The following is a 144,179-nucleotide window of genomic DNA, read 5'->3' as shown; positions in this document are numbered from 1 at the left end:
AGGAAAATTTCCAAAAAATTCTAGAGGGTAAATTTCTATTCAGTTCTGCCAGGATGGCACCTTAGCAACTTCTCTGCAATCCAGTGAGCCACAACTATGCTCTCTATGAAAAGGGCTGGACCTCAGCTCTTGAGGAGAGGGAGGTCTTTTCTGGGGACTCTGAGGTAGACCTAGAGGTAGGGCTTCTCCTTATATCTGCTATTCCTATTTCTTCAAAGATCCTTCTATTTTTTACTAGTTTTTTTTTACTAGTAAAAAAAACTAGTTAGTTTTTCATTGCCCCAGCCCCAGTTATAGTTAACAATTCTTTATATTAAAAGTTCAAGGCCAGGGGTACCTGGGTGGCTCAGTTGGTTTAGTGTCTGGTTCGTCTGGTTTGGCTTAGGTCATGATGTCAGGGTCCTGGGATCAAGTGCAGCATTAGGCTCCCTGCTGGGCAGTGAGCCTGCCTCTGCCTCTTCCTCTCCCTCTGTGATCTCTCTGGCTCTCATGCTCTCTCAAATAAATAAATAACATCTTAAAAAAAAAAAAGTTTGAGGTCAGAGTGAAGTGATACCAGGAGAAAGCCTGGCTTTGCAGATGGAGGAAGGGGCTATGAGCCAAGGAATGTGGTTGGCCTCTAGAACTGAACTGGCCTCAAGAGAAGAATCTGCTGGAACAAACAGGAAGACCAAACAGGAAGTTGCTGCTGGGGAATTTGTGCTGGGTAGAATGGTGTGAGCAGGTTCGCTGCTTTCCTTCCTCAAATCCCGTGGTTCCAGGGCTCGGCATGACTCAGGGGTGCATACTCTGGAGGGTCTGACCTGGAATGTGACTCAGAAACTCTGACCGGTCTCCCTTGCTCATATCTGAAACTGGAAGTTTGCAAAATCTAAAAGCTCTTATCAGAAGAGATAAATTCCCTTTAAGGAAGAAAAACACAATGGAAAATTCCATGGGAAATACTTGAAATTGCCTTATTCTTGTGTCAGCAAAAAGGAGGTCAGATGTGGCTGGTTGGATCCATGGTAGTACAGCTGGATGAAGCCTGTCTTTCTAGGAAGTGAACACCTAGAGGGTACCTCTGGTTATTAAAAGTTGTTTGAGAACCACACACAAACAAAAAAGTTCTGTATTCATGTTACCATGTGCAGTGTGCTTACCTCTCCTGATTGAACCCTGATTCAGCCTTGCTCCCAGGAATGGTCCTCTAAAATTCTGCTGGGGTGTGGAAATGAAGGCAAGAGTAAAGCCAACTTCTAGGTTTAGCTTGGGTGACAAGATAAAGGACAATGGTGCCATTAACCAGGATGGAAAATAAGGGCAAGTGGACAGAATGATGAGTTCAGTTTGGGACATATCAAAATGAGGTTTGGCTTGGACATCCAAACAAAGATGTCCAGTTAGTAATGGTTATAGCAATCTGGGACTCAGGGGAGATCTGAGTAGAATGTACAGAACTGGAATTACCAGTATAGAGATGGTAAAGGAAACTTTTCATTGAATAAGCAGTATCCTTAAAGGAGTGATGTGGAGGTGGCTTCAGAGAATAATAGTAGATCAAGTGACTCAACACCTGCCCGTTGCTTGAAAACATGAATGTGGAAGTCAAAACTTGGAGACTTAGTTAAGGCAGGTTTTCATGAACCAGCTTAGAACTGAGAAGAAATTAAGGAAACATTTAATTAGTATGATGACTATGGTTGCATAGTATAAATAACCATGAAATGACCAATCTGCTTTGGAGTGTTCTGAGCATTAAGGGAAAACTCAGCTTAAAAAAATAAAATAGAGACCTTCTCTAGAGACAGAAATCTGGGAAAGAGATAAAGGTAGCAAAAAACTAGAATACCAAAATAACAACATTTAGAGCTCAGACATTTAACCTACAAAGTGTCTCAAAACAACAACAACAACAACAACAACAACAAAGTGTCTCAGAATTCTTACTATATAAATAATATAGGCAGAGGATAAAAAAAAACCCTCCAATAATAATGTAATGTAAAAAGGGAAAGTTCTCTTTTCCATTCCTCTTTCTTTACTAGTTTCATTACTCAGTTTCCCCAGTTAAAATTTAAATTTTTTTTAAATTTTTATTTATTCATGATAGTCACAGAGAGAGAGAGAGAGAGAGAGGCAGAGGCACAGGCAGAGGAAGAAGCAGGCTCCATGCACCGGGAGCCCGACGTGGGATTCGATCCCGGGTCTCCAGGATCGCGCCCTGGGCCAAAGGCAGGCGCCAAATCGCTGCGCCACCCAGGGATCCCCCCAGTTAAAATTTAGTGTAAAAACACTAAATGTAGGTGTTTGATAGGTAAAAGAAATTTCTTTTTCACAAAACACATGGAATCATGCTATATATATTGTTTTATTTATTTTCTTGTTTTTTATTTTTTAAAGATTTTATGTATTTATTCATGAGAGACACAGAGAGAGAGAGAGAGAGGCAGAGACACAGGCAAAGGGAGAAGCAGGCTCCATGCAGGGAGCCCAACGTGGGACTCGATCCCGGGTCCCCAGGATCACGCCCTGGGCTGAAGGCGGCACCAAACCGCTGAGCCACCGGGGCTGCCCACATATTCTTTTAACATGCTATTCTGTAACGTGCTTTTTTCACTTAGTAACCTAAAATACACTGAATATTTTTCCATATCAGTACACATAGATTTAGCTTATATTTTAAAAACAGTTCATGGTATACCATTGTAAATATGTACCATGATCTTTTATACCAAGCTCTTTTTATGAAGATGCTCTATTTCAAGAGCAAGAAAGCAGTGTTCCTTGGAGGGAATCACAAAGGCACTGAGATGACAGTGTTTGGCAGGTTCCAGGAGCCGAGAGACCAGACCACAGGATGCCTGTGAGCACCGCTAAGTACTGAGGAGGCTTGTGGTGCCGAGGGCAGATCTAGACCATGTGAGGTGGAAACCTGCCTCCCTGTGACTTGTTGGCAATTGGAATATTTTAATTGGATTCCTTTCTCTAACTATAAAAGTGCTGTTATATCTTGCATGCATACTGCTGGCTGTATAATATTATACCATTTGGCTGTACATAATTTATTTAACAATTTTCTATGCTTTGTTTTGATTAATGTTTAATTTTCCCAAAACTGTAAGCTTCAAGAGGACAGGAATATTTTGCTCATCACCGAATCCCTACTCAGTAAATAGTAGTGGAATGAATGGAGGACAAAATGATCGGAAATTGGAGACAGAAGGACTGATTGGTTAGGCTGGGTCACGTGCCTACCCGTATCCTGGGACACAGCTCTCTTACTGGCAAAAGAAGTGGCACAAATATGGTCAATGGGAAATCACTGTGAGCTGGGTAGCTATCTCAATGTATTGACCACAAGAAATTATACATTTTCATGTAATCAGAGCTACGTATTTTCTTTGTTAGGAATTTTTAAATTCTATTTAGCTAAGAACGTCCTTTCTCATCCTGACATAAATGTACCCCTTGCATTTTCCTCTAGGTTTTTCTTTTTGTGGTTTTTAAAAAAACATTTCACAGCAGTTGCAGTTTTTGTTATGACAACATAGGAGGAAATAAAAGAGAGTTCAGCATGCAGAAAAATTTTCTGAACCAGACAGAAGTGAGAGAGAAGGTTAAAAATCTGTCTTCGGATATTTGTCTTATCAGACAAATCTGCTAGGAGAGATTTTCTTTTGCTGATTTGCTATGGGAAAATGAATGTCTTAATGTTAGTAATGCCCTCACCAGAATGTTTATAGGACCAATACCATTAAAACTGAGTGGGTAGTTTTGTGTGTGTGTTTTAATTAACACTAGTCTTCCCAGACTAGGGGCTCTGATTCAGACTGCATGGCTTGTTTCTCAGCATCTGATGGATGCTGTAGCTCTTGTATGTGATATCGTCCCTTTAAAGTCTTAAACTGGCTACCAGTGTACTGAGAAATTTTACTTATGAAGTCTTTCCTTGATCATAAGTAACAAAGATACTCCATACTTTGTTCTATTTACTGTTTCATCTATCACATTTAGGTTAAATTCCAAGTACAGTCTACTTTTGTGTGTGGTGTGGGACACAGATCGTTTTATTTTTTCCCATATAGGTATCTCCAGCTTCCTCAACACTGAGTATTTAATAACTTGTCCTTTCCTATGTGGTGCTGCTTTTCTTGTAAATTAGAAATTCCCATTTGTATAGAGGTTTATCTTGAAGCTCCATTGTCCCCCACACAGGGTAAGCTGTGTTGGTGGCTCTAAGAAGTGGTGACTACACTCAGGGGCAGCAGCCCTGGTATCTTTGCCAGACCAGTTCTATAGCATCATTTAGAGGCATGTCCTGATCATTCAGTCTCTGAGATTTGCTCTCAGAATTTCTAAAGATTCTAAAATGGACTGATAACTATTGAATAATTCTCATGATCAGTGTCTATTTGCAAATGAGAGTCCTGACTAGTAAAATCTTGAATACACTAATACGATTTTATTATATTTTATTCACCTTTATTTTTGTTTATCTTTATTTTACTCCTCAATAACTACCCAACTGTATGTAAAGAATGATCTCAACTATTAAAAGACAAAATGAATTTCAAAAATGGGATCAAACATGTTAAATGTGATTCCCTCAAGGAAGGTAGTGATATGAGGAAAATGATCCTAATTTACACTTACTAGAATTTTCTAAATCTTCTTCAGGGGAATGCATTATTTGATAAGAAAAATCCATTCAAATCTGAGAAACAAAAACACAAGCAAAGAACTTCATTTAAAATTTTTTAATGCTTAAAGCAGTCACAGGCCTGTAAAGCTTTATCATTTTAACAGGAGTATCTCTCTTATCAAGTTCTTCAATCCTAATTCCTATCTAAACTAGAATATGAGGGGATCCCTGGGTGGTGCAGCGGTTTGGCGCCTGCCTTTGGCCCAGGGCGCGATCCTGGAGACCCGGGATCGAATCCCACGTCGGGCTCCCGGTGCATGGAGCCTGCTTCTCCCTCTGCCTGTGTCTCTGCCTCTCTCTCTCTCTCTCTGTATGACTATCATAAATAAATAATAAAATAAAAAAAATTAAAAAAAAATAAACTAGAGTATGAGGTCTTTAATAAGTCCTTCCTGTGGGACCCAGGAAATTGAACAAAATCCCCTACCCCTGGACAAGCAGAGCAGGACTGACTCTATTTTGGGCTGCACCCGCCTTGTGCTGACCTGCTTATTACTTAGGGCTCTGCCCCGCCCTAATCAAAGACCAGGACACACCCTAACCGGAAATCTGGCCTAGCGGACCAGCATGACTGTGCAACTTTCTGCGTATCCCATTGGCCACTGGCCCCTATAAAGTTGCTGAGCCTCTTAGTCTCGGGGTCCAGGTCCCTGCGCCGCTGCATGGGGTATGCTCAGGCCCAGGCTCGAGCTCGTAAATAAACTCTCATGTGATTGCATCGGTGACGGCTCCGGCTCCTTGGCGGTTTCACGGATTCGCGATCTTGGGCACAACATTCCGATTTTCCCCCTTTACTCAGCTTCTCCCCAAGTGATGTGATTTTTCCCCTTTTAGAACACCAATAATTTAGCGTAGGTTTACTATAATATTGAGAAATTATTGAACAGTTATCATGTCCTTCTTCTAAAGAAAGGGAGGCAGTGTGTTTGTTGAAGACAGCATGGGCTTTGCAGCCAGACCGAAAAAAACTGAATTCTCATCCTGGCTCTGCCACTTCCTAGTTCTGGGGACTTAGATGTAACTCACTGTCCTCATCTGAAAAGCCAACGCAGTAATACCTAAATCACAGGGTTGTAAGGAGTAGATATATCCTTAATACTTAACATAGCAACTGGGACGGAGTAGGGCACACAATGTTTCAACGAGCTGACTCGTGGATACTTTTTTTTTTTTTAAAGATTATTTATTCATAGAGATGCAGAGAGAGAGAGAGGCAGAGACACAGGCAGAGGGAGGAGCAGGCTGCATGCAAAGAGCCCGACATGGGACTCCATCCAGGGTCCCCAGGATCACACCCTGGGCTGCAGGCAGCGCTAAACCGCTGCACCACCAGGGCTGCTCTTGTGGGTGGATACTTACCCAAGTTAGGCTAATCAAATTCTCTCCCCTGAGAATTTGTCCTCATTCTGAGGAGAGAGCACATACACACACACACTCTTGTTACTGCTCTGGGAAATGCAGGTACACCAAGGCTTCGTCTCCTCCAAAGAGAACCAGCAGGATGAAGGATCCTGGGTCAGGCTCCTACAGAGAGGGAATCCTCTAGTTTATTTTTTTTTTTTAATTTTTATTTACTTATTTATGATAGTCACACAGAGAGAGAGAGAGAGAGAGAGAGGCAGAGACACAGGCGGAGGGAGAAGCAGGCTCCATGCACCGGGAGCCCGATGTGGGATTCGATCCCCAGTCTCCAGGATCGCGCCCTGGGCCAAAGGCAGGCGCCAAACCGCTACGCCACCCAGGGATCCCCGGGAATCCTCTAGTTTAAAAGAAAATTACACAAATGTGTGTTTTGCCAGACAGCAGTGGCTCTCTTGGGTAAAATAGAAGAATTTAAGATGCTCAGGAATCCTGTACGTGCTAAGGAGACTTAGCCTTCACCTGCTTCACCCTAATCCTGGCCTTGCTGGATCCTGCCCTTACTGAACATTTTGAAATTTTTTCACCTTAGATTTTGGTGATTGCATTAAAATATTTATCTTCATCATGGAGTTTTTGGCGACCCCTTAAATCGCATACTGAGGCAAGTGCCTCATTTGCTTCACCCTAGTCAAGACAACCTCTCTGGATCCCCCAAGCTCCACTAACCACTAAGTCTTTTGTTTGGATTGGAATGTGCTTTATGCCTCCCCCACCTCCAGGCAGATTTATTTCTATATTTCCCTTTTTGATAAACTAATTGCTGCTGTTTGAGCACATATCAGTTTAGTGCAGTGAAGAAGATGGATGACAATATGGGGTAAGAGGCTGGTTGCAGTGAGGAAACTAGCCTGATAGTGAGCAGCGGGTTGAGAAATAATAGCAGTTAATTTCTTTAGACTGTACCGCATAGATTAAGTGGTTTAATTTCATTTGATCCTCACTATATTGACATGCGGTAGATACTACTACAACCTCCATTTTATAAATGAGGAAATCGAAGCTTAGGGGAATTGTAAAACTTGTCTAATGTCACACAGCTAATAAGGGGTAGAGCTGGGAGTTAAACCCAGGACGGTGACACTCCACAGCTTTAGTCATGTTATGCAGCCTTCTAGCTGAGAGTTGACTGGGTTGAGTTAATGACACTTGGAAGTAAGAGGCAAACGCACACAAGGCTGTGTACAGCTGAACATTAGCAGCGGAGAATCCTACCCCTTCTCTTCTCTGAGTGGACCCAAAACACAGACTCCTTTCATCAAGGGAACCTTAAATAAATGCTTGGCCATCAGCTCAGGATGCCTTCAAACAACAAAGAAAAAGGCATGCACCATTTTCTGTTTTCTGTGAGCACATAGTCTTCTTAATGGATCACTACTTGCCCTGGTGGGGATTAGCTTAATTAAAAAGTGGTAGGTTTGTGTTCTGGGTTGTTGGCAACTTTTGGCTATCATAAACAGTGCTGCCATGTCCTCATAGACCTTTAGTTTTTTTTTTTAAGATTTTATTTTTTATTTATTCACAAGAGACACATAGAGGCAGAGACATAGGTAGAGGCAGTTCTATGGGCCCAGGACCCCAGCCGGGGTCACGACTTGAGCCAAAGGCAGACAGACGCTCAACCACTGAGCCACCCAGGTACGCCTTTTAGTTTTATTCCAGTCACCTCTTAGAATGTGTGTGTCATAGTACTATGCTGTAAGAAAAGTGTGAGTGCGATATCTTCCTATTATTCCCAGTCCTTGGGCTCTACCTCCAACATATTGCACATAAGAGCCTTCAGTAGTCTTAGACTATGTGTGTGGGTGAATGCATGTGTGTGTGTGTGTGTGTGTGTGTGTGTGTATGTATACAATTATTTTTCTTTACAACCTTGAATCCCACCCTGTATGCAGTTTTCTATGTTACTGACCCCATATATCTTTATGTTTCATTTTCCCATATTAGGAAAATTCTTAGAAAATGTAATTTTTAATGGAGATACACCATTCTGTCTATGGTTATGCCATAATTTACTTACTTGATTCCCTAGTGGCAAACATTAGATTGTGTCCTATTCTTTTCCATTCAAACAATACTGTGGGTAAACTTCCTTGAATATAAATCTTTGTCTCTTTTGGTTGCAGTGGTATGGAGAATTCTCCACACGGCTAGTGCAGGACTGTGTGTAGTTTGAGGTGGCAGTGGCACTGAGTATCTTTCTTGTGATATATCTGACTATATTCCATTAGTATATTTATCTTAGGAAAGAGAACATACTAGGAACCTCTTTTTTTTTATTATTATTATTATTTATTTATGATAGTCACAGAGAGAGAGAGAGAGAGAGGCAGAGACACAGGCAGAGGGAGAAGCAGGCTCCATGCACCGGGAGCCCGATGTGGGATTCGATCCCGGGTCTCCAGGATCGCGCCCTGGGCCAAAGGCAGGCGCCGAACCGCTGCGCCACCCAGGGATCCCCTAGGAACCTCTTTTGAAAATAAAATTGTATGAAGAATCTCAAAATCTTTAACCTGCTAAGAGGAGAGTTGCTCAGTTGAATCTGGGGTGCAGGGTCTGGCACCCTGCTTATTTGGCCACCTTTTGCCTCAAGCCTCTGCCATTTTTCTTCTCCCCCATGGCTTCTGCAAAGGTGCTTCTGAAACCTAGTTTAAAAACCACCGTGGTAAGCCAGGGGGGCACCTTTTGAAGCAGTTACTGCAGCAGCTCTACTCTGAATAGTAGAGCTCAACTTCTTTTAGTGAACTTTCTTTCTGGTCCTTCCTGTGTTTGTTTGTTTGTTTGTTTCTTTCAAGATTTTATTTATTTATTCATGAGACACACACACACACACACACACACACACACACACACACACACACACACACACAAAGAGAGGCATAGACACAGGCAGAGGGAAAAGCAGGCTCCATGCAGGGAGCCCAACGTGGGACTCGATCCCAGGTCTCCAGGATCACGCCCTGGGCCAAAAGTGGTGCTAAACTGCTGGGCCACCCAGGCTGCCCTTTCCTGTGTTTCTTATCTCTCTGATCCTGCCGGAGCTGAGGATGGTTCTATGACCAGGGTCATTTGGAGCAAAAAGTTCACTGTGAGAGCACTGACCAAGTTTGAGATTCCACCAAATGTACTGGTGCTCTGAGACCTTGGTGCCAGGTGGTAAAAGCGTTCCTCCCTGAATGATGAAGTGGACACTGCTCTAGAAGGTGCCTCGGTGGCCAACTTCTGGAACCATCTCAACCAAAGGACCAGGAGAAAGAGGCATGTTGGGAGGCAACCGTCTTTGAGCACTTTCCTTTCATCCTCCCTGGCTGCTCTGCCCTCCCTGGAAAGGGGGGTTGGTCTTCAGTCTGGGCAAAAATATAGACCTCATTCCACAACATCCCTCTGGCGTTTATGAAATATATGTACTTTGGGTACTTGTTAGAGACGTCTTGGATTGTGCAATCAGTGTTACGTTGCACCTGTCTAAATCTCCAGACCTCAGATACTTGAGAAGGACCGTGTAATGGAGCCAGTCATTAGAGTCTCTGGTTCTCATTTGTTTGTAGATGGTATGTGAGGGGTGGCAGGAAGGACACTCCATATATTGAAGTTACCCTGAGAGTGGAATGGAAAGAACAAAAGTGCAATGAGTATATTCACACATCTGGCAGAGAATTTGGGGATGAATTAGTAATGGGTACACAGAAAAAGAAATAAACAAGCAAATAATCCACAATGATTAACTCCTGGGAAAACAAAAGTTTGTAGAAAAAGCAAATGTAACCATAGAATGTCATATGGCTCTGCTTCAGCTGTGGATAAGCCCTGATTATTGATCTAACCCAGAGTTGCGGTGTTGGGAGGATGAACAAAAGGCAATTATGTATACATGTGGTGGTGATGGTGGTGGACCGTGTGTGCGCGAGAGAGAAATCGAGAGAGAACGCTAAAAATGAGAGCTCATCTTTCATAGCGGGAATTTAGGAAATATACTGAAAAAACAAAGAATTAGCAGAGTTAATATGTTATTTAGATGTAATGAAACAGCTAAGAGATGAAAATCGTTACTTCTGGAGAGAGAGATAATTATCAGCCCTGGGGCTCAGGGAACTGCTTTGTCATAATAAGATCTACTTTTCCCCCATGTCAGTACTATGTAAAAATGATATATATGATATAAATTAGAAAAAATATGAAAATGTTATTTTAAAAATGTATGGATGGGGTCAGCCTCTTGCAGAAGTGGCACAATTCAAAAAATTAAGAGTAGGATTGAATTGTTTAAGGAATGTCTCTTAAATTAATGATGCCATTTACAGTTTTTATCTTTTAGTGATAAACTTTGGGCAGGAGTATTTTAGGAACTCTGGATTCTAATTCAGATCTTCATTCACTATGGAACTGATCTCTGCTTCACTTTCTGCATTTACTAAAACCAGGTTAATTATATTTTCTCTGCCTGTCACATGGGTTTTATAAGGGGAAAAAAGAAGGAAGAGTGAAAATGAAGAAAGAGAAAGAGAGAGAGAGAGATGAAGGTACTTTGGAAAATTTGGAACTAGGGGTGCCTGGGTGGCTCAGTTGGTTAAGCATCTGCCTCGGCTCAGGTCAGGATCTCAGGGTCCAGGGATCCTTCCCTGCTCAGGAGGGAGTCTGCTTCTCCCTCTGTCCCTCCCTCCTGCTCATGCTCTCTCTCAAAATAAGTAAACAAAATCTTTAAAAAGGAAAAGAAAACTTGTAGCTAAAACCCCCAAAAGGAGACAATAAATATATTTGTGTGTAAGCATATATTTTACACATACAAATTTTATATATTGTGTAAATAAACTTTGAAGTATATATCCATATCTCCCTCAATTATGCCCTCTGTATCCAAATGATATGCAGATAGAATCCATTAGCAGAAAACAATATTATGTGTGTGTGTGTGTGTGTGTGTGTGTGTGTTAATGTGGCAGTTGACCATCAAGACACTGAAAGCCCAGAGGGAAGGGCCAATTTTCCTGACTGTTCCCAGCAGGTTGCCTCTCGCTTCCCCCAAGTCCCAGGAATTCCTTTCTTCCCTGCCCTCCCTCCCGTCTTTTCTTTTCTCCTCTCCACCACCTCCCAGTGTCCCAGGGTCTTCCAACCCTAGTAGGAGCAGGCTGAGGGCTTTAGCGTTTTGACACAGTGGAGTTTCTGCTTGCTAATACTTGTGGTCTTTCTTTCTTTCTTTCTTTCTTTCTTTCTTTCTTTCTTCTTTCTTCTTTTTTTCTTTCTTTTCTTTCTTTCTTCTTTCTTTCTTTCTTTCTTTCTTTCTTTCTTTCTTTCTTAAGATTTTATTTATTTAGTCATGAGAGACACACAGAGGGAGGCAGAGACACAGGCAAAGGGAGAAGCAGGCTCCATGCAGGGAGCCCGATGCAGGACTTGATCCCAGGACCCAGGATCACTCCCTGAGCCAAAGGCAGATGCTCAACCATTGAGCCCCCGAGGCATCCCACTGATGGCCTTTCGTATGATACCTTAAATATATTTTGATACTGGAAGAGCTCCCTCTCCAAGGAGAGCGGTAAGAAGAGGAGGGGTGAAGGGGACCCAACACCTATTCTCTAGTCTCTATACATATTTAGTCATCTATAGAAGTAATTTGTCCATTAGGGAAGCTGGTGGCACAGGCTGCCAAGCACCTGGGTCCAAAGCATGTAATATATAGCAGCCTGGAGAAGGTCAAGTGCCTGAGTAGGTGGCAAGTTGGAGGTGCCACACTTTGATGGGAAGGGAGAGGCAGAGGAGTATTTCTGGTTCATTAGTGCCCCCATGACCAGTGTCTGCATGGCAGCCTCTTTGAAAACTTGCTCACTATGTAGGAGCCCCTGATTACTACACCTTAGGTAAATGGAAGATTGCAATTATTTCTTTTCCATCTTTTAAAAAAAGATCTTATTTATTTATTTGTGTGTGTGTATTTGAGAGAGACAGAGAGATTGAGCATGAACGGGGGGGAGGGGCAGAGGGAGAAGCAGACTCCTTGGTGAACAGGGAACCCTATGTGGGGCTTGATCCCAGGACCCCCAGAATTATGATCTGAGCCAAAGGCAGATGCTCAACTGACTGAGCCCCCAGGCACTACTTCCTTTTAAAAAGTAAGCTCTATGAGCATCATGGGGCTCCAACTTACAGCTCTGAGATCAAGGGCCACACATTCTACTACGTGAGCCAGCCAGGCACCCTGGAAGGTTGCAGTTAATGTTAGCTAGACACCTACTGTCCTCTCCTTCCCTCCTGCCTCTTTCCTTGGCTTCTCTTCAGTAGACACACGTCATCTGAGTGCCTACTATGTCTTAGCTCTGTGTGTGGTGCTGAGAGGGATAGCAGATTGCCCTGGACCTCACAGAGAGCGGGATCTCGGACTAGAAACGCAAAGGGTTACACTTCCCGTCTCCACGTACTGATGCCCCTTCTCTAAGCTTTGTGACTTCAAGTCTTAGTTTTCCGTGTCAAATGGGAAAGTTGGACAAGAAGGTTTTTTTCTTCTAGCTCATCGCCTGACCTTCTGTGGCAGCAGGAAAAGTGTTCTCCTCTTGACCTGGGTTCCCTGGTCAGAATCCCCCAGGTGACCTTGACTCCGCAGCGATAGGTTCCCAGCCCTACCTGCAGAGCCTGGTTCCACAAGTCTGGGCTGGGGCCTGGAAGACCATAGTTTTAGTGAGAACTCCTGGGAATTCCAATGCTGGCAGTCCACTGACCGGCATCCCCTTACCCTTTGGGGACATCTTCTTTGCCCACAGTCTGAGGTGGCTCTGTGGCGTGGAGAAAATATTGCAGTATCAGTGGCAGCAATTCAGCCTTTCTTTCTTGGTGCATAATTAAGACATAACTGGTGGCAGGCAAAGCAGACCTGAGCTAGAGCCAAAGAGCACTTCCTCTGCCCCGTAGGCGACTCTGGTCATAGTTCAACAAATGACTAGATGAATGTATAAATGTGGCACATCTCTTCACCCTCCTCTCTTCCCATGCCTCTGCCAGATTTCAGAAGCCAGATGACCCCACACTTCCCAGATAGGCCCTTGATAAAAAGATGATGCTGGTACCCAGTCCTGTTAGGGGCCCCAAAGTCTGTAAAACCCAGTGTCAGGTATCCCCAAATCTCATTCTCCACTATAGGAATAACTAACATTTACTAAACACCGAGCAGGTGCCTGGCACTGTGCTGATTGTTTCCATTTTACAGATGAGGAAACTGAGGGAAAGATCTACAAGTAACTTCCCCAAGATCACTAAGGCAGAGCCAGGACATTTTGGCTTCAGAGCCATATTCTTTACCACTGTCCTACAGCTGCCTTTAAACTTGGCCCCAGAATGTCAACCCTGAAGTAAAAACAAATCTCAAAGTCAGAATGGTCTTGATCTGAGTGCCTCAAAAGACTCAAACTGCTTTACAAATACAAAAAATAATTTTTAAAAAATTTTTTATTTATTTATGATAGTCACAGAGAGAGAGAGAGAGAGAGAGAGAGAGGCAGAGACATAGGCAGAGGGAGAAGCAGGCTCCATGCACCTGGAGCCCGACGTGGGATTCGATCCCGGGTCTCCAGGATCGCGCCCTGGGGCAAAGGCAGGCGCTAAACCACTGCGCCACCCAGGGATCCCTACAAAAAATAATTTAATTCAAGGAATGATAGACATTTTGCCAATAAGATCTAATCTAAGAATGTGACTTTTGCTATAAAAGATAAAATGTGGTATTTAGTCCCTGGCTGCTAAGCCTGAAGTCACTTGTAGACTGGAATGACACTCTGAGGCCATGATTCTTGTCTTAGCCTGTTGCCTTCTAGCTGTGAGGCATTGGGTAAGTCAATAGACTTACTCAGATTCTTCATTTTAAAAAAGGAAAAAAAAAATAAAAAAGGAGCATGCTGGGGTTGGGTCATGTCTACACTGGGTTCTGCCCTGGGATTCTGGGAATCTATGAGAGGCCATATCACTCTGTAGGCAAGACACAGGCTTTGGAGTGACAGATGAGGGTTGGAGCCGACTTCTGCTGCTTGCTGGCTGAGTCACCTCAGGCAAGTCCCTGATGTTCCTATGTCTATTTGCCAGTCCCTTATTGAGGAACCAAAAATAAACAGTTCAAACAGTTAATGCTCTGCCCTTGTGAAGCTCATATTCTGGTGGAGGAGACAGATAATGAAAATAGTAGAGAAGTAAAATATATTGTGTGTTAGAAGGTGATAGTGCTATAGAAAAACCAGGGCAGGGTGAGTATATGTGGAGAGATAGTGGGAAGGGGAGGATGTGAGATTTAAGTGAGACAACTGGTAGGCCTCCTGGAGGAGGTGACATCTGAGCACCTTCTGATGGGGGTAAATAATGAGTTTTGTGAATATTTAGGGCAAGAGGCTTTTGGGCAAAGAGAACAGCCAATGTGGCTGGAACAGAGCAAGTGTCAGGGGAAAGTGGGAGGTGAGGCCAGAGCTAATAGAAGATCTGGTCCTGTAAGCCATGGGTTTTTCTTCTGAGAGACACAAAGAGCCATTAGAGGTATGGGCAGATAGGACACGAACGGACTTCAGTTTTTACAGAATCATTGTGACTTCTGTGTTGAAAAGAGACCATGAAAAGGCAAGAGTGGAAACAAGGAGACCAACTTGGCAATAATTCAAGTCCAAAAGGACGGTGGCTTGAACCAAGGTGGTAGCAGTGAAGATGGCAAGGGCTTCCTGGCACACAGTAAATATGTATCAGCCACTTGTTAGTGGTATCTTTGAGGATTTTCTAGCAAAGGTGAGGTAAAAAGGTTAATGCACGTGAAGTCACAGTGATCAATACAAAACAGAAGGCCATAGATGGTCACATGATCTGTGCTATAGGTGACCAAAGAAGTGTAGGAGAAGGCTTCACGGAGAAGAAAGAGGCCTTGAGGTGGTCCCTGACGATGGCGTCTGGGTGGAGGGAGTGATATAGCCAGTCTGTCTAAATTCTAGAATCAACGTCAGTGAACCAGAGCCTCTTTGGGGAAGTAAGCAAATCCTGGCTCTCCCCTAAGCTATCTGTGGAATCTTGGCAAGACATGTAACCTCTCCAGCCTCAGTCGATTCATATGTTTAAAAAGGTTATCACATCCCTCTCTCCTGGGACTGTTGCAGAGATGAAATGAGGGACACACAGGAGCTGCCTGGCACCGTGTCTGGAGCTCAGTAAGCCCTCAGTAACGGACCAGGCTGGCATGGCTTGGACCAGAGTGTGGCTGGGACCAGGCTGGAATGGCTTGGACCAGGGTGTGGCTAGGACAGACGTCTCACAGAAAAGCAAGGGGAAGTGATGACATTGAGCACCGACAGCCATTTCTCCGAGGAAGGGGAAAGAGAACAGGGTTTCTGAGAAGGAAGTGGTGTTTGTGTGTCCCTCACACTGAGTCCATCAGAGCTGAATGGAGGGCCCATGCCATCTCTCAAGCTGGCAGGCACGAACTACTATGCTCTTTGCCTCTCTTAGCTGCGGTTCTCCCAGCCGTGAAATGAGAGTGTTGTTTAGATGATTTCTGAGGTCCCATCCAGCACTGACATCTCTTCAGAGCAGGGGGTCTCTTCTTCCTTACAGAGTTCCAAGCCTGCTTTTGTAAATAATGATTTATTGGAACACGGGCATACCGTTGTTTATGTGTTGCCTGCGGCTGTGCTCATGATTCAATGACAGAGTTGCATAGTTAGAGACCATATGGCCCACAAAGCCTAAAATATTTATATCTAGCCCTTAAAGGAAAAGCTTGTTGATCCCTGTTGTAGAAGGTTTCCTAGAGTTGGGGATAGAAGGCTGGTTTTTGTTCTTATCTGCAACTCTTGGTCCAAGTGAGTCTTGAGGAGGTTTCTAGATTCCCAATTTTGCCTCAGGTACGGGACCAAAGGGATTTCTTTCTTTCTTTCTTTCTTTCTTTCTTTCTTTCTTTCTTTCTTTCTTTCTTTCTTTCTTTCTTTCTTTCTTCTCTTTCTTTTCTTTCTTTCTTTCTTTCTTTCTTTCTTTCTTTCTTTCTTTCTTTCTTTTCTTCCTTCCTTTTCTTTCCTTCTTTTCTTTCTTTCTCCCCCTCTCTCTCTCTCTTTTTTTTTTTTTCAGGAAGGGAGCTATTGTAGCTGTCAACCCAGCCAAGATAGCACATTTGGAAAATCTCACTATAAAATCACACACAATTTCATGGAGAAAATATGGGACTCCCAAACCCATGCAAAAAAAAAAAAAAAAAAAAAAGGAATTCTGAGAAGATCTAGATCTGCCAAGTCACTTGTACCTGGGTACAAATTTACTTCTCTGTGACTGACCTCTCTCCCAGGGCACTTGAATCTGGGTTTGTATTTATTTATTTATTTATTTATGATTTACTTATTCATTTTTGATCAATTTGTGTTGTGGGGTTTGAATTCTGTAAGGAAGAAGGGGAGAAAAGTGAAGGAGTGTGAGCATGCGGTGAGAGTGTGTGTGTGTGTGTGTGTGTGTGTGTGTGTGTTCATTCTCAGAGGATGGAGCAGGCCCGTCCTTTGGAAGGTCCTGAGGATGGCTCAGGCCTCCCAAGCATATACCTGGTCCCTGACTATTCCTGGTACATCAAGTTGTTTCACAACGCAGCGGAAACTTCTCTGGCACCAAAGTTCGAGGCCATGCGAGGCCGGGAGTTCTACAGAGGGGTTGTGGCTGGTGTCGGTAACTCGCTGGACCTGAAGTGGGGAAGCGCTTGGGCGCCGCGCCGCCCTGGGGAAGGATGCATGTGGCCACGAGGTGGCGCTCCAGCCCTGGGAGTCTGACTGCCCAGCCCGGTCAGGAGGCTGCTGGCTTGGTTACCGCCGGGAACGCAGGCCTCAGAGCCAGCTCTCCCATCAGCTGACACTGGCTGACACTGTCTATAGTCCCAAAAGGAACACGGTTGTCTCAGAAATTGAGACACAACAGAACAAGCTTCTTTCCTCCAAAAATCTGCAGAGAAGAATGTCTTTCTTGCCTGAGGGATATTAGCAATCAAAATTAAAGGACGAGGGAGCGACCCAAGGAGACAGGAAGTCATCTTTCATGCTTCTTGGACAGTGTTCTGTTTCCAAACTCACTAAAATTTTAATTTTCTTTTTCTGTTTTCAAAGATAACCATGCTTAGTGCGGACAACTCGGAAAATTAGAGACAATTATTAAAAAAAAAAAAGAAAAGAAAAATCACATAATTTGATTTATCAGCAATAGCAACTGTTAAGATGTGGCACATTTTCTTCCAGTCTTTTCCCAGTGTATTTATGTAATAAAATTAAAATAACATTAGCATAACAAAATGTACCATTTTGCATCTGGCTTTTTCCACTGGATATTATATTACGAGCATTTTTCTATTTTGTTAAACTTCTTCAAAAACATTAATTTTAACAGCAGCATAATATTCTTACAGAAAAGCATATCAACATTTATTTTACCATTCCTTTGTTTTTGGATATGTGATTTGTTTTTGATTTTTCATTATTATAAATGGCTCAGGATGATCACTGTTTTGTATAAGTTTTTTGTGTCTGTCACATTTTTAAAAAAAGATTGTATTTATTTATTCATGAGAGACACAGAGAGAGAGAGAGGCAGAGACACAGGGCAGAGGGAGAAGCAGGCTCCACGCAGAGAGCCTGATGCAGGACTCGATCCCAGGTCTCCAGGATCAGGTCCTGGGCTGAAAGCAGGCGCCAAACCGCTGAGCCACCTGGGATGCCCTCTGTCACAGTTTTTAAAGCCAAGTGGAATAACAAGGTTAGAGTTTATCTCTGGAGTCTAAAGACAGATCACAACAGATCCAATAGTTAGAAATGGTCTTTGATGGGGCACTTGGGTGGCTCAGTCATTTAAACATCTGCCTTCAGCTCAGGTTATGATCCCAGGGTCCTGGGATGGAGCCCTACATCGGGCTATCTGCTCAGTGGAGAGCCTGCTTCTCCCTCTCCCCCCCTGCTTGTGTTCTCTCTCTCTCTCTCTCTCTCTCTCTCAAATAAATGAATAAAATCTTTAAAAAAACAAACAACAAAAAAAGATTTTCCCTACTGATTCAGGCAGGGCAACTATTGGTCTAGTTGGTGTCAGAAGGGACTCATGGCGTGGATTTTTTTTTTAATTTTTTTAAAAATTTATTTATGATAGTCACAGAGAGAGAGAGAGAGAGAGAGGAGAGGGAGGGAGAGGCAGAGGGAGAGGGAGAAGCAGGCTCCATGCACCGGGAGCCTGATGTGGGATTCGATCCTGGGTCTCCAGGATCACGCCCTGGGCCAAAGGCAAGCGCCAAACCACTGCGCCACCCAGGGATCCCCCAGGGTGTGGATTTTGTAGAAGGTGACAGAAGGTGGCTCAGTAGGTGTGTGACCAGCAGCATTCTGTTTGGGCCTAGCCCCGGCAGGGCCTGGGATGGTCAAAATGCTCATTTCTAACCAAGGAGGGGAATGATGATGGAAAGGACTTCAGCCAGAAGGGAAGGGTGGAGAGCCCAGTATCATGGTGAGGGAGCTTGCTGCATGGAGGGCTCAATTGGGGGACTGCCTCGGAGGGCTGCCTGGTGAATGCCATGACCACATGTAGATGGAAGCTGGTCAGGTGAAGATATGAATCTGGTCTGATTCATAGTACCTTATCCAAAACACATGGGACTAGGAAACAATTCAGCTTTCAGGATCTTTCAGATTTTAGATAGGTTATGGTCTAGGTGCATTATGTAATATCACCAGCAGGGGCTGGGGCAGGAACCTGTAATCAACACATCAATATCTCTGCAGAAAAAGATTCGACTATTTCCACTACATGGGATCATTGAACACCATAAATAGCTTCACCTAAGTTCAGATCAGGCTTTGTCACCAAATTAGCTCAGAAAAGTCAGTGTACTGCCAAATTGCTTATAAAAAATGTTGAGAGTTTCTTGGGTTTTAGAGTTAGGCTAAAGAATTGTGGACCTTTGTCATCACTAAGGGGAACAATTTCTTTTCAAACTATTTTAAATGTGGGCTACAGCATTCCCTGTCTTTTAACATGTTCTTAAAAGATCACCCCTGAAGCTTACAGGAAGCTGGGATTTCCTGCAGCGGAGGAAATGGCCAACATGTGTTGTGTCTCTCAGATGAAGCCAGACCGTGATGTCAGGCTTCCCCATCGACTAAACCCCAAAGTCGAAAGCTTCAGCCCTCTTAGAGAACCAGGGAGCCTTGAAGGGCATTTAAACTGTTCAGACAGGCCCCTGGCCACACAACCCTCCTCCTCCCTGATCCTGGTCTTCTTTATAGCACAGCCATCTACAGTTACAGGAGAGATATGTCAGACACAATCGCTGGAACACCAGAGGTGTCCCTGCAGTTCTCTTTACAGTAGGAACACTGCAGTGGTGATCTGACACAGTAATCTCACTCACACATAACTTTCCAGCTGGTGTTCAGGGTGGTACCCCCAACTGGTTAAGTGAGAAGCCCCAAACCTACTACCTTTTGTAGCTACATCCCCGCCCCTCAGCAGTCAAATTGTCTCATAAGGCTCTGGCCTGAGGAATTTGAAGCTTCTTCCCTAATAAGACTTGGGGACCATTCAGTGTTCTCTTGCATAAGTGATCCAGAACCTGGTTTTGAGACTCTCCTTACACAGCTCCAGTGTCTCCAAGTGCATTGTCACATGCTCAGTGAACTTTTCAGTAGTTTTAATTTCTTAAATTAAAAAAATCCTTGTAGAGGATTTTCTGGGGAACCCGGTGTTCACTGAACAGGTGTTGGAAACCCTAAAATTCAGTTCGGCTTCCAGGATGGAAGTTCATTCTCTGATTCATTCATTAAAGCATTGATTGACTCAGCATTCAATTATTCATCTATTCATTCATTCATCCTTCATTTATCCATTCCACAAGCTTTATTTTTAGCACCAGCACTGATGGTACATTTGTGGACTTCTCTTCTGTGTGTTTTCCTGTCGGGGTGGTCCACGTTCCAAAGGCTGCCGTAGCTTCTTTTCAGTTTATGACTGGGTTTGTGTCATGCCAAGGCAAGAGAGGCCATCTAAGCATTTAGCTAAAGTGAAGCCCAGAGGCTCTGCAGTAGGTAAAGGCAAGGAGCTTGAGGCAAGGCCTGGGTGAAGGTAGGAAAGTGGAACAAGAAGATGATGGAAGGAACTCCATGGTATCTTTGTGTATTTCTGGCTTAGCATTTCCTACACCATATTGTAATTATCTTATATACTAGTTTTCTCTTGGCTCTGAGAGATTTGCAACTCATCTTTGTCCTGGTATTTGGCACATATTAGGTGATCAGTAATTATTGATTGACTAAATAAGTACATAAAAGTAATTGATGATATCATTATAAGGAAAAGGAAATAAACACATGCATAGGTTGGAGAGTGCTAAGAACCAGCAACAGGTACTTTGTGGATGAGAGGTTGTCTACTTCTGGGAGAGGAGGTGAGGCAGGCAGTGGATAGTGCTGAGAGTAGCTGAGCTGGGATGGGATGGTGCTCCCTGTGTGAGAGGATATAGTGGCCCAGGATCTGACCCAGAGGAGAAGGAGCCAGGGCAGTGCCAAACAACAGCTGTTTTGTCTCTTAAGGCATCAAGTTGCAAGTGTTTATTGATGAATGGTGTTGAAGGTATTGCAATGAATGAATGATGTTGAAGGTATTGCAATGAATGAATGATGTTGATATTATTGCAGACAATCTTGGTTGTTGGGGGGAAGTCACAGTCACTGTGCATTTGAGGACTACTCTCCTTTTTCAGAGAGCACTTTCTTCATCTCCTGAACAGTTAAGTCAAGGCAGTTCATGCTCTCAACCCTGGGAAATGAGTCTGGATAGATATCTAAAAAGGGAAAAGAAAAACAAAACCCTAAACTAAAAATAGGCAATTTATTACTCATATGGGTGGGTGAGGCAGAAAAAAATGGCTGCCCTTTCCTAAATAAACCTCAGCATCCTCTAAGTGGGGAGTTCTCTGGCCCCCTTGTGTATTCACTGGGTGGTCCTCTCGGGCCCTGGGACAAGGCTGCAGTAGCCCCAGGTCAGCCCCACCATTGTTGTTGGGAAGTGCCCTTTCTGAAGTCCTTTCTGGGATTAGAAGCAAACCCTACAGTGGCTCATCTGGAGGGACACTGTGCTGTTAGGGGCCTCATTTGTGTCTTGAGAGAGGAGAATGGTGACAGGAAGTCTAAAATGTTTATTATTTGTTAACAGTAGACAAGGGAGCCCACTGCCACTCTGTCCTCCTTCTCCACCACCTCCAGGCTTAGGAAAAGAAAGCTTCTCTTTGGAGTTGCTCTGAGTAGAGACGTGGGGAATCTAAGAGAGGTCCTGAAATGGGGCTGTGCGCCCCAGTAAACAACACTGTCGTCTGTTACCCAGGGAATGGGTGGGGTGAGGGTGGGGCTGGGGTGAAGAAACAGAGGGGACACAGGAGATGGCTCTCTTTATCTCTCTCTCTTCTTGATTTTAGAAATGTTCCTAGAAACCCAAGCTATGAGTTCAGATAATGCAGGATTTAATACCTCCCCCGGCCATTGACTACTTGTGGGAACTTGGGCAAGTCACTTGCCTTCTCTGGGCTTTACAGTTCCCATCCTCACAAGGGGCTGCTAGGAGGACCAAAAATCAATGCGCAAAGAACACTGGATAGTCCTGGGCAGATGGTAAGTGCTCAATAAAGAGTAGCTGTAAATATTATTGGGAACAATACCTACCCTTGCCTCCTTCCTAGGGGACCCCGGGCTCCGTGGTGTCCACAGGCTGCTCGGGGTCTCCCCTAACCTGTCCACCAGCTGCCGCCCCTCCGAATGCAGGTCCTTCTGACCCTGACTGCCCTCTGCTGGGGGCTTGTCCCTGCCCAGCTCCCTTTGCCCACCACTAGGTGGCAGGACGAGCCTTCCATTAGAAAGGTTGGCGGCAGCCTTGACCCACATGGATTTCTCCAGGGGCTTTCTTCCAGAACAATGCTCCAGGAGACAGTTACATGGTGCATATTGCAGCCCTTGGGGTCCTCTCTTTTAGGCTCTCTCGATCCCCCTCCATGGTCATTTCACCAAACATGTGCTGGACACTGTCTCTGCACCTGGCACTGTGGGATTAAGTGCCTTCTCTGGGCCTGCTTTGGGATTAAGGAAAGGAAAGGGAGAGCCAGGGTATTATCCAAAGGCTCCAGCACTGGCCTGGCCCACCACAGAGAGGCTTTAGGGCAGAGGATGAAACTTTTATGGAAACAGGGCCCCCAGGCTTCAGCTCCAGGAGCACTGAGCGCTGCTTTCTAGCCTAGGGCTGAAGGGTCAGAGCCTGGCTCTGGGTGCTCCTGCAGCTGGCTTCCATGTCATTCTGTCTCTGGCCCAGGGGACGGTTCCAACTCCAAAGTCCCACCACAACCGTACAAGGGACAGAGACAATTCCTCCAAGGGAATCTAGGGCATTGTTAGGAAAAGAAAGTGCATGCCAGGCAGTTCCCACCCCCTGTTCCCCCCAAAATACTGTACACTCTACAAAGTTGCTGTCCTCTGGAAATAGAGTCAACTCATGGGCTCCTTGCAGAAGTGAATAGGAAAGCAGTAGCATGAATTTTAAAACACTCTAGGAATAAGTTGAAATAGAATTTCTGAAGGAAATACTCAGCTGGGATATGCATCCCAGGCACCTGGGTGGCTCAGTGGGTTGAGCATCTGCCTTCGGCTCAGGTCGTGATCCCTGGGTCCTGGGATCGAGTCCTGCATCAGGCTCCCCTGAGGGAGCCTGCTTCTCCCCTGCCTATGTCTCTGCCTCTCTCTGTTTCTCTCGTAAATTAATAAATAAAATCTTAAAAAAAAGAAATGTGCATCCATTTTGACTTGTCAATATTACTTCTAGGAAGCCATTTTAAGTAAACAAACACAAATACAGATAAAAAGAAAATTTGCAGGATTTTACATGGAAGTATTGTTCATGAGAGTAAGAAAATGGAAATAATCTAAATGTTTAGCCCTACAAGAATGGATAAACAAACTATTGAATAGTTTTAACATTTTCTTGAATTTAAAATTCTTTAAAACTAGCATTTGTGGGGCGCCTGGGTGGCTCAGATAATTGATCTCAGTGTCTTGGGACCAGCAGGCTCTGCACACAGCTGGTAGTCTGCTTCTCTCTCTCTGCTCCTACCCCCCATGCTCTCTCTCTCTCTCTCTCAAATAAATAAATAAATAAATAGATAAAATCTTTTTAATAAAACTAGCATTTGTAAAGAATTTTTACAGAAAAAGAGCTTATTATGTTTTAAGTGGAAACTATTGGATGTGAAATGACATAACGGTTAGCCAAATTGCAACGGTGTAAAGCGTACACGTACATAGTAAAATTCTGAGAGGAAAACCACCAGGATGGTAATAGTGGTTTTTATTGAATAGTGAGGTTTTTGGTTGATTTCTATTTTCTCCTTTTTTTTTTTTTTAATTTTTAAGTTTCTCCTTTTCTCCAATTTTCCGTAGTAAAAATATGTAAATTATATGTTGAAGGTTTATGTCAAAAAAGGTTACTTTAAGAATTTAACAAATAGGGACACCAGGGTGGCTCAGTGGTTGAGCATCTGCCTTTGACTCAGCACGTGATCCTGGGGTCCAGGATTGAGTCCCGCATCGGGCTCCCCACAGGGAGCCTGCTTCTCCCTCTGCCTATGTCTCTGCCTCTCTCTCTCTCTCTGTGTCTCTCATGAATAAATAAATAAAATCTTAAAAAAAAAAGAATTTAACAAATAACTTAAAAGAACCAACCAACAAAAACAAAACAGAAACAGATTCATAAATACACAGAACTGGTGGTTACCAGGGCAGAGGGTGGGGAATGGGCAAAATAGGTGAAGAGGATTAAGAGGTACAAACTTCCAGTTATAAATAAGTCATTTATTTATTTATTTATTTATTTATTTATTTATTTATTTATTTTAAGTCATATATTTATAAGATAAATATGCAGAGTACAACATAGGGAATATAGTCAATAATATTGTATTGACTATGTATGGTGACAGATGGTAACTACATTTATCGTGGGGATCATTTTGTAATATATATAAATGTCAAATCACTATGTTGCACACATAAAACTAACATAACATTGTATGTGAATTATACTTCAATAAAAAATAAGTAAAAAGTAAAATTTATTTATTTATTTATTTATTAAGATTTTATTTATTTATTCATGACATAGAGAGAGAGAGAGGCAGAGACACAGGCAGAGGGAGAAGCAGACTCCATGCAGGGAGCCCGACGTGGGACTCCATCCTGGGTCTCCAGGATCAGCCCCTGGGCTGAAGGCGGCGCCAAACCACTGAGCCACTTGGGTTGCTCAAAAAGTAAAATTTAATAAACAGCCTAGATCAACCTAATGCTTCCTTATGTTACAGCAAGCTATAACAATTATTTTATGAGTGTTTACTACACGTATCATCAGCGTATCAGAGCGTATCATCTACACTCTGAGCTATCTATACATACTTTCACAGTCTTTGTACCAACACTGGTACAAAGAAGACTATCTCTTTGTTTTACAGAGAAAGAAACACACTTCAGAGAGTTTAGATGATTGGCCCCAAATCATATAATTAGTACACGACTGAGCCAGGATTTAAACTGAAGTCTGGATGTCTCTGATGTCCGTCAGCTTCCCACTATATCAGAACTTTGATCAATGCAATTCTTGAGTTATGAAAGGCTTGGATCATAAAATTCATTCCAAATTCATTTGTTTGGAATTTGGGACACATTTGCTCTTAGAAACACTGTAGAAATGCTAACAGGCAACACCATATAAAGATCAACCCCCTAAATGCTGGTGACACTCCATTGACTCCGCGGCTCTGAAACCACAACTTTCAGTAAGATGTTGCTGCTAACCCTTTCGCCCAGATGAATAATGAAACCGATGCTAAGGTGAGGACAAGGCAGTACTTGGGGCAAGTCACGAGGACGGTGTCCCCAAAGCCGTGTACATGTGCAGAAAGAGGAAGCAGAGCCAATGTGTGACTCAAGGTACAGGCAAAACCCATGAGGTCTGAGTGGCCAACTGGGAATGCGTGCAAGGAAAGGGTGCTGGGCTTGAGAGTTGGAAGCCCTGCGTGGAGACCCAGGGAGCCGCCAGGAGGTCTTGGGGGGGTATCATATCCAAACGTTTCCAGGAACCAGGCAGGTAGATGAATGAACCCAACCAGGTGTCATCAACAGGAAATGGTGGGGACTACGGCAGTGAGAGACTGTGTGGCCTACCTACAGGTGTGAAGAATAAAAAACGGAAACACAGTCACACCACGGGTAACTTACCTCACCTGTTCCTTTAGTTAGGATTTTCTGATCTTGGGTTTAACCACTGCAACTTCCAATTTCGTGGAAGGGTGGGGACCTGGTGAAACTATAAGGGCTGTGGGGAGAGTGCTGGAAGATGCGGAGAAGGAGCGCCCAAAGTTTCAGTGTCCACTGCTTTGGCAACAAGGAAATGTCGGGGGAGAACTGCGGGGGTCAGGAGCTTGTTGGCAGCAGCTGTTCCTGTTGTGTTGCAAGGAAGAGTCTCTCGTTGCTCCTAGCAAAAAGTTTGGCCATGGAGAGAGAGAAAGAGGAAAGGAAACAGCCTGTGTTAAAAGCTGCCCTATTTCATAGTCATTATTTCATTTACCCGGAAAGCAGGTGTACATGGCAAAGACTAGGTAAAGGGTTACCAAACCCGTTTCCTCATCTTCCTGGGCACGTAGCTGGACTTCAGTGCTAAGTGTTCTTTGCAATAAATTGCAGCCACACACCTGTGATATAGACACTAGCCCCTGAGTGGAAGTGCCGTGTGGTATTTCTAGGCTTAGTATAAAACTCTTCCCCTGGCCATAGTCCTCCATCATCTTCCTTCTACCAATCCTCCTTGGATGGATGTCTACAGAGCCTGATGATCTGGAGGGCCATGTCTAGAAAATGGTGAAGCCAGACAGAGAAAGGCACATACCTCTTCTCTTGGAAGAGAACAGCCCGAAGATGAGGAATACCTGTTCTGCACTTTATATGAATCGGAAATGAACTTCCACAGTGTTAGAGCCAAGTAACTTTGTGTGTGTGTTTATTATGGTAGCTAGCATAGCTTTAACCAATATGGTGTTTTTATGCCCATTCTATCGCAGAGCAAACTGAGGCTCAGAGAAGTCACGTAATTTGCCCAAGTCACGCAACTGAAAATAAATGAATTTGAATCCAGCTTTATCCAGCTCCCAAACTCAGGCTCTTTCTATAACAACATACCGTTGCCAAGGTAACCAGTAAATTCTGTAGTGTAGTGTAGAGAAATCTGTGATTTCTCATCCTATTGTAACTAACCTACCCCCCGCCCCCAAATTTGATGGGTGCTTCCAAAACGCAAGCAAGTGGGAAGAAAAACGGGGCCGGTGGAGGGCTGGATCACCATCTCCCTCTAATATCTAGTTGCAAAGCGAGAAATGCACGGGCAGCTCCTAGGTCTTTCTCCAGAGAGCCAGGAGGGGCCGCTGACAGAGCAGAGTGTGATCCGACAATCCTGAGGAAGTTTTTTGATTCCCAGTGGCACTCTTGCTTGCTCCCCTTGTTCATTAACATCTGTGTCCCTCCAATTTGGGCTCTGGCTTGAACTCTGTGAACTGCTCAAAGAGGCTCTTGCTACCTCTTTGTTCAAACAGACAATGGTTGCAATAACAAAGAGGAAAATCAGATGCAGGTGAAAGTTTATTTTTAACATTTCCGAGGCCAAATGGGGATTTAACATGAAAATCAGAGCCCTCACTTCCGCTTGCCCTCTCCAAAAGTGGCTTGGGTACTTTTGGCTGGCCAGGACTCCAACATGGTTGGCCCCCTTCCAAGCAAGTGCACCACTTGATGAAGTAGACAGATCAGGCCTTCTAGGGCCTTCTTTGGGCCAGAAATAGATGTTTTGTTTGGAGATGGTGTTAAACTTGGGCCCATAGAGTGTGATAAGCTTAGGAAGGCATGTGGCTCTGGCCACTCCAAATTTGTGAGGTCTCTTTACATTTTAGTCAAGTCAGACTGAAGTCTGGGAAAAAATGTATAGTAAAGTGAAAATTCTTGGAAACCAGTAAGCAGAAACTCCATTGGGAGTGGGTCCCTAGCTTGTGCCTCCCGCATGGCTCCCCTAGAGGTCTGCAGATAGTCCAGAGGCTTGGAGGTTGGTGTGGGCAGCAGCAGGGACCACTGGGTCAGTCTTCAGGGAGCACCTAAGCTGGGTGAAGTCCCTGATCCTGTTATGCCATCATCATATCCTCTCCGGAGGGCAGAGTCCTTCTCACTGTGTTTGCTCTGTGAGGAACCAGCAGCTCTAAAGCACAATGAGTCAGCTCACCTAAGTGTATTCAATTCCAGAGTCAATTTTCCCCGCATTGTCCTGTAGTGTGGATGAGCATTAGTTTTCTTTCCTAGGATTTTCCACCAACCACAGGGAGGCAGAAACATGCAGAAATGGCTTGGTGCTTTTTTCTTTCTCTCTTCTGAGAATCCCAGCAGCTGCAGTTTTCCTGCAAAAATGAAGAAATGAGAAGTTGTGGGTTCACAGCAGCCACGACTGAAATGAGACGTTTCAAGAAAACAAAACAAAAATTAAGTGACGTGCTTGGTCTTCTGGTATAAATGGCTTTCCTTTCTGATTTCGTCCTTTCATCGGCAGGTCTTGGGAAGGTATGGATGGGGAAGAAAAGGAAGAGGGGGGTAAGCGGTCGCAAGAGCTAAGCCCTGCCTTTATTTAGGACACTTGGTGAATGTGTCTTCCTCTGGCTTGTATTTCCCAAGGCAGAGAAAAGATGGGGTGATTGCTGGAGGGAAGGGAGGGGAAAGGAGGGCAGGATGAGGCGGTGGAGTGGAAAAGGATGTCTGGGCACAACTAAGGGGACTTTAAAGCTAACTCCACCAGGCGGATTGGGCTGTCTGTGGCAAACATGAGGCAACACAGCCTGGAATGATGGTCTCATTGTTCCATCCAGGTCTCCTTGCCATCTACCTCTTTCCTCTCTGCTCCATGCCTCCTTAGACTAGACAGTCCCTACGCACTCCTGCTGTTGCCCCTTTTCCAGAAGAGGCACTCATGGAACCCTCAGCTCCCGCCGGCAGCTCTTGCTCCATCCTGCCCTGTGCTCCATGTGCGTCTCCGCCAACTTCTATGAAGCTCAACAAAGGCAAAGTTAAGACTGAATCTTCTCTCATAAACCAACATCTCCTTCTTTCTTCCCATTTTTATTTTTATTTTTAAAAAGATTTTATTTATTTGTTCATGAGAAACACACAGAGAGACAGAGACATAGGCAGAGGGATAAGCAGGCTCCCCAGGCTCCCCTCGGGGAGCCCGATGCAGGACTCGATCTCAGGACCCCGGGATCATGACGTGAGCTGAAGGCGGATGCTCAAACAATGAACCACCAAGCTCCCTCTTCACATTTTTAAACAGACATTGCCAGTGTCCAGGACCCCGGGGCTGGCGTCCACTTTGACCTTCCTTTCCTGTGAACTCCCATCGTCCATCATTCACAAAGCCCCATCTGTCCTTTCTTGAGCATGCTTCTTACATTTCTTTTTTTTTTTTTCCTAACTCCTTCTTCTATCCTAACCCAGAGTCTTGCATCTGCCTCTTGCACCTGCTTCTTGGCTGGTCTCCATATAGACTCTTTCCTCTCCAAACTGTCATTCCACTGTGCGTCATTTATTATTCGTTCATCAGAAGGATATTCCCTGAGTACCCACTAGGTGCCAGAGAGTGTGCTAGATGCCAGATGCCCCAGTGAGGAAGACAAGCATCGTCTGGCTGGGGAGGCAGGCAATTATCAGGCACTTACAGGGATTTGGGGTGAGTGTGGTGATGGAAGAAGCACAGGCAGCTGGGGAAGCTCAAGGATGGGGTCCTAGTCCACACAGGGAGAAGTGTTAGGGAAGGCCTGTGTACACCCACCAGACTCATTGTCATACAGCACTTTTATCCTGTTTTAACTAAATTTGGCCTGGCTTGCATGGGTGGCTCCGTGGGTTAACTGTCTGCCTTCGGCTCAGGCCCTGATCCCTGGAGTCCTGGGATGAAGCCCCAGGTCAGGTTCCCTCTCCCTCTGCCCCTCACTGCTTGTACTTACTCTCTCTCTCTCTCTGTCAAATGAATAAATAAAACATTTTTTTAAAAAATAATATAAAATAAATAAAATCTAAAAAAAAAGGGCAGCCCAGGTGGCTCAGTGGTTTGGGGCTGCCTTCGGCCCAGGGCGTGATCCTGGAGACCTGGGATGGAGTCCCACGTTGGGCTCCCTGCATGGAGCCTGCTTCTCCCTCTGCCTGTGTCTCTCTGCCTCTCTCTCTCTGTGTTTCTCATGAATAAATAAATAAATTCTTAAAAAAAATAAAATAAATAGGCCTCTGATTACTTTTGCTCCTTCAGGTTTGCAATGAGCTGAATGTATCCCACCAAAATTCTTATGTTGAAACCCTGACCCCCAGTGTGGTGTTGTTAGATGAGGGGCCATTCAGAGGTGATGAGATCATTGGGAGGGAGCCCTCAGGAATGGGATTAGTGCCTTTGTAAAAGGAACCCCAGACAGCTCTCTCACCCTCTATCTGCCACATGAGGATACAACAGAAGTCAGCAGTCTGTAACCCAGAAGAAGATTCCCATTCCCAACTGTGCTGGGACCTTGATCCCAGACTTCCAGCCCCCAGAACAGTGAGGGATACATTTCTGTTGTTTATAAGCCCCTCAGTCTGTGGTGCTTTGTTATAGCTGCCTGAACAGGCTAAGATGACGTTTGAACGTGACAACCTGAGATTCCAACCTTTCTCTCCTCAGACTGGCCTCGTCCCCAGGACTTGCTGATGGTAGTAGCAGTGGTGGTGACAGTAATGATGGCAATAACAGCAAAACTGTATGAAGATTATACAGCCCCAGGCCCTCTTCTCAGTAGTTCTCCCATGCTCACTCCTCCCAGCATTCTCTGTTGGAGGAGGGGCCGTTAGTGTCAGCACTGACAGATGAGGAAACTGAGGCATGGGGGGGTGCTAAATGTTAGAATCTGTATTCAAACCCTGGTGGCATGGCTCCAGGCCTGACACATCGATCCCAACACCATTGCACATTGGTGTAACCTGGCCTTGAGGATCTTAGGCTCGCCCTCATATACCATAAAGTCTCCTTGAGGACCTTTTTTCCTGTCCTCTGTCTCCTGCTCCTGGGAATGCTCTTCTCTTCTCTTTCTTTCTTTCTTTCTTTCTTCTTCTTTTTTTTTTTTTTTAGAGAGAGAGAGAGAGGTGAGCAGGGGTGGGGTTGGGGCACAGGCAGAGGGAGAGAGAATCTCAAGCAGATTCCTCACCCAGTGGGGGAGCCTGATGTAGCGTTCAACCTCACAACCCTGAGATCAGGACCTGAGCTGAAACCAAGATTCGGACACGTAACCAACTGAGCCACCCAGGCACCTTGCTCTTCTCTTAGCACTCCCTATGTCTTTTACAGAGCCTCCCTCTTTGGAAGAGGAGCTGGGTCTGGACTCAGTTCTGTGTTCAACTCCCAGTTTCTAGTTGTCAAATCCCTTCTCTCTGACCTCAGTTCCCTCATCTCTGCAATGGAACCATCATTGTCCTCCTCACAGGGCCTTCCGGAGCATGCCACGAGGGTAACGTACATGAGTGTGCTCTGCAAACTCTAGAGTCGTATACAAAGGTAAGGGAAACAGCATCAGTTTTTTCTTCCATTTCCCCATGTCAGTCAGACTATTTCTTTCACACAGTCTGTACTTCACTATGATGAAGTTTGCTTACACATTCCCTTGGGCACATGACTTCAGCTTTCTAAACCTCAGCTCTGTCATCTGTGAAATGGGCATAATACCATTTGCCTTCTAGAGTGATTTGTGGGGATTAAATGCAATGGTGTTTCTAAAAGATTACGTGCACGATAGCCACACAAGCATGTGCACTGTGTGCCTCCCAAACCTTGACTTTTCTCAAGCCGCTGGGGATAAATCCTTTTTGGTCTCTCCCTAGGAGCCCATCTTAAATCATGCCTTCTCTCTTCCTCCATTCTTTTCATAAATGAATGACACCTGTCTTCTTCGAGCCTCACGTAATTCAGCATCAACAATGGAATATTTACCCACCAAAGAAAACTACTTTTCATGCCCCTTTTCACTGTGTCACACACATGCACCCCCACTAGCTGCCCAAAGCCCGCTCTACAGCAGCAGGACATTTTGTGACCCTCGGAGTGCTTGTTCAGCTGGAATTACTTGTGTCTGGCACAGACCTTCTCTTCGGATTTTGGCAGAACTTCAGGGAGTGAAAAAGCTGGGTTAGTGTGAGGGCTGGGATTAGAATTTGAGACTCAACAGATCATACTGTTAACACTTCTTCTCTTTGCTAACTTTATGAAGTTCAAGAAAAGCTTTCTGGGGAAAGGCATCGATTTATTTGCCAAAAGCTGAGATGGGCCAAGGAAGATGTAGTCAGCATTTGGAATCTCCTTGCCTTAGAATTTAACAGCCAAGGAGGGAAGAAGGATAGGCTGGGGAGCTGGGGAGCTGGGGGGCCGTGGGGGTAGGTGTGTTAAAGGGATTTGGAAGGATTCACAATGCTGAACAGGCTTGGCTCCTTGTGATTCCACCCCCACAACATCTCTCGAGCCGTCCCTTCCTGTCCTTCTCTAGCACAGCCCCCTGTCCTGGGCCTCGTCATCCTCACCAACGACAGCAGTACTCTCTGATATGCCTTCCTGTCTGTCCCTCTTGTTCTTCCTAAACACCACTGTCAGTTGGTATTTCCCTGCCCAAAGCTCCCCAGTGTTTATCAGATAAAAACTTCGCCTATAGCACTGTGTTCAGGTGACCCCAAAGTCCCATCTGTCCTCACCTCACCCCTTACCCTGCACAAACCTCTCGGGCCTCCAGGCACGGAGGAGCCATCCCGCGGTGGGCCAGTATGGCCCAGTCTGAGAGCCTTTGCCCGGGCTGCTCCCTCTGTCTGATTGCTCTCACCTGGTTCCCATCTTTGCCAGGTGGATTACCCCTCGTCCTCGAGGACCCAGTTCCACTATGGCTCTTTCTGAGAAGCCTCATTCCCTTCTTCCAGGCAAAACTGAGGCCACCTCATTTCTCCTCCATGGGACTGTGTACTGCATTTGTTTATGTGCACTGCTGGGGACTTGGGGAACTGGACTAAGCTTTATTTATGTCTTCCCCATCCCCATCCAGTGCCTTGTTCAGTGTATGTTACTTTAGTTGAACTTTTGAAAGCTGGTGGGACAAACTCCCGTGATGCTAGGCAGGGGCCAGAGCAGTAAACTGAATTTTTGGCTGAGTCCGGCTCACTGATTCTGCCTTTCTTAATCTCCAGAGAAATGTAGCATACTGGGTAAATGCCTCCTCGTTTACCATGGGTAACTGCTCCCTGAGAATGTGTCTGTCTCCAAGAAGGTGTTCAAACTGGCAGATATTCTCCGGGGGCAGGGGGATATCCTTTTGCATCTGCAGCTCCTTCTACAAGGGTTTTCAAAGTGTGGTCCCCAGACCAGCAGTACATGCATCCTAGGAAAATTGCCAGAAATGCAAATTTTTAGACCCCACCCCAGAGCTCCTGAATTAGGAGCTCTGGGGCTAAAACCCAAGAATGGCCACCAGGTGTTCTGATGCGCAATAAAGTTTGAGAACTACTGGGCCACATCATACAAGAATGAAAATGAAATGCCATGGTGGTTCAAAGAAGAAGCAATAATGTTTGATCAGAGGATGGCGAACACCTTAAAAGGTCTTTCAAGAAATAACAAGGGTTGACAAAAATGTGGAGAGCAGAAAACCCTGATGACCCGTTGGTGGGAATGCAGACCAGGGCAGCCACTGTGGGAAGCAGGATGGAGGTCTTTCAAAAAGTTAAGAATAGAACTACTATATGAACCAGTGATTCCACTACTGTGTATTTACTTAAAGAAAATGAAAACACTATTCGAAAAGATATATGTACCCTTGTGTTTATTGCAGCATTATTTACAAAAGCCAAGATATGGAAGAAACCAAAGCGTCCATCAATAGAGAAGTGGGTAAAGAAGATGTGGCCTATATCTATAACAGTAGAATATTACTCAGCCACAGAAAAGAAGGAAATCTGGCCATTCATGACAACAGGGATGGACCAAGAGGGTATGATGCTAAGTGAAATAAAGTAGATAGAGAAAGACAATATTATATGATTTCACTTGCATGTGGAATCTAAAAAATGAAACAAACAAACAAACAAAAAAAGCAGGAAGAGATTCATAAATACAGAGAACAATCTGGTGGTATCCAGAGGGAAGGTGGGTAGGGGCATAGGCAATTTAGATGAAGGGGAATAAGAGGTATAAACTTTTAGTTATAAATTACTCACAGAGATGAAATAAGGAATGGGCATATAGTCAATATACAGTCAATATAGCATAGGGAATATAGTCAATAATATTGGAATAATATTGCGTGGTGGTATGGTGAGGCATCCTTATACTTGAGGACCCAGGCATCCTTACACTTCATTTTTTTTTTTTTTTAAAGTAGAGACAAGGGATCCCTGGGTGGCGCAGCGGTTTGGCGCCTGCCTTTGGCCCAGGGCGCGATCCTGGAGACCCCGGGATCGAATCCCACGTCGGGCTCCTGCTGCATGGAGCCTGCCTCCCTCTGCCTGTGTCTCTGCCTCTCTCTCGTTCTCTCTCTGTGTGACTATCATAAATAAATAAAAAATTAAAAAAAAAATAAATTCCTTATAAAAAAAAAATAAAGTAGAGACAAGAAAAGAGAAGTTCTTTGAGGTGGGTTTTGAAGATTGGGTAGATTGCTTGAAATGACTACAAACTCATACATAATATTATAATTAATTGTAATATTGTAAACATAAAAATCTTTTATTCCAAAACATCAACCGTTTGTTTTTACTGATGGTCTTTTCCATTCCTGGTCTATGAGAAAACCTACAATTTTGTTTTTTTATAACTAATGCAAATACGGGACGCCTGAGTGGCTCAGCGCATGATCCTGGGATCCTGGATGAGTCCCGCATTGGGCTCCCGGTGGGGAGCCTGCTTTTCCCTCTGCCTATGTCTGTGCCTCTCTCTGTGTATCTCTCATGAATAAATAAATAAATATTTAAATAAAAAAAATAACTAATGCAAATACAATTCTCTATTTTACTTTTTTAATTACCAATTTTTTCCCTTATACACTATGGTTTTTCTTATATAAGTGTTTCGACCATTCACAATGGCTTTGGGGAAATTCATTTAAAATAACTTTAGAAATTATCTACGGACTCATCACTGTAACCCAATCATCATGGTCATTTCCTTCTAGTCCTTTTCCCGTGGAAATTGTTTACACAAGAAGGATGAAAGCAGAGATGTATACCCACATCCACTTTACATTCTAGCACGGGCATTCTTCTTCATTACTGAGCAGCTTCACTCTGTACAAGAGGCCAGCAAATCAATGTATCATAACTTATTTAACCCGTCTCCTATTATTGAACATTTTGCTTGTTTCCAGCTTTGGCTATGATAAACATCTTTGTGTATGAAATTCTTCCTCCCACATTTTGAGTTATTTCCTTAGAATAGATTTCCAGAAGTGGAATTATAGGGTCACAGGAACAAACTCTTTTATGGTTCTTGATGCATGTTGCCAAATTTCTTCCAAAAGGTTTGTACCAATTTACATTGCCACCAGCAATGTGTGACAGTGCCAGGTTTCCCACATCCTTGGCAGTTTGGGGCATTTTAATTAAAAAAAATTTTTTTGCCAATTTAACAGAGCTTTATTTTAATTTGCATTTTTATGACTTAACGTTACTTCATATCTTCCCATGTTGCTTTAGTGTTCTTAATATGCTTTTTAAAGGTTGCAATGTCTTTTTTTTATGGTTTAGATTTGCTGAGTGGTGGGCATTCCAGCTTAGAGACCACCATGAGTCAGAGTGCACGGTCTGGCAGCTCAAATACAGCCTGTCAGGAATGGGACTCATTGTTCTCAGCACCTTCCTTCTTCTGGGCTTTCCATCTTAGTAACTAGTACCACCGGTCATGCAGTCATTCAAGCCAAACCCTGGGTGTCATTGGTGAATTTCCCTGCTCTCCATCCCCTGCATTCAATCAATAACCAAGTTCTCTAAATTGCTCTTGAAACCCACTGCTACCACTTGAATTCAGACTATATTATCTCTTTCCAACATTATGACAGAGGCCTCTTGAGGGGTCTTGTTCCCCTCTCAGCCATGCTTCACATTGCTAGCAGAACTATTGTTCTCATATGCAAATATGACTCAAGTCAAGCTTAACAACTTCCTATTACTTACAGGATGAAGTCCCAACATTTCTTAGTTCATTTGCATGGCTTCCGTGATCTGAACCCTGCTGTACTCTTTTCCAAGTGGTGCAATTAGACAGTTGTGCACAGCTCCTTCCTACTGAGCTGTGCAGAGACCAGGGCCCAGACCTAGGAGGACCACCACCATATTCTCAAAATGGCTAGCGGGAATGGGATTAAAAGGTGGGAAGCATTGCCTGGCTCACACGAGCGGTCTCACTATCATGCCCTGTATCCAGACCAATCACCTGGACGGTGCTTTGGTATTTACCAGTAGCATGTGCATGGTGCTACTCAGAGTAGCTCCGAGATTTGTTCATTACTAGTTCACAATGAGGTGAGGATAGGAATGGAAAGTAGGTGGTTAAAAACTGCTATAGCAATTTGATAGAGTAATTTTATGCTTAGAATAAAAAAGTTGTATTTGAGGAGTCTTTTAAAAATTCAATTTTCCGGACACCTGGGTGGCTCAGCGGTTGGGCATCTGCCTTCGGCTCAGGGTGTGATCCCGGGATCCAGGATCGAGTCCCGCATCAGGCTCCCTGCATGGAGCATGCTTCTCCCTTTGCCTGTGTTTCTGCCTCTCTCTTTGAGTCTCTCATGAATAAATAAATAAATCTTTAAAAAAATAATAAAATAAAAATTTTATTTTCCTATTATTTGGATTTTATTGTGTTTTACAAATTGGTCTATCATAAGATTGATTGGAAAATTTAAAATAAAAGCTCTTGAGCACAGATGGTTTGACTTGAATTCTCCTGGAAAGTTTAGTCTGAAACAAACAATCTTCCTGTAAATACACTTTCTGGAGTAAAGAGATGTTTGAAGGTCCCACTAAGAGAGTGTTTCAAAGATTGAAGAAAGTCCCAAAGAGAAAGAAATCGCAACTTTTAAAAAAGTTAATTTGATTTTATTTACATTCAATTAACATAGAGTGTATTGCCAGTTTCAGAGGTAGAGTTTAGTGATTCACCAGTTTATAGAACACCCAATGCTCATTACATCAAGTGCTCTCCTTAATATCCATCGCCAGTTACCCCATCCCCACCTGCCCCCCTCTTCCCCACACAGCCTTCAGTTTGTTTCCCATGGTCAAGAGTCTCTTATGGTTTGTCTCCTCTCTGATCTCATCTTGTTTTATTTTTACCTCCCTTCCTCTATGCTCCTCTGTTTTGTTTCTTAAATTCCATATATGAGGGAAATCAATAATTGTCTTTCTCTGATTGACTTAAGAAACCACAACTTTAATTTATATCTTAACTCTGCGATTTTCATAGAGAAACTGGTTAAAATAGAAAGCTCCGGCTTCTGACCATCAAGTCAAGATGTAACAGTACTTCATATATTGAATCAAGGGTAAATGGGAACAACTAAGAGGGGAAATTAGTTTTAAGAAATTCCTCGTTACCCTGGCCTATAAAATGAGGCAGTGGGATGAAAAAACTTCTGATATTTTTTTCTACTCTAACACCATATGGTTTCATAATTCTATGCTTGACTACTTAGTTTAAAACTTTTCTAATAAAGGTGTGTAACATGGAGTAATGAGGGCTTGAAAAAGCAGCCGGTAGAGAATCATTGTTCTTACTTAAAATTTTTCTTTTCCATTCAACAACTTTAATGGAAGAAGCTGCTAAACAGTGACTCATTTATCAGAGACCTGGGTTCTCCACCACTAACTAGCTGTGTGATTGAGGACAGATGACTTCCCTTGTTTGTGCCTTCTGCTTTGTAATCAGGAGATTGGACTGTTGCCAGCACCCCTAGAGTGTCAAGGGTTCTCCCAGAGGGTGTAAGAGAGAAGGATGGGGAAAAGATTGGGTACTTCTTGGGGTTTTCCCCACTCTCAGCCAGATCAGCTTTTCTTTATATTTAGAGATCAGGCCTTGTGTAAGATTTCATTAGAAGAAATACTTCACTGGTATAAAAGATTTGGGAAAACTATCAGCCTATATGATTGCCATTTTTTTTTTTAATATTTATGCCTACCTATTGGCGTTGTACCATTTAGTGGCAGATGCCTGACTTGTAGTCATGATGTCTAGGTGGAGGGGTTGAAAATTAAAATGTATAGGATACAAGCAAGCTATGATGAAGGTTGGAGTATAAGCCCAATAGGGAGTAGTGAGGATTGTGGTGAAGCAGGAAGTGCATGTCTTATTGAAAGAAAACCTCAGAAATTAATTTCCTGCCTATTGTCATATGGGGATGTGGACACTGGCCTGTGCATCCAATATGATTTCTGGAAGCCCAGTGTGACTCATCTGCTTCCAGACTGTGGCCACCTGAAGTTCTTAGAATTGTTCATGTTAACTAAGTAGCACACATGAACTTGCAGGCTAGTAGGCTTGATCATCTTCCCAACTGTTTAGCACTGTAACTGGCACATGGTAAACAGACTATGGATGGTAGCTATCATTATTATCATCACCATCTTTATTACCTAATAATGATGTAGCAGACTGGGATCTGTTAATAATTGCAATTGAATTGTAATGCAATTATACAGTTTTGTACTATTCGAGCTTAATTCCTCTAAAAGCCATATCATACAAACAAGCATTTTGGTGAATTACTGACAAGAGGAGGAAGACAATAAAGGATGCCTCACTATGAACTTGAGTCATGTCCAACGTAGGTCTTATGCTGTTCTGCCAAGTGTGGTCCTTCAGACTCATCTTGGCTCACGGTGAAAAATGTGTAGGTGTCCAGCACTATTAAAGACTTGGATGTACTCGCTCTGTGTGTGTTTTCGAGTCAGGCCTATTCCAGTGATAATAAAACAACACCGTCACGCTCAGTGAGGTGTCCGGGTTGTTGGCTTCTCTCTCGCTCACATAATAACTATAGCTTTAAAAGAAATTATAGTATCTATAGAATCAGACCCTCTTCCTTACTTTTCTCCAAAAATGTCTTGGCTTGTCTTTCAAGCTTATACATTTATTTTTCCAGATAAACTTCCTTACTCATATGGGACATAGTTACCCAAAGCCTGATTTCAGATATCACAGAGAAATCCTGTCCAGGAAATTGGGATTTGGCCCTAAAAAAATTGTAAAACAAAACATATAAGAAAAGTATTTTTTTAAAAATGTTCTCTCAGTTTCACCAGACTAACACAATTATTGTCGTTTCTCAGCATTCCCTCTCATCATGTATTTGTACATTGTTAAGTAAATTAAAGAACTATGGCTTTATCCAATTTGTTAGTGGCTGGTAAAGGGGTAGGTGGTTACAAAAATGAGTAGGACATAGTTTCTACCTCAAAGGAAGGGAGATGAAGAGGTTAAAAAAAGTCTTAAAATAGATTAAATAAAGCAGAGGATGACAAGGGTGGGAGGTGGCTAGGGAAAAGGAAGCATAGAAGGGAAGAGCTGATTAACTCTACCTATGGAAATGCCTAGCCTAAGGTTTGCCAAATCACTTTGAAACCTGTTCTAGCTGTAGGTTTCTTTTCTTTTTTTATTTTTTATTTGTGATAGTCACACACACACACAGAGAGGCAGAGACATAGGCAGAGGGAGAAGCAAGCTCCATGCACCGGGAGCCCGACGTGGGATTCGATCCCGGCTCTCCAGGATCGCGCCCTGGGCCAAAGGCAGGCGCCAAACCGCTGCGCCACCCAGGGATCCCTACCTGAAGGTTTCTAATGCTGGAGTCCCACCTGGATCCGGGGACTAGAGTTATATTTATTATCCTGTACAGTTTTGTGTTTTCCTCTTATTAAATTTTATATTATCAAGTAAATCATTTCTCATTTTGCTACAGAGACTTTCTAATTATTTTTGTAATCTGCTGAAACACTCCCCCCCCCACCCCATATTAGGTATGTATGGCATATTCAGTTTACCACTAATATAAATAACAGTGACAGATATCTTTATACATGTAAGTTTTTTCTTCATTACAATTCTTTCCTTAGGATAAATTCCATGAAATTGGGATCTTGAGTTTAGAAAGATAACTATTGTTTCAAATTGGGTTGCATTGCCCCATTGTTTTACTGGAGGCTTATATAAATTCACATTGCTAATAGATGAAATGGAGTTTTAAATTTTTCTGTAGACTTCCAGGAATTGGATTTTACAAATTTTTGCTTTCATTATTTTGATTTTTGTGTCTTTGAAGACTAATAAAATAGGGGATCTTTGAAAACTTCTTGTTTGCTCCTTGTCTTTTCTTGTATTAATTGCTTCATGTCCCTCACCATTTGTCTAATGGGGTTGAGGTGATATTCATGTATATATTTGACCCATTTTTATATGGGATAAATAATAGCTCTTTGGTAACTATTTTTACAAATAGCTATCTTTGACTACGTTTGTGCCAAATATACGCTGGGCTTCCATGTACTTTGCTCCTGTCTCATTACAGTATTCACCAGGTTTGTGTTGCAAGTATAGGTTTACACACCTCTCTCCCCTACTAAACCATGAGCTCCTTTCTATATGCCCACCTTATAGAGAATCTGGCACATAATTAATTATTCAAAATTGCTTGCTGGAAGAACAGCAACCAAGAAAATTGTTTGGTTTGGAAGAACAAGAACGCTTGATTGAAAGAAGTAAGTGAAGAATGCTTTGCAGTGATAGTACCATTTTGAATTTCTAGAACTACAGGGAGACCCCAGTTTTCTTCCTTCAGTCAGGAAGACTAAAGGGAAACCTCTGGCTGACCCTGTGGGGAGGACTAGCAGTTGGAGAGCAGGTCTTCCTCTCTCCCCTGGGGCCTCACCCAAGGCTCAGGTCTTGGAGAGCCCCTGGGGGGTGGGCAGCTGCTTTCCTTTGGCACCACTTTCTGGGCAAAAGGTTCCAGTGTTTGGATTTTATTAGCCAGTAAAATTAAGGGGAAAATGTTGGAAAAAAATCACAGCACACTGTTGTTACGCTTATGAATGAATAACATAACTTGCAACTAGACTATTAATGTCTAAATGGATTTTCTGTGCTCCAAGCCAAAACACATTTCATAAAGTTGCACAGAGATGGATGGTATCCCAGTTAATAAAAACACTTGTGGGCGAAGAATGCATGGTCTGATGGAAGGGAAGCTGATTGATGCTAGGTTGGGGGGATTATTGCATTTCACTGGGATTTTACTTATTTTCAAATAAAAAAAACCCCACTTTATTAAATAGTTGAACTTAAACATTATTACCAAAACTTAACTCAAAAAAGTGAACTTACGGAGCAAGTGTTTGGAAATATAAATACATAGATGGAATTTTATGAGGTATTTTGAAGGATTTTCAGCATTATTACCTACCATTTTAATCTAATCCTAGTTTATGTCTAGTCAAAGTAGGGATGTTTCTTTTAAACATTTAGGGGTGCCTGGGTGGCTCTATCGGTTAGGTGACCAACTCTTGATCTCAGGGTCATGAGTTCAAGTGCCATGATGGGTTCCATTCTGGGCTTGGAGCCTTCTTAAAAAATAAATAAACACATTTATTCAGTAGAGTAATATATAATTGATGTGTAGCTCTAGAATTTCAGTCAACACTTAAAAATATACAACACTATAGATTCTGACAGCTGCAAATATCTTAGTTCAAAGGATTATTTTTGTGATTATCTTCCTTTACAATCTATTGGGATAATATATTTCAGAGTTTCATTTCTTTAAAGCCTCTTTTATAATCAGCTGAAGGAGAGAAGAGAGAATGCAAGTCACTGTACAGAAATCTTAAGAAACTCAGGGCTTTCATCTGAAAAGGCAACTTTTCATTTTATTCCTAGAAAACTTCCCCATTCCAGTGGATCTCCGTGGTGATTGGTGGCTTATGGCTGGATATCACTTGCAATTGCAACTGCCTCTTCCAACAAGGCTGTTTGTAACATGACTAAGAAATATGTGGTATGGGGCTCTGCTTAGGCAGAGTAGTTAGAATCATATATAAGATATATATTGTTTTCCTTTTTTTTTTTTTACCATTTGTAGTACAGGCATAATGTAAAAATGTGATAAAATATGAAAAATAAATCATGTGTATGTGGAAATGCACCAAATGTGAACAGTGGGTTACTTCTATGTCATGGAATTAGAAGTGATGTTTATGGTTTATTTGTTTGTATTCTTTCTACATTAAACCTGCAGCTCTTGTATTAGGGAAAAGGGAACTATTTTTCCTTTTCTTTAATTTTGGGAAATTTTAAATAACTATAAAAAAATAACAAGACTCAACTAATAGAGCAAGACTATCACCTAGATTTGTGCACTGGACTTCAGGCTTCACTGGGATCCGTGACCCCTTTTTGGTTTCTTCTTTCTTTGTTTTGGACTGAGAATACTTATCTCATGCCTGTTCTACCACTATATTTTGGTAATAGATGAGTTGTTTTTCGGTTTCACAGCTCCACAGATACAGCAGAATTTTGGGTCAGGATGTACCATATCCCAAACCTCACCCATAAATGACTTAGGTGATGAAATGTGGGCCTTTCAGAGTTGATGATATTTAGATGAGATTTTGGATTTAATGATTCTGGAATGACTTGAAACTCTTAGGAACATTTGGGGACCTTTAGTACATGGAACAGATGTGAATTTTGGGAGGTCAGAAGGTATATTCTACTGGGTTGGCTAGTGTCCCCCCAAACTCATGTCCTTCCTGGAGCCACAGAATTTGACCTTATTTGAAAGTAGAGTCATTGCAGTTGTAGTTAGATGTAAGTCAAGACAAGGTCATGTTTGAGCAGGGTCCCCTAATCCAATATGACTGGCATCTTTATAAGAAGAGAATATACATAGAGACACAGGGAGAAGGTCGTGTAACAGGGGCAGAGGAAGGAGAGCAGAACTGCCATTAATACCAGTAGCAAAGAGAAAGGCATGGGACGGATTCTCCCCTAGAACCTTTTGAGAGAGATCATGACCCTTGCTCACACCTTGCCTTGAGACTTCCAACCTTCAGGACTGGGAGACAATACACTTCTGTGGTTTTAAGGTATGCAGTTAGTGGTACTTTATTACAAGAGCCCTCAGAAATGAATATAATTTGTCCATAGGCTCCTGTATTGCATATTATGCATATTACAAAATGTACACAGAAATAGATATTGAAGAATGTGTAAAGATGAGAAAACTAACATTAAAAAAAAACTTTTCTTTTTTTCTTAATCTCTTCAACCCATGTGAGGTTCCAGTTTATGACCCGAGATCAAGAGTTACCAACTCTACCAACTCAACCAGCCAGGTGCCTTGAATACACTAACATTTAAAAAATAATATTAACTTATTTATTGTTTGCAAAGAGTTTGGTATAAGAGAGTAATGATACTATTTGCCATTTTTAAATAAACTTTTTTTTTAAAGATTTTATTTATTCATGAGACACACACACACACACACACACACACACACAGATTGAGAGAGAGAGAGAGGCAGAGAGACAGGCAGAGGGAGAAGCAGGCTCCACACAGGGAGCCTGATATGGGACTCGATCCCAGGACTCCGGGATCACACCCTGGGCCGCAGGCAGATGCTCAACCGCTGAGCCATCCAGGCGTCCCCATTTTTATTTTTATTTTTTTATTTTATTTTATTTTTTTTAAAAGGTTTTATTTATTTATTCATGAGAGCCCATTTTTAAATAAACTTATCTTGGAATGATTTTGCATGTACAGAAGAGTTGCCAAGACAGTGCAAAGAGTTGACCAGAGACTCTCCTGGTGTGGCTGGGGGTGGGGGCAGCAGGCAGCTCTGATTCCTAGGAGAGAGCACTGACTTTGGAGCAGGAGACCCACGTGAAAGCTTCCCTCTGCCACCCACCATCTTCCTGCCTGCCTCAGTGTCCTCGTGGGAGAACAGGGGCGATAAAGCTGCTGACAGAGTTGTGAAAGTAAGAGAGATCCTCGCTCTGCCCCGTGCTACCTGAATGAGCCTGGAGAAGATAGATATTCGATCCCCAAAGGCACATTGTCCTCCTCTCTAAAGTGGAGAGAGTCCTGTCTTGTCTGTAAGGTTATAAGGGGGTGAGAGGTTGTTCAACTCTAGGCCACTGGCTCATCTCTTCTTCCCTTTCTTTGTCCCTTAGCCACGTTTTCTAGGCTTTTCCTTAAATGGAGTTCTTGGTTACGGTTGCAAAAATGCCAAAAGGCAGATCAAATATCTGCATGGAATGTTCAGACGCACCATGAAAACTTGCTCTGAAACATACAGCTTGTGGAACTAACATTATTGAAGTGTGTGTGTTGGGGGGGATGTTGGTGACCCCTTAAGGACCTTCCAGTCTTAGGATTCTTTGTACCAAGAGAAGCAGAATCTAGGCTTGTTTCTTTTATGCTGTGAGTAGTCCTCAGCTCTGTCTGGAAAATTCCAGGAGGAGGCTTCTTCAGTACATATGTCGGAGAAGAGCTGATTTGTTCTAAAACTAGCAAGTGCGTGGGTTGCTACGCACCATAGCTCCTCAGCACCCGCCCCTCGCCCCCACTTCTGCGATGCCAGCCTTGCCTTCAGCTGAGGAACCTCTGCCACCCCCGCTCCTTTCTCCCCAGACTCCATCAGGGGGAGGGGGTAGTCTCCAGGGTCTGGACTTCAGCCCTTTTCTCCTTTTCTTCCCTTGATGACAAAGATCACTGAACAGGGATTTTAGAGCAGGTGGAGATTTAAAATCTCTTGGAGATTTTAAAGCATACAGATTTCTGGGTCTCACCTTCAGAGATTCTAGGGGAGAAGCCCAGACACTGGTATGTTTTAAAAAGCTTCTCAGGTGAGGGGGTGCCTGGCTGGCTCCATGGGTGGAGCGTGTGACTCTTGATCTCAGGGTGCATTCCAGTGCCATGTTGAATGTAGAGATTACTTAAAAATAAAATCTTAAAAAAAATAATACAAAAAAAATAATACAAAGCTTCTCAGGTGTTTCTAAAATTGAGCCAGGATTGAGAGCCAGCCTAGAGTTTTCTGACCACCCCTTACCTAAGGCAGAGACCTTGTGTCTCTTGTGTACCACTGTATTCACTAACAGCACAAATATTTGTAGAATTAATGAATTCAACAACTACTTAGAGCCGTGGATGCCCCAGAGAGCTGGGGAGAAGAGGGCCAATGACTGGTCTCCAGGCCCCCATCCTTCCTTTACCTGGAGAACTCACAGTTATCTGTTAAAATTTAAATATATATGCCCAGATAAGAGATAAAAGTCTCTTGTTTGGGATGCCTGGGTGGCTCAGTGGTTGAACGTCTGCCTTTGGCTCAGGTTGTGATCCCGGGGTCCTGAGATTGAGTCCCACATCAGGCTCCCTGCAGGGAGCCCGCTTCTCCCTCTGCCTATGTCTCTGCCTCTCTCTGTGTGTCTCTCATGAATAAGTAAATAAAATCTTATAAAAGAAAAAGAAAGAAAACCCTTCATTTACTGATAAAGTCTGGCTGTTTTAGGTAAAAGAACAGGGAAAAATTCTCCTGATGCAGCAAAATGGCCTAAGAACAAGTGTTCTCATGATAAAACTCCAACACATGTTCATTAATAAGTTTTATAATTTAACAACACATTTGTGGAGTTCCATACATTATAGCCATTTTTTCTATACAGACTTTAATTTTTAGAAGAGTTTCAGATTTACAGAAAAGTTGTAGAGACAGTACAGAGTTCCCATATACCCTGTTCCCAGTTTTCCCTTACTATTAATATCTTACATTAGTTATATTGATTACAATTAATGAACCAATACTGATACATTATCATTAACTAAAGTTCATACTTTATTCCAGTTTCCTTAGTTTTTACCTAATATCCTTTTTCTGTTTTCAGGATCCCACCCAGGATTTCACACTACATTTAGTTGTCATGTACCCTCATACTTTTCTTGGTTGTGACAATTTCTTATCTTTTCCTCTTTTTGAAGACTTTGACCAGTTTTAGGGGAGTGCTCGTTGGGTTTTTTAGAGTGGTCCTCTATTGGAATTTATCTGTGTTTCTCATGGATAGACTGGGATTATAGGTTTTGGGGAGGAAGGCCACAGAGGAAAAGTGCCATTCTCATCCCATCATATCCAGGGCACATACTATCACCATGATTTATCAATGTTCATGGTGACCTCTGTCACCTGGTTGAGGTGGTGTTTGTCCAGTTTCTCTGCTGTTTAGTTATTCCTCCCATCCCTGCCCTTGCCCTACTATTTTCTTTGGAAGGAAATCACTTTGTGCAGCCCACACTTGAGGGGCGGGGAGTTATGTAATCCTCCTTGAGGGGGTAGTATCTACATAAATTATTTGGAATTCTTCTACTTGGGAGATTTCTCTTTTTCTTTCTTTTGCCCTTACTTTCTTTCATTTTAGTTATTCAATCATTTATATCAGTATAGAATATATATACTCTGGATATTTATTTCATACTTTGGGTTATAATCCAATACTTCTTTATTTTGTTTCTCAAAATATTCCAGCTTTGGCCATTGGGAGCTCTTTCAGTTGGCTCAAGTGTTCCTCTGACATATGACCATGAATTTTTTTCTTTTTCTTCTTTTTTAATACTTCCTTACTTTTTTGGCACTACAACATGCTACAGGCTCATCATACCCTAGATTGTAACCATTTTAAAATGTATTGATATTGTTCTTGTGTACTCCTTAATTTCAGATTACTGTATATTTTTCTCAGAATAATTGAAAACTTCAAAAAGTATTAGACAAGTGTGTCAGGCTGTTAGAGTTTATGGTGTTGGTCAGCTTTTAAAATGTGTAATTTGCTCTGCTTTCTTTCCTTGGTCAAAGTAAATATTATTTTTATACCTAATTCGGTATTCATGATTTTGTTTGTTTTTCTTTTAAAAAATCCTTCCAATTATAAAAGTTTAGGGCCCTGGGGAGTCATTGGTGCCCCTTGCTTCTTCAAGTGAGTCAAGACATTTAGGAATGAAGTCTAAGTCTTCAATAGTTAAGGTCAAGTGAGAGAATGACAAAGTACGAACATGGGAAAAAGCTGGCCCAGCCCATGGGCCAGGACAGCTGAGCCTTCCCTTAAAGTGGTCTGACCATGGCCCTTTGCTAAGTGCAAGTCTTTGCCAATAAAGTAATTTCAGTGGTTATTTTACTAAGCACATGGTACTAGTGACTCATTCAGTAAGTGCTCAGTGAGAACATCTATGAGTTAGGCATCTTTCTGGGCATAGTTGGAGATAATAAGACAAAGTCTCCAACTCCAAGGAACGTACAGTGCAGAGAAAAAGATGGGAAGGACATGAATAATTGAAAATGGAATGTGACAGGTGTTCTGGGACCAGAAAAAAATTCTCCAGGAGAGACTTATTCTCTCTTGAGGGGTGGGGGAAGGATCCATAGAGCAAGGGATGTTTGGATTGGGTCTTGACAGATGGGTAGAAGTTCACCAGACAAAGAAAGGGTCATTTAGGTTAGCTGCATGAATAAGACTTAGGGTTGTGACAGGGCTGGCCAGTCAGCCACACTAGGAACCTTAGGAAGTCTAGTGAGCCCAAAGCATAATTAATGATTCTTTCAGTATCCTTGCCTAGATTAACAGGCCCTGTGCCAGATTCATCTTTGCAACTCTGGCACCTAGATAGTTCATGGTGAAGAGTCAGTGCTCAAGAGCAGTGGTTGAGTGGATAAATGGAAACATATGCGACTTATTCTAAATGGACTTCTTCAATGCATGTGAGTATTTGGCTATACAGATAACCAGTATGGAATTATAGGTAATAAGGCAAATCTCAAAAGAACTTAGATTTCCAACAAAAATGCATTGGTTAGACCAAGTACAGTATATTCACGAATGCAACAGAATTCTATATAGGCATTAATAACAACAAAGATAATATTTATGAATATGGAACAGTATTTATAATATATTGTTGAGTGGAATAAGAGATTACGAAAACAAAATATACAATTATAAACCCACTTTTGTGGGTTTATATGTGTGTATGTATATATAGACATGCGTACATACATATATGTGCATATATGAAAATTGGGCAAGGATTTTTACAAATTATAGATTATTCCATTTTTCTCCTTTTGGTCATCCACTCTTCTAATTTCTCTATAATGCATATATGTTAAACATGTAATAAGCAAAATGTTTTCAAAAGACTCAAATTTTGAGAAAAAATGTTTATTGAAAAACCATAAGACAGTAACCAAAAAGAGTTCTCTGTTAAAATGCAAGTACTTGGGCAGCCTGGGTGGCTCAGTGGTTTAGCGCTGCCTTCAGCACAGGGTTTGGTCCTGGAGACCCGGGATCGAGTCCCACATTAGGCTCCCTGCATGGAGCCTGCTTCTCCCTCTGCCTGTGTCTCTGCCTCTCTCTCTCTCTCTCTCTCTCTCTCTCTCTGTGTCTCTCATGAATAAATAAATAAAATCTTAAAAAAATGCAAGTACTTGTGTGTGCATGTGTGTGTGCATGCAGGGGCAGATGCTTGTGTCTATGGTGTAGATGTAGCAATATTTTAACACCTTGTTGCCCCATATTAAGTGGTCTTTTCCTAACCATTGTCTCATTTAATCCTCACTGCAGTCCCCGGTTAGAGGCCAGGCTGGCATTACTGTGGGTGGGAGGATGTGAGTATTTACGAACTGACACTCCCAGCCTCAGCCCTGCCTACGTCCACACAGTGGTGACTAACAGGCTGAGCTGAAACTCATCCATGGACCTTTGATGCTGGGGGTTAAAGCATTCTTCTTTCCTGGTCCAGGGATGATCTGACTGGGAGGAAGGCAAAACCCAGCCATATCAGTATCTCAGGGCTTTTTCCTGACATCATAGCCTTTAAAAGTCACACTGGAGAATATTTGGTCATATACAAACATGTCCATAAAACATTCTGAAGTGCAAAAAGCCAGTTACAGGGGTGTGTTCCCATTTTAGTAAAAACGAAAATGTTTGCAGAAACACAGGAAAAAAAATCTGAACTAAGATACACGATCAAAAGCAAAAAGCAAGATGTGGTACATGTGGTATGATGCCTCTTAGAGTAAGAAAGGTGGAAAACATGAAGTTATGTCTGTACTTGTATTTGCATTAAGGAGCCCTACAAGGATACACAAACAACCAAAAAGACTTCACCTCAGAGGGTGGGGGCGGGTGGGAAACAGATCGCTGGAAGTGAAGTGATGTTCCTCCTCAAGGACTATCTTTTCCATGCCACTCTGTTTGGAACCATTCAAAAAAATGAAAACTACATTAAAAAAAATTGAGCAGACATACCAAAATGCTAATTTTTGGGTAGTGGAGAAACATGTCCTGTTTATTTCCTTATAGTGCATCAGTATTTTCTGAATGTTTTTCATGTGTAAGAAAAGGAGTTGTTGAAAAACTTTTTTCCCCTAAATTTGTGAAACCCTTTGTCCCCTTGGCTGAAAAGAGGAGCTAAACAAGATTTCAATGGATTTTGGGAAAAAGTGGTTCTGTCTATACTATAAATGTGAATCCTCCTTTCACCTGACGCTGTTTATTACTTCAGGCTGCCAGGCTGCAAAGAATCATTCTGGACCTGGTTTCCATTGTAAGAAGAGCAGTAGGCCCCAGAATCCTCTCTGGAATTGCATTTAAAATCCTGGTCTGGCTAAAAGATGAAATGCAGATTTCCCACCACAGACCAGTCCTTCCCACTCTCCGCCTCCAAAAGTTGATTCAGATGATACTTTAAAAAAAGAATCCCACACCACCTCCATTCAGGCAAATGGAAGAAATCTAGTCCAGAGACATTCTCTGGGCCTTTAGCATTTTTGATTGATTGTGAATTTAATATATTTTTAACTCAATTCAAGTGCTTCTCTCTCAAGAGACTGCTCCTCTTTTTCTCGTCTGTGTTGCCTGAATTGTAGTCAATGAAGTTTGGCTGCGTGTTTGTTGACACATTTTCTGGGCAAGGCTATTTGAGAAATACTGACATTTCCTCTAACTTTCTCTTTAGGCATCAGCCCAGTTTGTCTCCCCATCCCTGTTGGGGCTCCAGTCTCTTTCTTGGAAGAGAAGAATCCGCTTTAGTCTTCACAATCACTTTCAGACGTTTTTCTTCTTTCTTTCTTTCCTTCTCCAAACTTGTCTCTTTTCCATGCCCTGGGCCTCTGCCCAGCCAGCTTCCGAACCATGTTGTCTCCCAAAGCACAGAGTCCTCTGTTCTCAAATTTGGAAGGGACCTCAGAAATCCTTTTAATTGGCACATTAGGAATCGTCTCTATGACATCTTTGCCAGATAGTCATTCAATGTCTTCTTAAACACGTCTAGTGGCAGAGAGCTCAATACCTTTCAGACCAGTTGGCCCTCTATTGTTGGTGTTAGAAAGTTGTTTCCTCAGGAAGCTGAGAGCCAGCTTGTGGTCTTTTTACTTGCTTTTTGAGTGATTTCTGATCCCAGTGATAAGCATCACCTGAGACAGGAGGATGGGGAAGACAGCTCATTGCCTAGCCTGAGCCAAAGGGACCAAAGGACTGGCATTTGCCCCAAGGGCAATGGTAAGAGTGGAGGTGGGGAGGAGGGAATGCCAAATCTTCTGGATTTGGCCTTAGAAGACGGGCCTCACCCCTGCATCATCTTTCACTTACTACCCAGTTACCTGGGGAAGTCATTTGTCCTCTGAATCTAGTTTCTCTCATTTATAAAACTGGACTTGTAATAACTATTTTCCTGGGCTAATGGGATGACTCAATGAAATAGTCCAGGCGGAAATGCTTGCTAACTAACAGACTTTTATGGAAAGCGCAGTTATCATCTAAGTTCTAGATGCAGAGCTTAGACTTACTAGTCTGTGAACCTGCCCAGGCTGAGGTGGTTACAAGTGAGGGGTTTGGGGGTTAACTCTGCCTACACCTGTGTATCATTGGCAGGATCAGCTCATCACTGCTGTTGGTGACCTCTGAGGACAGAATCTGGGCACGTCAGAGGCTGAAGGATGTGAGTTCCCATCTGGTATAAAATGCTCATTTTCAAGACGAATGAGAAGAACTGGTGCCTTGCCCAGTCACAGGGCTCGGTAATGGTGGGTGGACTGACTGTTGACCCCCGAAGCCCGATTCTTAGGCATAGCTCTTGTCGGGCTTTCTGACAGGGGTACAGTGGTATTTTGGACAGTACCATCTCCATTGTGTAGGACTTCCTGGACCACTGTAGCAAGTTTAACGTCTCTGCTCCCATCCACTAAATGCTAGCAGCATCCCACTGTCATTTTTTTTTAAGATTTTATTTATTTACTCATGAGACACACACACACACACACAGAGGCAGAGACACAGGCAGAGGGAGAAGCAGGCTCCATGCGGGGAGCCTGACGTGGGACTCGATCCTGGGACTCCAGGATCACACCCTGGGCTGAAGGTGGCGCTAAACCACTGAGCCACCCAAGTGTCCCCCATTGTCATTTAAAAAAATATTTTATTTATTTACTTGAGAGAAAGAGTGAGTGAGAGATAGAGAGAGAGAGAGGGCACACATGAGCACGGGCAGAAGGAGGGGGAGAAACAGACTCCCCGCTGAGCAGGGAGCCCAATGCAGGAATCGATCCCAGGACCCTGAGATCATGACCTGAGCCAAAGGCCGATGTTTAACCGACTGAGCCTCCCAGGCGCCCCCAACCTTGAACATTTATTCTCCTTTACAATCTCAAGCATTTCCTCATCTTCTGTTCTTACTCTCACACTTGTTTGTTCTTCCTCACTCTTATGCACACTCTCTCCCACTCACCACTCTCTCACCACTGCTGCTGTGTCTTTATGCTCCAGCTTCTCTCTCATTAAAAATACCCCTGGGGTGCTTGGCGGGAGCAAGCCTCTCTTGATCTCAGGGTTGTAAGTTGGAGCCTCACATTGGGTGTAGAGATTACTTTAAAATTTAAAAAATCTCAAAAACAAATACCCCCAGCCCCCTAAACCTTTGACCAACTTCTCTTTCCTTCTTCATCACAATCAAGACTGTTTAAGAAATGACAAGAGTAGTACAAAGACTTCCCACATACTTTTCGCCCAGATTTCCCAAATGTTTCCATTTTACCACATTTGCTTTCTCTCTCTGGATCTAATTTCATCTAAACATATAGATATGTTTATATTTATACACTTTATTATTTTTCCCTTAATTTATTCATTATGTTTTGATTTATTCTTATATCTACTATTTTTCTGTTTTCTAATGCATTGATTTATTCTTTTTTCTTTGTATGGGGGGTTGGGTGGGCAAAGCAGAGGGAAAAAGAAAATCCCCAGCAGGCTCCATGCCCAGTGTGTAACCTGGTGTGGGGCTCAATCCCAGGACCTTGAGATCAGGACCAGAGCTGAAATCAAGATTCTGATGCTCAACCAACTGAGCCATCCAGGTGCCTCACACATTGACTTATTCTTGTATATATATATTTTTTCCTGAACTGTTGCACATAAGATGCTCTTTTACACCTATATACCAAGTATTTTTTATAAATGTAAGCCAATGGTCAAAATCAGGAAATTAGGGGCATCTGGTTGGCTCAGTTGGTTAAGCATCAGATCTTGATTTCGGCTCAGGTCATCATGATTTCATGAGATTTCATCATGATTTCATGAGATTGAGCCTCAAATCAGAGTCTGTGCTCAGGGGAGTCTGCTTGAGAATTTATCTCTCCCTCTACTCCTCCCCCATTTGTCCATTTCTCTCTCTGTCTCCTTCTCTCTAAAATACATAGATAAATCTTTGAAAAAAATCAGGAAATTTTTTTTTTTTTAAAATTTTTTTATTTATTTATGATAGGCACACAGTGAGAGAGAGAGAAGCAGAGACATAGGCAGAGGGAGAAGCAGGCTCCATGCACCGGGAGCCCGATGTGGGATTCGATCCCGGGTCTCCAGGATCGCGCCCCGGGCCAAAGGCAGGCGCCAAACCGCTGCGCCACCCAGGGATCCCCCAAAATCAGGAAATTAACATTAATATGTTACTTGATCTATAGATCATATTCAGATTTATCCATTGTCCCAATAATGTCGTTTATAGCAAAAGAAAATTCATTTGCCGTGTTTCTTTAGTTGTTTTCTTTTTTAAAATCTAAAACAGTTCCTCAGTTTTCTCTTTCTGTTTCATGACGCTGACATTTTTAAAGAGTACAGGCCAGTCTTTCTAGTAGAAAATCCCTTAGTTTAAGTTTGTATGTTGTTTCCTCATGATTAGGATAAGGTTATACTATTTTGGAGGAATACTACAGAAGGGCTGCTGTGTTTTCTCACTGCATCATATCAGGAGGTGTGGGGTGTTGATTTGTCATATTATTGGTGACATTAGCTTTCATCACATGATAGTGTTAATCAGGTTTTTCCTCTGTAAAGTTACCATTTTTCCATTGCAGTTCTAAGTATCTTTGGGGAGATACTCTGAGACTATGCAAATATCCTGTTAGTCTTCAAACTTTTCACCTACTAATTTTGGCATTAACTGATGGCTTTTAGCTTGCATTAATTATATTATTGTGAAGGTTGCTGAATTATGATTTTCTAATTCCTTTATTCCTTCTACATTTATTAGTGATTTAAATGAATGCTTTTTTAATTTTGTCAAATGCCTTTTCAGTGTCTATGGGAATGACCATACTATTTTTCTTCTTAGATCTAGTAATATGAATTATACTGATTGATTTCCTAGTATTGAACCATCCATGCATTCATAGAGTATCCTCATGTAGTCTCTCTTTTTTTAAAAAAAATTCTGCTAAAAAAAATTCTGCTAGGATATTTTTATTAATATTTCATTTAAGATTTTTGTATCTATATTTATAAATTAGCTTGCTATGTAGCTTTTGTGCATGCTATCTTTGTTATTTATCTGTATCGATGTTAAATTCTCATAAAAAACTTTTACAAGGTTTTTATTTTTTCCAAAGCTGTCAAACAACTTAAATAACATTGGAATTATCAACTCTCAAGAAGTCTAGTAAAAATTCCCTGTGTATGGGGGAGGGGGGTGGAGAGGTAGATTCCCTGTGGAGTTCTCTGAGCCTGCTGCTTTTTGAGGGAGTAACTTTTTAACAAATTTCTCATTTCCTTTTATGAAAATTGGTCTATTTTTATTTTCCACCTATTCTGGGGTTGATTTTAAGGGAATCATATTTGCCTAGAAGTTGGTCAATGTCATTCAGGTTTTCAAAGTTTGCATAGAGTTAGCAAATTAGCCTTATGACCTTTTAGTGTCCTCTAATTTTAGGTGTATTTCTCTCTTGTCATTTCTTAATTTGTGAAATTGAACTTCCTCATTGTAACAAATTACCATAAGTGTATGTGGCCTATTATCTCACATTTTAGTGGGTGGGAAGTCTGGCTCGGGGACTGCAGGCTAAAATAAGGATGCTGACAGGGCTGCATTCCTTTCTGGAGGCTCTGGGAGAGAAACTCTCTCTCTGCCTTTTCTACTGTCTATAGGCTGCCTGCATTCCTTGGTTTATGGTCTTCTACTTCCATCTTCAAGCCAGCAATAGCACACCAAATTCTCACATACATCTCTCTGACACTTCACCTGTTGTTACATTTCTCTCTGACCTCAACAGGGGAAGGTTCTCTGATTTTAAGGACTCATATGATGAGATATGAGCCCACCTGGATAATCCAGGATGCTCTTCTTTTTCAAGGTCCTTCACCTTAATCACATCTGCAAAGTCCCTTTCTGCCATGTAAAGTAATATATTTATAAGTCCTAGGGATGATAGTGTGGACATCTTTGAGGGGCCATTATTCTGCCTACCATACCTGTTTTTTTCCTTAATAAGATTGGCAAATTTTAATCTATTTTATTATTTCTCCTTGGTTTATTCGTTATGCCTTAATTTATTCTTATTTCTATTTTTTTGTTTTCCAACATTGACTTATTCTTTTCCTTTTTAGTTTCCTATAGTTTATGTTGTTCTTTTTCTAAATTTGAAGTCAGATGCTCAATTAATTTGTGTTTCTTCTATCTTCTTTATCAATTTAAATAAAATTATGGAATTTTCACTGAACACTGTTTTAACACTAGCCCACAGGTGCTGCTATGTTTTCATTGTTACTGCTTCTAGACAGACTAGAACTCTAGTTGTTACTTTTCCTTAAACCAAAGAAATGTTCAAGACAGAATTTTAACTTTTTTTAAAATTTCCGAAGGTGGAAGTGTCTTTTTATTTTCTGATTTTATTATTACTGGTATTATTGTACATAAGAATGCTTTCTTATGGTTTAATATCTGATCAAGTTTCACGAATGTTTCAAAGGCCTTTGTGGGGAAGGGGAATGTATTTTCTATTTTCAGGGTACAGAGTTGAAATTTTATCTATCAGAACTTCCTTACTAATAATTATATATGTGAGGTCTTATCTATCATTGCTTATCTACCATCGTTTATCCACTTGACCTGTCATGGACTGAGAGAGGTGAATTAAAGTCTCCTATTAATGTATTTGTGTTTATTTCTTCTTGTATCTTTTCTAACTTATGTTACATAATGGTCATTATTACATTTCTTGGTATATAGATTTTCATAACTATTATATCTTCGTTGCAGAGCTTCCTTGCCTCATTCAGTGTGGTATTTTTGATTTAAAAAAGCTTTTAAGGTTTTTATGTAGTCAAATTTTATAATATTATCGTTTCTGGTTTCTGTGTTTTGTGTCATGCTTAAAAAGGCTATCTCTACTCCCAGTTTTTAAAAATATTCAATCATGCTTTCTTCCAGTACATTTGTCATTTTGTTTTTTACATAAAAACTTTAAAAATCATCTGGAATTTATTTTGATGTAAAGACTGAATAGGTGCCTGCTTTGCTTCCTACTCTCCAACATTGGTCTTTTCAGATGGCTTATCAGATGTCTAAACATCTTTATTGGATAATCAGTTATAGGAGACATCTGTTGTTTCTGCCTCCTGCCCAGCATCCTTTGCCTCTCCCTTTAATAACAGCTCCTCCATTTTCCCTGGGGAACCACCTCTCAGTCCATATGGTTTGTTTGGAACTGACGCTAGCTCCTGCTGCAGGGTTGGATATGTAAATCAAACTTGGTGTCATCTCCCTGACCACAGTCGGTGACTTGGGGATGGAGCATGACCTGAGCTAAGACAATCAGAGTCAAGAAGACTTAGCTCTAAGACTTTTATGACTATTATTTCAGAAGAGGTCATCTTTTTTTTTATTGGACCTGAAGCTATAAAATTGTAAGCCTGGGCTTACAGGGACCACCACCATGTGTAACCTGAGAACAAAACCAACAAAATGAAAAGCAGAACCTTGTGTGATAGAAAGAGACTAGGTACTGGTGACTTAACCTGAGCCTCTGGATTCAACTGTCTTGCTCCTGGACTTTTCTGTGATGTGAGCCAAGAAGTCTACTCACTTTTCAAGATATCCCAGAAAATTAACATTGGACAACCACCAATGTGTATATTTATTTACTCAGGCAAGATCATCAGAAGATGATAAAATCATCAGATGAAATTTAACTGGGGAATGGGCTACTTATTAATCTCATAGGGGAAAGAGTAATTTTATAATAGAACTGGCGTTACTACCTTAACCAAGTAATCACCTTCAGAATAAGTACTATCAGGGCGAACTGATACCATGTGCCTCTCAAGGTGATGGGATAAGAAGTACACTAACTCTTAAGTAGTATTCCTGCCAAAAATGTTTGACTTGAATCTTATCAGAAGAGAATATCAGACAAATCTAGCTTGTGACGCATTTTCCTAGACAATAGTCTTTTTTTTTTTATGATAGTCACACAGAGAGAGAGAGAGGCGCAGAGACACAGGCAGAGGGAGAAGCAGGCTCCATGCACCAGGAGCGTGATGTGGGATTCGATTCCGGGTCTCCAGGATCGCACCCTGGGCCAAAGGCAGGCGCTAAACCGCTGCGCCACCCAGGGATCCCTCTGGACAATAGTCTTTGTAAAGTCCCTGTGATTTAGGGCTTTTCATTTCATATACTTTCATAAATAGGTAGAAGGTTAGATGAACTTAAGTGAAATGTTTACATGTGTCTATTATATTATTCTTTCAAATTTTCACAGATTTGAAATGAGAAAAACACAAATTTGCAAACAAAGTATCCTTCATGCAAGCATACAAAATAGGTACTATATAAAAAATCTCATGTGCTTTCAAATTTGGTATGCCTTGCTCAATAAAATAGTTCAAACCTCTTTTGTCAAATCATATTATGAAATGTGCATTGCAATTATAGTCAATACTCATCTTATTTCAGCTTATAATAAGATTTTCTAGTTCTTATTAACAAAAAATAAAATTATATGCTAGCTTCTGGACCAATTAGTTTTAGCAGTATATACCTTTCTTTTTCATTAAATGCATGGGAAATTTAATCATAATGTCTAATTAAATTAATGGAGCTATTTTGGCCTTTTTAATGCATTATTTTATTGTATTAACCCCAGAAGCTGTCCACCAGAGTTCAGTACCCACATGGACACACATTTACTGAAGGAGTATCTTGTTTTCAGTAATACTCATCACATTAATAATAATTGATAACTTTAGTCACACATCTGAATAATTATAAAGTAATGAGTACCGCCATTATCATCTTGTTCTGGTAACTCAGATGTGATCAATTTTATTAGATATTCATCAGTTTGATCTTGACGGCTTTTAGTAATATTTTTTAAAAGATTTTATTTATTTATTTATTTATTTATTTATTTATTTATTTATGAGAGACACAGAGAAGGCGGAGACATAGGCAGAGGGAGAAGAAGGCTCCATTCAGGGAGCCCGATGTGGGACTTGATCCCAGAACTCTGGGATCACGCCCTGAGCTGAAGGCAGACGCTCAACCACTGAGCACTCAGGCATCCCTGCTTTTAGTGATCTTTCTTACAATATATGCTATAAAATGTATTATTTCAATTTTTTATGTATTTCTTAAATTTTGTATTAACACATTTGAGTTGAAAAATGCCATCTGACTTTTTCTGATAGAAAGGAAGTCATAGTCTGATTTGACCAGGAGGCTCAGCTTTGGAAAAGTTACTCTAGTAAATATTTTTCAGAATGTTTACTATTGAATGCTCTAGAGAGAACCTCTGAAGTTTAATTAAATAAAGTTAAAGCATGTGGGGATCCCTGATGGTGCAGTGGTTTGGCGCCTGCCTTTGGCCCAGGGCATGATCCTGGAGACCCGGGATCGAATCCCACATCAGGCTCCCGGTGCATGGAGCCTGCTTCTCCCTCTGCCTATGTCTCTGCCTCTCTCTCTCTCTCTCTCTCTCTCTGTGACTATCATAAAAAAAAAAAAAAAGTTAAAGCATGTGATGAAACAAAAGTGTTTAAACAAGAAGTCCTGAGCAATGCAGCAGACAGAGGTTAGGGTGGACCTGATGATCCCTATATCCTGGTATAGGTATTCTTGTTTCTGTGCGATATCCTCCCCTTCCAGGTGTATGGAACTTAGAACTTGCTTTTAACTAAGAGAATATGGCAAGGATGATGGGATGTACATGACTACATTTATATGATTTTGTTACAGAAACTTGCAGCTCCAGTCTTATTAGGAGAGACTTTGCCTTGCTGGCTTTGAATCAGCAAGGGGCCATACTGGGAAGACCTCAAAGTGGTAAAGAGCTGAGGGTGGCCTCTAGCTGGTACAGAGAACTGACAGCTGCCAACAACCATGTGAATTTAGAAGGGAATCTTGTCCCAGCAGTGCCTCAGATGAGACCTCTGTCCCAGCTGGCACTTTGCAGCCTTATGAGATCCTGAAGCAGAGGACTCAGTAAGTCATGCCTGGACTCCTGACCTACAGAAATTGGGAGAAAATAGATGTGTGTCATTTGAAGCCACTAAATTTGTGGGATATACATATATGTATATATTGAAATTAGTATTTCAATATTTGAACGCTTTTGGGAACTATCTGATTAAATACAGGTCCAGGCAAAGAATTACAGATGTAACATACAGTAGTGATTCTCAAACTGGAGCCTCAGAATCACCTAGAGGGCTTGTTTGGTAAAACACAGACTCCTGGTCTCATCCCCAGAATTTCTGATTCAGTAGATCTGGGTGGGGCTTAAAATTTGCATTTCTAACAAGTTGCCAGATGATGCTGATGCACTTGTCTGGAATCCACACTTTGAGAACCACCAGCGTAGAAGCATTTGGTAGCTAAGTCTTGGTAAAACCTTTTTGGTATACATATCAGAGATGGAGGAAATGATTAGACTCTAGTGATTGGTAACTTCTAGTTTTGTAAGTTAAGTTGATTCCAATCTTTCGTTTTCAATGAAATCAAAGGAGGACCTAATGGAATTGTCAGTTGACAGATCATTTAAAATAATTTCTGATGAAGATCAGTATATGAACCTTGGCATATAGCTTGGAAGGACTATTCCATAATGGGGTGATATTTCTATTAAACACACATGCATGCAGCTTATTCCATTCCTAAGTATTTGTTTAAGTGAACAAGGTTTATTAGTTAGGGTAAATTAAACTGCTCTTACAAATTGACATAAACATGGTTCAGTTCGTTTCTTAACAGGCATGTGGTGAATCAGAGGCCCAGGCTTCTCTATCTTGCACCTCTGCCACCACCCAGGGTCTGGTCATCATCTACATCCAACTGGAAGAAGGCACAGTGGAGGTACACATGCTTTCTTAATAGCCCTAACCCAGAAATAGCCATCATTATTTATGCTGAAAGAGAACTAAGTAACATGACCACTGTATCTATCTGGGTCCAATCAGAGGAGAGAAACCACAAAGTAATTTGAATAAGGAAAGTTTAATATGAATAGTTATTAACCAATACAGGAAATTGGAATAACAAGGGATTGGCAGTTCTAAAGTAAAGGAATAGCAGATATAAAGAGTGGGTACTAGCCCCAGGGTGAGGTAGAGTGCCAAGGAAGGGTCCCAATACCCTTCTCTCCCCAGAGGGCTGAGATTCAGACTTTATTGGGAAGGTGTATTTGAGAGTCCCCAAGATCACCCTCAGGTTCAGTGATTTGTGAAAGGGACTCACAGAACTCAGAAAAGCTGTTATACTCAAGGTTATGGTTGATTACAGTAAAAGGCTACAGATTAAAATCAGCAATGAAAAAGGCACACAGGCAGAGTCCAGGAGAGACCAGGCACACGTTTCAGGTTGTCCTCTCCCAGTGGAGCCAAAGGGATAGCCCATCATTCTCCCAGCAGTGAAATGTGAAAATATTCATGAAATATTGCCAGCTCAGGAAGCTTACCTGAGCCTTGGTGTTTCCACAGCGGTTGATCACGTGTGCATGGCTTACTGCCCACATGGCTGACCTCACTCACTCCACCCTCCAGAAGTCAATTGATGCTATGTGGCCCAAGGCACCCCAAGTATAAATCACACTCTTAGCATAGACTATGTGGCATGGCCTGAGGTCCTGGGTAAACAGAGACACAGAGATATTCCAGGCAAGATATTCCAAGGGCTTAGAGGTTATCAAAGGAGCCAGACGAAGGCCAAACCATTTTTTGGAATGTGAAAAGTTTGGACATTGTAAGCCTGCTAAGTTAATTCTTTGCTGTATTAGAGGATATAGCTATGGCTCACTGAAGGGCAGAGAGTTCCTGACTGGTAGAACTTGCTGGAAATCCACCCTGTTGGGGGCCAGAGAAAACTGCTCAAGGTCCTTTCCTACAAAGCCAACTGGGAGGGTGCAGTACCAAGGGAAACTTCTGGCTGCTGGTTGCCACTGGCTACTGTGCACTATGGGAGCCTAACAGGCACTGAAAAAAGTGCAGGCCCAACAGGAGATGCAAACACTCTGCTATAAAACCACTGAAGGTAGGGGGTGCCAGAAGAAACTGCTGGAAGCTGGTTGCTACGCACTGCAGTAGCTGGGTACTACAGAAGCTGGAGTAACTTCAGGAGACTGCACACAGGAACCAGGAAATAAAGCCCTTTCTCCTTCATTGTCACTCCAGCGCCTTCTGCTGACAAAGTGTCACTGCCACCTAGCAAAGAAAGAATGCATATGGGGCCCAGATTCATTTCACAGAGCAAACACAAAAGGGTGAATTTGAGCTGGGAGACAATATATTGATAATGGGCCCAACAACTGCAAGGGATGCTGGAATGTAGCCTAGTCATGTGTACAGCTACAATCTTACTGCCAAAGGAGAAGAAGAAAATGAATTTGGTGGACAGCTAGCACCGTCTTCCCACAGTGTATCTTAGCGCTTACTTAAAATTGAAAATTAGGAATAGAGCGGACACTGAAACCTATCTCATTCGTGCAGTGAACTAATGGAAAAACAATAGCACTCCCATCCCAGGGAGATCACTGACAGATTCGTTTTTGACACATTTTTACTTTTTAATTTTAACAAATATATACCAGATTTGGTTGTATATTTATGTTGTTTTGATCGATTGTGAACTATTAATTTAGTAATCACTCAACACAGAATAATTTTTTAACATGTAAAGGCTGATTGCCAAAGGAAATGATTTAAAACAATTCGTTGGATGCAGGTATCCTAGAGTAAGATTAAAAGGCAGGATAAAGACTTTCCAGCATAAAAATAGATTGTATCAGGATAAAATTCTTTTAGGGGGTGTATGCGGAAATATGGATTCAAGGATAAAAAAAGTGACATGGGGTGTCTGGGTGGTGGGGTGCTTAAACGTCTGACTCTTGATTTTGGCTTAGGTCATGATCTCAGGGCTGTGAGATGGAGCATTGTGTCGAGCTCTGTGCTGGGTGCGAAGCCTGCTCAGGATTCTCACTCTCACTCTGCCCTCCCTCCCCCCCCCAATTAAAAAAAAAAAAAGAGTAACATAAAAGTGTGTGAAAGAAGAGATCGTATAGTTTGGTGATAATGATGAAAGTTTAGTGATGGTGGTGATTAAGTTGGTAGCATATATAAAATCCATTGTTAAATTGGAATAATTATATTTTAAAATGTAAAAATGTAAAATAGATTGGAAATTATATCCTTTTCAACTTTTCATAGTATGATAGAAAATGTTAAATGTCAACTTAAAGTAGTGCTAACAGGTGTCTAGCTTTTGAAAATTCTTTTCGATTGTATGTAAGCAAAAAATGTGAAAACTGATATAATTCATCACTGCATAATGAACATCTGGCTTGGTACATGGTATGTAATAGGTGCTCAATAAATAATATTTGAATAAATTGGGGCACCTGGGTGGCTCAGTGGTTGAGCAACCGCCTTTGGCTCAGGTCCTGATCCTGGGGTCCTGGGATCAAGTCCCGCTTCGGACTTCCCACAGTGAGCCTGCTTCTTCATCTGCCTGTGTCTCTGCTTCTTTCTCTGTGTCTCTCATGAATAAATAAATAAAATATTTAAAAAAATATTTGAATGAATAGAGAAAGAAAGAGGGAATGGCAAATTGAGGTGTTAAGTATAAATAATGTTGAGTGTAGACAAAGAGTATAAGAACAAGTATGAATCACAATCTTTTTGGTGGGCCTTTTGTTGTTCATACAAATAACCTTGAAATATTCCTACCCTTTGCTCAAACATCCATCTTCTAGGAATGTATCCTGAAAGTCATAAAAGAACAAAGACGCTGATTACTGTATTTACTCGTTCAATAGATATTTCTTAACCACCTGCTCTGTATTGGAGATAAAGCAGTTAGCAAAGTATACATGGTTCTGCTTTCATGGAATTTATAGTCTATTGGGAAAGACAATCAACTAATCTTGCAAATAAGTGAATAATTAAGAATTGTGAGAAGTGCTATGAAAAAAAGATAGTGTGGAAAAAGTGGATAATGGGGGATGAGAGCAAAGCTTGGAAGGCCAGGAAATTGAAATTACTCACTTACTTGTAAGAGTGGTTGATTGTCTTCCCCTGGGGTGATCTTTGAATTGAGATGAAAGTATGTGTTGAGGTTAAGCTGGTTGGAGGTTACGGATGATTTTGAAGGCAGTATCGCATTTCAGGTCCAGGGAATAATTTGTGTCTGGCTGGAGCAGGAGACACCAGGAGGTCAGCAGGGCTGGAACATCTAAAATGAGAGAGAATGGGACGAGATGAAGCTGAAATGACAGGTAAGGACTCACTTTGTATGGCCAAGTTAAGGATTCTGGTTTATCCCAAGAAATGACTAGAAATACTCCTTTGAGGAATACTTCACAGGAAATAAAAAGTGCAGAATTCAGGTATTCAGTTTGCCACATGCTGACAAATGTACAAGTAACAACCACCGAAGCCAACATCTGGAGCATTTCTTTCACTCCAGGGCATTCCCTCTATACCTTTCCGATCAATTCTTGCCTATCCACACCTTGCTATCATTTTCTGATTTCTACCATCAGAGCTCATTCTTTTTCATCGCTGAGTAGTATTTTGTTGTATGGATATCACAACCTGTTTATCTGATCTTCCCTTGATGTACACTTGGGTTGCTTTTGGTGGCTATTGTGAATAAAGCTTCTCTAAACATTCTCACAGAGGTCTTTTTGTGAACACATTTCTGTATCTCTCTTGGCTAAATACTCATGACTAGAGGTGCTAGATCGTAAAGTGGATGCATGTTTACTTTTATAAGAAACCACCAGCTTTCCAAAGGAGTTGTATCATTTTACACGACCTCAGCACTCTATTCTAGCCAACATGCGGTAGTATCAGTCTTTTTTAAATTTTAGGTGTTCCAGTGGGTGTCATTGGAAAGTCTCAAGTGATAGAATGGCTTGGGCTTAAAATTCATCATTCTGACTACAGTAGGGAAGAGGGGTTGGAGGAGGTAAGGGTGGATGTGGCAAAGTGTGTTAGGTGGTGATGGCAATAGTCCAGTGAGAGGTGATTGTGACTGAGTTATGGCAGTGATGGTGGAGGTAGATTTGAGAGATATCTAGAAGGTAAAATTAGTAGGAGTTGATTGTTAATTGGGAACACCAGAAAAAAAAAAAACCCCAATTCCTGTCTTTTGTTTGTTTGTTTGATTTTGGGGGATGGAGATTACTTGGCTTGGTTATGGATATACATTTGTGGTGCCTTAATCTCCAGCAAAGGGACTGCTCAGAAATGTTATAGTATATATATATATATATATATATATATATATATATATATATATGGTGGAAAACGATGCAGGCACTAAAAATGACTGTAGGAAAATACTTCCTGATCTGGAAAGATATTCAAAATATACTGTATAAAAATAAATTACAAAACTATGTCCACTGTATAGCACGACCTTATTTTTATAATTAACAGCACAGAGAAAAGCCATGTGGGTGGAGCACCTGGGTGGCTAAGTTGGTAAATGGCTGACTCTTGATCTCGGCTCAGCTCATGATCTCAGGGTTCCGGGATCAAGGCCTGAGTTGGGCTCCTTGCTCAGTGGGGAGTCTGCTTGAGGATTCTTTCTCTCTCTCCCTCTGTCCCTCCTCTTGCTCAAGCTCTCTCTGTGTCTCTCTCTGTCTCTAAAATAAATAAATAAATCTTAAAAAATAAAAGAAAAGCCATGTGGAAGGATGTATGATACAGTGTTAACTGTGATTTTTAGGTGGAGTTTCTAGAATAGTGTTAAATTTGGGCTAAGGTTTTTTTCTGTTTTTCTACAAAGAACATATGCTAATTGTGTAATATGAAAAAAGGTTATTTAAAAACACTTAACATTTCAAAAAAAGAAATTTAAGAGCACAGAACAAGAACAGAGTCCCATAGGAATGGTAAAGATGATGGTGACAGCAACGTAATCTCTCTTCCTCTATCCCTGAATCAGTCATCTAGTACCTTCTGGGCAGGACGCCTGGCAGGGATGCCCAGGGCTCTTTCAGACTTTGTGAGTCAAGGAATGGAAGGGGTAGTGAAAGAGGCTGAGCTGAACTCAAGCCCAGGATTCTGAATCCATGGAGCCTTCCCTGATCCCTGCCTCAAACCTCCTTTGGGTCATTCAGTTGTGTCTCCTTCTCTCACTCTATGGAAATGCACAAGTAATCTGCGACCTCCATGTTGCTAATTCAATCCTCACCCTACTGACACATGAGAAGCATCTGCCATATTGATTTCTCCTTTCTCCTGGAAATACTGTTCTGATCGTCCCTACTTGATGAGCCACTTTCCCCCCTGCTCCTCTGATGATTCTTCTCCATCGCCTCAACCTCTTAATCTTGAAGTCCTCAGGGCTCAGTCCTGGGAACTTTCCTTTTTTCTATCTAGACATATTCCCTTAGTGATCTCATCTAGCTTCAGCTTTAAATACACACTGATGACTTCTCTCTACAGTCTGGATCTCTCTCCTGAACTCCTGACTCATGTATCCAAATCGATGTTCCCATTTGGATTTCTAATAGGCATCTCAAAGTTAACGTGTTCAAAACAGGATGCCTGTTCTTCCCTCACTCTCATCCCCAATTTCTCTTCCTCTATCTCAGTGAATAGTTGTAAATGCAACTTCACACTTCCATGTGCTCAGGCCAAAAAAAACCTTGGAGCCGTAACCGACTCCTCTCTTTCTCTCACTCCACACATCTGAAACCTATTGGCTCTATCTTAAAAATATATCCAGACTAGATCCTCTTTGTGCCCTGGACCTCACCTGCATTCCTGTAGCCCTGCTACTTGGTTGTGCTTCCTTGCTTGTTCCCCTACAATCGATTTTTCAACTCAATGGGCAGAGCGGTCCTTTAAAAATTAGGTTAGATTATGTCACTTCTCTCTCAGAACCTCTAACAGCTAAACATTAACAGAGCAAATGTCAGAGTCTCTCTCTTTCTCTTTTTAAAAAACTTATTCATGAGAGGCAGAGAGAGAGAGAGAGAGGGACAGAGCTATAGGCCAAGGGAGAAGTAGGCTCCCTATGGGGAGCCTGCTGCAGGACTCGATCCCAGGACCCTGGGATCCACACCCTGAGTGAAAGGTAGATGCTCAATCACTGAGCCACCCAGGCATCCCCAGTGTCACAGTCGTTAAAGAGCCTACCTGGCCCGAGATGATACAACCAGAATTTCTTCTTTCTGCTTCTGTCTCTAACTATGCCCTGCATCTCACTCCCTCTGATCTAGAGTCACAGGTCTTGCTATTCCTAAATATTCCATGTGTACTCAAAGTTTCAGGGCCTTGCACTTGCTCTTCCCTCTGTCTACATGCTCTTCCTTCCCAGGTATCCATCAGGCTACTTTATTTTTTCCAAGTCTTTGCCCAGCTCTGAGGTCATCCCTGACATCCCTATTTAAAATCGCAACCCCTGTACCTCACCATTCACTATTTCCCTTCCCTGCTTTATTTTTCTCCATAGTACTTAACACCATCTAATGAGTGCTATCACTTGTTTCATGTGTTTTTCACTCCTTCCCCCAGATGTAAGACCCCTGAGAGCAGAGACTTGTACCCATTTTTTCCCTTTCACCAATCCTAGAGCAGGGCCTGGCATAGAATAGGTACTACTTATTGGATGACTGATAGTAAGTTTTAACTTGTGTTCTAGTTTCATGTAGAAAAATATTTTTCCCACTAGACGGTTTCCCTGTGTGACCCCCACCACCCCAAAGTGTCTACTGCAGTTTCTTAAAAAAAAGAGGTGCTTGATGTTTTTGAACAGAACAATGGATGCAAAGAATCACTCACCTGAAGTAGGGAGGCCAAAAACCCAAGGTCATCCAGGAGAGCCCTGTTCATGTGATAAGTAGGTGTAGCAACCACAACCATACCTGCTCCAGGTCCCCTCAGCCCACCTGAGTTACTCATCTACCAACAGCTCCCAGCACACTGACCCTGGGGCTTACCCTTTGCTCTCCCCGGTAGGAAGCGCTCCAAAGAGTTCACAGCCCTGGGGGCAGGGGCCGCAGTGGGTGGAGGGATGCCCACCTCCTCAGCCTCTGGCCAGTGTGGTCAGAATAAGGTGGTATCAGTGGAGTTTGAGTATGAGCTGCTATGAGCTCGTGAGCAGGGCGTTTAAGGAATCACTGCATGTATTACTGTGCCATGAACAGGGCTTTATTTGAAAACTGTCATCTTAAATCATTTATTTTCAGGATCCAGCAGTGCCTGGCATCTAGCTCAGTAGATGCTTGGGAAATGAACAGACATATATCTTTAATGATGGGACTCAGCACACTTCAGAGCTTCCTTACTAGTAATGACTTGAGAATGTTTTTAGCTGTTAAACCTGTGCACGCAGGTGTCCACATGTGCGTGCATGTGCACACACACACACACACACACACACCTTGAACTCCCAAAGGAACTCCTTTCTCCCATACCTCCTAAGAGATCTGGAAGTAGTGGCTCATCTGTGCCCTCACTGGCCTGGGAGGTTAGGCCAGGATGGCCCAGAGATCATCGAGTTAATCCAGTCAATCCCAGAGCTGGGGCCAGAACCCCCGTGTCTAGTCCTCTTCCCACAGTAGCCACTCTGAACATTCCAAGAAAGTACTTTGGGAGGCTAACAGCCTTATTTTCAGATTCGGTTTCAACAGGCTGTTACCATTTAAGAAGTCCTGCCAAAAAGATAATGGGGACGAAAAAGTGCTCTGTAAACTGTGAAGTGCCATTCAAAGGTTAGCTATCTGAGCTTCACTGCCAAGGTCAACAAACCAAGGTTTGGGTATAGAGTCAGGTCTTTAAGTGGAGGAGCTAAAGAAAGCTGGTCGCTCAATGACTAGTGTATGGGACAACAGAGTGCTGGGATCAGGACCCAGGGGCTGTCCGTGTGCCACTCTCACACCCACTGCCTATTTTAAGTACAGTGCGCTCATGCTAAATCAAAACAATGCTTACACATACAGGTATTAAAATCGATGCTTTTCTGGCCTTTTTTCCTTTTGCTTGTGTTCCAGAGGCTATACCCTGAGCTCCAGCCACCTGTACTACCGGACAAGGGGTTGTCTAGGGTATCCAACCGTCTGGGTGTGTGTGTGTTTTTCTTTCACATTCGTATACGTTTGTCCCAGCTGCATTAGAATTTAGATTCTGCACATACTCTGGCTCTCATGACCACATTCTTTTGCCCTCACACTACCTCTTTGTCATCTAGCAACTGAGTAAGCATTGTTTGCCTGGCTTGGCTCATGAAAGGGGACCTCGATGAAGAGTAAACTTCACATTTTCTGGGCTTCCTTAGCCTCGCGCCCAATGCTGTAAGGGCGGCCCAGTGTTTGGTGACCTCCCGCGTTAGGTTAACGATCTGGGTCTGGGCCCAGGCTGGATAATGAGCCCGTGAATAATGGGAAGCTGACTGTCAGAGCCTTATCGTGGTGAAGCGGAGAGGCAGAGTTCGCTTTGTCCTGGGCTCTCCTGCCTTCTCCCCAAGCGTCTTTTCTTCATCTGTCAGAGCTAATGGGTTTATGTGGCAGGCATTCATGCCTCACCAGCTCCGATTCAGTCTCCGATGTTTGTACACTCACTGGCTTGTAAAACAGTGAAAGACAGACGGTAGATAAACTTACAGAAAGCCCTCTGTCAGAGCCCTGGAAAAAGGTTCTACTTAATTCTCTACTGTAATAGGAGTCTTGAAAAGCCCAAAGGAAGGTGCAGAATAGAGTGAAAGAGCAACACGGCAAGACCCAGCCCTGCACGCTGTATATGGATATTCCCTTCTACACTTGCCCCATGCGATATATGCCCACGAGGAGACAAACTGGGAAGAAAAATTTCTCCCTGCCCCACAGCTAGGAAAAAAACAGGCCAAGACTTTCCAAAGCCTTTGTGGTCGTTCTCTAGGGAACAGCCTGATATTAGTAAAAATTTTACTTGCTAAGATCAAAGCTTGTTGGGAGGAGAATTAGTAATAAACTTCTTAGGTGCTTCCTGGTTTTTCAAGAATGTATCCAGGGGGCTAAGCTAGACTTACTCTGGAACTCCTAGTCCTAGCCTAGTCAGTCATCATTCACACAACCTAGGATCCAAGTGGGAGCTAGGCTTTAAAAAAAATTGTTACTAGGGACGTCTGGGTGGCTCAGCAGTTGAGCACCTGCCCCTGGCTCAGGGTGTGATCCTTGGTCTTGGGATTGAGTCCCACATCAGGCTCCCTGCCTGGAGCCTGCTTCTCCCTCTGCCTGCGTCTCTGCCTTTCGCTCTCTGTGTCTTTCATGAATAAATAAATAAGTAAAATCTTAAAAAAAATTGTTACTAATTTTGAGCAGGTAGGCGGGCTCAAGGGGATGGGGTAGTCTCAGCTTACTACTGGATGCGAGGAGGACCTCTCTATCTCCTAGTCCTTCAGATCCCATTTTTAGCCAGAGTTTAAGAGGGGAGGCCAAAGAGCACTGTGCACTTCTATGTCCAGGTAATAGTTCCTCTAAGTACTCTCAGCTCCAGTCACTGCTAAGGCCAAAGAGCTGAGAGGGAAGGAGGGAGAATGGGGGTTGGGGGGAAGGGGAGAGAGAAAGCCAGGTGGCTTCCGCTTGCTTTCAAATTAGACCACTGAGAGCAAGAAAGAGGCAGGTTTCAGGCACTTGGTAAACTGAAAGCAAACTTCTTTATTGTACACAGTACAGAATATAACGCAGCTTGGCAGGATGCATACGGCCCTGCGCAGGGGAAAGTATTTCAAATCAACTGGCAGGTTAAAGCCTTTCTGCACTGTAGACTTTCCACACTCTGGAAAAGAAGCAAAAATAAAACAAAACAAAACAAATAAAAAAAAAAAAAAAACCAAAACCATCCGGGAGGTGCATGAGTCCAATGGGAATGCAACGGTGATGCGCCATCCTGTGTCCCGTACCAGCACAGGCCCCGTGGTTACAGCAGGGGAAGGGGGAGCTCAGGCTACAGAGGGTTATTTTCAAACTTGCTAAGACAGCATAAATCCATCAAAAAAAGAAAACCCAAACCAGGATAAGAAAGAAAAAAACAAATCCTATACAGCATTTACAACAAATAAATCTCTAGCCAGCTGGGGGTAAAATATGCATCTATATATAGACTATGTGTAGGTTAGAGAGCTATAAATATGGTCGGGAAAGAGTCCTTTGATTAGAGTACAATGCTAATTAAGGCCCAAGCTAGAGGTTCAATACCTTGGCGGGCTAATTAGCTTCCAATAGAGGAAAACCTCATGTTTTCATAGCTATAAAACGCACCCCTCAGCCCTATGAACCTCTTCGCAGATGTGCCGCTGCTGGTCAAAGGGGGGGTGCTGGTGAAGACTGTAACGCACCCCCCTTGAGAGGCAAACAATCAAAGCAGGTTTCTTCCCCTCACCGGGTCAGCACTGTCTTGTGCACATGAAGACCAGCAGTCAGGGTTAACTTGCCAAGTGCTGCGGGGAGCACGGAATCCTATCAGCAGAGCAATCCTATCAGCAGAGTGGGCAGCAAGGCATTACCACTTCTAAGAACTTCTCAACTTTGAGGCCAACTTTCACATAGCTTTAGCTGGGTGGTTTAAAACTTTTCTGATATAATACAGTAATCATAGTAAACTTTTTTTTTTTTTTTAAGGTGGCAGGAAACTCAAATGCTAGCACTGTTTTACCTGTCAGTCAGTGTCACATGTACATCTCAAACCCTATTGAATCATATGCAGGGTTGAAAGTCCAAGAATTGAAGAAAAAAAAAAAAAGAAAACAAAACAAATGGATGAAATGGAAATTGTCATCGGTCATGCCCGGGGAGAAATCCCCAGGGTTCCCGCCAGGTGGCCAGGTTTCGAATGGACATGACATGTATTATGTACATATGCTTTCCAGAGAGGGCATGTTAGAAAACACGGGGAACTATACACATAGAATCTAAGTGGTGTGTCCGGGCTGCCCTGCACACCTCAAAAATGTACAACTCAGGTGCAAATGTTCCATCAGGCTGTCTGGTGCAGAAAGCACAAAGCAGGCAATAGAATGGGCTTGTGCACGGCTAAGGGGGCGCCCCCAGCAAAGCCCCTTTCAAGCTGCAGCGTCATCAGTCGGCACTGCCCTGCTTAGGACGCAGTGCACAGTTACCAAAAGGTTTGTTTTTTTTTTTTGCTTTAAATACCAAAACTACAAAAATCAGTTTATAAACTGGTTTTCCAAAACAACCACCAAAACAAAACAATCCCCCGAATCAAAGCAAAACAAAATACTGTCAAAAGTGTAAATCACCCTTCTAAAATGAAAGCCGTCCACACACACAGCCGTGTGACTGGGAAGAGAAAGGGGGCTTGTTCTACTTGGTGACCACATGGCTAGAAGGTTCCCAAGAGTCGCAACGGTTTAGTATTTGAGAACCATGGAGTGGGGAACAGCTGTTCTGACTTTCCCCCCTTCTTTCTAGACCGAGGGGAAACATTGCAGCTCGAGCTAGAAGAGCTCTCCCAATTTGAAGATAGACTTTTTAACCCTTCATGGTCTGAGCCTTCCCAGCTTCTTAGCCTACTGTTCTATGGGTCTGTCATTTCTGTTTCAATAAATTGTGCAAATCAGAGCCCTTCTATGTAAAGGCAATTAGTAGTCCACGATCAATGCAGATTGTCACACACTCTGTCCTGGTTTGTGGGCACTACCCTGAACAAGGTATTGCTTTGCATATAGTGTCCATGGGAAGGAGGCTCCACTGCAATCTCTTCCCAGAAACCTTGTCAGGATCAGAGCCGAGGCACCAGCCTTTTGGTGGTTTCTCTGCCCCTTCCCTGTTCCCACTCCCCAGCCAAGGTATCTGTCTTTGAGGGTGCCAATCCAGAGACGGCTTGGGTTCTCCAGATAATACTCAAAGGGCAAGCTTTAGGAACAGCCAAAAACACAAACAAAACCACTGCCCTCGTTTGCCTGAATGGGAACTGCTAGCTCTAGGGTTTGGCCGCTCAGCCACTCGGGAACTTAGTAAGCAAAGCCCTCGGCGTAGGGGAGGCTGCCGCAGCGGTCCAGGTCCAGGAGGTAAGCCGGGTTGTCTTCAAAGTGGGTCAGGGGCAGGGTATCCTCCTCGGTGAGGTGACACTCGGACTCTGCTTTCAGGAACGGACGCTGGTTGTCAGGGAAGGCCATGGAGAAGAGGGCATCCGGGTCACACACAAACTTATAGACGTATCGCTCCCCAGCCACCTGGGAGAGAAAAACACACCTTCTCAGGCCCAGCTGGAACAGGGTATGGAGGGGGACGGCGGAGGAACCAAGGGAAGGATAACCAGGTGTTTGTCCTTCATCAAGGTCTCAAGGAGCCAGGGACCAAAGGAGGCTCATTAGCAGCTGATTGTCCAAATCACTGAGATTTATTCTGATAAGTCCTGGGGGCTTGTTATCTGCCGAGTGTTTTGTTGACACCACAGCTCAGCAGTTGAAGATATCTGAATTTCAAATTCACACTAGATAGGCTCACCTACTTATTTGTTTACTTAGGTTCTTTTAGAGGAAAATTCTCATTGTGTTATACTCACAGCTTAGAAAGGTTATGCTGAGGCCAGTGCTTGGTGTGAACAGGGAGGATTGAAAAGTGAAAGGCCGAAAGACCATGTTTTCAGTTACCTCCAAGGTTCACAGTCTTCACAGTATGGCTTTGTTATTTTGGAGGGTTAGGAATTTGACCAGAGAGCTTCTGTGGAAATTTAAATGTGTTCCAAAGCCAAAGAGAATTGCTTTTTTGGCTTACCTGGGGTTTTAAATTATGCATTCTATCGTTCTGTTACACCGAAGAACTGCTAACTACTTTTTTTTTTTAAATTTTTATTTATTTATGATAGTCACAGAGAGAGAGAGAGAGAGGGGCAGAGACATAGGCAGAGGGAGAAGCAGGCTCCATGCACCGGGAGCCCGACATGGGATTCGATCCCGGGTCTCCAGGATCGCGCCCTGGGCCAAAGGCAGGCGCCAAACTGCTGCGCCACCCAGGGATCCCGCTAACTACCTTTTTATGAATTTTCTGCATTATAGTATTTATTAGAACCCAAAGTTCTTGATTCTAAGGCCTCATGATGTGGTTGATGAGCCATCCAGGTCAACGGGGTCACCCATTCTCTGCTGGTTGTTTATCATCAGTGCAAGAGGACAACTATCACTGATAATCAAACCTGATAAAGTGCTTTGCCTGGGTAATACAAAGGGGCAAGGGAAGGCCGCTAAAATTACTGATAAAATGAACATTTTAGGCTTAAAATTCAAAAGGCTGAGTTTAACCCTACCCTTTGGTCATTCTTTTTTTTTTTTTTTAAAGATTTTATTTATTTATTCATGAGAATACACAGAGAGAGAGACACAGAGACAGAGACACAGGCAGAGGGAGAAGCAGGCTCCATTCAGGGAGCCTAACGTGGGACTCGATCCCGGGTCTCCAGGATGACACCCTGGGCCAAAGGCGGCGCTAAACTGCTGAGCCACCCGGGCTGCCCCCTTCGGTCATTCTGTTGGGATTCTAAAATCTCTTTGTAATTGCAGAAATACGGCTTTGTTTCCAAATCTTGGCTTTAAAAAAATCTGTTGCTACAGTGGCAACTTGATGTACACAACCAATCAACCCTATTTGGTTTTTTTAAGCTACAGATTTACACTGAATTTCTGACACCCCACCCCTAAAGCCAGTATGCATACGTAGAAGAGTGAGGCAGAAGGGCACAGTGGAAATAATATGAGATCAGGGGCCAGTAATGGATGGATTCCCAACCTGGTTCAGTCACTAAAACGGAGGATAAGGGACTACATACAGCTTTCCTATCTCTCTCCCCATACGGGCACACTATCATTCACCTTTAATTAGTTTTCTTTTACTCATGGGTCATGTAATATATGTAACAACAATCCCTCACATTGGATAGCACATTATTATCTCTGGAACATTTTCACATATTTTATCCTGTGAAATTACAGGATAGCAGGGTTTTTTGTTTTTTAATCTCCACTTTTACTGGGAATAGAAGCTTTGGAAGGTTAATACAAAGCATCCAACTAATAAGTGGGAATGTTAGGATCTGAACGCATCCAAGCCTCATTTTTGTGCCTTCCTGTACTCTTTGCCTGTTTTGTTCTCAGAAATAAAGTTCTTTTTTACTTCCTTAAACAACTGAAGTCCCTAGTCATAGGGACAACTCACTGCTAGAAGTTCAAGTTATTGTATCTTGGTCAAATTCCCTCAGAATGGATCTGGAGTTGGGAACAGCAAAGGAGTAACAGCTCTTCTTCCTGAATTTTAGGATTCCACTCGACAGTATTAACACTAAAAGGGGTGTGTGTGTGTGTGTGTGTGTGTGTGTGTGTACGCACGTGCATGAAGTTTGGGGAAAAATGGAAAGTGATTGCTAATGGATTTGGGGTTTCTTTCTGGGGTGATAAAATGTTTTAAAATGGATCGTGGTGATGGTTGCACAACTCTGTGAATAAATTAAAAAACCACTGAATTGGGCAGCCAGGGTGGCTCAGCAGTTGAGTGCCGCCAGGGTGTGATCCTGGAGACCTGGGATCAAGTCCCACGTCGGGCTCCCTGCATGGAGCCTGCTCCTTCTTCTGCCTGTATCTCTGCTTCTCTCTCTGTGTCTCTCATGAATAAATAAATAAAATCTTTAAAAAAACAAACACTGAATTGTACACTTTACAAAAAGGAGAAATCGAGTGACTGCCCATTTTAGATTATCTATCAACTCTGTGCCAAGCACTGAAGTCAAACCCTCAGCTCTACACCAAAGGAGCTTACTACACTCCTGTGGGGGATGCTGACAAGTAATGAGTAATTTACAGTACAGAGAGACGGGCCGTGATAGAGATGTGCGCAGGTGCTACTGGAAGCAGGAAAAGAGACCCAGCCTCAGGACTTCAGATTCTTGGGAGTGATGAGATGATTGTCTGGCCAGGTAATGAAGGCATTAAGAATGTTCTAGTTTTTAAATAGGATGATAGTTTAATAGGTGGTTTTTTTTTTTCATTTCCTAATATGCTTGATAACTTATATACATGTGGTATATATTCTTTGGTAAACAAATACATTAATTAAGAGAAGATGGCCTTGTCAATGAAAGCAGTCAAGTCTGAGTGAGGAAACAGGAATTAGATGATGGTGTCCAGAGTGAGAATAGCCTTACAGTCTTATGAACCACCAGAAAGTCTATAAAACTTTATCTTTACTTCTTTATCCAGAGGATCGTGGCAAGCTGTTTAATATTTTTTAAGGTGGTGAGAGGAATATAGGGTCACATTACCATCTGCTATGGGAAATATAAGTCTGGTCTCTGCATAGGCAAGTTCTCAGCGGCAATGGCCATATTGCTTCTGCCAAGTGCATCCTATCGGCCACCACCCAGACTGCCTAAATGTGTAAATGCTAGAACGTGGGTAATAGCACGGCATAAAATACGGTGGCTAAGAAAGATGAACCAATGATTAACCATTCCCATCTTCTGCTTATCCACAGGATTTTCAGGTTGTGGTCTCTCACCATGCATCCCAATGAGGATTTTGTACTGGCTTCCTCAAAATCTGCTCTACCCTTTATTCTGCAAAAAATGACCCGGTGCTAGGTGATTCTGCTGCCATTTTACAAACCTTGGGTTTTTAAACTTGAGTTCCAGTCTTTTCTATAGGTTTTTTTTTTTTAAAGATTTTATTTATTTATTCATGAGAGAGAGAGAGAGAGGGAGAGGCAGAGACACAGGCATAGGGAGAAGCAGGCTCCATACAGGGAGCCCGATGTGGGACTTGATCACGGGACTCCTAGGATCACGCCCTGAGCCAAAGGCAGGCGCTCAACTGCTGAGCTACCCAAGCATCCCTCTATAGGTTCTTAAAGAGAAATAGGATTGCCTTACTCCTCTAACACTATTGAGAGTATTAAATCAAGGTATTTAAAAATCTAGGCATTTTGACAACTAAAGACTTCAACTCAGCTCTTATGGGAGTAGAGGCCTTCAAGTTGATTCCTTCACATATTCCTTTATAGATATAATTGTTGGCTTATGTTTCTGGGCATTTTTGTAATCAGAGGCAACTTAAGTAAAGCAGAGTTCCTAATTTTCCTACAGTATGTTCCATGTGCAAGCTCTGTAGTTTGTGTACCCAAGAGCATTAAAAGTCGTCTTTATATCTCATTTGACTCTCAAGTTTGTGCTCCCAGGATTTTTTCCTACCCCAGAATCACTTATGAGACTCACATTTTCTCCCAGCCACTCTAAACAGTCATATAAGAGAAGCCCTTGACATTTTCCTTGAAAGTGGTCAGAGTGGCCCAGTAACTGCTCACCTTCTGCATGATGCCCTTTTCATAGTAATAGCGTAGAGAACGGCTAAGCTTGTCATAGTTCATGGCTGGCCGGTTCTTCTGGATGCCCCAACGCCGAGCAACCTAAAGAGATAAGAAGCAGAGAGCAATGGAAACTCCTTCCCTGGGCCTAGTGGTTTTCTCCCAATCCCAGGAGAGCGAGTTCTGTAATCTGACTGCTTTGGTCAATGGTCCACTTCCCTGACCTGGATGCAAAAGTACTTGATTCCCTCAAGACCAAACATTCAACAAAGGTGATGATTCAGTCACAACCACTAAGAGAGGTGAGATCTAGAAGGCGAAGAATCCTAGCACTTTAAGATTACAGAGGGCTTGGCTAATGTCCTAGAGGAAGCAGGCTCTCTACTGTTTCTCCACATATGAATTATTGACCAATACCCATAGACCATTAACATGTTGCCATTAAGTGCTATGGTTTCTGTAGCAGTCAATAAGGAATAATTAGAATGGTCATTCCTGAAACATTAGAAACACACTAGTGAGTTGCTAATGGGCCAGCAGAGCAAAAGTTCAATTCTAATAAGATTGGCGAGGGGCTGGGAGCTGTTTACTTACTGCAGCTCATGGAGTAAGGGGGAACCGGATCATTCCAGCCCACTGCCATCCAACCCCCCCGCTCCCAGCAGACTTGCAGAATGGACATTAAAACATGCAGCACCATTATCCACTTAATGAAAAATTAACAGGGCTTCCCAAACAGTTCTGAAGTGCATTATATCCAACCCAGTCCACCTGAGGTGCAGTGATGGGGAGATGTAATTGGAGCTTTGGGCAAAGAAGCCATATAGCAAGAAAACTTCCTAGTGGAGTTTACCCAATTGTCAGGATAGCCAAGCAATTTCTGTCCTCAAGCATCTCAACATCCAAATCCTACTTATAAGGATGACTGTCCATGCAGGAGGGGAGTAACTCTAGAAATGTGAGCCTCCTCAGAGGTCTTTAAATGTATGTAAACTAGGGGTCATGTATTGAATATTTTAGGTCACTTCTGGAACTTAAAAAAAAAATCAAAATAATTATATTCCTTTGATCTTTAAAAAAACAGATGTTAACATGGAATGGGAAATAGGGAGACTGAAAATGGGAAAGAGGATCATAAAAAAGCATTTCACTTGAAGTATTTCCTTAAAGCATTTGGGCAGAATGAAAGCAACATCTTCTGAAATCAGGATTCTAAAATGACCTTTAAAAAATACCAGAAATGATCTGATAAGCAAGGAAGAATGCGTCTGTCCTAATTACATTAGAATAATTCAATAGCTATGATTCCTCCCTGCCTTGCAACGGACCATGTGAAAGTTAAGTTTCCATTCGTTTGCCTTGGGCCCCAACAGCATGCACCATGTCCCCGGCTCTCCTTTCTCCACACTGCACCCATTCAAATCTCTCTTCGAAATAGTCAAAAAGGCACAATTAACCAAAAATACATCCCTTGGTTGGTGAAGATAAACATTTTAAACCAACAGAAGCAGTGGTGAAAGGGAGACCTGCTAAGCCAATACTCCTACCCTGTTCACAAGAAATGACACTATGAAGCTGTCCTTGAACTGCTGTGAGCCTCCTGCAAGTGATGTAGGGACTCTGAAAGCAAGCCCGGCCTCGTCGTCTTACTATATTCAGTGGTGGAAATCAATTCTGGAATATTTTTCCACTTTAGCCTTGACCTCTCTTTGCTGTTACTTGCATATGCAATAGCTTGCTGGAGAGAGGTTCTGTATCTGCACCGGCTTCCAAGCAGCTCTGGTAGCCATAGTTACTGACTCATCCTCTTGGGCCAGGGCCCTGTGATTCAGTAGCCCTCCCCAGGGCTGCTCCGTCTACAGTAATGCATGATGCGGCACAACTGCAAGCTGCTGGAAATTAGGGCTGCCCCATTTCTGGGGGGAGGGGAGCAGGCTATAGCTTGTTAGCAGCTCTTTCACTTTCCCATTTGTTACTTTGAAAACAGGCATCTTGAGGACAGAGGCTGAAAGAGTTAAAAAAACTCACATTTCTTTTCCTCCCTTTTCAAGACAGAGCAAGCCACAGCATGGGGAGCGGCTCTTTCTAGCAGCCCATCCTTTTAAACCTCCCCATGGCATCAGTTATCTGCCACATGTTCAACAAACAACCCTACCCCCCAAAATATTCATTAATGCAGATTCACAGTTAAAATGGCTCCAGATTAAAGCCGAGTCAGTCATAATTGAGAGGGTGCTAAGCTGGATGACTATCAAAAGACATTTGATTAGGGGGCCTGCCAAAACGCAGTTCTAAAACCACAATTTCCATGCACAGTGTAATGGATATTATGGATAATTACCCAGAGTGCACTACTCAGCCACACAGCTGCCTACAATTACGTCCCAAACAGCTTCCTCCTCCGCTTCACCCTTCAAGCTCCCCCCATGACAACGTCTTACAGCTTTCTCGAGGAGTTGGTATCTTCCTGACTTTAACAAAGAGTGGGGAGGGCAAAGTTATACAACCAGTAGGGAGAGAGCTCAACCAACGCCTCACGTCCCAAGGCCAAAGTGCGCACGTGGAACAGAAGCAGTCCTGGAATATCCGAGAATGGAACCCTCAGAGTTGGCAGCATGCTGGGGGTATTTCAAGGTAGGGTGGAAAGAAGTCCTTCCTGGAAAAACGAAGCTGTCCAGTCAACCCAGGGAGGTGCAAAGCCACCACAGGCCTTACATGTGATTCGGCCCCTTGGCATTTAGGAGCACTTTGGATTAATATTAGTTTCTCTATTAAGTACGAAGGCAGGGGCCCTTTACCATCTGTTCATCATTGTCTTTACCGCTGGTAGGAGAGCAGAAGATTCAATAACAGCTTTACAGAGGGTCATAACCAGGTTTACCTGCAGCTGCACAGCCTGTGCTTAGGCCTGAGGCAGTGGCAATAAAGTAATAAAAGCTCCTATTTGTGAAATGAGATAAATCAATAAGGACGGCCCACATGACAGACTTGCATGCAGAAAGCCTCAGTGAGTCTAGGCAACCTTTCTTCAAGCCTCGTATCAACCAGACCATGTTATGAGGAAAACAATGTGGGGTGGCTGGCTCCCCGGTACAGCTCCATTTCCCCATGACTTGGCCCAGGAGAAACCTTCAAAAAACACAATAGTACCAAACTCTGGCTTTGAAGGGAGCCCAGTCTTAGCGGAAACTGTTTACGATAGGACATGTCTACACACTTTCAATTTGACGAAGGGAATGAGACAAGGAATACCATGTATCTTCTTTTATAACTGCCTGTAGTGGAACCTTCCTTTATCCTCCTACCAGCTGGGATTCTTTAGAAATTTCCAATTCACATAGTCTCCTTTTCTCATCTTAACTTTCAGACTATTTTCTTCTTCCAAGCCAAGTGCCAAATGGCTACTTTCTGCTGTTAATCCCCACACCAACTTATCCCCTTGGTATGCTGAGGCACATCCTGGAGTTAATCGAATATCTAAAACCATACTTCTTGCTCAAATGCCTTCCAAGAGGTCTTTTCCCATTTCATTTACATCCAACCCAAAGATACCTTTTGCTTTGCTGATTTAATATAGAATGCCTAGGTATACAGTACCAAAAGAAGCATACCTCAGATTTTTAGGCAGTTTTTTTTTTCCATTTATAATCTCTCTAGATTCTAAATCAAACAAATTTAAAATCAATGCCTTTGGAATATGCCAAACTGAGAACATGATTTAATTTATTTTGTTATCTAATATTCTAATATTTCTCCATTGAAGAGAAAATATGTCTGTCTGTAGGCCTTTCTATCAATAGCTCTGGGCAAAAAAACAGTGTTTCTTTTCTATTAAAATAATGAAGGTTTGGGCCACCTCTCAACCATTGTGATGCCACGATACACCTAAAAAAAACCTAAGCTCCTAAGATTGACCCCCTTCTGATCATTTTATTTCTTTAGGTTAGAGCCACTTGAAATATACAGTGGGGTAGTTGCATCTTATATTACCAAAATGTCATATAATATGTTCACGTAGCCTCAAATAGATCCTGTGACACATGAGGCCCGACACCAAAACAAGTTGGTATCACCGAAACAACCCTTGAAAAAGACTTTCCAACACGGAAAACAGATGCTGTCTGGATATAAGTCTTCATGGCCTCACTCTTTAGATTTTGCAGATGTGTTACTAAAACTTTTTCTACAGTGGAGAACCCTGCCTGTCCCCGGATTGTAAATTGTCCTATTAATAGGAAGAGAACTGCCAAGCCCATTGGCCAGGCCAGAATCTGAATGAGAAGGAAGAGCATATTTAACACAGTAAAAAGCCTCAATGGAGGGGTAAACAAACGTAGACATCATCATCCTCGTCCAGTCAAATCTCATCCAAGCCCAGCACCAGTGCTTACCTCCTCAGGTTCTATCAGCTTAAACTCCATGCCACGGCCCGTCCAGGCAATGAAGTGGGCATTGGCTGGGTCATCCAGCAGAGTAACCAGGAACTGCCACAGCTGAAGAGAACCTCGCCTCTGGTAAGGGGGCCCCTCCCGATACATGGTGGGCTCTTGCTTGACTTTGCCTATTTGGGATGAGGATATACATAGAATACGTGAGCATTAAGTTTCTTGGGCAATTTGGGCACGAAGGTATTGTTAATGCCAGCTTGGCATGAAAAAGCCTGAGGTGCTCTAACATCTCTGATACTTCAGCTTAGCAACAAACTAGGGGGTGGGGGGGCTACTTACCTTCCAGTCTCTCAGGAACAACACAAGTGTCATCAAAGTACAACCGGGGATCTTTTTCATATGAAAAACCTGAAGGAAAATTTAAAAAGACCATGTTGTTTGACAAATTCTACTGTATTCTACTCAAACTCTGGTTTTAAGGACTAAAATGGAATTCTACTATTCCAAGTCCTAAGCCCTACTAATTGCAGTATGTATGCTCAGACTGAATTTGGGGGACTTCAAAGGGACTTAAGTGTTCGTGCTCTGATGCCAGTCAGAGAAGCATCGATTCCTGCTATTTGAGCTAAGACTGCAGGGAAGCGCTGAGTCACCAGTAAGTTCCCTCACATCTTGTAGGAGGTCTGGATAGGTCAGTGTTGCTGTGACTAAGCTTTTATATCTGAAAAGACATCTCATCTATTTCAGCAGGCCTAGCCAGGAGGATTTGGTTGATCTGTACATAGTCTTGCCATTTTCCTTTTAGCAAATATTAATTTCAACCTTTCATAGGGCTTGTCGAGGCTCCCCGTGTATCTCATTCAATTATGAAGGAGCCTGGAGAGTAGACAGTGTTGCCGAAGTGAGTAAAGACTTGGGCCTGTGGGGGATTGTGACCAGCAATAAATTTAAAAGCAAGTTGGAAGTATTATCACCAGACATAATGGAAGAAATCTGAAAAGACTTCCCTGCAATAAAAAGTATTTATTGTTAGAGACAACAGAACAGAGGTCAAAAAAGACAGGGTGGGGGGCACCTGGGTAACTCAGCGGTTGAGTGTCTGCATTTGGCTCAGGTAGTGATCTAAGGGCCTGGGATCAAATCCCGCATCAGGCTCCCCGCAGAAAGCCTGCTTCTCCCTCTGCCCATGTCTCTGCTTTTCTGTGTGTCTTTCATGAATAAATAAATAAAATCTTTAAAAAAGGGGTGGGGGACAGATGGGCTCAATATGCATAAGCAGAAATGAAAGAAAGGGAGGACCTAAAGTGAAACAGGTCAAGGAGAAGGAGGGCTGGCTGGCACTCTCAGTCCATAGACCCTTATTGTACGTTTGGTGCTGACTATTGAGTCATGTCACCAGGGACCCTGGCGAGATCTGCGGTGCCAATCAAAGCCAGCTAACAGGCTTGCTGGGGACCACATCCGACCCCACGGCCGAGCCCGTTTCTCAGGTGTGCAAGGGCCAGCGCCTGCGCCCCTGACAGCACACCCCTCTGCAGAGAGCCCCGGCTGCTCCTGCGTGCCCATCCCTGTGCTCACCCACGTGCCCATCCACCTGGCTGTGCAGTACAGGGGTGCACTCAAGTGCCAGGGGTGCGGCGGGGGCAGGCCAGGAGACTGGCTACTCTGCAATGAAGGACTAGCAGGAGATTGTGGGAGGGATTTGCTAGGACTTGAAAAGTCCATGAATAAAGATGCCAAGAGATAATCTGCTGCTCTTTTTTTCACAACCAGCCAAGATCACGTTCTTTTTGGCAGGGCCAGCGCTGTTTTTAAAAGGCCCTGGGACTGGGAAAGTACTACCTGACTGGGATTATTTTGAGGTTTATATTATTCATTTTTGTTTTCTCAGCCCCAGGCACTATATCTCTGTCTGCTTAATGATATCAAAGGGAATATATTTTATTGACATTTATTTATTATTTAATCCAATAAATATTTATGCCAGGCACAGTGCTAGAAGGAGGTAGATAATGAGAATAGTGACTCGGTGCTTGTTCTCATGGAGCTTATAACCCAACTGGCAGAGACAGACAGACAATAAAGTAGGGAAAGAAAAGTGAGACCCGGGATGGTGGGGGCATCACAGTGTGGGCCATGAAGCCAGACTGATACACTTGGAATTGCTGCGTGCCCTCTCTGCACCCCAGCTTCCTCATTCGCAGACAGAGGAAGATACCAACTATGAGAACTAGTTGTGTGAGAATATTATGAGTTAATATATATTCTGTTACATTGATCTGTTTATCTCCACACCTCAGTGTTAAGTAAATGTACATAAATGTACAATAAATAATAGTTTAAAAATTATGATAGTAATTGTACATTGTGATAAATAACTATTTAGAAAGTAATTGTAGGGGCACCTGGGTGGCTCAGTTGGTTAAGTATCCAACTCTTGATTTCGGCTCAGGTCACAATCTCAGGTTAAGATTCTCTTTCTCCCTCTGTCCCTCCCCCAAAAAGAAATTAACTGGATAATGTGAGAGCTTTATCTTATATAGTCCTGGTCATAGATTCTATATTCCTTGAGGATAAGGACCATGTCCCGAATATCTTAGTATCCTTATACCGTCTTGTACATAAGTGCTCAATGAATATTTGAATAATTATGAAAGAATCTCCATTAAAAAAAAGATTTAAGAACACAATGTTAGCTTTGTAAGTCAGGATTCAGTGACTTCTATGATAAATCTATTTTTCAATCTGGTACTAGGAAACTGACTTTTATGACAAACTGTTATACTTTATATTATCAACAAGAATTACATAATCCCTCATGTTTCATGTGTTGTATTTTTTTGTTTGTTTGTTTGTTTGTTTTTGCCTTGGCTGTCAGGAAGTTATAATTTTCCTGACTTTCCAAGTGGATTTTGATACTCCAGTGGTGTTTTAACGGCCTTATTATAAAGTCGTTATAAGTAAATGTCTTCAGAGTTTACATGTCTGTCAAATGTGCCATGTGATTTTTAGCACTGTTCTTCCTCTGGACACAGATGCTACATTCACAGTACAGAGGGGAAAAATGTAAGTTGGGATGAAATTCTAGGTTTGGCTTTTAAACCAATCAGATGAGGGCCTGCCTATGAGTATCGTTTTGGTGTATCTGTGGTTTTTGGTCACTGCCACACGAGGTTCTCTAAAACATCTGCAAGGTACTGTTGGCTTAAGTGAAATTTAAGTCAGTTGAATTAGCCCTAGCAGTTACATCGGTTGTGGCCACAACCATCCCACCACTCAAAGGCGGCAGGAAGGAAGAACCTATTTGAGGAGCCAAGTGGAAATGAAAGATTCACACGCTGTGCAGAGATTCCAGGTGAACGCTAAGGCAGGACGGCTATCTTAGTAATCACAGATGCCAATCAGAAACACTTGTTTCACTAACTGGCATCCGTGGTCAAGCCTATAGAAGGAGGAAGGAGAAGCCACATCACGGCAATTTAGAGCAATTAAGAATGCAGGTCTCTTTGAAACTAGCTTCTCAGATGTGTGTGGGGTCGGGGAGAGGAATGGGAAAGAGTAGGGGGAAAACACAAACTCGCCAGATATTCTGTGTATAGTAAGCAGCCCAATGCTTTACTAAAAATATTTCCTTTAAGAGCATGCTCCTTTCTAAATGTTGTAATTATGCAAAAATGTTTTCCTCCCTCTCTTCCCCCACTCCCTCCCAGTTTGCCTGCTGCACACATCAATTGCTGCCGCAGAAACATTTGGGAACCTGGAAGAGAGCCCCACACAGCTGTGCCAATTGATCACAGTCAGAGGTCCGGTAGACAGCCCTTCCTTCCCAGGGCTGGACACACACTCAGAATATTCTTGGGTCCCCAAGATAGCCCCGCTGGATTGCCCCTCTCACCAGGTCAGTGGGAGGCAGCTCCTATACAAATCATGCTTATGAGCCAATCACTTACAGAAAATGAGCCATGCTTCCTAGTACAGTTTTATTAGCTTTTCAATCCTCCTTGGATACACATTAGAATCATCTGGGGATCTTTAAAAAAAACTACAAACACCTAAGCCCCACCCCAGAATTTCTGATTCACTTGTCCTCAGTGAAGCTTGGACACCAAAAATTTTAAAGTTCCCCAGCTGATTCTAATGTGCAGCCAAAGCTGCAACTTATGATACTATGGTAGTTCTCAAACCTAAGCATGCATAGCACCACCTAGAAAGCTTGTTACAACACAGAATGCTGGGTCCCTGGAGGCTCTGATTCAGTAGTATGCATGGGGCGGGGGTCCTGAGAATCTGCATTTTTAACAGATTTCAGGTGAAGCTGATGCCATGGGTTTGGGGAATCACACTGCTCTGGCTATTTAAGGAGAGATATATAGGACAAAAAAACAAGACATGCTTCTGGGGAAAATGTACTAAGAAAAAAAACCCTTCCTTGTTTCAGTGTTCAAAGAAATCCTAAACCTACCATCTCAAGTAGTTACATAGTTCCCAAGTTCTAGTTCAGGCTGATAATATTATATATATACAGCTATATAAACCTCCTTGAATGGAAATGTGGAAATCAGATTGGTTTATTTTTTTTTCTTTCATAATATTCCATGAACTCTTAAAAGTTAGTCATTTCTATTGACAATGATGGTGGTCCTCACTGTGTTCAGGAGTGTGCCTCAAAATAACTGAAGATTATCATCCATTAGCTCTCACTTTGATGACTTAATAAAGGTTTAAACCATCTATGACCCCAAATCTTAGCCTGGAAGCTAAGCAATTTTAAGTCTGCTTAAATATAATTTTTTTAAAAAAGTTACTCACCTTCATGGCTGCTGGAGAAATACCCCCCTCTGATATAGGACGACTGGCAGTTAGGCACTTCTGAAAGACAAACAGACACACCATCAGTAATTTCTGTAGGTCAATCAGCACATCCGTTGAAGTGCAGCCCTGCAGTAAAGCTCCCTAGACCTTCTCCTGCTCCCAGGTCATGTCTTTCTGGTCTTGTCCAGGGAAAGAGGTACCACCCTAATAGGCAACATGGGCAATGCCATCACCCACCATTTGGAAGTAGGACCCCTGACTCCTGATCAAAAGAACTAGGAGGAAAAAAAATGATGCTTCATTCTCATAACTTATTCATTTTAGAAACTGGCTAGCAACAAATCTGGTGAGAGAGTTAATCATAGAAAAATAAAGTGGCTTTCAAGAGGCCAAGCTTGGCCTTCTGTCTCTACTGACTCATGGGCTTTGGGGGTTAGAGTTAGAAGAGGTATGCTTTAGATCTTTCCCAATTTGCTCCCCTTTATAGCAGATGGTCACATCCAGTTCTGCTCCAACAGATGAGGGCCAAAGAGATTAGGGGATTTGAAGTTAGGAAGCCAGGACAAGAGCCAGTGGGGGTGGGGGCAACCTGCCATTTGCAAGTACATTTCCCCACATTGGAAGTGTTGGAATGAAACCCATGCTCAAGTGAGCTCTTCTTCAAGCATCACATTATCGAGGTGTCCATTGAGAGGAAAGCTGGTGAGTTGAGTTTTGCCCATGTGGGACACAAGAATTATAGATATGGTAACATCTGCTAAGGGTCTTGCTTTAAGGGGGAGTAGGGTGGAGTGAAAAATTCATCAGGATGAATTAAAAATGTCAATCCCAAAGGAAAAAATGTTGCTGGTCATGTTTTTTCCTGAGAAAAACACATCAAAGTCTTCAGGAGGAATGCCAGTGGGAATTTTACAAGCTCTCAATACCTATACACTGGTATTTTTTTTTTTAAATCATAGAGCAACAGATGTCTCCCTTCTGTCTACTTCCCAGCCTTTCCCATAACCCATTTCTGCCTGAATTGAGCAATCTATGTATTATCTCCCAGAAGGCCAAGAGTAAACTATATATATCCTATTCTGTTTGCAAAAGTCATTCAAACACATACTGCCCACCCCTCTCCAGAGTCTTCAAGAAAAACACCCATCAAAAAGGCTAAAAACCTACCAACCCCACTCAAATTCCTTGAGTACCAACTGTAAGAAAAGAGTGAAAAAGTTTAATTTCTGAAAGAAGAGGAAAAGAACAGGAGGAAGTGGTTTCTAAAAGTGCAAACTGCAGAATTTCAACTCTCCTTTCCCCTAATGATCTCATTTAACATGCCCAGCCTGTAAGATACATAGTTAGTGAATGAGTGTATGGTGGTGGGGTCTCCAATGACAGTTTAAACTTCTTGATATGTCTATATTTTTAGATGAGAGGTAACCCATAAGCACACAATAGGTGTCCTAACATGTTACCTGTCCCTGTGTATACCAGCAGCATCTGAAGGACACCAGGAACTTTCCCAGATGAAAACACTGCAAGAGGGCAGTGAGTCCCATGAAGCAATCAGCAAGACAGCCTTTTCCTTGGTGGACCCAGCACCCCATAGAGCCACGACATACTAGGTGCTTTCTCAGAATACGATTCATTTCAAAAATAGAAAGAATCCCATCCTATGTGTAGATTTTCTTCCTTATGCTCATATTAGCAGTTTATGAGTCCACTGTATTCAAAAAGCCATAAAGCTAGTGGCAGGACTAAAATGCAGAAATGATATTTCCTATGTCCAGTGACCCTAAGATAATAGATCTTATAAAGGGCATTGCCATAACTGGATCTCTGGGCTTGGACTCAGAGGTGTACTCCCTACCACTTTTGAATGCCTATTCCACTTCCTACCATCGGATGGCTTTTTTGTTTTGTTTTGTATTCAGAATCGCTTCTGAGCCTTTTGGCTAAGATCAAGTGTTGCTTTGTATTCAGTTATACATAAACAAGTCTGCCTTTTTAGCTCCTAAGTTCTTTGAGGGCGACTTTTTATAAAACTATTTCCTAAAGCCCTGCACATAGAAGACAATAATAGCAGACAGATAAACAAGAGAACAAAGAGAGGAACGGCATGATTTTATGCTAACCTGAATCAACGCAGTAATCCCGGGGCTCCTGCTTGATTCCCATTGGTGACTGGAACCCATGTGTTGGGGGGCCTGGCATGCCTGGGACCCCATGTTCATAGAGTGGATCATGGTATTCTTGTTTGAATCCCTGAGGGGGTGGGGGAGCTGCAGGGACAATGGGTTCTGACATTTGCCGGTGGTAATTGGGGCGATTATCTCCAGGAACTCCTGACTGAGGAGGGAAGGGGTGGCAGGGTTCAGACAGTTGTCTCTGAAATCTGTAAGAAGAAAGTAGTTATAATTTTTAACTAAGAACATGATATATGCCTACTCTGATTAAGCACTGGGAATTAGAAATTCAGATAAAGGAAATTATTTGCAAAGCACTTATTAATGTATATTTCTGAACATTTTACCTTCTTCCCAAAATTATATGGCATATTTCAGACCCCTTGAGTCAGGGATGGCAAAAAAAAAAAAAAAAAAAACACCCCAAAGCAACGACATGGTAGCCTCTTATCTCCCATGCATGTTTATTTCATGCAGTCTATCTGTACAGTTGGGTCAGATTATGTGTTTAAATATATAAAACCACTTAGTTGCAAACAGTACTAACAAATACATATGTTTACTAGTTCATTCCTTCTTTGACCTATATATAGAATTAAAATTTAAAAACCAAAAAAGAAAAAAAAAAAATTAAAAACCAAAGTGTACAAATTGGCCAGTTAGAAAATGTAATTAAAAAGTCCCATTCATAATAGCAATCAAAAACATAAAATCTCTAGGAATAATCAGGAAATGTGTAGGCCATAAGAATAAAACCTTAAAACTGTTTTCTGAGGAAAAGAAAGAAAATTTAAGTAAAGAGAAAATATTTAGTACTTAGAAGCTATTGGCTCCCTATTATTCTTTAAAAGCAATGCCTTCCCAATCAACTTGATAAAATGATGCTAAACTTCAAAGTATTAAATAATTTTTGAAAAGAAATTAATGATTAGATATGTACAAATTTTCAAAAACCACAATAATTAATACAGCAATAAAAGAATGAAAGATAGTCAAGGGAATCAAACAGGGAGTCAAAAACTGTCAAGAATATTCTAAAATTTACTACTTGTTAAACTTAGCATTTCAAATTAGTTGGGGGGAGAGTTAGATCCTGTTTTATACCACATGTCAAAATAAATTTCATATAGATTTAAGATTTCAATGTGAAACCTTAATGGTAGAGAAAATAGATGTGGAAACATATAATCTTGGAGTGAGGGAAAACCTTTTTACACATCATACCAGCAGTAAAAAATCATCAAGATAAATATGGATATTTCTCATTATATAAATTCTACAGTTCAAAAGAACACAGGATCAAAACTGAGGAGAACATCTCTAACAGTCAGAATACATTAGAAACAAAACCAAAAAGAAAACAAACTGGGGAAAAATCTCTAACAGGTGTAGCAATGTTAATATTGTTGACATAAGCAGCTTTTAAAAATCACCAGAGAATGAATATCCCAGTAGAAAAAAATGGGTACTGAACATAAATAGGAAAGTCACTGAAGAAGAACTACTAATGATTGTAAACCAACAAGAAGCTCAACTTCATTAGTGATCAAAAAAGTACTGAGAGAAAGGTTTGTCCTGGTTACTTGGAGGACAAACAGGCAGTTAACAAATCTGTGCCTGGCACATAAAAAGCCCTGAAATCATAGGCAGATGAGATCTAGCTACAAGGATGGTCACCAGTGCAAGTCTGCAAAAAGGGAACTGGCTAAGCACATTTATGATAAAGCTATTTAGTTGTAAGCAACAACCAAATATGATATAATACTCAAATATGTAAGAACTTGGAAAGCTGTTTTTGACGTATTGTTAAATAGTTACAAAGAACAACAAATTTTTGCAAAAATAAAGTCTCTATGGAAAAAAAAGTATTTTTGGGATCATGCAAATCTTGGAGAGATCTGCATACCTAAATGTGAATAGTGAATACTGCTTATCTTTGGTTGGTTATGATTTTAGGTGATTTTCTTTGTTTGCTCATCTACAGTTTCATACACATGTACTACTTTATTATTAACTGAGTAGCATTAATATCCTTTAGCTGTTAGAAAAACCCAAAAGTGTACCGACTGCCCTTGATCTGTTGGAAGGGCAGTGTAGTGAAAGGGAAAGCGATAGGGGGCAAATTTTCTTGGCTTCAGTTTCCTCATCTGTACCATGGGAGTAAATTATGAATCAAAATGCTACTGGAAGGGTGAAATAAAATCATGTCTACGAAGCATGGTTTCCATCACACCTGTGAGCACTAACAGACTTCAGGAGGGTGGGTGTAGAAGTCAGAGATGGTAACCCTAAAGGTGAGGTCTCCATCCATGAAATGTGCATAATAAATGTGCATAATCTCTGTGTATAAAGAAGAGCGTTTGTGGATCTATGTCCTCAGGCAGAAAGCAAGAGCTGAGGTTTGGGTTCAAAAATTAAAAATCTACAACTAATTCCAATGGGTTTTTAAAACCCAACAAAAGAAGCCTGTAATATTAAGGTCTTACCTCTAATTTTAGCTCGAATCCTATGAATAGCTTTCATAAAATAATTTGAATTTGATTTGAATCAATCTGTGGCAACAGGTGGCCAACAGATTTCTAGAATATCAAGATTTAAAATCTTTAACTGAAGAGATCTGGATACAGATAAAACATTGTTTAGATCAGGGTTTAGCACTGCACTCACTCTGTGTGAATCTTTACTACCTTACCAAAGGTACTACCGTAAGATCATGTCATGACATGAAGATCCCCAAACAGTTTTCCATACGCTTAGCCTTTTATCCCAGACACCAAAGGCATCCGAATCTGCCTGGCCAATGTATTAAACAAGTTTTACAAACTATATAAGGTTCGGTGGGTTGAGAGCCTTTCACTGTGGCGCTGAATGCATTACAGTGGAACTTCATCAGGAATGCGGATTTTCAAGGTTGCTGTTATTTAAGGAAACCCTTCCATGGTCTTTGAAGAAGTGTAAATTTGAAACCCGGGTTTAGGCTTGACATTTAGAATACAGGCAGCAGCAGCACACTGCAAACCTGAATTTTTGAAGAGAATTCTGAAGAAGTGGGCAGAAAAGAAAGATGAAGATATTCTCAAGGCCTTATTTTTATCAAGAACCAAAGCTTATACTAGAAGGAAGGAACAGTAACAGAGGCACCCATCTTCCACACTCTCTCCTCTCTGCCACCATCTTAGCACCTTCAAAGGTGACCTCCACAAATCACTTCCTTTGATGGCTCTGAGAGGGCGCAGAACTGCTCAGTTCTGTAACCAGAGCCTCTGCAGCTGGCAGGCCCAAGCCTTTCACTTCCTCTCAGCGCCTATCTTCTCACCTTCCAGAATGAAACTCTAGAGTCGGCCTACTGCAGTCCCTTCAGGAAAAGGTACTTCCATCTGGGTACCAGCCAGCAGCTCCTGCCCCTCCCCTAAGCACCACTTTAAGGGTGCGAGGAGCTTAGGGGCCTCGGATCTGCAGAACAGATTCCATACTTGGGAGGGTTCAGCCCTGGTTTGTTTTGAGGGAGTGGCATGGCAGGCAGAGGGGATCCGAAGGGTAAGTCACAAAACCAACATATTGGGAGAAAGGTTCTCTCCGAGCCTGCTGCCGATAATGGCTTTTATTTGCAGAGATTAGTAAAGTAATTCCGTTCTTGTCCTCAAAATACATTCTGTGAACTTTACTCACTGACCTTCATTTGAACCCTCTTCCCCTTTCCGCAATCCTTTTGAAGTATCTAAGAATGTGTTGTATATATAATACAGCTATGACAAAGATGCCTCTTGTTTACTGAGGCAGGCAATCATTTTCAGTGGAGGAGCCGCCTGGTTCCTCACAACCCCCTTCTCTTGCTCACCCCCCCCTTCTCGCTCCCACACCCGTCATCCCAACAGAACTCCTCAGGCCCTAGTGAACTCACAGTTGGTGAGCAAAAGGAGATTTCTGACTATCGAGGGAGCATAAATTCAATAGGTTACGGATTAAGGCTTTTTCGGTACCAGTTTATTTAAAGAACCAGTTATTTATTTATTTGTCAGATTTATATAGCGCCTTTCCTCCCAAGAGCTCACCCACGCTACCAACATTTGGTTTACGTTATGAAAACCGTTAGATGCTTTTTCTGCATTTCCTTTTCGGTTTCTGCTGCCAACACACAGAGTAAACACAATGCTCAGAGGAAGAAAGGAGAAAAGTGTGGATTTGACGAAGGCTACACAGTGACTATGGATGCCAGGTAAAGTAGCCATGGTTCAGAGGCCAGCTGGGAGATGAGATATAAAATCGGCCAAGAAACCACCACCATGCACTTAATATATCCATTTAGGCTAAGAGAAGATAGAACAGGGACACAGCATAGCTGGGTAAGAGGCTGTGGCCATAAAGGAAGAAGATCCTGGGCTGAAATCCAATCTTTACCATTTACTGTCTGTGTGACCTTGGGTGAGTTATGTAACTGCTCTGAGCCTCATTTTCCTTGTGAATAAAGTAAGGACAACCAGGATACCTGTCCAAAGGTTTGTTGTAAAGATTACAAAAGCTAATGCAAGAAATAGGGCCTGGCTGGCTGTTAAGTTCTCAATATATGTTATTTTCAAACACTACCATCAACTGCCCCATCTCCCCTTGACCCACCCCAGAAGGCTAAATTCAGAAGCTAGACAGTAAGGGGAGATCTTAAGGAACCGGGAGAAAACTTTCACACACACATAACAGACTCCACTAGTTGCCTAGCCAATATCCATTCTCCTTTCTCAGAATGAAAATGCTATTTGTATTCACATTTATTTCACACTAATGTTTACTTTCCTGCCATCTACCAAGAGCCAGACACTATTACAAAACCAAACTCAAACACTCCCTAAAAGCACACCACAGAACTCTGAAAAAGCTCTCGGGGCTCTGTGAGTTCTGTTAGCACTGCCTAAACTCAAATGTGGCCCATCCCAACTATGATAAAACACTGATAGATGAGGAACAAAATATGTCCTTTAAGAGACTCGATGTTTGTCTGATTTCCTAACATCAAACAGAGAAGGATGGTGATGGAAATACAAGATATTCTCAGAATAACAGCTGGTGAGAGTGTTAGCTTTATGTGTATAACATTAATATGCCTGATGATACAAAGATTAGGGATAAGGAGAGCTTTACACATTAAAAATATAACCAATGCAGCAACAGAAGTTTCTAAGCTGTGTTATCTGCAACATTTTAGGAAGATTCCTTTATAGAATGAAAGTGTCACAGAAGCTAGCGTTTACTGAATACCTTCTCTGTGCTGGTATGACTTCATCTAATCCACCCAATGATTCCATGTGTTAAGTACCATTCTCCCATTTTCAGATGAAGAAACCAAAACTTAGACAAAGTTAAGTGCCTACCTGAGGTCATACAGATAGGAAGCAGCAAGCTGGGATTCAATCCCAGACCCAACTCTAGAACCTATACTCTTTCTGTGACTGCTTTTAAATACTTTCTTGATGATATTGAAATAAAAATCATATAGTCCAGACAGCTAGAAAACTCCCATATGTTTGGAAATTAAACAATATATTTTTAAAGAACTACAGGATTGAGAGAAAAAAATAGAAAATGCTTAGAACTGAGCTTTGAAATTAAATCAGAACTTTAATTTAAATCAGAACTTGTGGGATGCAGCTAAAGCAGGACTTGGGTACGGAAATCAAATAACTGATTGTCCAAATCAGGACATTTGGGGGAGTAAAAAGGAAAGCTATGAGCAGTAACTTCCATTAGGCACCAAACATAAGTGACCTGGGACAAACTGAGTATCTGGTCACCCCAGCCTTAGGAGAAGTTTAATTTGGTTATATGTTACACTATAAAGAAAAAAAGTGGGAGGCCAGGGTGGCTCAGAGGCTGAGCATCTGACTTTGGCTCAGGGCATGATCTGGAATCCTGGGATCTAGTCCTGCATCAGGCTTCCTGTGTGGAGCCTGCTTCTCCCTCTGCCTGTGTCTCGCCTCTCTCTAAATAAAATATTAAGAAAAAAATAAAGAAAAAAAAAGCTAAAAAAATTAATGCATGAATCATCCAACCAAGGCAGTTAGGAAAAGAAAAACAAACAAAAAAATAAAAATAAAAATAAGTTAAAATTTAAAAAAAAGAAAAAAACAATGAAAGAATGAATAAAAAATTTTAGTAAGAATAGAGAGAAATTAATGAAATAGAAAACACCTAATAGAGAGGATGAGCAAAACCAAAGTTGATTTGTTGAAAAGACAAATGACATTGTCTGCCAAGGACTAACTAGAGATTTTATGGCAATTAATTTTAAAACTCACACAAAATGGAAAAATTCCCAGAAAAAGTAATTTATTAAATTCACTCAACTAAATAGAAATTCAGAGCAAGACCAGAAAAGTGAAGATGCTTAACCGGTAATTAAAAATCTGCCCACAAAGAAAATATCAGGCCCAAATGGTTTTACTGGTAAATTCTTCCAAAAATTCAAGGAATAAATATTTCCAATTTCACATGTATTAATCTAGTATACATAAAAAGGAGGATACCCTCTACTCATTTGATGAGAATAACTTCAATGCTAAAACCCAACAAGGATAATATAAGAAAAAAAATTATACGTTATTAGTTTTTTTCCTATACAGATGCAGACATCCTCAATATATATTAGAATAGAAAGTCCAGGAATGCAAAAAAGGTAACACATAACAAATAAGTTGGGTTTAGTACACAAATACAAGGCTTGTTTCAAATAAACCAGTATAACTCACTACATTAGGAAATGGAAGGAGAAAATTCACTGGATGATGTCAAAAGACACAGAAAAAATATTTGATAAAATTCAATATTCATTCATATTTAAAACTCTGAGTAGGGATGCCTGGGTGGCTCAGTGGTTGAGCGTCTGCCTTTGGCTCAGGGTGTGATTCGATTCCAGGATCCCAAGATCGAGTTCCACGTCAGGCTCCCTGCAGGGCACCTGCTTCTCCCTCTGCCTGTGTCTCTGCCTCTCTCTGTGTGTCTCTCATGAATAAATAAATAAAATCTTAAAAAAAACAACAACAACCTCTGAGTCAACTAGGAATAGAAGGAAATTTCCCTTAGTTTGATAAAAGGTGACAAAACAACTAGGTAAATATGGTGAAATGTTAAAAACAATCCCTCTAAGATTCAAAACTAAAACAACCCATACTCTAACCATTAGAAGTACATTATTCAGTCTGTCAAAGAAGGTTCCATTAAGCATCTCCAAAACTCAGTTTCGGATCCCAAAGTGAATTTGTGCTACCATACATAACATGCTATTAACAGCAGTGCGTGGAGAGGAGATGCGTCAGACACATTCACTTCATTCCAGGCCAGGCTACAAATATGACTCACAGTCAAGTTCTTCCCTCTCTAAAAACTACAAAATCTAAAGGACAAAAATGAACGGCACTTTATTGGGGATGGACTTTATGAGAGGAAGTGGAAACAACAGAAAGCCCTAAGTATATTAAATCTCTTAATCTTTACAGCATCTTTAGGGAATGAATAGTTACCTATCAAATCACATATCCACAAAACTTAAGCTCATTCCTTTAAGCTTTAAAGCTTTACTTATAACCACTGTGGGAGAGAACTTTCCCGAACAGGTTAGGTGATTCGCATAACTGATCCTTTCTTGATGACTCTGGGACATTCTACTCTATCAATTTCAGCAGGATAGCCTATCATAATACTGATGCCCTTGGAGAACATCAAAAAAGCAGGGGATTTTTCCACCAGCCGTACTGTCTTGAATGCCGTCATTTCTTGAGATTTGCTTCTTCATGCTAAGTGAGAGAGCAGTGTATTCCAAAATTTTTACATGATAAATTTCCTAGTGGAGCCTCTTCAGTTGAATTATGGGGACTCTTTCAACTTGAGATGTAATGAGAAATGGTGTAACAAAGGACAAAATCATACCTGGCCAGTACAATACTTATAACACAGGAACATTTTCTAAATTTCCCTCACCCAGCCCATATAGACATCGTAAGCAGCATGATGATAAAACTTTTAAGATTAGGATGGCTGAACGAAAAACACGCCTCCTCTTTAAGGAGCAGCTGGTCTTTAAGGATAAATGGAACATGTCTCAACATGCCAAATTACATGCTTTATTTCCCCCCTCCTTGGGGGGGAGGAAATCACGAATATAAATCATGGCTTCCAAACACAGTATTTATCTTCTAAAAATAACTTACGACTTGTGAAAAATTATATACTAAGATTATATAGAACATTAAGAATGTACTTTTGAATAGATTATATTTTATTTGTTTAAAGTATAATCCTAGCAAGCTGCTGTCACTATCAGTAAACATAAACTGAGGACAAGTATGATACTGGGCTGAGAGGCTTCTAAATCATGGTTTTTAAGCCTCAAAAAGTTTATTCAACAGCAGAGATAAGGCATACTGTGAGCAAAACAAAAAAGCTATCTGTCACAACATGAGTTTAGATGAGTGAAGCAGGAATTTAGCAGGGTTTTGTAATTTAAAACATGGATAAAGTTCTGGTAGTTTAAGAGGATGTTAGCAACCCCTTCCCCCAAATCATAACCAAAACAGCGCAGTTATAAATGTTTTGGTTTCTAAATGTAGGCCCCTGTATTTGGCTATGTGACCATTAAGGAAGCCCCTTAGCTGCTCTGAGGCCTGATATTCTTATCTATGGAACAGGTTTTTTACTCCGCTTTGGTTACAGGATTGTTAAAAAGCTCAAATAAGACTATTTCCTGGAGCACCTGGGTGGTTCAGTCGTTAAGTGTCCGACTTCAGCTTAGGTCATGCTCTCAGGATCCTGGGATCAGGGCCCCACATCGGGCCTGACACTCAGCAGAGTCTGCTTCTCTCTCTCCCTCTGCCCCTCCTCCATTTGTGTTCTCTCTCTCAAATAAATAAATAAGGCCTTAAAAAAAAAAAAAAAAGACTATTTCCTTCGTATCCTGCAAAATACCATATATTTTTGTTAGGGGGTTCTTTTTGAAGTAATATTCTCAGATTGCATTTAGATTGAAAGTTAGCAAAGAACAAACTACAATTACCAAAAAAAAAAGTAATCTGCCCCATTTCGTGCAGGTGTAATAGTTATTAGAGGTGGAGTTATTAAGCTTGTTATCATACACAAGTACAGTCACTATTACTTTTACAAAATCAGAACAGGTATTTTAGTTTGCCTCATTTTCTTTCTTTCTTTCTTTCTTTCTTTCTTTCTTTCTTTCTTTCTTTTTTTTTTAAGATTTTATTTATTTATTTATTCATGAGAGACAGAGAGAGAGAGAGGCAGAGACACAGGCAGAGGAAGAAGCAGGCTCCATGCAGGGAGCCTGACATGGGACTCGATCCTGGGTCTCCAGGATCAGGCCCTGGGCTGAAGGCGGTGCTAAACCGGTGAGCCACCTTGGCTGCCCAGTTTGCCTCATTTTCTGTGTGCTCTCCAGTATCTACAAGCAAAATCATTTGTCATGTCTTTGGTGTAATCTGCATCACACAGATATCCCATGGATACCCTCATTAATAACAGACAAGGGCAATAAGAACAAAATTCAGAGTACTGGGTACTTGATGCATAAGGAAAAGGTGGGTTTGAGTAAGGATGGGGGTAGAACAAACAGCTATATCATGATTTTTCAAAGTGTGACAATAAAATATCCAGGCCATGCCCCCAGACCCACCACCTCAAAACCTGGGGCAGAGTAAGGAATCTGCATTTTAAATAAGCCCCTGTGATAACTCCTGTAACTGGCAACTTCGCAACTACAGTGTCCTCAGGTAGAAGGCTAAGTGTCCAGGTGTTGCTCTTCACCCTAGTACTCTCAAGGATCTCTGTATCAGCCCAGAGCACGAGAGGTCTTTTTATTCTCAACCTGTACTCCTGGGATGCCTGGGTGGCTCAGCGGTTGAACACCTGCCTTGGGCTCAGGTCGTGATCCCAGGGTCCGGGATCAAGTCCCACATCAGGCTCCTCACAGGGAGCCTGCTTCTCTGCCTATGTCTCTGCCTCTCTCTCTGTATCTCTCATGAATAAATAAATAAAATCTTTAAAAAAATAGACCTTTACTCCTAATGGCAGACTGTAGGGGAACTAAGCCCACAGGCAGATGTCAGAGGAATCCCTGCTAAAAAGAAATATCTGGTTTCTGGTTCCTGCCTTTCTCTCTTTGGACACCTGAGGGCAGATACTCCTGGATCTCAGGATCAAACTTCCCCCTTTGGGGGGTGGAGTGGGGCTGGGAAGCCTGGCAACAAACCTACTTCATCACCACTAAGACTAAGGCTTCCTGTCTGCCTGGGCTGCAAGAGGACAAATATTCTCCTCACTCAAGCCCTCTGGATAAGAAACAGGGATTGAGAGGGAACTGTATAAAAGAGATTTAACATGAGTAATTCTCACCATACACATGGTGTAACAAATACAAGGTTTGTTAAGTATTTCATATACCAAATATATGTACGCCCCATCCCTCATCCTCAATTAATAATCCCTGCAGAAAATCAGGAAGATACTGTTTAAAAAACACAAAACCAAAAAACTTTTGAAATAAAAATGGCATCCAGGCCTGAGTTCACCAACTGGCAGCCTTGCAGAGTGATTTTGCCCAGAGAGGTTTTGTTTAGTCTGCAAAATGTTGCTGTTGTTTTTAATTTGAATTAGTTGCCAACTTAAAAAAAAAAAAAAAACAAACCAAAAAAACCCCCCATACAACCTGGAATTTTTACATAAAAATCTGATTTCCGAATTCTCTTGAAGAAGTGTAAGGCTGTTAACAAGGCAATAAACTGGCAAAGCTTAGTGGTAGCTATCTCCTTCGGATGAGCTTCCCATTGAAACCAAGGCTCACTACTGAGCCAGCCCCCCAATCAACGCTCGCCCCTTGGGTCCTATGTATCATTGGTGTTCATGGCTCTGGGCCTCGCTAGGGGAATAAAGACTAATCAGCCAAATTATGTAGGTCTTTATGGTGACTTTCACAGCAAGGGGCAAAGGGGACCAAAACCAGAGAAAAATGTCTTTCTTTTCTGTATTTCATCTAGAAATAATGTGACCCCTGAGCAAATACTGGGAGGCATTTGGGTTGGACCAGGCCTTGGGAAGGTATATATTCATACAGCTTCCCTCTCTTGCCCCTCAGCCCTACACCCAGCCAATGCAAAACAAGAAAGAGAGGAAGGAACTGCAACGGTCACCATCTTGCAACTCTTGGTAACATCACTGATAACTCCCCATCTATATATATTCCAGAGAGACTCGAAATAAAAAGGCAGAGGTCTCCAGAACACCCTGTACAAAGGAAGGCCACAGGCATCCAAAATTCTAAAATACCTAGATCATGGACTTACAAGGCTAGGACCTAAGAAGTACAGTTTGGTGTTTGCAGAGGAGGTTCCCTTTTCACTTTAGTTTGTTTGACGAATGAGACTCTGGCCAAGTTACTCCTGATGCCTCAATTTCCTTATCAGGAATGTAGAACTACCTACCTGGAGTGAAAGGAGAAGATTTCTATCTCACAAGTAGGTAATTACAAGTAATGTCTTTTGCTAATTTCCTATTAAAATGTGTTAAACTCAGACGAGTAATAATACCTTTTGTAATTTAGCAACCTTCCCATGTTAATGCAGTATTTGTCAGTAGCATAAACCAAGGTTCAATACCAGGAGGCAGTATCCAGTGAGTCAGGAAGCCCGCCCTCAGTGAGCGTCAACAGACTGTGTATCCTGGTCAAGTCACTCTTCTACCTCCATAATGGGGTGATGGTACTAACAATCCCTCCTTCACCTACTTCATAGATCCTCCGAGTACCTCAAGAACAGGGTGGTATATAAACAGGTCATATTCCTATTATTATTCATCTTACCTGACAAGATGCCTCAACACCATGAGAGCTTTATAGGTACCTGGTAAAGACAAGCAACTCCTTCCTCTCTCCCCATGGGGTCAAGGGGAGGAGGAGGAGGATGGAGGCAGCAAAAGCAGCCCGGATCAGCACCCACCTCTGTTCTGATGGATACTGGTTTTCAGGCATCATCTTTGGCATCTGCAGGGGCTGATGTGGTGGCCGGGGGACCGCAAAGGTTTGCTGCTGTGGTCCAGGTTCCGGAAGCGAGTGGGGGGCGGGGGCAGGGCCCACCCCTGGTACTGGGCCAGCCGCGGGGGCATGCGCAGGGGTGGGCAGACTTGGCTGGGGCGGGGGGAAGAGGGAGCTCTGATGGGTGGGGGACAGGGGGGTGGTGGGAGGGGTTAATGGCTTGAACCCGGAGGGAGGCTTCCTATCATAGGCACTGGAAACAGAAAGAGAAAAGGAAGCATTAAGCTGCGATGGAGATGGAGCCGAGCCTTGGTGGCCAGGTCGGGCAGGACGCCTGGGCTAGCTTGCAGGCCATGTTGCCAGGAAATGACAGCATTAACATAGTTAAATTGCTGGCAGCCCCGAGGGAATATTTGTACCTCCGAAAAGTGACAAACACAACTGCGTCACAGGGACTTGTTTAACACTTCTAGTGATTCTTCTCAAAGATAATTTTAGCCTCTGTTTCCGGTTTCCTTTTTCCCCCTTCTAAGAGCATTTTCCATGTATGCGCCTGTAGGGATGGATGGTGCGGGGAGCTTATGCCCTGGGGAGGGGGGTCCTGGCCCCCTCTCCCAAGTACTCCAGGGTCCCAGGGAAGCAGTGAGATTCCCTATTGAAGATAAATTTTCTGCTGTAAGATCACTTGAATTAACGGCTCTTCTCCCCCTTCCAGGCAGATCTATGTTTATCTTCTAGAGCAAAGAATGCTTTAAAATTAAAGCTTCATTCCTGGGGCCTGGATATTCTTAAGTAAAGGGCACAGGCCCTGGGACTTTTTCATATATTCTGATTTGAAGATTACTTCTTTGGTGCTTAAAGTTCACATTAACATATGCTAGACATGGAGAAGTATATCTTCCCTCCCTAGAAGCCACAGATCAAATATCCCAGTATTCAAGGCTCTTTCCCTCAGGAGGGCTCAGTACCCCATGAACGCAGTTCCCCTGCGGAGGCCGTCTAACAGTTTTGCTTTTTATGTGCAGCACAAAGGCCCCATTTGTACTGGGCTACACACCTAGAGGCCGACATTGCCACGAGAGACTACTCTGAGCGCTACTCTGAGTGTCTGCTGAAGAGCACTTGAAGCCGTCGGCCTGACGGCTCCTTTCTGGCCAGCCTTTCTCTGGCTCCACTTACCAATAGCTGTAGAGGCACTTTTCTCCATAGTTAGCACCGAGAGCCTGCTCGTGGCTACAGGATGACAGCTCCGAGGAGGGGCTGTGCAGCTCCCGTTTGATCTTGGTTGGAGGTGGGGCATGAAGCACCACTGCAATGAGAAGAGGGATGGAGGGGGTGGACAAAGAGAGGATAGCCGATTAACAGGGAGCACAATGCTTTCCTTCTGCAACCCCTGTAACTAGCTGATTGTTCTTGGAAGTCATGTCAAGTCACATGCCAGAGAAAGCCAAACACTTAAACACAGAGCCTTCCATCTAAAACCAATGAAAAGTTCTTTCAAGTCGGAAGTCATCATCTGACACTTTTAATTAACCATGTCTTTTCTCCCCCCATTTCGTTGGTGTTGGGTTTGCTTTTCACAGAGGCTTTGAAACCCTTAAGATTCCTGCAGGTGTCGGTTCGTCAAGAAAAATGCAGGTGTGATAGAATGTCAAGGGTTGCAGACATGAAGAATTTTGTTTCCAGAAAAGACAAAAACAGCCACAGATATACTGGTAGACATCACACATTAACTTCCCAGAGGCTTGAAACTGTTCTGGCAAATACATTTCTTATTCAGAGGCATATAAATTAAATATATGACTTTTTAAAAGTCCTTTGTCAAGCAGCTCTACATATCAGTTCTGAGTAAGAAATACTTAATGGCGTTTCAAAAATTTTAAAAGCAAAGGAATACAACAATGGGCCAAACCACAACCTAGCTAAGGCTAACTGAGTTAAGGACGAGTCCTTGAAACCTTTGTGCTTGTGCCTTTCCGTCCGACCAATCCAGAAGGGCAGGTTTTCATAACCAATCCTTTCAGAGAAGTGCCAATCACCTCTCCAAAATTGATGAAATAGTACACAGAGCTCTTGCGTAATGTTTGGAAATCAAGTGCATATTCCATATGTGATACTGAGAGGGCAAAGTTTTTCAAACCAAGGTAGCTTTACGTGGTAGCAAAATGAAACAAAATAAAACCAGGTTGGCCTTTTCTGTCTTATCTAGGACTTAACTTGTTTTGAGAGAGGGCATTTTACCCAAAGTAGAAGGACAAACTCTAAAAGATGCTACACCACGGGGTCTGTTTTCTATGTTAAGAGTTAGAATTGCTGCTCTCTGTCCAGCTATCAGGAAGGCTGGGGGAACGGGGAGTCAAATTTTGTGACAGTAACTCTCCACTCTATCGAAGGTCTCTTTAGATAGCTAACCACAATCAGTGCCCTGGTGACCCACTAAAATTTCGGTTTGACTCAATGCTTACTCCTAAAACTTAACTAAATGATCATCTGTTTTCTGCTGATAAGACCGAACAATCTTCTGGCCAACTGGTTGCTCAGGTGCCACCTCCAACCACACGTTCAGGTCTCAGGAGTGAACAAACGAGATAGATGCCTCTATCACAGATAAGTTTATAAGCAAAGTCCTGCCAATGGCTGACCGGAAAGGATAGGTTTTTATAATTCCTTTCCTACAGCATGCCAACTGCTTTTCCAAAACACATGGAATAAGTTTGGAACTGGAAGATTATAGTTAGAAGTCCTTGTGATTTTTTGATGGTGACATCATGGCAGCCAAGCCTCAATTGTTATCAAATGTTTTCAGACATTCAGACACAGAAAATGGCTAAGCTTGTTGTTAGAATGGTTAGTAAATGAAATGGGACAATTAGACAATCTGACACAGGACAACACTTCTCCAATGCAGTGAGTATTCCGGTGGTTCTCAGCACCCTTCTCTTTGCCATGGCCTTTCCTCTCATTAGCTTTTTGTCACAAAAGTTACGGAAAAATAATGAGGAAAGGTTAATGATGCCCCAGTGTAAGCAAAAGTTATATTACCTTGAAAAATCTCCTTTTCTTTACTTAAAATCATTTATAATCACTAATTTTACTTACATTTAGAAAGTAGACCATTATGGTATCACTCAATTTTCCTGTTTCAGGTTTTGGAAATGAATTGACATTTTCACAGTACTGTTTAAAAAGTAACCAGTTCTGCTGACAAGACCAAGACCAGAGGGTAAGCCAAAGATGTCCAGAAAGAAAAATTTGCGAATGGCTTCAGGAACATCATATACCCATGTTGAGAGAGAATCTAAGCTGCCAGCCAAGTCCAATGCCTCGATTTCTTCAAATCTATGCGGTACCCTTAGTGTGTATCTTATTGTTTTGTCTCGAAAGTAAATGGTATATTATCCCACCCCCAAACTGTCTTACACCTGGAATCTTATGTTCTCTACACAAAGGAGGAGTTCAAGAAACAGCTGATGAGTGCTATGGTCTGAATGTCTGTGGCCACACCCCCCAAATTCATATGTTGAAATCCTAATCCCTAATGTGATGGTGGTGGTAGTGGCTTTGGGAGGTGATTACGTCATGAGGGCAGAGCCATGAAGTCACTAGGACAAAACAAGAAGAGAGCCTTCACTGGACCATACTGGCACCCTGATCTCGAACTTCCAGCTTCTAGAACTTGAGAAATAAAGTTCTATTGTTTATATGTTACCCTGTCTGTCATGTTTTGTTATAGCAGCCTCCATGGACTAAGACAGTGAGTGACTAAGTGGATTATGTTTCCAATTAATTCTTAACCTTGAAGGCTGGGACTGCATCTACCCTACAAAGTGAGGCAGTGTTAGTCATAAATATTTTTTCTGGGATGCCTGGGTGGCTCCGCGGTTGAATGTCTGCCTTTGGCTCGGGGCGTGATCCTGGATTCCCGGATTGAGTCCCATGTCGGGCTCCTTGCATGGAGCCTGCTTCTCCCTCTGCCTGTGTTTCTCATGAATAAATAAATAAAATCTTTTTAAAAAATAAATAAATAAATATTTTTTTCCCAGGAATGAAGAGAGAGAGAGAGAGAGAGAGAGAGAGAGAGAGAGAGAAGGAAATGGAACACAGCCAGAGCGAGATTTGAAAGTTTTCCAGATCAGTGACAAGAAAACCATTAGGGGCCGTTGGAGTGGTAAGGAAGAAGGCTCAGCTCTCCAAAGGGACTGCTGGGCCAGAGGATGTGTGAAGGAACCTAATTATGGCATGCATTAGTCAGAGATAGTGGTGTATTTAAAGCAAGGACTTAGAAGCCCAAGGAATGCTCCTTGCTTTCAGTCTGTTCCCTCCTTTGTAAAATGAGATATGTGATGCTGCCTTGAGAAATACAGAAAATGGCACAGCACCTTGCAGATGGTGCTATGATGTTGTGTAATTATACACTGTGCTTTCAAAAATAGAGTATTTAACTTCGCACAGGCATCGCTTCCTAAATGATGACAGAGACCTAGGACTACAAAGGATGGCAATGAACTGGAATGAAAAAGGGTCATGAACTCCAAAGGAAGCTGGAAAAGAAATGCCAAAAAAGTTGACTACGTAAGTTGACAAACATTTTCTACAATTAGAAATTCTGCATTTAAGCTCAGAATTGTGGAAAATGGGCCCAGAAAGCCCTGACAATAATCCCCAGTGAATATGGATCACCTTTGTTGTTGTAAAGCTATCATTCACTCCTCCATCCATTCACCCACTCGCTGAGCATCTTCTATGGGTTAGGCATCCTGGAGATGCGGGGGGTCGGATGGCATGCCCAACAGCCATGGCCCTTTCTTCATGGTATGCTCAATTTAGTGAGGAATCGGACTTTGGGCATCATCTCATAGATGCATTCATAGTTAGACCAGGGCCTCACAGTCCACCTCATTCAGGCCCCTGCATTTATAAGGACTGTGAGGCTCAAGGAATCAAAGTAATTGCTCCAAGTCTTGGAGCTGCTGTTATTAGAGAGGACGCAAGCACTTCTGTCATTTCAGTGATCTACTGCACTGACAGAAATGGGAGACATTTCACTCACCCACTTTGCACACTAAAAATAGAGGACATAAACCTTTTTTTTCAACAAAAACAACAAAAATATCACATTACACCTGGTTAAAAGTGCTCTAGAACAAAGAAAAAAAAATGAATAAGAACTAAGACCTGTGGAAAAAAACAAGGTAGACCGAAAAGAAAGAGGCAGCCAGACAGACCCCTTAGCGTTTACTTTGTGACAAGTTGCTCTTACATACATTATTTTATTCGATCTTCCCAACCCAATGAGAAAGGTACTTTTGGTTTCCCTTTTTAGTAGGATGAGAGAGCCCAGGCTGAAAACGTTAAGTCATCTGGCACAGTCTCGGGTCTTTAAGTGGTCGAGGTTCCTACCTAAACAGTGCTTGGTGATTCTATCATATTCTATCATATTGCCCCCTAGAGAGAATCTGAGAGAAAAAGAAATAGGGGAAGGGATGGAGAAGAAAGACAACACCAGAGGAGAGTGGAAGGATACGTTTTGCCAGCTCTCAGAGTCTGTTTCCTCATGTTGACTCTACATTCTCCAACTGGAGGCACATCTGATACACCTGTATCCCCATTCGACTCATCCCTTCCCTGTCCCTAGGCCACCGAAATGCCCAGGATCCCTCCTTCCCTCCTACTGGCAACCAACATCTCTTGACTCCGGTAGCCTCTGCTTCTTATCAGTTCTTGCCTCCCATTCCACCTAAAAGATCTCATTCTCCCTTCTATATTTCAGCTGACCATTATCTTCTACTTATTTAGACAGCTACCTGACTTTGGAGACCAGGTATCTTCCACAGCAGTCACTGGCTGGCCAGAACCCACATTACTGCCCTGGATACCCTCTCCCCAAATGCTCTGCCTCTCCTGAAAGTGCTTCTGGACAGTCCCCTCTCAGTGCCACCTGTGAGGCAAGAACACTTTGAGTGAGCTGTCTGGACTCCTAATGAACTGCAAGAACTCTGTTAAGGATCCATATGCAAATATATATGGAAGTCTCTGCCTGTCAGGGGTAGAAAAGACAAAGATTCCTGTCTGACCAGATTTTAGTCCATTATCTGTGAATGTGCAGCACAAAGTACAATATATATTGCTTTGTAGACTACTATAACACCAAATTAAATCTAGATCAAGGGCAGCCCGGGGGGGCTCAGCGGTTTAGCACTGACTTCAGCCCAGGGCCTGATCCTGGAGACCCGGGGTCGAGTCCCACGTCGGGCTCCTTGCATGGAGCCTGCTTCTTCCTCTGCCTGTGTCTCTGCCTCTCTCTTCCATTAATAAATAAATAAAATCTTAAGAAAAATAAATCTAGATCAACTACATTTAACTTTATAGTTGGTTTTGTTATTATGGGAATTCCTTGGGAGATTTTTCTATCTGACACAGTGATCAAAAATAAAGCTGAATCTTTAGCCAATTCAATAAGTCAAGAAAAACAAATAAAAAACAAAAGGATTAGAAAGGAAGAAATATAACTGGCATTAATCACAGGTGGCCTGATTTTGTACATAGAAAATATAAAAGTACTGGGACGCCTGGGTGGCTCAGTGGTTGAGTATCTGCCTTGGGCTCAGGTCGTGATCCCGGGGTCCCAGGATCGAGTCCCATATCGGGCTCCCCACAGGGAGCCTGCTTCTCCCTCTGCCTGTGTCTCTGCCTCTCTCTGTGTGTCTCTCATGAATAAATAAATAAAATCTTTAAAATTGTTTAAAAAAAAAAGAAAATATAAAAGTACCCACAAAATATAAGAATCAATAAGCTAATTTACCAAGATCACTAGCTACAAGCCTAATCTAAAAAAGAACTGTATACATGTGAAATTTGAAAAATAAATTTACAATAGTGACAACATGAGATACGTAGGCACACATCTAGTCAAAGATATGTAATATGCCTAAACTGAAAACTACAAAGCACAAGAAAATTAAAGAACTCTCAATATATGGAAGGATATATCATATTCATGGGTTGGAAAGCTTAACATTGTAGAGATAGCAATTCTTCCCAAATTTATCTATAGGTTTAATAACCCCAAACTAAATCTCAGCACTACACAGAAATGAGGATAAAGAAATTACAATTACACTGAACAGCATGGAATCTCACAGATATGCTGAGTAAACGCTGGACACAAGAGTACATACTGTGTGAGTCCATTTATGTAACATTCAGAAGGACAGGAAACTAATATATGGTGTGTAAAGTCAGGATGGAGGTTACTTTGAGGGTAGTACTTTTCAGGGGGTACAATGAGTCTTCTTGTCTTCTGGTAAGTTCTCAATCTTGATCTAAATGCTTGCATAGTTTGTGACTGCCATGTATCAATTAAGTTTCTCTTTGCTTGTATTAAGGTTTTTATTTTAATTCCAGTACTATTAACATGGAGTGTTATTTTAGGAAAATATGGAATGCTTCCTGAACTTGTGTGTCATCCTTACAGAGGAGCCATGCTAATCTTCTCTGAATCCTTCCAATTTTAGTCTATGTGCTGCTGAAGTGAGCATAAGTTTATCGTTTTTAAAGAAAGCAGCTCTGTTAAGCAGCATCATTGAGTTTAATAAATACTTATTAAGATTTCTTGTATTTTAGAAAATCTTTCTTCTGTGATGGTATAGAAACAGTTTTCCAAAGAAATAACCCAATTGTTTTGAAATAGAAAAAATAGACAAACTGGCCCATTCAAGAGAAATAATAATTCCCTCTGCTGACAAAATCTGTTTCCTGCCCACAAGTACAGGCTTGTGGACTCTGTCCAAGGCAGCTACCCCATGCCAGTGCTGGCAGTGAACTTCACTATTACAGCACATATGATCAAAACAAAGGAAAACACTTTTGTTGAATGATAGGATGAACGACAGTTTGATTTAAAAGGATTTTTTTTTCCTAAGGAAGACAAAACCCACCTCGTCTAACAAGCCTTTCCTGTGGTGCTTCCGTAATCATCAAAGTTTCAATTTGCCACTGACTTTGTTGGGAGTACATATAGCATTTATGTAGCTGCTGAGTGTTAAAGAAAGTGCTGATCAGTGACACTGCAGTCTGAGAGGGAGACAGACTAAGCCCATTGTTATTTCTCACGCTTCACACACAGGCTTTGCCTACCTACCACCCCCCCCACCCGCGGCGGCGGGGGGTCATTGCTCAGGTTTTGTTTTGGGGTTTTCCTCCTCCCTTCTTCAGTTTCAATATTTTCATCCGGGGCAGATTCACCTTCCCAAATCAGCTGTGCAGGCCTGCCCTTGGGGGAGGACCTTATTTGGTCACACTCGATAGATCTTCTTACCTTTCATGGAAAGTTGTGTCTCATGACAGAAGGTGACCAGAATACCCACACCTGCTTCCAAATGGCATGTCCATGAGACTATGTCTCGGGTGGCTAGTTTATGTGTCTAGGGCCTCTCACAGAACTTCTGAATGTGGAATGTATATAGTTGTGGTCAGAGACGTCTCAAGAGTCCAGAGTCATAATTTTACAGTGAAGGTCTATTCTTGAGCTACTCCCTTTCCCAGCAGCTTTAGGTCACTGTTCCTCTCTTAGGCCACTACCATCCCACCTCATTTCCCTCCATAGTAAGGAAATACGTGCTGTTTAGTTCAAGAAGGCAGGGGGTGGGAGAGAGCCCGAGACATCAGCCCATATTGTTCTTTGGTTATGGCAGTGAGTAGACTGTAAGGAAAGAGGCAGAGGGAAAAACCATCAAGTAGGACATGTGAATATAAACATAACACTGGCAAAAGAGAACCAAAGAAGCCACCCAGAACGAGTAAGTGTGACCTCTTCTCTCCTCATGTACCCTTAACTTCTCAGAGTGCCCCACTAGCAAAGACCAGAGGGCTTGAAGTCATCAGATGCAGTGTCCCTTGGGACCTATGGTTTGAAGAGCACAACAAAGCCAACAGGCTGACTTTCCAGTATACTGTTGCCTTTCCTTAGCTCTGGCTTTTTTGGACAAATTTTGAGACAAAGTGCAAATAGCCAGTTAGAAAAAAAAAAAAAGAGGTAAACAGACTGAGGCTTACATTTTAAGTTCTACCGTATTACCAGAAGAGGTCAGAAATAGGTCTTTATTTTAGGGCTGAGTAGACTAAAAATTCATTTCAAGCATAAAATATATTCCTAATGTCTCAATATTCTTTGTAATTGCTACAGCACTACTAGTGAATGACAAGAACAAGAGATAATACTCTGTTCTGGGAACCAAGAAGGTTCAAGAAAGATAAAGTAAGTGGATAGGACCTGGCACTTAAAAAGAACATCTGGGAAAGGAGATGCCTTTTGGATTTCCAAACCAAATAAGAAACATGCTCAAACCCATCAGAAAAGCTCACATTAATTCTGCCTGGCAACAGTTTCCAAAAATAAAAAATTTCAAATGTTATCAAATGTAGTTAGGGGGCACAAGTTCTAAAAGCAGGATTGGAGGAAGTATGGGAGAATGTGCTGTCTTCTTTAATACCTGACACAGCTAACCCTGCTAAGCATAAATTTAAAAATTGAATATAGCAAAAAAAAAAAAAAATCATCCATAAATAGTAAAATCAACTAGTAAGCTGTGCTAAAAAAATTTTAATGATTCCCTCAAAAGCCCTCTCCTCAAACATGTACAAACTATTTCCAACACAAATATCTCCATCTGACTCACTCTATTCTTTTATACTAGTATTTTAAGGTCAGTCCAATAATGTGGATATAAGAGTGAGACAATCAGCAACATAGGACATTTCTGGACCTAAGGCCAGCATTTCTGTGTGTTGTTTCTTATATATCCTTTACGTAACCTTTAAACATGTACCCCCAGGGGCACCTGGGTGGCTCAGTCAGTTGAGCAGCCAACTCTTGGTTTAGGCTCAGGTCCTGATCTCTCATAAGACTGTGCCCACCGTTGGCTTCCATGCTTAGCATGAATTCTGCTTCAGATTCTTTCTTCCTCTCCCTCTGCCCCTCCCCCCACACTCCCTCTCTAGATAGATAAAATCTTAAAAAAAGAATTTATCCCCCAAAAGTCAACAACTACAAAAAAACTCTCTAAGACCCTTCAAAAAAATATCAATGTTACAGGAAAAAGAAAAAAAAAAGGACAGAGTGTTGTAAAGAAGATAAAAGAGACAAAAATAAATGTAATATGGATTATTAATTGAATCCTAGATCAAAAACAGTATTAATATCAGCTATAAAAGACATTTGAGGGCCAACTGGGGGAATTCTGAGTATTACTGTATAAAAGTTAATTTTCCTAGGCTATGTAGAATATTTTTAATCTTTGTGGAGATGCACACTAAAGTATCTGGGGGTGAAATATCATGTCTGCAATTTATTTTTGAATGGTTCAGAAAGAAAAAAATAATCTACACACAGAGAAATGAAGCAAATGTAGGACTATGTTTTAAAAATCAGTAAGAGGGTGCCTGGGTAGCTTAGTCGGTTGAGTCTCTGACTCTTGATTTCTGCTCAGGTCATGATCTCAGGGTCATGTGATCGAGCCCGTGTTGGCTCCACGCTCCATGGGGAGTCTGTGTGGGACTCTCTCTCTCCCTCTGTCCCTCCTGCACCACTTGCTCTGTCTCTAATAAATAAATGTTTAAAAAATCAAAATAAATCAATAAGATCCTCTATTCCATCTCTTCTGAGATACTTGGAGAAAAAAAATATGCCTTTGTCTTATGATTGACTAATAGGTCAAAAGTAGATGTGCTAAGAACTTCAAAACCATGCATTCATACATGAAAAAAGCCACCCTGGCCCATTATCAAATTGGAAGGATACTATCCTATTTATCCTTTACCATGTTTGGCTAATACAGTCCCAGGATCTAAACTTACACAAAGACAAATGTTGGTCACACTTCAATGTCTAAGTCAGTGATTCTCAGATACTTTTTTGGCCCTGGTCCAATTAGAAAGGAGAAGGGAACACTCAAGAGAGGTCAGAATGAAAAGTGCCACTGCTATCATCATGTCTATGGCCTGTGGCCGCCTTTACCATTGCCTGGGTAAAAAGACAGTAATTACACAAGTACAAAATATTAAGAAAAGGAAAATCTACCAGTAATTCCACATATATATTAACACACACATAACAGAAACTAAAACATATGCCCAACTCAAGATCACAAAGCATTCTTGGGAAAAAATGGAGAATGTCTACCCCTTGTAAATATATATATGCACAACAGCTTTAGAACATTACCAGAACAGCTGGACAACTCCTTAGATTTTATCCCCAGAGTCCTCAAGAGGACACAATGTAGTCATCAACAATCTGTGAAGGTTGGCAGAATTAAAAAAGAATTAAAGTCCTTTTCCTTGAGGTTCTCCTTTGTTCTCTTCCCTTTAAGCAGCTGGTTTGGCACCTTTCGTCCATAAAGGCTGAGCAGGGCCAGGAGTAGCAGTTTGAAATGCATGGCCTTGGCTTTTGGTGATCTGAGCCTTGTGGAAAAAAGGCACATGTTTCTGAAGGCCCAAATTGGACCAACCTAGCTTACCAGGCTAGATCAGAAAGGAATATGGACTAAAGACGTATATTGTGTTTTAAAAGTATGTTGGCTTGAGAATCCCCTGTGCATTTATGTTTTGGGAATCCAGAGTGGCAGTGGGACTCTGGAGTCAAATTGAAGCCCTCCACACAACTAATAGGAAATAGGACAAATCTCTGGTATAGCCAACACCTATGTGAGCATATATAACACATCGGGACTAAGATTTCAGGGCAGACTCATTCTGCAATCCCAAACTGTAAGAACAGCTGCAGGGCAGCCCAGGTGGCTCAGTGGTTTAGCTCCGCCTTTGGCCCAGGGCATGATCCTGGAGACCCGGGATCGAGTCCCACATCAGGCTCCCTGCATGGAGCCTGCTTCTCCCTCTGCCTGTGTCTCTGCCTCTCTCTCTCTCGGTGTCTCCCATGAGTAAATAAAATAAATAAAATCTTTAAGAAAAAAAAGAACAGCTGTAACTGTCCTGGGCAAAGTCCTACATGAAGAAAGCAAGGCTTCCTCTCTGGGATAGAATTTGGGATCAGTAGGTACAGGGAAAGTGGTCTTTAGGACTGGCACAGTGGCAATATTCAAGATTTTATTTTATTTTATTATTATTATTTTTTTTAATATTCAAGATTTTAGATTGCTGGTAAATCATGGTGGTGGTGGTAGGGGTTAGAGTGTTGATTACTCCAGGTTATTTTTTCTTGCTTGCCTTGTTGGTAGTTGGGGACAAAAGGACTGAGTATCATCACTCTGGTGGTATACTTCTAGGCCATGGATATAGAATCAACCATGAGGTAGCAGAATTCATCAATTAACAATTCTAGAAGCCCTTCCTGTATGGCCAGTATTATCTTCTGTACAATAAATATCTCAAGAGCCAAATTAGGAACTGATAAAGCTAGTTCCCGGAACATCTGGCTTCAGGAATCAGATTTCTTCTATGCAATAGGAAAAACCTACAGTCAGCAAAAGAGAGGCTTCAGAAATTAGTGTGTGGACCAAAACAACAACAACAACAAAAAACCCAAACCCATTCTATTTTTCATGATTTAGAGCTAGAAACCTGAGGTAATATAATAAGCTCAAGGAAAAAAATCTCTGACCTTGCTATCATGACACGGACTATGGGTAAAGACAGATGCAACAAATAGGATTAGGGTTACATTGGTATTTGGAAAGGACCAATCCAAAAGTGAGATTCAACGCTTATGATCTTGCATGAACATGGCTGGGGAATACCAGATTGAAAGAATAACCAGTGAAACCAGAGCCAGGTCTTGCTAAAGAAAAAGAGGTGAGGGAAGAAGACACTGGTTTTTTGCCCGTAAGACAGATGAGGTTATACCAAGTATTTGGAAATTCAAGAGCTGGAAACTTTTTGGGGATGGATGCAAACTCAGGAACCATGTTGGTGAGCTCCTATCAACAATTAAGAGGCACTTACTTGAAAGATGGTATGGAGAGTGCGTCTCCAGAGAGCCCACTCTCAATTTACAAATGAGGTGCCAGGAAAACAGGGTTAGCAGGGACATCAGAACAACTTCAGAATTCTGAAAATGGAAACCCAGAGGCCTTGATACAAGAGTTAGAAATTAAAGGTTGGAAAAGCAGCTTAAAAAAGCACTGGCCCAACTTTGAAAATGTATAAAGAGCATTAGTGAAAAGTGGTATCTGAACTATCTCTATGTGGCCACCTGCAAAGGCAGTAGAATTCCTCCCAGGATATAGGAATTAGAATTATTGATAGAATTTCTCCCACCTAGGTTTTAAATTAGACAAAAGAATGGATACCATGAAGCAGTTAAAACCATGAAGCCAAGCTCTGTAAGCCTCTCTTCCATTTTCTGTTTACCCTGGATAACCCTAAATCTCTGCTATGGACTGGAGCTGACAGCAACATGGGTCTAGATGGTGCCATGGATACATGTTGAGTTTGCAGAACTTTGCTTTCTCTGGGGAAATGCTGGCTGTATATAGGATTGCCATTGGATCAATGACAAGATGGTGCAGTGCTCACACCGGCTCTGGGAAAGTACAGGGTTTCTAAATTTTGTTTCATATAGGCTGGTGTTATGGCATTTTATGCTCTACTGCTCCCTGGAATGTGGAATATATGACACAAGACAGACTCAGCAACAAAGAAACCCAGCTTTAAAGATGCCAAATCACATCTGCATTTCAGCTCAAGGGGCCTCTGGGTTGCAGCTTGTTAGACCCCCAAAACAAAGCCCTTCTGGCAAGGGCAAACGTAGGAAAAGAGAAAAAAAATGGTGGTTTTATACTTACAAAAGGATTTAAATTTCTGTGATTGACTTGACAAGGGGTACGCTTCACAAGAAAGGGCTTTATTGGGGGTATTTTTCTATTGTTGGAATCATATTATTTGAACTATAATGTTTGTATCATCGAGTGACTTAATGTAGTGGGGAGGGGAATGTGATGATCTGGAAGTTTGCTTCTGCTAGGCTCAGCTTAATGATTGCAACATCCCCCCAAAAGTTTCCTCCCTCCTCTCCCTCCTCTTCCACTGTCTCTCCCAGCAATCAGCCATGGCAGCAGCTGGCAGGCAGAACTAGCACATGGTATCCCAGAATCAAATCACCAGCTGAAATACTATTGGTCAGAAGATGAAAAACTCAATCCTGCCCATGAAAGTCAGCTTGAGAGGTCACTGTGTAACGTACGACTGCAACCCAGATGGAGAGATAGTATCGTGCAAGCTGACCACTCAGAATATGGCGGGGGGGGGGGGCACCTTCGCCTCCAGGGGTCTCAAAGCTTTCCTTGGCTCTTTACTCTCCCTCCAGAGAGAAGAAAATGTGACCCAAGTCAAGGATGACACCCAGGTTCTAAAAGAGAGACAGTGTGGGGGTGGGGGTAACAGCTTTTGCTAAGAAGAGTTAAAGTGGTCCTCAAGGCTATTTGCCTCTACTGTTGCAAAGGGCTGGAAGCTGCTCCCCACCTCCAAAGGCTGAGTGAGCCCTACGAAGAGCTCAGAGTAATAATGGGCCTATTGTGGGCGTTAGAAGCAAGAGTCCTCATGGCTGACCTATAGTTCAGGGGCAAATTTGCCAGGGTATAAAAGGTTGGCTGATCATGTCTTCCCATGGTCATCAAGTAGGAGGACCAGTTGCTAAGCAGAATTTGGGATACTGACCTTGCCCATTCTTTACCTCAATCAGTACTAATAATAATGACATAGGTGATTTTTGAAGGTTTCTATTCTAAATTAGGCTAAAATAGAAGGAAAGAGATTCTTTGTATGAATCCTCCTTAAGAGAAGTAGTCATGTTAATCAGGAGCCTACTTTTTTTTTTTTTTTTTTTTAAGATTTTACTTATTTATTCATGAGAGAGGCAAAGACACAGGCAGAGGGAGAAACAGGCTCCCCACAGGGAGCCTGAGGCAGTACTTGATCCCAGGACCCTGGGATCATGATCTGAGCTAAAGGCAGATGCTCAACCATTGAGCCACCTAGGTGTCCCAAGAGAAGCCCACACTGGACACAGCATATGAATCAGGGATGTGCAGACTCTGAGGATGGGGAACTGTGGATGTGGATGTGGGAAAGCACAAGTGTCTATCCAAGAATACTCCCCCTGGCTCTTGGTACAAAATCGCAAATCTTTCAGCGTCATTTCCAAATAGAAAACCTCTGCTATCAAATCGGGGAAATAATTTAACGCCAATGGTAGCAGAGAGGTGTTTTTGTGGTTTGGGGTTTTTTTTTTTTTTTTTGGACCCAGATGAACGAGTTCCAGATTCACTTCAAGTTCACACTCTCCACATCTCAGTATTTTTGAAATGGCTCGGATCTGTGCAGTTTCTTTTCTTCGAAGGACTCATTTACCCTAACAATTTAGGATTGTTACTTTAGAATTTGAAAATGGAAACTCAGAGGCCTTGGAACATAGAGTGAGAAATTAAAGAGAGGACAAGGAGCTTCGAAAGCAACTGGCTGAACACTGAGGTAGGGCTTGTGTCTTTAACCGCTATGGGGCTCTTCCACAAAAATATTTTGTACAGAATGAATATACCTAGTTGCATCAATGTGTCACATCTCCAAATTTGTGGGCGATTGGAGGAACCAGAGCATTTGACAGTAGAGTGTAAGGCTTGTGCGAGTGTACAGAGCTGACTCAGAGCAGAGTCAAGATAAAAATAAGTGGTTCCTCTGGCTTTGAATGAACCACCCCATTTCGACTACCACAGGCTGGGACTTTTTAGACACAGCCTGGAGAGCTGGCTTCCACCTGGGGCATTTGGTTACTTTCAAGCTTAAGAGACTAGCAGGATGAAAAGGTGACTGAATGGTCTGCTTACCCCGAAAGGAAAATCTGAGCATTATTCATACTAATTCCTTTCCTGGGGCAGCTGTTCAAAGAATTTTAATATTCAACTTTTACCAATATGATAGACAACTATTTATTTGATTTTCACTTGCGAGAAACAAGTCTAAAGAGAGCCTTTGTGGTCGACATGACAGGATGGCTTCCTCTACTGTGGGCCTTACGTCAACCACAGACCATGAAGTTACCATTAAGGGCTGCTCACGGGGGTTGGGGGGGGAGAGGACACAGGACACAACATCATCAAGAAAAGGGGAAACAGGGCATTTTTCCTGAATGGTGAAAAGAATGCCAAACGAAATCATCTTTAACATCCTTCCTATAATTTATTCCCAATTTACATGATTCTCCTCTAAACTGGCATTAAAGAAAAGTGTTATTAATACTGGAAACAGGACTTAAGCACTGTGGAAAATTTTATCTTTGCCTTCAAACTTAAAATCTGACAGGAGAAAAATCCAAACTCCAGAGAAATTAGGGAAGTCAGCTCCTCTGAGAGCCATTCCTCTATTTATGGCCCTCCTTCTCCTAAAAGCAGAAACTCGGCAAATGTGTCAATGGTGTCTACACCGTGACTTATTCTCTAGCACATGTAGTCTTACTGGGAAACATAGCATTAGCCGCATGAAGTCTAAATGCAGCCTAGGAAGACTTGGCTTGTGTATGTGTTTAAAGGAGGAATCAGAAAATGAGAACTAGTCCTAACTAGTTTTTTCCTACTTATCTCTAAGGTCATCCCAAGGACTCTCAGAACTCCGGTTTTGAGATCCTCTGCTTCTGAGCTGTTAGAAGCTGGTGTTGGGGGCTGTTGAAAGGTGAGGTGGGAAGGGAACACGAGAGACTATGTGGTATACAGAATACATTCACCAAGTTCTGGTTGTGTGCAGAACTCTGCTACGGCTGCCGCGGATACAAAGAAATGTAACACAGGGGTCCTCTGCTTTTGGAGCCACTTATAGTGAAGAGAGATTGTTTCCTGTTTTAACAAGAATGTAAACTGAGAAGCAGAGAGTGAGTTTAATGTTTGTCAAAATACAGAGGACATTAAAGCCCTATGTGGCTTTTTCCTTATTCCTCCAGAAAGATTCCATGAAGAGTGAAGGAAATGGAAAGGGAGTTGAGGGGCAGAAATCTTCTGATTTGAGGTATCCGTGGGTACGGAGTAGCTACCCCCTACTAAATTATTCTCCATTTAGATTCAGATTAGGACAGTTGGGGTAGGCATTCCAGGATCTGGTCTTTACTGTGGGAGGGCAGCCCCCCAAGCAGACACATCCCCTACCCCCTTCTACCTTTTCTATAAAAAAGTATAAAGGACCCTCATTAAGTGCCCTTTCAGGCAGTCACAAAGCATTTCCAGGCACTCAGCTGAGAAGTGTTTCTGTAAGCTGAAGTCCTCCTCAGCCCCTTCTGGAAAAGCACAAATATCAGCATCCTCTTACACAGCTGATATCTAGGGTTACCTCCTGAGAGGTTTCAAACTCTCTCACAAAAGGACAATCTGCCCGGGCCTGTTCTTTTTTTTTTTTTTTTTTTAATAGGGAAAGGAAGACATTCTTGTAGGCCCTTGTCTTTTCCTATAGAGAAGGAAATATTTCAGGAAAAACAAAACAAAACAAAACAAAAGAACAAAATGAAAAAAAAAAAAAAAAACCCAACCACCTTAAAGCGAAACACAAATGCAAACAACCACCACCTCATTTCAGGTGTGAGGATGAGGACCAGGAATTCAGAAGAGCTCTTTAAAACACTGAGAAGCTGCACTGAATCATTACTACTGAGTTGTGTTTTGCTTTTTAACTAATTGTCCTTTTCGTGCTTATCTCATGGCCCTGGTCTAGCCCACACAGCCCTTTGAGGGAGGCCGGGGGGGGGGGGGGGGGGTGGGTGGGGGGGGTGGGGGGGGTGGGGGGGGGTGGGGGGGGTGGGGGGGGGGGTGGGGTGTTGTCTGTGAGCTGCTGGCCAAGACAGAGGAGAATGTTTCAAATGGTTGCAACTGAGGTAAGCATATCCCTAGAACCTGACCTCATTTGGGGTGAGGAGGCCGTTCTGGTTTTGGGGTTGCTCAGAGGCTGGGTTCTTTCTGGTACTTCCTGGGATGTTCATCTGAGGAGGCTAGGCATCTGAGGAGTGCCTGGCGGAAGGGTCACAGCCAAAGCGAGGCTCCCCCGTAGCTGAATAACAGTCTGGGAAGTATCATTTTAAAATGACATGTATCCGACCACAGTGGGAAATTAAACAGGACAGAGAAGGCCAAGGAGTAGGGAAATTACAGCTTTGTCATTCCCAAGTCAAAATGTAAGCAGAAGCAAGAGATCTGGGCGCTGCAGCAGACAAACACCCGATCCTCAGGCCTGGAGTCAAGGCTGGAGCTTGCAGTGGAAGAGCAAGCAGGAATCTTCCATGGGAGCTAAAGCCACAGCCCCACAGCAAGCAGGAGATAAAAGGGTAATATCCTCAGATCAAGTCTCAACACCTCTCTCTCTGGGGAAGCTGAACCACCCTCTTCTATTAGCACCCCCTTTAGACAGCTACAGTGTAAAATGGGAGACAAAGAGAGGAGGGCGGCCTCATGGGTCAGTAGCAGCCCTCCCTCCGAAGCCCAGACCATTAGCTTGGCAGTTGCAGGGTTAAAGCCAGCACTTAAAAGAAAACTGGAACCCCATTAAGCCCAGGCTCATTAAGCCCAGGCTCGGAGAACAGGGAGCAGCAGGGAAGCCAAAGGAAACTAATTTTGGAGGTTCTCCAAGCTGCCAATCACAAGCATATTTCTAACAGTCCCAGTGTTGTTTGAGTTGGTTGTTTTTCCACAGGCTGCACAATAGGGTCTGGTTATTCATTGAAAAAGTCTGCAAGGGAGCCCCGCCCTCCATTCACAACCAATTTGGAATGCTCCATTCAGGCCGGAGGGGGACTCAGCAGCTCAGCTCGCCGGGGCGGACCGAGCAGAGCCCAGCTGTCGCCACAGGGACGCTTGCTCGCCCAGCGCGCTGTGTTTATGTAAGAAATTCAGACACTGCAGGCGCCGGCCTGCTCTGCACCCTCCCTAACATTCGGATGGCCGAGCCCCTGGCTCAAATCTGCAAGGATGTGCAAGTCAGCTCCGAGGAAGGTCGGAAAGTGCCCTCTGGCACAAGGGGGCGGGGGGGGGGGGGGGTAAGGCAAAAGAAAACTGTCCCGTGCTGCCCGGTTCAGAATCCAACTGTAGCTACCAGCAAAGAGAAAAAGACTTCCCTGGTATTTCTCCTGCCCCCGGGCAAGCTGGTTTGCATTAGAGGACACCTCTCTATGGAAGTCAGCCTTTCCAGACTCCTTGCTTTTCCATTCACTGCCAACAGCTACATGGGGAGCCACCTGGCATCCTCCCCAAGGGAGAGGGTCTCTGGAGACACCACTCGATTCTCTGGCTGCAGAGGGGGGGAGGGTGCGAGCTACCTATTATGAACAGCTTCACAGTTCCTCTACCGGCTTCACATCCGGCTTGAAAGGTTTATAATCTCCCCCAGCCCCCCACCCCCACCATGCCCATGCGACATCAAAAGGGAAGAGCATGGATATGTTGGGGTTGGCGGGTGAAATCTACTCCAAGGACAACGCAAAGTACAAGGCTAAAAACTGGTTTGGTTTCTTGGAGATTTTTTTTTTTTTTCCAAATCTTCAATAATTACCCTGAAGAAGATCTGATGAAGCCAGTCTGACAGCCAGGGTTTATTTCAAGAAAAGCATACTACTTTGTGAAAACCAAATCCAGGAGATAAATTAGCTCTTGGGTTGTTTCCTTTTTTTCATAACAGATTTGGCTATTTTCAAATATCTTCTGTTTACCTCTTCTCATTGCCTGTGTCCCCCCCCCCCCCCCCCCCCCCCCCCCGCCCCAACACTAGTGAACTCAGATGTGACTCAGGGAGCATTTCTCTCTATAGTGTTTCTGACCACAGAATCCCCACATTCAATGCCTTGGCTGCTCTGCAGACCAGTGGCTAACTTATCCTGCTCCTGGAGTCTTTGCGCCCTGTGCTGCAAGTTTCCCCCATGCTTCCTCCTTCTGGGCAGGGGAGCCCTCTTTATTTGCCTTGTGGGGGTCTTCTCCATGAGAAGAGCTGCTACTTCATTGCCAAGCCTAACGGAGTACTTACATCACAGTTACACGCGCACACACACACACACACACACTCTCTCTCTCTCTCTCTCTCTCTCTCCCTCTCTCTCACAAGCACCCACCGCAAATACACTATGGACCTAGTATTTTGCCCCTCCTTTAAACTGAGCCTCTTAGAGGGCTGGGACAATGATAGAAACTGACGACCAAAGCCTCTGTTAAATGAGCTTGATGAGTTCACAAAATGAATTTTTAAAAAAGCAACCTAATCCGGTACTGGCATCAGCATGCCTGGCGCTTGTCCAAGAGCTGGGAGCTGCAACATGACAAGACTCTGAGCTCCTTGGATTCCAAGTGCAGAAGCACCGTGTGCCAGGGCACAGATGGGGCCCAAGCTGCCTCAAGGGCAGCCATGCGCCTGAGAGGGGGCTGTCAGCCTCTGAGCCTCGTTGTACTTTACCACCATTAAAACTCGAAAAACATGTGGAGGGTACAGTCTCTTGGTAGAAACCACACACCCTACCCAAGCCTACTACCACTAACATTTTTCCTGGGGCTGAAATTCAAAAGATGATACTCCTAGATGGTAGAAATGAGCTGATAATACAAATCCTCAGCTTTACAGAGCTACCCATGTTTTAATCCCATGAAAGTAAAGAATGCTGAAAACGAGATAGATGGTAAGGTCTTGAATGATTCTAGGTTTTTGTTACCTCTGGCATCTACATAAGTGATCTGCCTGGGGCAGACACACATGTAATTCCCCATCCCAAGTCTTTCTTGCCAAATGCAAAGGACTGGAAAGGTTACTGGGTTTTATTAGAGGGCTAAGAGCACAAAGACATCAAAGAGGAAGAGAGAAATTCATTGTTTTTAATAAGCCTAACTGAATTAAAGTTAGAGAAAATAGATTTTGTGTGAACATATGGCTCTCTTAGATAAACGGGAACTCCAGGTCTTGGATCCTTAAGAGTCCTGGTCAAAGGATCTTGGAGGCTATCAAAACAGGAAGGATTTCAAGTCACTTAGCACTCTCCCAGTGTAAGTTAGGGGGCTAGCTAACAAAGACTCTGAAAGATACCCTGTAGCCTGGAGTCAAACGTCCTCTCCCTTCCACTGTTCTCTCCTGGCTTTCCAGAACAGTACTCTTCTGCCTTCTACCTTCTTTTGCCTTCAACAAACTGATAGCCCTGACTCCCTCAAATCCCTTACTTTCAAAGTGCCTACTGTTACTTTCTAACCTTCCAAACAAAAAGACTTTGGGACAATCTTTTCAAATAGAAATGGCCCAAGACCACAGGGCAAGTTAACAAGAGTTTTGCTACAGGCTGGTCTCTGCCTCTACTCTATCAACTTCATATGTAGTTTTAAAAAAAAGAAAAGAAAAGAAAAGAAAAGTCCAGTTGAATCATCTCATATTAAAACAGGATTAAGATCAATGTGTTTCAGGCTCAAGGGCTGCCATAACAGTTAATTCTATTTCCCCAGCCACCTATTGCAATGTATTTATGAAAAGTCGATTTTATCAGTTAATTAGCCAGTCCTTAGGAAATTACTAGTACTTCCTCCAGTCGGTCCATTCTTTTTGAAACACAGATCTAAAAAAGAACACTTCAAGGGGAAAATAAGGTCATTTGGATTTTCAAACAGTTCTCTAAATTATATTTGCTATGGAGGTCACGGTTTTAAAACAAGATTTTTATCATGCTTTTTCCTCAGTGTAAAATAGTTTTGTTATTCAAGATGCTGACAGGTAAATATTCACAATATCACAAATGAGATTAAAAAATTAATCTGAAATCTGCATTTAAAAAATACTATTTATGTATACTAAAGTCTAGTAATATTGTTAAGTGCCCAGTCAATCCAGAAAAAATTAAGGTAAGCTCTGCCTTCCCAGATCTAGAGCATTTTGAGTTCCAATCTTAGCCACCATTTTGATTTATAGTTAAGTCTATGAAAATGTATAGTAAAAGTGTGACACATCTAACCACTGACCCAGATTTCCAGGTTTGTAGGTTCCAGGTTTGTATGTTAATACACATATTTAGCTACACACATATTTATATTATTCAAGATATACACACACACACACACACACACACACACACAGTTTTTATCTATACGCACACTAGTATGTCTTATAGGAAAGATGTCAGTTTTATAACTTTGTTTTATAGGTCTCTTCCAAATCCTAGATGGAAAAACTCACAGCACCAAGATATTTAATAAGTTTCTCAGGATCCTGGAATGAAGAGCACTGAGATGTCAGACTGGGTGGCCAACAGTCTCCCTATATCTTTCTGGAGGGCTGGCTCCAGGTCTTTGAAATAATGAGGGAGCCTGTGGAACACACCTGTACATGCCAGTACCTGGCTCTGCAGCTTTGTGAGAGGTTCTTTAAAGATAATATTTTATAATTTTTCTTATTTCACCTATCCCCTCCCACTTGCCCCAACCCACCAGTCAGTAGCTCCAGTGATCTGGACCATATATTATCCCCTCTATAAAATGAAGGGGTTGGGCAAGACTATCTCTACAAGGGACTTGCAGCTTGAACCATCTGGGATTTTCAAGGTTACTTCTCAGGACCAGGGAACAATGGGTCCAACTGGTAGATCCCCCACGGTCTACAGGTTGCACTTTCTGTTCCACTGAATTTGACCTTTAAGAATTTCCAGAGTGGGGGGGGGAGGATACTTTACTAACCTCTGTATTTGTGAGGTAAGGGAAAGTCTATACAGCTAGAAGTAAGCAGAGCATTTCTGTAGGACTTACAAGAACAATGGTTTCATTTATTCAAATCACACTTAGAAGACTATGGATGGGAACCCAAATCTGGAAAACTGACAAAACATAATCTCTTTAGAAGCTGAGCTCATAGCACTTACTGAAAAAAGTAAGCCATAATCCTCAAAACTGACATTCTAAAAAAAAAAAAAAATTACCCACATTACTTTTCTTTTTCTCTCATACATAAACACACACAGACTCTGCCTCTGCCCCCCACCTCACTCTCTCTCTCTCTCTCTAACACACACACACACACACAAACACACACACACACACACACACACACACACACACACGACAATTAATCAAATCATCATTAAAAGGGCAGGAAGAAAAAAAAAAATAAATAAAAGGGCAGGAAGATCAGTGTGGCAGGCCACAGAAGAATATCTGTTACAAAGGCTTTTGCTACTGCAGGGAAAAGGTTTGCCTTACTGGGCAAGTGCAAGTTTGGTTTACAGTTCGTTGATTGGCTGATTCAAATCAACTCATAAGGTTTTATTAAATCTGAATGAGTTTCTCCCCCTCCCCTGGAATAATCATGGGCTCTTCCAGAAGGTGACTGCAGTGAAAACAGATCATCAATCCAAGGCTGTGAGATGTGCTCACAGAAAGTCTGTCCAGCCTCAGGCTTTGCCAGCTCCCTTGCATCTACACACTGTCACTCACAACTGCAGCCAAACCCGTTACACATAATGGTAAGGATGAACGGCTCAAGTACATACCACCCTGTACTTGTGCTCTTACTTAACCTCTAAGACAAGCTGATCTATTTGAAGCTATCCTTCTTAAACCTCTATCTCCCGAAAGAAGAGTCAGAGGGGGGAAAGAATTATTAAAACACTTTTTGAGGCTACTCAACCATCTGTTTTATCCTTAAAGGACAGGAAAGCTCAACCTTAAGAAGTTAAAGCAAAAAACAAACAAAGTAAAAAACACATCACGCTTGGTAAGTAGAAATCTCTCTCAATGCATCTCCATTTTAGGTAGGCATGGCAATTTAATTAAAGAATTTAGCACATTCTATTGGCTGAGTGGGAATTATTTCTAAGGAGCCAAAACACATTTATTGATTCCTTCACTTTAGCCTATTCCTGCAGATAAACATCTCTCCAAATATAAATCTTGTTTACTGACATCTTTCTCTAAAGAGCATACCTTTGCTTCAGCACATGAAATCAATTTGAATGCAGTCATCTCAACTCCCTTTTAACTCTTTGGGTTACAGAGAAACAAACAAAAGTGTCATAAAAGCATTTCAAAGAACTTCTGCCAAGAAAGCCACCTCCCAAACAAACTGCAGTTTATGCTGTTCTGAGCAGGAACTGGAAAGGCTGGGCCAAATTGTCAACACAGAACAAAGTGGGGTTACAAATCCTGTCTTTTATCTTGCAACACACACACACACACACACACACACAATATTTGGGTTATCTTTATTTAGCCTTTTAGTGGCAAGCTTCCCAATCACTTGAAAGCAATTAAAAGGGCAATAATTAACATGCATTTACTTTCCTATAGAAAACAACTACAGCAAGCTGTGGCAACACTAAGGTAACTATACATCTGTGGGTTACAGTTTATTCCCTTTTAAATTTCATGGCATTGTGCCTTGAATAGGAGGTCTATCATTAAAGAATATTTTGCTGGTACCTCTGGTCTTTCATCTAATGCTTAAAACAGCCAGCTTTTACTTAGATACAAAGATACCCTCTCTCTCCTATGGCATTCCCTCTCTCTCTCTCTCTCTCTCTCTCTCTCTCACACACACACACACACACACACACACACACAATAAAACAAAGCTGGGAAGAATTTGTTGCTGCAAGATGAGAAATCGAATCCTTGCCTGGCTCAGGTGCTTGCTATTATAAACTATGACTAAGAGACATGAATTTCTCTATGATGCAACTCTCAAGAGAGGCAGCATTTTCTCCAGGCCTCTCTTAAACCTGCTCACTCGCCAGTGACTAATGCTCTCTAGAGCTGCCCTGTGCTGCTCACATTTCATCAGCCGGCTTTGTCCTTGATAGCTCTGCCTGGACCATAAAAGCTCCCAAACCTGTTGAGGACAGCCCGGAAAGATCAGTGCAAAGCTAACCATGCCCTTGCCAGCCTCGAGAGCCATCTTTTGAGTTTCCCCACTGCACTTATTATCTCAATGATAGGCGCACTTAATGACCATTTGAAGAAAAAGTTTTTACTCCTCTCTGAAAGATAAAGTCCTGACAACTATGCAAAACACAAGAGTAAATCAGGTCACACTGTGACCACCCAGTGTCAACCTAGAAGTAGACACAAAATTGACAACATGTTGGGTGAAGCCACAATTAACTGGAATCGTCCATTAACTATTTTCTGCACCTTTAAAAGAGAAAAAAGTGTCAGACTCATGATCTGCATCAAGGACTTAATTTATAAAACAAACAAACAAAACACTGTAAAATAATGTCTGGTTAGAGGATGTTAAGTCCAACATCTTACATATATAATGTAAACTGTTTTTATAATTTTGAGCTTGAAGCCTTGCAGTATTCTAGGCAAAAAGAAATTTAGGATGAAATTATGTTCAGGAAATCTTACCTGCCATAGAATAAAAGCATTTTAGAAATAACTCCAATAAGGAATGAAACAAAAGTTTCGAGGGTTAACTTTGAATTATTAAAAGAAACGAAATGCACTCCATGTCCACATAGGCTGGCGACGGCTGAAGAGAGTCTTCCAGACATGGATGTGCCCAGACCAAACATTTTCAGAACAAATGTGCCACCACCAGAAAGGTACTTACAGTTATCAGACTGGAAATCTGGGACAAACTGTTCATCATCAGGAACTTGTGCTGGAAAAGAGATTTTTATTTTAGACCTTTACGTTTTATTCAAGAGCACAGCAAAATGTTTGATATGGAAAATCGGACAGCCAAGAAACTTGCCTTCAGCTAACCAAGCCTCTTGAAGTTGACTGAGATCCTGAAACAACTCTGGAATTGAAAACAGAAGACACCAGAATGAGAACTCCTGTGCCCAGGAGGGCAGGGAGGACAAAGTCTCCGTGCTGCTCTCACAGGGGCGCCATTTGAAGAAGCCACAGAGCAAAGGGAAAGCTTCACTACCTTCAGAATCATGGGCCAGATCTGTGTCCAAAAACTTTCTCTTTCTGTCAATCACAGGCCGCCCTCGACATTCCTCTGATCGAGATTTCTGCAAGAGGCCAAGAGACAGTGAAGGCTCAAGGGAAACACACAGGTCAAAAGGGGGCTGTGCCACTCAGCCAATAAGGAGGAGACTAATATTCGAAGAAGGAGAACAAAACAAACCAAAGCCACATAAACTTACCCCTGGGACCATAAAAGGGACTTGCTGATCATAAAACCCATCCATGGTGCTTCCAACGCCTCGAATATCACTTTGAAAGGTTTCAGCATTGAGTAATTTCTGGGGGGAAAGGGGTCCTCCTGCAATATGAATTTGGGAGATTTTTAACTGAGGGGTGGGGAAGAAGAGAAAGGAAGTAATTTTTACTGCTCTTTCTTTGGGGCCTGTGCAAAATCACTACCTTTTCCCGAAGTACTTAAAGCCCACTCAGGGTGTAAGCTTTACAGGCTAAAGGTGTGCTTGATTAAGGGCATCAAAAGTTCCTAGTGTACTTAGTGTCAAATCCATTTACCAGCTATGCTTCCCTCTCTTTCTTATCATGAATATCCTAAATTTGCTACTATGTGTTCCCTATAAAAACAAAAAACAAAGCCCCTTATTTTCATTATAAGAGGATGATTTCAAGATTCTCTCCAATACAAGATTCTCCAGGGCATTTGTAAAGTTAGGTCTTTCTTTTTTTGTTTCAAGAGATAATTTAATTTTTGACAGTACAGTGACAGGAAGTAGAGAAAATGGGTTTAAGCATTCCAAATTATTGGCAATTAAGAAACTGACATACATAGTGTTTCTAAAAGTGGTTTGTAGGTCAGTGGTAAGATACTATATATAGTTCCAGGAATATATCGATCAGAGATATACTTATTTTCACACAACACTCTTTTAAAACCTAATTCTGTCCAAACAGATGTAGTGTCTGTAAAGTCACAAACATTCCTATGGCAACCTAACAGATATCTGTGATATCAACTTCTAAAATAAATAAAATAGCTGTGAAAAGTAATGGATCAAGGAAACCAAATTCCACCACACTTATTTTAAATGTATCCCTACCACAGACCTTAAAAGCATTAAAAGCAAAAGATTTATTTATTTATTTTTTTTTGCTGTAAAGAAAATTCAGTTTGTTTCTTATAGTGAAGCCAATTTCCCCCCAAACTTGCCAAAAGATAAAATTAAACTTGTTTGGGCACTGTCAAGTCTTGGGGCTGGGAAGATAGGTTGAGGGTCAAAATGGAAAGGAGGGGCCTTTTTCTAATTCGGGAGGAATAAAGTAACAATTTTAGGAAGGTACTACCATCTTCCCGAACCCTTTGTTTCATTCTCCAAATAGAAATGCAGTGAAATCAGCAGAATAGAGCAAACAGTAATTTCATTTACCCCAGCTCTAAACAGAGCAAAATGCCTAAGGATAATGCTTTTGTTTACCTCCTATACAAATTTTAAATAGGGAACTTCTTCTCAGTGGGCAATTCCATGCAGCTTGTTTTGCACTTTGCGGACAATATTAAATTTTCTTAAGTAAGGAGGATACAAGAGAACCCTTCACCGCCAACCTCCTCCCAGCACTCTGGCCCAAGGAGTCAGGAATTTCCAAAGTCAAAGAGAAAGGGGGCGAGAAGTAAACTGCACAGTCCATAATTTCCTAGAAAAACACTCCGGCTAGCTTGCCTGCAAGCCTTCCAAACAGCGCTGAACTCCGAATAAAGCCTCTTTCTCAAATGCCACCAACCCCGTCTACACAACCTGAGAAGCATCCGCAGTGAGTGGAGGGACACGAAAATGCGTCCTCTCTAACCTTCCCCATCTGTCAGATTAAATCGTGACCTCAGAAATTCCGTCAGTGTCTAGGAGGGAAGGGGAGCACGGCGAAGAGCTCGGCGGGAGACCTATTTCAGAGCCTCACGATGAACTATGTTGCGACACGCCTCACCACGAGGAGCAAAAAAAAAAAAAAAAAAAACAAAAAAACCTTTTTAAAAATGAAAGACAGAAGCTTTGCCATCAGCGAACCCGAAAGAGGCATCGAGGATTTTTTTAAAGCAAGCTCTCAGAGTTCAAGGGCTAGGAAAATCTTGTTCAAAGTATAGGGTTGGTTGCTTTTTTTTTTTTTTTTTTAAGCCTTAAGGGAGTTTAAGCCACTTCCTTTGTGGTCCCCCCTTCCCGGTGCCCCCAGGAAAACTTTCACGCGGCGCAGCGGCGCGATCGAGGCCCCTCCCCCGCGGCGCGCAGCGGGCCTGGTTTTATGAATGGGAGAGCGAGCCGCGGCCGCCGCAGCAGGTAAAGGCTGTAACTGGATCCCTCGCGCTGGGCCCCATTCACAAAACAAGACACGCTTCCACCCAATTCCCAGCCTTCCCCATTCATGAAAACTCCTTCAGATGCGCCCCCGCCCCCACACCCAACGCACGCCCAGCCTCCGACGCAGGCCCCTCACCCCAGCGATTTCGGAAGAAAGCTCAATGCTTCATTCACAAAAAAGGGAAAGGAGGAAAAAAAAAAAAAAAAACTGCAGGGAGCCGCGAGCCAACGAAAGAAACCCGCTTCATTCATAAAGTCATCCACATTCATAAAACCGAGCCGCGGCGCCCGGCGCTATCAACCGCCCCCGAAGCCCCGCGCCCCCCAAACCTCCAAGCATCTCTCCTTGGCACCCCTCCTCAACCGGGAGTTCGGTTCCCTCCGGGGTCTCCTCTTCTCTGCAAATGCAGACAGATCCCTAACCCAGCGAGAAGCATCTATCCATCCCCCCACCCCCCGCACCCGTTTTCTTCTCCACTATCCCCAGGCCGCTGCTCTGATGCTCCCCGATTTCTCGAGAACCGCGATGCAGCCTGACGCCCTCGGGCTGCTGGGGGTGGGAGTTGGGGGACTGAGCGTCCACTTGCCACAATCTGAAACTTGCAAGGCCTGCGTAAGTTCCTGGCCAAGCCCCAACCCCTCAGGCTGCACATGCCTGTGTCACTTAACCCCTCCTGGTGCTTTGGGGGGCATCACCTCTCAAATATTTCCCTTCAAGCTGCTTCCCGCCCCCTCCTCCCCACTGCAAAGCTCCGCCGGGCGTCTCTTCTCGCGAGCCTCCAAGTCTCCTCCGGGCTCTCAGACCTCCGGAGATTGCAAAGCCCCGCAACTCCGAGCCCCCCCCATCTCCACCCGAGAGCCCCCGCACCCCGCGCCCGGGCGCGCCTCCCCGCGACGTGCGGAAACCCGCTCTTGGAGCGCTCCCGAACCGTTAGCCACCCCCACCCTACGCCTCCCACGAACCGAACCGGGCCGGGCCGGGCTGGGCCACGGGAGAGGATGGGGCGGCCGGCCGGGGAGGGGGGGGCGCTCAGTTCAGATAGAAAGTGCACCCGGACTTTGAGGATTCTGAATCAGCCAGTGAACTCTCGCCGGCTGGGCCCTTCGGTCCCGTCCCTGGACACCCCCTCCGAGGCCCCCCTGCCTCCTCGACGCCCCCTCACCTGAGGCAGCCGCTCTCCTCCCGTTGCAGCGGCCCCGGGGCGCAGGCGCGCTCACGCACGCGCGCACCGGGCCTGGGCGCCTGGGCGAATGGCTGGGCCGAACCGCTCCGGGGACGCTGAACCGCTCCGCGCACCAGCGGCTGGACTCTGCGCCGCAGCTGCCAACCAGGCTGGAGCGCTGGCCCGGCCCCCCGGGGCCTGCTGCTCCGCCCGCCGCCATTGGCCGGCGGGCCTAGCTCAGTCTGGTTCTCATTGGCCGGAGGCCGCTCCTGCGCCTGTCCATCACGCCTTGTTTACCCTGTCTGCGGGCAAATCCAGCCAAGCCGCCCCACCAACTCCAGCCCCCATTGGTCAACACCGCGCCCCTCCCCGCCCCCTCAGGGGTCTGTTTTACATAATTTATGCACCGGGGGCCTTTGTCCAATCAGCACAGGCTTGTTTATATAATGAATGTAAGGACGTTTTTCATTCATAAAAAACGCGACCTGAGGGGGAAGCTTAGCTGAGTCAGTGAAGCACTTAAAGGGGCCGAAGCCGCGAAGTGTCGCGTTTACTTCCCTCCTCGCAGCTCTCCCAACTTTTCGCCGAGGCAAGGCTCTTCCCGCGTCCCCACTCACCCCTACTTCTCCCCCCCCACCCCCTCACCCCCCGCCCGGGTAACGCCACCGCCTGGATGGGCCGCTGGGCGCCAGACGTTCGCAGCTGCAGCACCAAGCAAAGTTATCATTTTAGAATTCAGGCGAGAGGAATTCGTCATTCCACCCAGAAAGAAACTCGCTGACCGACCTGGGCGTTTGGCCCACAGAAACACAGAAAACGGAAACCGAGCCCTCTAATCTTAGTTACCTTTAAGAGAGGCCTTAATTTCCTTTAACCAGGTTTCCAGTGGGGAAGAATAAGCAGGATCTCCCTTTAAAATCTGAGCTTTCAAACAGATTCCAGTTACAATTTTATCCTGGCAGAGCCTAAGGCCCAAGCAAATTCCGTTTTCTCCCCGTTTAATTGCATTTTACAACCTCCGCCAGGGTGGGTTCTTGACCCGAGAAGAGCTGAGAGAGGGGTCGGAGCTCAAAGAAATCCTCTGCGGGGATGGCACCAACCAACCAGTCGACCGACCTAGAAACGTAAATCCCTCCGAAAGGGGCCTGCAGCGTTAGACCGCCTGCCTCCCTTCCGGGACTGCTTGTTTTCCATTTAAGCGTTGAATGCAAGATGGTGCATTTGCGAGTTAGATCCCGTGCAGCTGGGAACGGCGAGAAGCTACTCTGCCTGCCAAACGATCGGGCACTAACTGCAATTGCTGAGATTCTTAACAGGGTGTTTCAGGAAACAAATAAATAAGCAATCCTCTCCCCCCTCTGCCCCCTCTACCCCCTTCTGTGAAGGCTGGGCAGCTCTCTGCGCTCCCCCAGGATGCTGGGGTGCCCTGCCATTCCCCCCATGTGCCAGTGGTAGGGAGGAAAGACGCCAAATGCTAGGAGAGAACCCCAGTGAAGGGCGGTCCCAGGGTAGCCAACTGTAGGACTGCCACCACCCCTGCCATGGAGAATGCAGTGTGGATTTTTAGGAAAAAAAATAATTTTTTAAAAAAGATTCTACTTATTCAAGAGAGACAGAGAGGGAGGCAGAAGGAGAGGCGGACTCTCCGCAGAGTAGAGAGCCTGATGCAGGCCTGGATCCCAGGACCCTGGGATCTGGCCCCTGAGCCGAAAGCAGCTGCCCACCCGCTAAGCCACCCAGTGCCTCTCATCCGTGTATCTTAAAGAAAGAAGCCTCTTGATTTGTCATTTATAGCCTAAGAAATGCTGGGGTTCACCAAAGGAATGTGGAGTACTCTGGTTGAGTCCGGGACCCAGCAGTGGTCAGGTGTGAGTTATTGGCTTTGAAGAGATTGGGGTGAGCATGAGTTGATGGTGGGGGAAGGTGCTCTGAACTTTCAACAGCAGTTCCATGATACTTAATTTCCTAGTCGAGCATTTTGCTTCTGACCCCAGCTCAAGGACAGTTTTTCCCTTAGTGCCTCTCTTCATTCCCCAGGTAGTGCTATTTCTGTCTGGTGGCTGGAGATTTTACCCTAGTCCTGCTGTGTTTCCACTTGGTTGCTACCAGCCCTGAGGGCTTTTTCTCTCCAGTTAGACTCCCTGCCCAGGTTAGCTCCCCACCCACTTCCTCCCCTCAGGGCGGCAGGCCCCAGAGTCTATATGTGGGAGACATAGCATGTGCCTCTGTTGCTCAGCAAACCACCAGGAAATATCACTGGAATCCCAAATGGTGGACAGAACTGGCTGACGTCACAGGGAAGCAGATTTTAGCTTAATATAGCATTAGGTAGGACTTGGGGTTATTTGGAGTGGCCCAGTGAGAGAACGTTCCCACCGGGAAGGAGTGTCCTACCATAGGACGCCTTTATGCAGAAAGATTTAGGGATAGTGCAGAGGGACCACTGTACTGGGTGGGATAGATGAACACACAGGATTGTTCTAGCTCTAAGAGTCTATGATTCTGGAATTTGGAGCTTGTGTTGGACAGGGAGGTCCTTGGACAGGCACTGTACTGTGGTGTAAAATGTGATAGTATAACTCATGATGACCTACCTCGGCAGGCTGACTTCTCCTCCCAGAGTTGGTTCCTTTTTGTTTAGTGTTTCTGATGTCTTTTCTCCACACCTCTTCCTTCTTTTCTTCTGCTTCTCCTTCTTGGTGACTTCTGTCCTCTGCCCATCTTCTCTAGCTATCTTTGCTTTATAAGAGTTAAGGGTCAGGCGCCTGGGTGGCTCAGTTGGCTAAGGCTCTTGATTTCAGCTCAGGTCATGATCTCAGGGTAGTAGGATCCAGCCCGGCATCGGCATCGGGCTCCACACTCAGGACGGAGTCTGCTTGTCCCTCTTCCTCTGCTCCTCACCCCCTCCCTATGTGAGCTTTCTCACTCACTCAAATAAATAAATCAATTAAATCTTTTTAAAAAAGAGTTAGGGGCACCTGAGTGGCTTAGTCAGTTAAGCATCTACCTCTTTGGCTTAGGTCATGATCCCAGGGTCCTGGAAATGAGCTCGATGTCAGGCTCCCTGCTCAGAGGGGAGCCTGCTACCCCCTCTTCTTCCTACTCCTGCTCTCTCTATTGCTATCGCTGTCTCTTTTTCTCAAATGAATAAATAAATTTTTTTTTTAAAAAAAGAGTTAAGGGTCAGTATTCAGAAGTTCTTTGTCTAGTACACTGAGTCTTTCCTCCTTAGAACATTACTTACATTGGAGCTTTTGTTCAGCATGTGTTCTAATGTACTGTTTCTTCTCTTCCAGGAGAGTAACAGGACTTGAAAAGATAACAAAAAGAGGGACCAGCCCTCTGAAACACTCCTCTAGTGTCAACCTAGCTTTTGTCCTCCAGTGGTAGCAGAACTCAATTATAATAGGATAACTCGCACCTTGTTCTTCAATTTGCAGTGTGTCTTCAGGGAAACCACAGGGAAGGATGGAAAAAACAAGTCCCTTGCCCCACGCCTGAAAACTTCTCTTCCCTTGGAGGGCAGCTCTTAAGGTTTTTCCTAAAATCCCAAAAGCAGATTAAAGTGCAAGGTAGGCAATCCTGCCTCCAGCTGATCACCAAAATAGTGGTGGGAAATGTGTCCGTGTCCTGTTCTTGGTCCCTCACACTGGGAAACTGCCTCCCATTCCTCTGTTAGAACTGTTCTGGTGAGGGTAGCCCTGGGTGGAGGCTGGGTATGGGCTACCCGGCCCCTTCCAGTATAATACAGAGGAAGGGACTTGAGGGCAATGTCAGAAAGGTAAGGAAATGTTTGTTGGTTTGCTTGTTGTGTCTTCAAGGGGGAGAGAAAGAACTCCATTTGGCTAGCACCTCTTCCTTTCTAAAATTCAGAAGCAAATACCCTAAAAATGGAAGAGAGGAAAGAAAATTTTTTTTAGATTCAATGTCTCTTTAAACAAACCGGGGCCATATTGCCTTCAGGGTTCCTTATAGCCAGGGAATAATAACAGCTGACATTTACTGAGTGCTTAATATGAGCCAGACACTCTCCCAAACCCTTCACATGTGTTAGCACATTTAGTCCCAACAACAGTCCTCTGAGGGAGGTACTATTATTACCACCTCCACTTTTCACAGATGAGGAATTTTCAGTACAGGAAGGTTCCATAAATCACTCCAGGTCACAGAGTCCACACACAGTGAGAGGGAGAGTGTACCTGAAGGGGCCCCTCCAGAGCCCACCCTTACCCTTGCTGCTGGGCTGCCTCAGCCTCAGGGAAGGAAGCTGAATGACCTCAGCAAAAGAGCACTTTGCTGCGCCAGGCCGGTTAGGCGATTTGCTTGTACTGACCCACTTGATCCTCCTAACAACACTGTGATGTAGATACCATTAGTGTCCGTATTTTCTAGGTGAGGAAGCCAAGGCAGGGAGAGGTTAGGGAATTTGTCTAAGACCTAAGAGTAGGAGTAGGAGTCAGGAGCTGAATGCAGATTTTTTTTTTTTAATTTCACTTATTTAATCATGAGAGACACACAGAGAGAGGCAGAGACCCAGGCAGAGGGAGAAGGAGGCTCCCTCTGGGGGAACCCGATGCGGGACTCGATCCCAGGACCCCAGGATCACGACCTAAGCCAAAGGCAGACACACAACCACTAAGCCACCGAGGCACCCCTGAACACAGACCTTGAACAGAGTCAGACCTTGAACATAGTCCTTGCCCTGAAACATTTCTTTAGGAAGCCGATGTCCCTCCAGTCTCCCTCTGTGCATTTCCCTCATGTTGCCTGTGGGGCTCCAGCTGCTAACTGACCACTCCCACGAAAGTCCCTGTGCTTCCTTGGGAACTTGCTCCAGCAACTCTCACCGGACTTCTGAATTACTATCTTGGGCCCCGCAAGACTTGAAAGCCACTTTAGAAAGAGAATGGAAATTATGTTACTAGATCCCGAGCTCTGAGCTCTGTGCTAGACTCTTCTGGAACATTGTCTTCACTTCTTGAACATTGTCTTAGTTAATAACTCCTGAGTCTCCTCAGAGGGAGCAACAGAACCCCCAATTTGCCACTGTGAAAACTGAGGGTCAAAGTGAGAGGTTAATAAACATGTCTGCAGTTATCACAGTGAGGATCGGGCAAGCCAGGCCTCTGACCAGATGCATGTTTTTGACCCTCAGACCCATGGGCCTAGTAGGACCCCTCCCTCCTCTCCTGGCCCATGTCCTAAGCTTGAGGACACCCTCTCTCCTGCCTCTTCCTCCTAACTTTCAATTCTTAGATTTTAGAAAACATCTGCTATCAGGGAAACCTGGGAGCACAGGTCATATTTAGATTCCTGATGGCTGAGGGATTTCTTCCTTCAGCCCCAAATCTTTAAGAAAAAAAAAAAAGAGTGAAACATCTTCAGAAACTTCTTAGGCCTCCCACAGCCTCCAGAAAGGAGTCCCGCTCTGCAGCGGGCTCCCCATTGAACGCTAGTGCCCTGCTGTCTCTCCAGGGCCTCCTGGGTCCTTGGGTCAGACGGGTCCCAGCCCGGCACCCTGCTCTGCCCCCCAGGCCCAAGAAGGACTGGCTGTCCTCAAGGGAAGGAGCCTTAGGCTGCTGGAACTGGGGGGCAATCCTGAGTCTTGTCTTTCAAGTGTTCTTGCCCCTTTGCCGCACTAGCTCTCAGTCAGAGCTTGTCCACATACGAGGAACGTGCTTCTCCAGCAGCCCTTCACGTCCACTGCAATTTTCTTCCTCTGATCCACTGAGGGCACAGAAGGCAGCGAACCAAGTTGAGTCGGCCCTGGGCGTAGAGAAAGGGTCTGTGGGTTCTGAGTGAGAGCCACCGGGCCCCCTCCGATGAGGAAGTGGGTGAACTTGAATGTGTCGACTTGGCGAAATCTATTTTGGCCATCCAGAGTCCTCTTTTTGCTTCCCTTAGGCCATGAGTGGGGAGTTCCTTATGGCCAGGGGTTAACACTTACTGCGACATTCCCGCTTCAGCCCCCCAGCCTGAGTAGCAGGCCTCAGGCCCGGCGAGGCCTCGATCTGGCGGCGTCACCGTCGGCCCGTGGGAGAGCAGGCTAGCGGGGCGGGAACGCCGATCCTCTCATGGGCCTGCCTCAGCGTGGCAGCTGGAAAGCGGGTGGTGAGGAGGGTGGTTCTCTCAGCTCTTGGCTTGGCTTGTGAAGCGCCCACCTCTGCTGCAGCTCTGCCAGGCCTGGAGGGGGCTGCGTGGGGCCCGAGTTGGACACAGGAGAGATCAAGCGTGGCCACTGCTGAGGGAGCCCCCAGGTGAAACGATCCCGCCAGTGGATTTGATCAGGTGGCTTCAACCGGGCCTCTGGCCTGCCCTCTCAGCCTGAGGCAGTCTTTCCCCCTTCTTGTTACAAGAAGCCAAACAATTGTTTAAAAACCAGAAATGTCCAGGACGCCTGGGTGGCTCAGTGGTTGGGCGTCTGCCTTCGGCTCAGGTCCTGATCCTGGAGTCCTGGGATCGAATCCCGCATCAGGCTCCCTGCATGGAGCCTGCTTCTCCCTCTGCCTGTGTCTCTGCCTCTCTCTGTGTGTCTTTCATGAATAAATAAATAAAATCTTAAAAAATTTAAAAAAACCAGAAATGTTAAAAATTTTTTTTAAAAAACTCAGAAATGTCCTCTTCTGTCTCTCCTCCACCATGATTCTTGCTAGTGGTCTGTTACCTGCTCCTTACCTCTGGGGCATAAGGCAACTTCTATTTAAACCAGAGCTCACCTAAAAAACCTCTCCTCATCCCTGCTCCCCCTTCTTCACATTTTCTCCCCACAAGTAGCCAACTACATACGCAACTAAAAATGCAAAATAGGAGAACAGCTGCCCATCCCTGGAAAGCTCTGACTTCTCTGCCCCGCAGAGGGGCTCAGGTCCTCTGTCTGTCCCTCCTCACACTTGGGCTCTGCCTTGGGGCAGCACACCAGTGCTCCCGAAACCTGTAGGGAGCACAGTTTGGCTTCTGTCTCCCTTGTCCCATCGCTGAATGTCTAAGAAGGCCAGAAGGTTGGCATCTTCCTCTTAAGAGAGATTATCAGCTTGAGGTAAGGGAGTGCTCGGACATCGAAATTGTGACCTATTTTGTGTTCCTTTTTTTTTCTTTTTAATGTATCATATATACAGGAAAGTACACATATCATAACTGTAGAACTTGATGGATTTTCACACAGCAAGCGCCTCTGTGCATCTAGACCCAGATTATAAAACAGAACATTATCAGCTCCGTGCTCCCAAAAGACCTCCTCATGCCCCCCTCTACTTACTCCCTCTCCCCCCTCCCCATAAAGGTAGCCACCATCCTGACTTCTCCTATCATAGATCAATCTTGCCTGTTTTTATAATTTTTATAGATGGAATTGTACAGTAAAAAGTCTTCTGCATCTGGCTTCTTTTCTTCACTATATTTAGAAGAGTCATTCATTTTGTAGTGTGTAGTTGTGTTTCATTCACTCTTTGCCGCATAGTATCCCATTGTATGAATATATTACAGCTGATTTATCCATTTTACTGTTCCTGGACATTTGGGCAGTTTCTAGTTTTTGATATTACTAATGACATTGCTATGAATATTCTAGTAAGACTGTAGAATGTGGTTTTTAGTAACATTAACCTAATTTGAATTGGTTCATTTAAAATGTAGTCATAGGTGGTTCCTGGCTGGCTCAGTCAGAAGAGCATGAGACTAGACCTCGGGGTTGTGATTTTGAGCCCCACATTGAGGACAAAGATTACTTAAAAAAATAAATTAAAAACTCAAAAAAAATTAAAAATGTAGTCACAAGATTCATTTTAGTGTCTTATTTCTTTGAAAAGTGACAGAGACTCATGACAAAAATCTCAACATCACAGAAAGGTGTGCAAAGGAAAAACAAAAGCCTGTACATCACTTCCCAGCCTGTACCCATTATCCAGAATCATGCTCTATTAACTGTTTAGTGTGTATCAGTCTAGGTATTTTCTACTGATCAGGCAATCATATCTAAGGATATGCATTAAAGCCTTTTAATTTTTTTTATTATTATTTATTTATGATAGTCACAGAGAGAGAGAGAGAGAGAGAGAGGCAGAGACACAGGCAGAGGGAGAAGCAGGCTCCATGCACTGGGAGCCTGATGTGGGATTCGATCCTGGGTCTCCAGGATCGCGCCCTGGGCCAAAGGCAGGCGCCGAACCGCTGCACCACCCAGGGATCCCCAACATTAAAGCCTTTTAAAACCCCATAAATTTGATTTTACTATACTATATTTCTGCCCCTCCCCGTCCCCCACTTGATGTTATAGAGTCAAGGCAATCAGTATGAGAGCATCTGGCATGGAGGATGAATGGCCTATTCCTCCTGTCAGATGAACCCGGACTATCACTTTCAGTGGGCTCTTATTAAGGTAAGACACATGAGAGTTTATGCAGCAGTAACTTTCATTTCTACGTCCATACACAATTCTTGAGTGGCTCATATCCTTGGTGTGGGGTTTGTCTGAGAAGAGCTCCCAGTCTGGTGGGAGGTGGGTGCAAGGCCCAGGAACAAGTAGCTATTACATGATGTTTACAGGTGTCGTAACAGAAGGCTGAAAATGATTTCTGAGAGTACAAATGAAGGAGCAGTGAGTACTTCCTGTTAGGGTCAAGGAAGCCATCAGAGAGAGTTGACATTTGGGCCAGCCCTGGAATGTTTAATTACTAGAGCTTGGAAGGGCAGAGCAATAAAGGAAAGGCCTTCTAGGCCAAAGGAATGACTCAAAAACATTGGAGTTTTTGGAGTCTGAGCAGTAACTGGCATATTCAGGGTCTGGCCGCTGCTCATGTGTGGCTAGGCCATGGGTTAGTAGGACGGTAGGGCCAGCAGATGACTGAGCCAGAGTAAAGCAGGGATTTGGGAGATAAGATGTCAGGGGCCTTAGTCATTATAGGGGTGATCATTCACATTTTGGAATTGTGGGCTATGACTCTTAGGTGCTTGAAAACAATCATCCAAAAGACACAGAGCAATTGCTTCCAACATCATCTTCTCTGCGATAGCCTTGATTAAAATATCCATCACATTGTTGCTGTGTGTCTGTATGGTCCACAGGACAAACTCCTCTCATAGGGACCCTCTTGCTTGTCTGAACTGCCCAGCCCCAAACACAGCACCTGCACTTGCAGGTGGTCACCAGAGAATGAATGAGTATGTGAATGTGCAGCAAGTGATTTTGAGGGCACAGCAAAACTCTGTGCTGGAGAAAGGGGGTGGCTGGGTTAGCGTCTCTTTGTGGATTTGTTTTTAGGCACGCCCAGCTTCTGCCTGCCCACATGGTGGGAGAGGAATGGGGAGCTGGTAACCTTGGCTTCTGCACTAGCTCAGGCTGTGTGCTGAGGGAAGTGCTTCATTTCCTTAGCAACACTACCTGCACCCAACATGGGCCTTCCGTTCGGCAGATTGAGGGTGGCATGGAGCTTGGTGAGACCCTACAGCTTCATCTCCACCCTCGGCAAGCCAGGGGAACTAGTACTGCACTAACATGCCCACATCTTCCATTTCCATTTTGGAAATCTAGGCCTCGTTCAGAAAAAGGGGATCAGCCTCCTCATTGACTCATTCAACTTAGATCCTCCCTTGTAGACAGCCCCTTAGCCACTGGGCTGGTGATGTGAAACGGGTTGGAAGAACCACTTTTCCTTTCTCCTCTGTCTGCCTGGCCTTCCTAAACATGGCCAGCTCCCTGGAAGAGAGCCCCCCCCACCCCTGAGGGTACCTCCCCGAAAAATCAGCATTTCCACCTGACCTTCGAGGAATTTTTTTCACCAGGTAGCCTCCTGGTTGGGAGAATTTCACCTGCCCTTTGACTTGAATTGCCTTTGCCATCTTTCCTCCCTCTTGCTGCTCTTTTCTACATACCTAATTGCTTTCTATGTTTATCTTGGTTTCATCAGGACCTTCCCACTTAGGAATGTTCATTTTGAACCTGGAAACTGCCCCCAGAGCCTGTTCTGACAGGGTCCTCTCAACCACAGTAGAATATAAATGCTAAATATGGTCTTCCTCTTCCTTCCTATGTGTTAACCTGCCTTCAATGACGAGATATAATTTTTCATTACAGGATCCATGTTTTACCCTTTCCAACCCACACATTCCCAAAAGAATGCAGGTAGCGTTCATTTACAACTCTGTGTACACCCTGCAGACGTAAGTGGTTGTGAGGTAATCCATAAGGTAATATGGTAATAGCACTATAGACTCATGTCTGGAAGAAGCTCTCTGTTTATTAAACAACCTTCAGTGGGTTAGACTACCTCTCCCTGCCTCCCAGACTCCCTGCCTTCTCCTGCAGTGACTAAAACCTACCTGTGCTCCCTTCCCTTGTAGAGGGAAGAGAGGGTGAATGTGGAGCCAAAGCTCCATTCCATACTCCAGTTCCATCATTATTATTTATGTGACTGTTGGTGCAGATCACTTCACTTCTCTGCACTATACTCTCCTGTCTGGAAAATGGGAATAATAACTCTCCCTCTACAGAGTTGTTTGACTGTTCAGTGAAATTGTATGTGAAGATGTCCAGTGCCTAGGAGTGCCTGGGTGGCTCAGTCTTAAGGGTCTGTCTTCTGCGTCATGATCCTGGAGTCCCGGGATTGAGTCCTCACAACGGGCTCCCTGCTCAGTGGGGAGTCTATTTCTCTCTCTGCCCCACACTCTGCTCATGCTCTCTCTCTCTCTTTCTCTCTCAAATAAATAAATAAAATCTTAAAAACAAAGAAACATGCCCAGTGCCTAGTAGGCATGAGGACTGGGACTGGGTTTCCATCATGGTTCTGCCACTTGCTAAGTGGGTGAATTTGAGAAAATTTAATCTCTCTAAGCCTCAGTTTTAACACTGTAAAATAGGGATACAGATGCAAACCTTAAGGTCTCCAAGGAGGATGAAATAAAATATTTGAAAAGCATCTAGCACAGTGGGATAGATTAGAAACATAACACATCATCTTCCTCCTCTCTTCTCTGTATAAATTCAGGCACTAGATGAACCTTTCTGGACCACTCCTGACCTTTGCAGTATTTCCCGGGATAAAGGAAAGTTTTTAACATCTCGCTTCTCAATGCGATATTTTCCTTTCTTGTAGATCTTATTAGTGTTTTCTTCTTAACTACTTTTCTCTGACTTATAGTGTTTCTTTCTTCACGGATTTCTTTTTTAAAAATATTTTATTTAAGTTCAATTTGCCAACATACAGTATAACATCCAGTGCTCATCTTCTTCACTGATTTCTGAAGGAACTAAAGGAGTTAGGTTGGATCTCAGGGCAGAGAGCAGAATGTCTTCACGGAGGATGTGTTATTTGAAGGGGACCTTGTACAATGCCGAGGTATTTTTTGGTGGAGGAGGGGATGTGGAGAACACAGACAGAACAGAATGATAAAGGCACAAATAGGCATAAGGGTGTGCTATGTTGGGGGAAGAGGGGTGTAATGTGTCTTAAGCAATGGTTTACAAAGTCACCCGGGTGTCCTGGCTCACAGTGATCATAATTTTCTTATACAAAGAACACTGATTTTTTTTTGAAGAGGCGATAACAAAAGCATGTGGTATGTAATTCTCTCACATGAACCAAAACAATTAGTAGAAAATGGGAATTTATTTTTTGTGTACATATAAAACTGCAACGTGAGCACATGTCTGTGAAATAAACAAGCTACTGAAGACACGCGATGGCTGTTCCTGAGGCTTTTCCACAATTTTTCACCAGGGACTTGTTTTTTTTGCTTTGCCATCTGTGGGCTCTCACTAGAGATAGGCAGAGCTGCTGGTGCCAAAGGTTTAACAAAAGTTGATGGGAGAAAACTTAACATTGAGAAAATTGTATCTTTGAACATAATTTGGACAAGACTCCATTATTCTATTTTAGTGAAGGAGCATTTCTTTCCAATTGATGAGACTTCTGAGGTTCCACTGAAGTGCAGCCTGCAGGATGGGGAGGGCTGGGTTGGATACAAGGATAGGGAGTAGGGAGCATGAGGGAGGGGGGCAGGGAGTGTGGATGGGAAGTAGGGCAGAGGAAGGTGAGTTTGGGGAGAGCAGGGTAGGGACTGTAGTGGAGATCTGAGGAGTCTAGATCTGATTTCTCGAGCAAGAGGGAGCTAGGTAAATTCTGGAGTACGGGAGTCACACATGGAAAGGGGAAATTTGGGAAAGCCGCATCTAATGGGTGTGAAGGGTGGCTTGAAGTACATCAGAACAGAGAAGAAAGAGAAAAAGGGCTCAGATGTCAGATGAAGAGGTGAGGGTGGGGAATCAAAAAAAGCATTCATTCTAGATGCCTCCTTGTCCTGGCCCAGGATGTTCCCAAGTGGAAATGAACAGGTTTGGGTCTACAAGAAGAATGAGGAAGGCTGGCTATGGGCTATTGGCACTCTGCGTGCCTCAGAATGATTGGAATCAACCCAGCATGTCCTTCTGCTGCTACTCTCTGCCTCTGCTAGCTTGCATAGTAGAGGGAGAACAGAGTTCTAAATTCCTCCAGCAAGTGACTAAGCTCACACCAGCCTGGGGAGGAGGCTCATATTTGCTTATACCCCTGTCTCCCTTCCCCCCAAACACCAGGGATTTCATCCAAGAGTCCCTCATAAAGCCTGCTCTGAATGGTAGAGGTCAACTCAAGCCATTCTGAGCTCAAGTCCAGGACTGACAAGGAACAGAATTCTGAAGGCTGCTACATTTGTTATTTTAAAAGATTTGGTACGTTATTACTTGTCAGGGAGTAGGATTGGAAGTAGAAATTGTTCTTTCAACTGGCAGGCGTACATATCTATCATGATACTTTAAAAAACTTTAAATTTATGGCCAAATTGCAATCAGATATTTAATAGTCTCATTTTTTTTTTACAGTTCCCTCCCAAATTGTTTGTTTCTGTCAATTTTTTTCTTTGTCAGTCTTCTTAATCCATCAGCGCTGGGGACTTGGTCTTTGAAAAGTTTAAAAAACATTTTGAGTTAGAAAGTCATTATATACTCATTGTGTACAATTAAGAAAATACAAAAATGATTCAGAATTAACAGGCACCCATAATTCTAGAAATGAATACTGTTAACATTTAAACATATTTCTTCCCTGGCTTTTTTCTTCACTGTTTTACATAATAGAGATATATTTTTTAATATATAACTTTGCATTTTGCCTAAGATTATGTCACAGGCATGTCCCCAGGGCGTTAAGCACTCTTCATAAACTCCATTTTTAAGGTTTGCCTAGTACCCTTCTTACAGCTATAATATCACTTACTTGTTTCCCTGCTGTTGGCTATTAGGCTGTTTCCAATTTTTTGAGGTTAAAAACAACACTACCATGATAATCTCTGTGTAGGTGTGTGTGTGTTTTAGTTTTAGTATAGGTATGCCTGCTGGAGATTGGGCCAGACCCTGTTGCCTGTATCAGATGAGGGTCCACTGCCCCCCTTCCTGCTGTGAATGGCAGGTGTCAGCTGGAGGAAGGGCTGCTCTGGAGGCATCCACCTGGCCTCTGGAAGAGACAAGTAACATCCAGAGCACAGGGCTGCTGTAAACACACCACAGAGGTCTTCCAATTCCACTTTGCAATGGGGGAATCTACAAGATAATTCATTCTCCAAGGAAACATAGAGGTTTTCAAAAAGCCTTTTGAATTGATTGGGTTAGTATTGTGTTGCTTTTACATGTGTTAAATTTTTAAAATTACATGTGTTAAAAAATAGAGGATCTAATGAGGGAGAGAATAGCAGTTGCTTTGAATAACAAACTAGTAGGAATAAGCAGACGTTGGCTTCCTGAAGTTCTTCTGTGCAGGCTGGCTTCCTCGGTGAAGCAGTCCCCTGGGGAGGAGTTTTGGGGTCAGCAAGTCAGAATTCTCACTCTCGCTGGGCTACATTGGGCAAGTCGCTTGGCCTCTCTGAGCCTTAGGGTCCCCACTTGTGAAATGAAGCAGAGGATGACATTAATATTTTTCACCTGCAGTTTGTTGAGAGGCTTCAAGCACCAAATAAGGATCTGCAAATGGCAGCTAAGGCTGTACCCTCCGAAGTGCTGTGGCTTGTTTTTGAAATGGAATTATAGATAGGTGTGCTTGACCTCAGGACAGCTCAACTTGGAAGCCCCAGGATTCCAGAACATGGAGCTGCGGGGGGAGTCCTGGGTTATATTTTCAGAATCTACTGCAAGGACTTAAGTCATCCCTCTTCAGGCGTTTACTAAATGGTTGCACTTTTGCGTCCTGGCTTTCTGTAACTGATAGTTGGACGCTGTGTTTTTTTGTCCCAGCCTGTAAGCGGGGACAGGGCTGGACCAAGGGGACAGCGGAAAGAAACATTGCATCCCTGGGTCAGATGCTTAAAAACCCTGCAATCAAACCCCAGGCCATATTCGGAAACAACTGTATCCGATGACAGCTTATTATGGAAGGTTCTGAACTTCTAAGAATTCCTTAGCAGGAAACAAACAAAATACAAAGATCTTTTCCTAATTTTCTGCTGCTAGGAATTGTTTTTCTTTCTGACTTCTCCCACCATTCTGTCCGTCTGTCCGAATGTAGGCACATAGATCCACCGTGTGCGCCACCCCGGGGGGTGGGGGGTGGGCAGAAGGCTAGCTTCGGAGGGCCAGGGAGGTGGACAAGTTCCGTGTACTTCACCCGATTTCTGGGAGGTATCCCCTCCGTTACTTAACCGTGGACACCAAGTGAAGTTTTCTGGGATGAGTGTGCATCTATGTGTTTTCACATGTTTGGCTCTTCTGAGTCAGGGGCACCATGGGAAAGACGACCTTATGTGGACCTATCATTTCTCGGATCCCGACAGGTCCGCAGGAGGCTTTGCTTCTTTAAAGATTTTATTTTTAAGTAATCCCCCCACCCAGTGCGGGGCTCGAACTCACAACCCGGACACTGAGAGCTGCATTCAGCACTGGCTGAGCCGGCCAGGCACGTCCCTGGAGGAGGAGGTTTTATTTAGAAATGTTTGAGGGGAATCTGAATACCCAGTCTTCATTTGGCCTGGTCTCTGGGAAGGAAAGAGTTACGCCTCCTACCCCCACCGGGACATTTTATTTTTGCAGTTCTTTGAAGTGCCCTCAGAGAGCTAAGCATCAGGCCCAAGGCAGCTCTGTGTATCTTTGCAACAGATTAGAACATATTCACATTTTATTTGCTCACAGAACAAATATTTCCTTTGGAATGAAACCGAGGCAGCGAAGCAGGATGAGGCAGGACTAGCCACGAAAGACAACACCCAACACCCCCCTCACCCCCCCACCCCCCCGCAGCCAGGACTCAGGGCCACACCATTGGTTCTCCCCATCACCTCATTTGGGCCCTATAGACCCATAGTGATGGGTTAATGGAGTCGTTTACTCATTCAGAAATAATCCTTGAGGGGCGCCTGGGTGGCTCAGCTGGTTAAGCATCTGATTTCGGCTCAGGTCATGATCTCAGGGTCCTGGGATCGAGTCCCGCGTTGGGCTCTCCACTGAGCACGCATACTGCCGAAGATGCTCCCTCTGTCCCTCCCCCCGACTCATGCTCACTCATGTACACTCTCTCTCAAATAAATAGATAAAATCTTAAAAAAAAGAGAGAAATAATTATTGAGTCCCAACCAAGGGACCAAGAACCGTGCAGTTTGCAAAAATTAAAAGAAAAACAGACTCTGTCTGCAGGGGTCTCGTAGTCAAGTAGGGGAGGCAAGATGTCTCTCATCAAGGTGAAAGAGGTAAGTCCTTAGAACTCAGGAGATCAAATGTTCCCAGGTGGATACTTGTTCGGTTTCTGTGTTGGGTTTGTGTAAGGGTGGGGGGACCAGTGAAAGGTGTATGACACAGTTGGGGTGTTGTGTATGTGCCTGTGTGTGTGAAGGCTCTGCCTAGGCACGTGTGTTTGTGGTGTGGGGGGTGCTGGGTCTATGTGCAAGGGAGTAAGTGTATATGGATGCAGTTGGCAATGGTACATGGTGATGGAATATGGGTGTGAGCGTGTGGTAGTGGTGGTGCCATGGACGCGTGTGATGATGCCGTGTATATATGTGCATGTGTATGTTGTGTGTGTGGTGTGTGTTGACC

General features: G+C 43.1%; 1 protein-coding gene and 1 non-coding gene across 2 annotated transcripts; both read right to left on the bottom strand.

Annotated features, from left to right (window-relative positions):
- Positions 1-68,700: 68,700 nt before the first annotated feature.
- Positions 68,701-128,440, bottom strand: ETV5 (ETS variant transcription factor 5). The gene is made up of 13 exons (XM_026007322.2): positions 128,135-128,440; positions 124,851-124,969; positions 124,628-124,715; positions 124,448-124,495; positions 124,304-124,354; positions 99,941-100,070; positions 98,727-99,014; positions 86,692-86,951; positions 84,569-84,628; positions 80,099-80,167; positions 79,763-79,932; positions 75,372-75,473; positions 68,701-71,257 (listed from the first exon to the last, which is right to left on the bottom strand). The coding sequence occupies exons 1-13, from the start codon at positions 128,352-128,354 to the stop codon at positions 71,036-71,038; spliced, it is 1,827 nt and encodes a 608-aa protein (XP_025863107.2). The 5' UTR covers positions 128,355-128,440; the 3' UTR covers positions 68,701-71,035.
- On the bottom strand, positions 106,193-106,299 carry LOC112926315 (U6 spliceosomal RNA). The gene has a single exon (XR_003236305.1). It is a non-coding gene; the product is annotated as a U6 spliceosomal RNA (small nuclear RNA).
- Positions 128,441-144,179: the final 15,739 nt, after the last annotated feature.

Source organism: Vulpes vulpes, chromosome 3 (genome assembly GCF_048418805.1).
Source record: "Vulpes vulpes isolate BD-2025 chromosome 3, VulVul3, whole genome shotgun sequence".
In the NCBI taxonomy this organism is placed as follows: domain Eukaryota; kingdom Metazoa; phylum Chordata; class Mammalia; order Carnivora; family Canidae; genus Vulpes; species Vulpes vulpes.
The sequence above is the reverse complement of the archived record's forward strand: the minus strand, read 5'-3'. Positions and strand labels throughout refer to the sequence as shown.

Coding starts and splice junctions, on each gene's coding strand:
- ETV5 (XM_026007322.2), bottom strand. CDS start 128,354: ATGGCGGCGGGCGGAGCAGCAGGCCCCGGGGGGCCGGGCCAGCGCTCC. Junction 124,970..128,134: donor GAGGAGAGCGGCTGCCTCAG/GTGAGGGGGCGT, acceptor TTCATATTGCAG/GAGGACCCCTTTCCCCCCAG. Junction 99,015..99,940: donor AAGTGCCTCTACAGCTATTG/GTAAGTGGAGCC, acceptor TTCTGTTTCCAG/TGCCTATGATAGGAAGCCTC.